This window comes from Pristis pectinata, chromosome 12 (assembly GCF_009764475.1).
Source record: "Pristis pectinata isolate sPriPec2 chromosome 12, sPriPec2.1.pri, whole genome shotgun sequence".
NCBI classification, from domain to species: Eukaryota; Metazoa; Chordata; class Chondrichthyes; order Rhinopristiformes; family Pristidae; genus Pristis; species Pristis pectinata.
Genome location: NC_067416.1, coordinates 13,893,590 through 14,037,768, shown reverse-complemented (window position 1 = coordinate 14,037,768; position 144,179 = coordinate 13,893,590). Strand labels below are relative to the sequence as shown.

Here is a 144,179-nt window from a genome sequence, read left to right as displayed (position 1 = left end):
GATACAAATTCTTTATGCCTCCCTGCATATTATCAAGGCAGTTTCATCAGCTGTTAAAAATTAATTATGAATTTCAAGAACTGCAAAAGACTACAAGAAGGTTCAATGACTTCAGTAGAAATGGCAATTATTGGAACATTACACAAATGAAAGGTTAATTTGCTGTAGAGAGAAGCAACAGGATAGTTCAAAGTATCCTCCTGGGCCTGTAAACGTGTCTTTTTATCTCTTGGGCAAGGAAGGCAGTTCCATGCTGACAAGGCACTTCTGCTGAATCTGGTATGTGCTCTGTTGTCTGCTTTTCTCATAAATAAACATCACTACATCAATGCTGATAAGGTCTTCCATAAAGCACGTGCCAACAAATAGCAATGACGTTTTGTAAGTCCTAATCTGCACTTCCTAGCATCCATATTCTTCTGTTGTATTTCACATAAATAAATGATTTAGTGCTTTCTCTCTCTCTCTTCTGGAGTGATATATTGGTTATAAAAGAACACTAGTTCAACGGTTATGTTGAATATTATCTCTCATATTCCCAGATACGAGGAGGAATACTGATTCTGTTACAGCCACTTTCTCCAAGGCTTCAAAACATGTGATCCTGTTTCCCTGGAGTTGATATTTTTGGCATCAGCTTATATACTAATGGAAAATAAAAAGCATTGGTGTATGAATTGCATTTAATTCATAATGTTTAAGTGTTGTCATACATTGAAGTTATCATTTTACTTCCATTTTTAAATCAGTATGAAATAGTCCAACAAGCAATTCTGAAAATACAGAGAGTGCGTTTAAATTATTTTGAGGTTGTTAGGTGATAAGGCTTTGGAATCCCTCAAGGGTTCTGCAGATTTCAAGGAGATTCTTCGTCGCCTTCTCAGTGACAGACAATCTATCTAACCATACAAGACATATATAAAAACAAGGAAAAGGAATGGGATTCTATTTGGCTGCACAATCCTTTTGCCCAATAAAATGATGCCAGGACTATGAAAGAATGCTAATCTATGCAATAGATGGTCAGGTTTAGCAAGACTGTAAAACTGAATTACCTAAAACCGGGCATGATTAAGTGTGGGAACAGCTCAGGAGATCACAAGTTACGTTAATTTTACCAAATGCCCAAAGGGTAGAAGATCTAGTTCACATCTCACTGGGGTAATGGGAACCCAGCTAGGACACAAAATACTTTATACAAAATAACCCGTCTGGATAATATTGTGGAAAGATTTAAACCAGATAGATTCAGTATTTTAATTCCAACCTCAGGAAACTGACAGTTCTGTGAATCGTTCCATTTTCTGTGCCTCATTAAAGCCTCTTCTTTAGCAGTTTCCAGTGTCATATTTTTCTGAATTATAAACAGAGTTACATTGTGGACCCTGTCTTGCTAGAATACAGAATGAGACTGACTTCATGTAGGAATCTCACAACCTGCAGAAAAGAAACTTTCATCCCATTAATTGGACTGGATTTAGAAACAAGTCACTGAGATAAAAAGCCAAAAACTGCAAATGCTGGAAATGTGAAATAAAAACAGAGAATGTTGGAAACAACCGGCAGGCCAGGCAACATCTGTGCAATGAGGAGCATTTCATGTCAATGAATTGTTCTGATGAAATGCCATCAACCTGAAACGTTCAGTCTTCCCACAGATACTCCCTGACCTGCTGTGTATTTCTAGCATTCTCCATTATTTACCACTAAGATAAAAAGACAGTTTGTGAACTCAGTGCATATATTTGCCCTCAATGGTATAGATACATTTCTGTTAATATGCTTGGATATTCAATGTTGGTTTGTCACTTGGTAAAAAAAATGAACATCTTATTAATAAACAAGAAATATCATATAATATTTAAATGGGGGAAACTGGAAACTGGGGTGAAAACAATAATACAACTCACTGAAAATTATTTTGCTCTCTGAGTGTTAGTTTTCTGATCAGTTGTTACCTAAGGTAGACCATTTGCCTACACAGATTCATAGCACAAACGAGAAGAGGTCAACAGTTTGCCTGAGATCTCAAGAAACAAAGTATACTGATCAGAGTCCGTTTGGATTGCATACACGGGTATTGGTATTGGTATTGGTCTATTATTGTCACTTGTACCGAGGTACAGTGAAAAACATGTATTGCATACCGTCCTTATGGATCAATTCATTACACAGTGCATTGAGGTAGTACAGAGTGCATTGAGGTAATATAGGGTAAAAACAATAACAGAATACAGGATAAAGTGTCACAGCAACAGGGAAGTGCATTGCAGGTAGACAATAAGGTCAAACAAGTTAGATTGTGAGGTCAAGAGTCCATCTCATCGTATAGGGGAACCATTCAATAGTCTTATCATAGTGGGATAGAAGCTGTCCTTGAGCCTAGTGGTATGTGCCCTCAGGCTCCTGTATCTTCTGCCTGTTGGGAGAGGAGAGAAGAGAGAATGACCTGGGTGGGTGGGGTCTTTGATTATGCTGGCTGCTTCACTAAGGCAGTGAGAGGTATAGACAGAGTCCAAGGAGGGGAGGCTGGTTTCCCTGATGCACTGGGCTGTGTCCACAACTCTCTGTAGTTTCTTGCAGTCCCAGGCAGAACAGTTGCCATACCAAGCCATGATGCATCCAGATAGGATGCTTTCTATAAAAGTTAATGAGTGTCAAAGGGGACATGCCAAATTTCTTCAGCCTCCTGAGGAAGTAGAGGTGCTGGTGAGCTTTCTTGGTCATGGCATCTACGTGGTTGGACCAGGACAGGCAATTGGTTATGTTCACTCTTAGGAACCTGAAGTTCTCAACCCTCTCGACCTCAGCACCGTTGATGTAGACAGGTGCATGTACACCGCCCCCTTTCCTGAAGTCAATGACCAGCTCTTCTGTTTTGCTGACATTGAGGGAAGGTTGTTGTCATGGCACCATGTCGCTAAGCTCTCTATCTCCTTCCTGTACTCTGACTCATTATTATTTGAGATACGGCCTACTATGGTAGTATCATCTGCAAACTTGTAGATGGAGTTAGAGCAGAATCTGGCCACACAGTCACGAGTATATAGGGAGTAGAGGATTGAGGACGCAGCCTTGTGGGGCACAAGATAACTCTTGAAGGAACATTTGTCAGTGATGTGTTCAATATCCACTGGAAATGACAGCAAGACCTTTGATCCAAATAATCAAAACTTCTGTGTTGATTCCATTTTCTACTCTCAGTTTATTCTTTCCTATTAGATAGTGTTTTTTTATTTCTTTATTATTCTTTCTCTGGCTTAAAGTTTAATACTTTTGAATACTTGTTTTCAATCTTATACTTCAGTTATTTGCTTTATTTCCCAGACTGATATTTTCAAACCAATTGTTTCAGAGCAGTGACAACACCTGCATTCATTTAATTAATACCTGTTCCCTTTTCTTAATGGTCATGAAAAATGGGTCTGCAGTGACACCTGGTGGAGAAATTATATAAATATAATTGGCTCATAGAAAGTTTGGAAGTTCATCCCCAATCAGCAGCACTGAAATCTACTGAAGTGAATTATGGAGACAGAGTACAATGTCCTGCCACTACCTCATAAGGGCTTTAATTGCCAATGGCTAGGAATGAGCTTCTAGACATGTGAATTTACACATTCAATGTTTTTCAACCAATCTGCTTCACAGGGATGAATATTTCTGACGTGTAGCTACAGTTGTCATCCAGGAAATGTGTCTGCTAATTTGCTCAGTGCAAGGTCTACACAAACTGGATAACATCCTGACTTTGAGTGGTGGTGAAAGAAATGAGACAATACTTAATAGATTTTATGTTGATGGAGAGTGACCAAAAAATAGTGTCTGAGCAAATGCAAAGTTAAGATGCTGATGAATTGTTGTTCAGGGCAACAGCTGACCAAAATTTTCTGAAGGCTTTGGCGAAGTTTTCAGAAGTGGCATTGCAATCAACAGAAATGAGGGAGATCATGGAATCACAGAAATTTATGGCACAGAAAGAATTCATTTGGTCTTTTGTGACCATATCAGCCAAAAATGAACCGTTCTGACCAAACTTGCTTCTCTCTCTCATCGCACTTTGTAGCTACAACACATCAAGTGACCATGCTGGCACTTTTAAGTGTGCTGAGAGTTTCTGTCTTTACCACCCCTTCACCAATTAAGTTCTAGACTACACCACTCTGAGCCCTGAATTTATCAACATGCACTGAGGTTCCTACTATTTACCGTCATTAGGCATCACATTGTAGTACTCACCTCAAATAAATCACCCTTCAACCTCCTCTGATCCAAAGACAATGTTCTCAGTCTAACCAATCTTTCCTCATGGCTTGTGGCATCTCTAAGTTCTTCTACAGCACTGCTTAGTAAAGCCAGGAACAAGATGCACCTTTGAATCAAACATAGAATTATAGAGTAATACAGCACGGAAATAGGCCCTTTGGCCCAACTGATCCATGCCAACCAAAATTCTGATCTAACCTTGTCCCATTGGTCTGTGTTTTGCCCATATCCCTCTAAATCCTTTCCTATCCATGTACCTGTCCAAGTACCTTTTAAATGTTGTTAATGTATCTGCCTCAACTACTTCCTCTGGCAGCTCATTCCATATCCTGACAATCCTTTGGAGGAAAAAGTTGCCTCTCAGGCTCCTATTAAATCTCTTCCCTCTCACGTTAAACTTATGCCCTCTAGTTCTTGATTCCCCAACCCTGAGAAAAAGACTATGCGCATTCACCCTGTCTATGCCCCTCAATTTTATACACCTCGATAAGATCACCCCTCATTCTCCTACACTCCAGTGAAAAAAGTCCCAACCTCCTCAAACTCTTTCCATAACTCAGTCCCCCGAGTCCCGGCAACATCCTCATAAATCCCCTCTGCACTCTTTCTACTCAATATTCCAAATGCGGCCTCACCAATGTCTTGTACAATTGCAATGTAACATCCCAACCTCCATAGTCAGTACCCTGAATGATGAAGGCCAGTGTGCCAAAAGCCTTCTTCACCTCCCTGTCTACCTGTGATGCCACTTTGAGGGAACCATGTACTCCTAGGTCCCTCTGTTCTACAACGCTCCCCAGGGCTCTACCATTCACTATGCAAGTCCTACCCTCACTTGACTTCCCAAAATGCAACACCTCGCATTTATCCGAATTAAACTCCATTTGCCATTCCTCGGCCCACTTACCCAGCTGATCAAGATCCCTCTGTAAATCCTGATCACCATCTTCACTGTCAACACCACCATCTATTTTATTGTCATCTGCAAACATCCTTTACTCAGGGTGAGCAACACCCAGCTAACAGTAATGGCTAATACAACAATGTCAATATGGGTCTTGTATCAGACAATGTCACTTTATTGTTAGTGAACAGCTACTCGTACTAATCCCTTTTTGTGATCCCCACTTTCTCGTCAATCCCACCACCCACCCCCCCCCCACCACCACACCCTACCACTCACCCACACACTAGGGGCAACTTACAGTGGCCAATTAATTTTCCAACCTACGTCTTTGGAGTGTGGGAGGAAACCAGAGTACCTGCAGGAAACCCACACGTTTACAGGGAGAATGTGCAAACAGCACCAGAGGTCAGCATTGAACTGGGGTTGCTGCATCTGAGAAGAAAAAGAAGCTTAGTGACTGTTTGCGGGCCCATGGTCAGATTAAGTAAAGGCACCCTGGTAAAACCGAAGTCAATGGACATCAAAGGGAAGTAAGAAGTTTCCTCAACTTCGATACCAGCTACCTCGACAAGGCTGTGGAATTGGATGGTTCATTGGTTCACAGAGCGGTGACAGTTACCATAAGAATCAGAAAGCTATTGCATAAAATAGACACACAACCCATTACAGGTGGAATGTGCTGGCTACCAGCAGTGGGGGCAACTCAGTCTTGGCAACAAGGCAGGGAAATTAATCACAAGTTTCACTGCACCCATCTAATTGTAAGAAGACAGGTGGCAAGATGGGTTTGCCTCAGCCCAAGCACCAACTCAGGACCTTGGGCACTTAGTTAAGCAAAAGACTTTAGGCGGCATCATCCTCAACTCCTTATCAAGTTAAAGTAAGTTAATGTATGTTGCAACCCAGTGTGTCAAAGAGAACTGGCTACAACACAGACAATGAATATACAATGGCCATAATATCTTGGCAAATCTTATTGATAATCAACTAACTCACTCTTATTTACTATAACAATATTTCTCACAATGTAGAGAAGCAAAGGATTGCAGATGCTGGAATCTAGGTGAAAAACAGGATGATGCCGGAGAAACTCAGCAGGCCAGGCAGCATCCGTGGAGAAAAGCAGGCAGTCAACGTTTTGGGTCAGCTCCACTGGCTGCGGTTGGGATACTTCTGTTTGGAGAGAGGACTATTGGAGAGACCAGGCAGCTGAACGTGGAGGCGGACACTGAGGGCAGGGGGAAGGATGATCAGTAATAATGGAATGTTAAAGAAGGTACCCAGCTAGAGGAAGATGGATGCCTCAGATTCCCAGGCAAGGGGCCGTTAATTAATGCAAAAGCAATGCTCTGGTTCAGTGTGGCACCACGCCTCATGTGCACAGTATAACTTTGTGACACTGAGATTAGTTGAGCAACAACTGTCACTGAGTGTGCCTGGCTGTCTCAGTGAAATTGGAACTCACATGGATGGAAGTGCCAGGAACAATTTCAGCCTGTGGGCTTCTGCTCTGACAGGAAAATGGGACCTCCCAAGGCCAAAAGTTTAGGACCCCAATTTAGATTGCTTTGCCCCTCCTCACTTCCTCACCTCCATCTTCTGATTGCTCCCCTCCCCCTCCCCACCAGCTCTCAATTCCAACCGAAGGCTGCTGTTGGTGTTACAGGGGCATAGGATGACATCCTCCTCCACCAGGCAAGGAAGGAGTTAAAATCAGCCCCAAAGAGGTGAATGATGCCCAGTCAGTTCTCCTTTTACTCCACTTCAACCAAGCTGGTCTTCCTGTGGTAGACCAGCAATCAAATGAGGTTCAACCCTAGAGTAAATGCCCTGAATGTCTTTCCCACTTGTTCTCCATCAGACACCGGCTGTAGTCAAAGATCTGAGCCCACCCAGGCAACAGAAGTTAAAATCGAGGCCTGAAATTCACCTCATCTTACAGGCATTCCCTCAATTAACTTCTGATAAAACCTGGCATCATTTAAATTATCCTTACCTTGGACATGAGTTTCTTTAGAGAGATAACTGAAACTTACTGAAGCTGTGAAATGATGTTCCACCGCTGAGATATTGGTGACAGAGTGGGACCTGTCTCCTTTATTGAAAGGCAGAGTTGGCTCAAAGGACCATAAGGCTTACTCTAACTTCTATTTCTCATGTTCTTATTAAAGTAGATGGAATAATGGAAATAGAGCAACACACACAAAATGCTGGAGGAACTCAGCAGGTCAGGCAGCATCTATGGAGGGAAATAAACAGTTGACGCTGTTTATGGAAACAGAGCTCTTGAATACTTCGAGGGAAATATTATATAAGCAAAGGTTAGAAAGGTTACTGTGGGCAGATTGGAATGTGGAGTTGAGGCTACAGTCGGATCAGCCCTGATATTGAATTATGCAACAGGTTTGAGGGGCATATTGTGCTTCCAACTCACATGTTTGTATGTAATGGGCATCCGAAAAATTATTTTGGATGTGGTGTTCTGGTTGTGCTAATGGAGGAGATAGCTGCCTTCACTCAGTTGCTGGCACTAACTGAGCAGAATTGCACGTTCTGTGCCTCAGTTGTTTCTCTTCTGTGTTATTCTGCCAACAGAAAGTGGCTTCGGCTATTCTCTCTGATTGCCCTCAGCATTTTTCAATTGTATAAACTCAATCTACTTTTGTTCAGCTCATCAAACTATAGAATGAAAAATGGCAAGAATATTTTCCTGATTCATGCTCAGCCTGTGCCAATTATGCAACTGCACCCTTTATACTTGTCAGTTCATCATTTGCCTTCCAACTCTTTCTTGCAATAAATCCTTTTGCAGTTTGCAGCAAGCTATTGTGTTTCCATTCAAAAACGGAAAAGAATAAATCTTCATGAATTGTACCAGGTTGGCAATGTGATGAACATCTCCATGTCATGACTTAACAATTGATACAGCTCTCTTGAAGGATTTTTGAAATGTGTCTGGTTTATTGTAAATATTGTTAAACGGAGGGAAATGGTGTGAGAGTCTGTACTTCCACTGAGCATTCCACTCTTGGATCTATAATTCTAAACCTGGGCATTATTCCATCAATGTATTGTACCAACCATTATAAATACCTTGTCAGAGAGCCTTGAAAACACTGTGTGTAGCTGTACAGCTGGTGAACAGGAGATAAAGATGCAAACGATCTATCTGTAAAAAGAGAGAGAATTCAGTTGGTATGTATTTCTCAGTCTGCTAACAAGATTGGAAATATTGTATTGATGCCTTTGAGGTAAATACATATACTTATGGTATGAATGCAGTCTAAATGAGAGAAGGAACTATAAATAAACCAGCGGATCGCCCTTGGCAATGCTTATGTGACACTGGGGAATACGATCCATGTCCACACGTTGCTACTATTGTTCAATTGACTCTCTCTTTGTTTCGCTTTCTACTCTTGTTTCAGTCTCTGTCTCTAAATCTCCTTCTTGCTTTGTTCTCCATCTTCCTCCATCTTTTCTCCCATCTTTTTCTCTCCTTTGGAGCAAGGCCCACAGGCTGTCAGGTAAGGAAGGGAGTAATGAAGAGTACATGTTGCAATTTCTGATGGTGACTGAGGGGAAGATACAGCCTGGAGCAGTGAGGATCCATTCCCATTCCCTTTTCAGAACACTGACACTTTCCCTCTCTCATCACTCCTACTCATAGAGTCATAGAGTCATACAGCGCGGGAATAGGCCCTTCAGCCCAACTCGTCCATGCCAACCAAGATGCCCATCCAAGCTAGTCCCATTTGCCAACATTTGGCCCATGACCTTCTAAACCTTTCCTATCCATATATTTGTCCAACTGTCTTTTAAAAGTTGTACCTGCCTCAACCACTTCTTCTGGCAGCTCATTCCACATACATACCACTCTCTGTGTAAAAAAGTCATCCTTCAAGTTCTTATTAAATCTCTCCCCTCACACCTTAAACCTATGCTCTATAGTTCTTGATTCCCCAACCCTGGGAGAAAGAAAATGCATTCACTCTCTCCATGCCCCTCATTATTTTATACACCTCCATAAGATCACCTCTCATCTACGCTCCAAGGAAAAAAGTCCTAGACCTTCCAAACTTTCCCTCTTACTCAGTCCCTCAAGTCCTAGCAACATCCTTGTAAATCTTTTCTGCACTCTTTATAGTCTAATACCATTTTTCCTATCACAGGGTGACCAAAACTGAACATAATACTCCAAGTGTGGCCTCACCAGCGTCTTGTACCACCACACCATGACATCCTAAACTCAATGCCCTGACTGATGAAGGCCATCATCCCAAAAGCTTTCTTCACCACTCTTAGTGTGGGTGCTTGACATAAGCCTATATTCAGGGTGCATTTGAATTTTGGAAGCTGTTGGCCAGTTTTTCATGTTTGACCATCTGCCCGATGATGTAACCTACCTCAGCCTGCCATTGGTGCACCCTGGCCCTGATGAAACCCCAACACCCAGTACAAAGGAGAGGACCAGACACTTGCAGATCACATGTCAATCAAAGTAATTGACTTTAGCTTTGCTTAAGAGCAGGAGAGCCATAAGTGAGCTGGACCTCTTTCTTGAAGGGAACTTGGCAATTCACCAGAGTGCAATGAGAGAGACAGACAGAAAGAGACAGATATAAGACTGAAGCTTTGATTTTTTTTACACAAATGATATGCCAGCCTAGCAGTACCACCATAGAATCGTAGAGCTATACAGCACGGAAACAGGCCCTTCAGCCCAACTTGCTCGTGCAGATCAAGTTGCCTACCCGAGCTAGCCCCATTTGTCTGCGTTTAGCCCACATCCCTCTCAACTTCTCCTAGCCACGTACCTGTCCAAATGCATTTTAAATGTCATAATTGTACCCACCTCTGCCACTTTCTCTGGCAGACTGATACATTTACCGCCCTCTGCGTGAAAAACTTGCCCCTCAGGTCTCTTTTAATTCTTTCCCCTCTCACGTTAAACTTACGCCCTTTAGTTTTGGACTCCCCTACTCTGGAGAAGAGACTGTGGCTGTTCACTTTGTCCATGCCCCTCATGATTTACCAAATCTCTAGAAGGTCAAAACACCAACGTGTTTTGATAATCCCTGCAGATACACACTCAGCCACCTTCACTCTCCACAAAAGGCCACAGAGATCCTAAAGCAGTGAATGTGCCATGAAATGTCCAGAAACACAATTACAAAACACAAAACAGGCTCACTCTGTTTACTAATACTCCTGCACATACTGTGTAAAACAAAACCAGTAATAACTGCATCAGTACTAATCCAATGCAGCATCGATAAAAAGATTATCAAAATGAGTCATGTGTTCTTATCTAGTTATAATAAAGAACTACAGTTCCCAGCAGGCAATGCAAGGGGTCACATGGGGGAACAGGAAATGGCTGTAAAAAGAGAGGGAAAGCAAGCCGCCTGTTGTTGGTTAATAAAAAATGTTCAGATGTTAAACTCACGCCAAGTTTGTCTCTTGATGAAGAACAAACATAACAAGTCAAATCATGCATCTTTGCCTGTTATATGTACAACTATGGTTAGGCTGCTTAGAGTATTGTGTGGAGTTCTGGTCACCTCGTTACAGGGAGGCTTTGGAGAGGGTGCAGAAGAGGTTCACCAGGATGCTGCCTGGATTAGAGGGTATGAGTTATAAGGAGATGTTGCACAAACTTGGGTTGTTTTCTCTGGAGGGTTGGAGACTGAGAGGAGACCTGATAGAGGTTTATAAAATTATAAGAGTCAGAATATGTTTCCAGGGTAGAAATGTCAAATACTCGAGGGCATAGCTTTAAGGTGAGGAGGGGAAGTTTAAAGGAGATGTGCGGGGCATATTTTTTACACAGAAAGTGGTAGGTGCCTGGAATGTGCTGCCAGGGGTAGTGGTGGAGGTAGATACAATGGTGGTGTTTAAGGCATAGACACATGAACATGCAAGGAATGGAGATATATAGGTCATGTACAGGTAAAAGGCAAATAGTTTAATTTGGCATCATATTCACCACAGACATGGTGGGCCGAAGGGCCTGTTTCTGGATTGTATGTGGGATGTGAAACAAATTTAAATGCCTTTTTTTTTCATTACTGTACTTCCCCACCAGAGGGCAAGCTATCACTCTTTCCCATAATCACACTTGGAAGTCCTGCTTCAGAGAATGGAAACAAATAGAGAAGTGCAGAGCTTGCAGAGAGGATGGGGGTGGCAGATGAATAGGACAAAGGGAAGCACGGTGATGCAGCAGTTAGTGCTGCTGCTTCACAGCTCCAGCAGCCCCGGTCTGATCCTGATCTCCGGCGCTGTCTAGTGGAGTCTGCACGTTCTCCCTGTGACCATCCCCTGAGTACTCTGGTTTCCTCCCACAGCCCAAAGGATGTGCTGGTTGGTTACTTGACTAACAGTGGTGTAAGTTAATGCTTAAGAAAAACAAAATCAAAGGTGAATTGAGGGGCATCTGTGAGAGAAAGTAAGATTTCAGGAGTTTTGGGAAATAAGAAGGGGGGAGCAGGACTATTGTGATTGTTTCCCTGGGAACCAGCATGGACCTACCAGTTCATTATGAATCCAAACTGGTTCAGAAGTTATCTAAATGCTGTATATCTCTCAACTTAAAAGCACAGTATCAAGATCATCCTGCTCTTCAGCCAGAAGTTTTGTAGAGAAATGTGGCTATAGCTCTCGCTGCCTTGGTGAAGCAGCCGGCATAATCAAAGACCCCACCCACCTGGGTCATTCTGTCTTCTCTTCTCTCCTCTCCCATCAGGCAGAAGATACAGGAGACTGAGGGTACATACCACCAGGCTCAAGGACAGCATCTATCCCCCCTGTGATAAGACCATTGAACCTTATAAGATGAGATGGACCTCACAGTCTACATTGTTTGACCTTGCACCTTATTGTCTACCTTCAATGCACTCCCTGTAGTGGTGACACTTTACTCTGTCCTCTGTTATTTTTTTTACCTGTACTACTCAATGCACTCTGTACTAACTCAATGTATCTGCACTGTGTAATGAATTGATCTGTATGATCAGTATGCAAGACAAGTTTTTCACTGTACCTCAGTACAAGTGACAATAATAAACCAATACCAATAGTTGAATGTTGTCAATCTCAATGCCTGCACATTGGAATGTGGAAGTCAGGAATGAACTGGAGGTTGGATCCAGTGCATGTGGCCTCCTGCAGTGCTGCTGGACTCAGCACTGAGCCCGGGGATGGAGCACACATGTGCTGAGCTGAGCAGCTGGATGCACTCCTCAGTCTGCCACTGGGCCTTTGATGGTGGTCACTAACCTTGACTGAAAAGGTAAGCACAAATATGTGTTTTCCTTTGAGTTTTACTGAATCCAAATATTGAGTGCAATTTCTGGTACTTGCAATGTAATTAGGTAAATCTTATTTCAAGTTTTATTTTCATTAATTTTTAAGCATCATTTGAACTGTAATTAAATGCCCGTGAACATCAGGATCTTCTGCCTCAGGCCTGGTTGATGTGTCATATCAGAATGGTACAACGGTTGTATAAATGAGTGAGCACAAATAGTGCACCAGATTAGGCATTGGTACATTTATATCAGGACATTTCCTATCATTGAGAAATTTCTCAAAACACTTTGGAGGAGAACTTCACTTTGGTTGCCAGACCTAAATCCATACATGAGCATCGACTGCTGGTTGTACTTAAAAGACCATGGAGCTAACCAACAGGCACTTAGTGCTGACACCAAAAACAAATCTTCCCCTACATGTATTTACTATGTGTGCAAATGTGGCAACCATTTCAAGCACCTTAAACTGTAATGAAATAAATGACTATTCATGGAGATGTTTGGCCTTAGTGGCTGACAGAAGAAAGTTGCCCAAGATATCAGAATCTCCTTCAAGTAGCCTTTAATATCAATGGATCAAGCAGAATAAAGCAATTTACTATCTGTTTCACAGTGTGTGTGTTTGTAAACCAGCAGGGATTGTGTAATGATGGGAAAGTGGGATGTGAGGAGGATTAGCAAAGGGTGTTTGATCATCTCCATCGATATCTAAGTCATCTGTTATTACTGAGCCCCCTTGCTCCTGCACATGATCTACCATACTTTGAGTTGGGCTTTCCAAAAAACACTTCCCTTTAAGAAGTCCAGGTGTGATTTCAATCAGCAACAGCTGGGTTCCACTGCTGCCAAGGTCCCACAGAATTCCACTCCCTGATAGTACACTAAAGAGCATAATTAGTACTGGCTAAGCATTGTGATCTTGTTAATGAGATGCACACAAGAATTTTAGGTTCACAGGTCGATTTGGCGCAGGTTCCTTGTGCATTGTAATTCCAGCCCTCATTTTCATGTGGCATCATTTTCTAGGGCATATCTCCTGAGTAGCTCCAATCTGTTCCATCCTTGATATGCATACCTAGTTATGAGATGTATCTCAGACTTTATTTAAATTATGGATATTGCCATTACATAGATTGGGAAGGACATGTGTGGGAGCATATTCCCATGTGTCAGAATTGGAAAGTATTGAAATCAGTATCATGGTATTCTATCAAATTAACTGCCAAAATTTATTAGGAGATTGATGTATTGCTTTTGGATTCATAGTCCAGAAACTATTGTATAATTTACCCTGCTCTTTGCAGCTGAGACTTAAAATGCTATTAGAAAGTCTGTCATAAAATAGTTTTAAATAAGGACAACCTCGTCCAGGCAACATGGCCTTACCTGTCTCCTTGCTTCAATGCCCAAAGTTTTGTTTAGCCAGAACAGAAGTCCACTTGGTTATTAAAATTAAAACCCCATACAACCACAGCTGATTCAAACTAACTTGAGCCTGACCATGTGAAATAGATGGTCGGGTTCCATTGGCCTTAGGTCAGGTCATTAGACTAAACTCTTGAGTTTCTGCACTTGGAATCAGATCTTATGGAGGCCAGCTTATGATGAAGCATCTCAATTCTAGACTGAAATCCACAGTGAAATTTATTATCCCGAATATGTTTTCCACTCAGTAACTCGTTAAATTACCAGCAATCTTGGATACTCTCACATGCTTACTCAATTCATCCTTTGGATTATTGAGGAGGCTTTAAGGAGCTACAGGGAAAATAAACAGAAACACTTAGAGAAGAGCAGCACTTCTTCTTACCTTTTGATGCTACATGCTCATTTGTAGAAAAAAACTGCCGCTGAATCATGAAAATTAAGAGTAATATTTGGCTTTAAAAATGAGCATTAAGATAATTTAAGAAGGAAATCCTGGTTGAAAGCATCAGTAGATCACATTTCAGATCCCTCCTCTGATCTGGTAAGTGAACAGAGAAAAGTAAGTTACAATGAACATACCATGAAAATCATCATTCCAGAGTTGTTTGTTAGTAAATGAAATAATTTTGCTATGAAATAAAGAGAAGGCAGGTGTCTCTTGTGTCTCTAAGTATAAGGGTTTACATAACACAAGTCCCTGTGTCTGACTGATAAAACAAGTGTTTTGTACCTGGACCGTTTGGCCTGTTACGGACTGTGGTGTTCAGGCTGGCCTCATTTGTCACCTCAGAACCCACAACACTAGAGTGGAAGTAAGTCATCCTGGATCCCAAGGGACTGCCTGAGGAGAAGGAGAAGAAGAGGAGATCTCAGTTATATAAGACATTCAATACCCATCCTATCCCACCTGATCAATATTTACCAATCACACCTCACAATGTCGGGAAGAGAAGCAGCCAAAAGTAACAAAAGCAGAGCACTGAAAATAAACAAGCCAACTAATACATGGAACAAACTGTAGTTATCTCCAACTATAACACCTGAAGCTCCCCAGGTGTTCAGTTTGATGATATGTGTGAAGCTTTACCCACTATTGGGAATCTAGCAAAAAAAATATAAAGAACCATCTGTGTGATTGCAATGCAAAATCACCCCAAAATATATAAACATAGTTATATTTTAAATTGCATCATTGTAAGTTACTTGTGACAGTCCATTAACTAGCATGTCCTGTTGTGACCTTGGCACGTTTCTTCAACACAAGAGTTTAGATGCAGTGAATCTAAGCACACACACAACAGTGTGTTACAATTTAATATGTGGTCATGTACACATCGACTGCCACTCTCCGTCACTAAACATTTAAAGAACAGAAAGGCAAAATATTCACTCATATCTACATGTGAGTTTAATAAAATTCAAGGCATTGGATCATATGTATAAATAGAAAGAAAGCCTTTATTAATTTGATGAACCTTGTCTCTTTTGTAATGTACAAACTTGGACTGAACTTAAAAGGCACTTGGATACTTGGATAGGAAAGGTTTAGAGGGATATGTGCCAAACACAAACAAGTGGGACTAGCTTTAATGGGAATCTTGGTTAGCATGGACCATTTGGACCAAAGGTTTGTTTGCATGATGTATGTCTAGAACTCTTTGTACCATATGATGTAGGATATGGTCATACCTTAAGCTGTTAATTTAAAACTTTAAACTTGGCAGTGGTTGCAGGTCTATTGGGAACCACTGGCTGAAGAGGAATTAGGAGTCATCTGCATTAAAATGTCTTTCTTGTAAAGCTTGGACTGTTAAGAATGACTGTATTTCATAATCATTTCCTTTCTTTCACCTTTCTGGAGCAGTGAGTGGAGAGGGAGCCAGAATGGATGGTACTTCTACGTAAGATATCACATTACAAATTTAACTTCAGGGTTAGTCGAAACCCCTCTGAATAATTTATTCGCTTCCTAAAATGTTGTGTTTCCTAATCACTTGCTGTGTGAATGATGTCACGACAAACGAAGACTAATAAAATTATGTCAGCCCTGAAACAACCGTCAGAAAGACCATAAACTTTTAATGCCCTCACACCATTCAGTGGAATGTGATCCTTCACTGCCTCCAAACAGTATGATAATGATCAATATTAAAAAAAAGTGCCAGACTGATGTGAGTTATTGACAATGCTGATATGATAGAGGCTGATATGATAGGGTCTTTCAAGAGACTGTTATATAGGTATATGGAGCTGAGTAAAATAGAGGGCTATGGGTAAGCCTAGTAATTTCTAGGGTAGGGACATGTTTGGCACAGCTTTGTGGGCCGAAGGGCCTGAATTGTGCTGTAATTGTTCTATGTTCTAACAGTTAATACTAGGTATTCTGGTTCTTAACCAGGAAAGTTAATTGGTTAGTGGATATACTTGCATTTGCACTCTGTTGTAAGAGAAGGATATTCCTCCTCATTTCAGTACCACAATCAGGCTGTTTTTTCTCTCAACCCACTGGTTTTGGTTTTCATGATGCATTTCCACTGTTGTATTTCACATTTGAATGTTTACACTGAAGGACATTATTTAATTTCCTAGATATATGGGTAACAGCTGGATTCAACCCAACACGCTATTCAATCCTCAGGTAATAGATTTGTATTCAGCACTTTTTTATTATTATTTCCGAGATGTTAGATGCATAATGGTTGAAATAATTATGGTGTATTGTTTTGCTGCATTTTATTCACATTCACAACCTATCATCAAAATCTTCCAAATGGTCATTAAAGATGTTATGCTGTGTTTTATTATCCCAGCAATATAACTTAAGTTGCTCTGTGTGTGACAGCTGATATTACCATGTTTAATGCAAATTTGCTATTTTGTAAAGGTTACGTATTATGCTGCCTATAGATTTGTGTCTTTGAAGATCATCATTGGAGGTTGTAACCAAAGTCCTATTCCAGATGAAAATTGCTTGCTTTAGCTGTACTGCTGCTCATCAGCGAATGTCATGTTGTGTCATTTTGATAATTTAATACTAAATGGCTGCCTTCAAGTAATGGAAAACAAAAGATTATGAATGTAATTCTTCTTGTAGGAGAATGATGCAATCTATCCTCACCCACAAAGACTTATATTTGAAACTGATTATTTGAATCAAAATAGAATATTATTCTGATAGAGCCTTCTTTGTTGGCTGACGTATAATTATTATACAATATTCTAAAACTCAGCAAGTGAGAAAATGTGAAGCAAAAATGTTATACTGTGAGAGATGTTTAGAAATTCATGAAATAATGGGATAGTGATTGACACAAAATGTAATCTTGTAGCTTATCTTAAGATATTGCTGCATTTTATCTGCTCAAATTATTTTTGAATTGGTCTAAAGCATTGTGAATTTGAAATGGAACCATTCCAGAGAGAATGCACACTAAATGCCCAGAATTTCAATTACATTTTTCTTTCACAGTTTTTTCTGGGTCAGTTTATATTACCTGGAAAGTTTGTCCAGGTTCTGCCTGTAGTGAGTCGCTGTTGTGCTTCCAGTTCCATTTCCATATCCAGCATTCCTTGTGGAATATTGCCAGGGAACTCGGACCCCGGTGGCTCAGGAGGGGGGAGATTGCAGGTAACCGAGACACCTGAAAATAAAACACAAAACTGCAGATGCTGGAAATCTAAAATAAAAACACAAAATACTGGAAACACTCAATGGTATCATTTATTGCATCCGGTGCTCCCAGTGGCAGCCTCCACTACATTGGTGAGACTCGACACAGATTGAGCGACCCCCTTCGTCAAGCACCTTCGCTCTGTCTGCCGCAACAGCCAGGATCTCCTGGTGGCCAACCACCGCAATTCCACTTCCCACTCCCATACTGACATGTCTATCCGTCGCCTCCTCTACTGCTATGTTGAGGCCAGACGCAGGTTGGAGGAGCAACACCTCATATTCTGACTTGGCAGTTTTCAACCTGATGACCTCAACATCAATTTCTCTAACTTCCGATAACCCCTCCCCTCTTTATCCCCACTTTTTCCCCTTGCCCCCTTTGTTTTCCCTCATTCCTGTGGCCCCCTCACCCCTTCCCCTTCCCCTCTCATGCCCTCATGACCTGTCCATCTATTCCCCATCTCCTTCTCTTTATTCCTTGGTCTACTGTCCTCTCCTGGATTCCTCCTCCTTCAGCCCTTTGCCTCTTCTACCTATCACCTCTCCACTTCTGACATCACTCCCTTTCATCCCCCCTCGCCTACCAACCTGCCTTCCCCCTCTCACCTGGACTCACCTATCACTGGGCAGCTTGTGCTCCTCCCCCTCCTCCTACCTGTTTATTCTGGCTTCTGCCCTCTTCCTTTCTAGACCTGTTGAAGGGTCTTGACCTGAAATGTCAACTGTTTATTTTCTTCCAAAGGTGCTACCTGACCTGCTGAGTTCCTCCAGCATTTTGTGTGTGTTACTCCAGATTGCAGCATCTGCAGAATCTCTTGTGACTGTGGCCACTTTGACCACTTAGTATTACAATGGACTTTGTTTTTTGTTCTAATTGTGTTCTTTCATTTATAATTTTGTATAATTTATGTTTACTTTATGTTTTTCTGGTGAATGTTGTGACTCTAATGCTATGTGCCTGTGGTAATGTTTTTCATTGCATCTGTGCATGCATGTACATGTGCTTATGACAATAAACCTGACTCAACTTTGACTTTGATTTTGACTTTTGTTACGGATTAGGTTACTATTTGGTGAATGCCCCTTTAAGACATAACACAGTTTTGTGTGGGTGTGTGTGGGTGTGTGTGTGTGTTGGTGTGTGTGTGTGTGGGTGTGTGTGTGTGTGTGTTGTGTGTGTGTGTGTGTGTGTGTGTGTGTGTGGCGTGATTATGACAACAACAGGAGATAAGGATGTGCTGACGTTTTGGAGCAAACAGTCAGAGAAGAGAGAGGGAGAGGGACACCCTGCCTGCTGGTGCCTGTATCGACGGATGAAAAACAATAACTGTGTCTGTCACTACAATCCACGTATGGATTTTTGGAATAATCCAGTGGAGTCCACTTTGTCATTAACCTGTAGAAGGAAACAGGTATTTCTGTGGACGGCCACGATTCGAATGCCTTTCAGGGTGGCAGATACTTTGGAACAAAGCAATGGAGACCTTCGGAGACTGAGGTGCCGTATGGGTTCCATTGGTGGAACATTTGGAATTTCGTAACTTCTCTCTATTTTCTCTCTACATTTTCTCTTCAGTCAACGGTGGTTTTGCAGAAGCCTTTGCTCACGTTTCACCTTATGGCTTGCTGAACTGAACTTTGAGAACTATTCCTGGACTTGGAGTTTGGGAATTTGCCACACACATACTTTGGGTTTAGTTTTGGGGTTAATGTTTAAGTTCTAACATTTTCACTTCTAACATTCTAACATTTTTATTTTTATTTTTCTTATTATCATAAGTAGTTATTAATAAAATAGTATCTAACACTTATACCTGACTTGTGTTTCTTTTGTTGCTGGTACATAACACTTTGAAACTGAAGTTTATTACCAATAGATAACTTTGTGCTATAACTGAACAATTCTGATATAAGCAAAAAAAATTGAATTAACTGAACTTGTTGAGTTCACTATTGAACTCCTAAAGCTACAAAGTTCCTAGACAGAAAATGAGGTGCTGATGCTCGAGCTTACATTGTTCCCCCATTGGAAGAGTGCTGGAGATTGCAGACAGATGGGTCAGTATGGAAGGAAAATGGAGAACTAAAGTGACAAGCAACTGAAAGCTGAGCATCAGCTCTGTGGACTAAATACAGGTCCTCCAAAAAGCGGCCACCCAATTTGTATTTGGTTTCTTCCATGAGCATGGAATGCAGTACACAATATGGGAAAAGAAGTGGAATTGGAATTGGAATTGATTTATTATTGTCACTTGTACCGAGGTACAGTGAAAAACTTGTCTTGACTTATGAAAAACATTCATACAGATCAATTCAATACACAGTGCTTTGAGGTAGTACAAGGTAAAACAGTACAGAATGCAGAGTAAAGTGTCACAGCTACAGAGAAAGTGCAGTGCAGGTAGACAATAAGGTGAAAGGTCATAATGTGGAATATTGTGAAGTTAAGCGTCCATCTAATCATACTAGGGAACCATTCAAAAGTCTTACAACGGCGGGAGAGAAGCTGTCCATGAGACTGGTGGTACGTGCTTTCAGGCTTTTGTACCTTCTGCCCAATGGGAGAGGAGACAAGAGAGAATGTCTGGGGTGGGTGTGGTCTTTGATTATGCCGGCTGCTTTATCAAGGCAGCAAGAAGTAGACAGAGTATGTGGAGGGGAGGCTGGTTTCTGTGATGTGCTGGGATGTGTCCATAATTCTTTGCAGTTTCTTGTAGTCCCAGGCAGAGCAGTTGTCATATCAAGCTGTGATGCATCCAGATAGGATGCTTTCTATGGTGCATTGACAAAAGTTGATGAATGTCAAAGGGACATGTCAAATTTCTTCAGCCTCCTGAGGAAGTAGAGGCACTGGTCAGCTTTCTTGGCCGTGGCATCCATGTGGTTGGACCAGGACAGGCTATTGATGAAGTTCACTCCTCAGAACTTGAAGTTCTCAATCCTCTTGACCTCAGCACCATTGATATAGACAGGAGCATGCGCACCGCCCCCGTTCTTGAAGTGAATGACAGCTCTTTTGTTTTGCTGACATTGAGGGAAAGGTTGTTGTCATGACACCGTGTCACTAAGCTCTCTATCTCCTTCCTGTACTCCGACTCATTATTATTTGAGATACAGCCCACTACAGTGGTATCATTTGCAAACTTGTCGATGGAGTTAGAGCAGAATCTGGCCACTCAATCATGAGTGTATCGGGAGTAGAGTAGAGGGCTGAGGACACAGCCTTGTGGGGCAGTGTTATTCAGTGTTGAGGATAATCGTGGCAGAAGTGTTGCAGCCTATCCTTAATGATTGTGGTCTGTTGGTCAGGAAGTCAAGGATCCAGTTACAGAGGGAGGTGTTGAGTCCCAGGTCTCAGAGTTTGGTGACAAGTTTGCTTGGAATTATAATATTGAAGGCAGAGCTGTAGTCAATAAACAATAATTTAATGTAGGTGTCTTTACTGTCCAGATGCTCCAGAGCTGAGTGTTGGGCCAGGGAGATGGCATCCACTGTAGACCTGTTTTGGCGGTATGCAAATTGTAGTGGGTCGAGGTTGTCTAGGAGGCTGGAATTAATGTGTGCCATGACCAGCCTCTCGAAGTACTTCATGATGGTGGATGTCAGAGCCACTGGTTGGGAGTCATTAAGGCATGTTACCTTGTTTTTCTTCAGTACCTAGATGATTACAGTCTTCTTAAAGCAGGGGGGAACCTCAGATTGAAGCAGGGAGAGGTTAAAAATGTCTGCAAATGCCCCTGTCAGCTGATCTGCACAGGATCTGAGGACATGGCCTGAGACACCATCTGGAACTAATGCTTTCCGCGGGTTCACTCTCTGGAAGACTGATATTACGTCCTCAACGATGACCATGGGTTCAGGTGTAGTGAAGGCTGTCAGGGTCAGTGGTGACATACCAATCCCCTTATGTTCAAAATGTGCATAGAATGCGTTAACCTCATCGGGAAGGGATGTGCTGTTGTCGGCAATGCTGCCCAAGTTTGTTTTGTAGCCCGTTATAGCATGTAAGTCCTGCCACAACTGACGGCTGGTCTGGGACTTAATTTTGGACTTATGTTTTGTCTTGGCATCACTTGTAGCTTTATGGAGGTCGTATCTTGATTTGTTGTAAAGGTCAGGGTCACCTGATTTGAATGCTGCAGTACTAGACTTCAGTAGGGATTGGATCTCCCAGCTTATCCATGGTTTCCAGTTTGGTAACACCCAGGTTGTCCTCTTTGGTACACAGTCCTCTACACACTTGCTGATAAAGTCCATGACGATGGTGACATACTCATCTAGGCTGGCAGCTGAGTCCTTAAATGTGGACCAATCTACTGACTCAAAGCAGTCATATAGAAGCTCGTCTATTTTCTCAGACTAGCACTGTACAACTTTCTGTACAGGATCCTCTCCTTTTAGCTGTATGCAGGGAGAAGAACCACAGCCTGGTGGTCTGACTTACTGAAGTGAGGGTGGGAGGGGGTGGCTCAGTAGGCATCATTGCAAGTGAATTGCTGCTGCACCTGGAAGAACTGGTGCCTGGATGGTGGGAAGGGATGAGGTGAAAGCGCAGGTATTGCATGGGAAGATGTCATGGAGAAGGAAGTCTTTGATAGAAATGGAAGAGCAGACCACGAAAGGAATGGTTCCTTCGAAACGGTGAAAGGGGAGGGGAAGATATGTCGGATGATGAAGTCTCATTGAAGGTGGTAGGAATTGCGAACAATAATCCATTGAAAGTGGATTCAGTTCTGACTGTCTGTGTGGAGTTCGCATGTTCTTCCAGTGACCACATGAGTTTCCTCCAGGTACTTCAGTTTCCACCACGTCCCAAAGACGTGCGAGTTGGTAAGTTGATTGTTCACTGTAAATTGCCCCAGTGTGAAAGTAAATGGTAGAATCTGGGTGAAGGGAATGTCATTTTGCCAAACCTCAACATCACCACCATCCTTGACAGGTTGGATGACAATGTTGGGGACATCCCTTTGTGAGCAGATGCTGCAAGTTCAGAAGGGGGAGGATTGGAATGAGTAAGGGGAGTGTAAACTGAGACAGTCAGCGTTGCATCAGTGTTGTCATGAATAAGGTAGGAAGCCAGAAGGAGGAATCTGGGTGTATTGGGAATGCTGGAGGTGGGAAAAGTCTGGGATGATGGTACCTGCCCAAAGGAACGGGCAAAGAGGTGGAAGGGGGGAAGAAAACTCAATGTCATGTTGGGCTTGGAATTCACTGAGATGAAACATCAAGGTAAAGAGCTGTATATAGGCGGATAAACCAAGTGAGTTAGTTGTCTGAATCCCAACCACCCCATAAATGTACCTCAACAACACCACCAATATCCAGGAGGTCTCCACCCCCTCCTGATCTGCAATAGCCTGCTCACAGGATTTCCCTCCTCCCACCCCCACCCAATTTCCTGCCTTCTGGTCTTTCCTACCATGCCTCATGTCAGCACAGTTTCCTGTCCGCCAGCCAATTTTCAATCCATGCCATTACTGTGTTACACACAAAGGCGTGAGATTTTATTTATCTAAAAAATAAAGTCTGAAAATCCAAGTGCGTCACATTTCTGCTTTCCCCTTAGCTATTCTCTCAGTTATATCCTGGGATGTCCTTGAACACCAGCCACTGAAAGCAAACATGCAGCTGCAGCAAGCAATTGAGAAGGCAAATGGTAAGTTGGCCTTCACAGTAAGAGGTTCTCAGTACAGGAGCACGGATGTCCTGCTGAAATTATGCAGGGATATGTTGAGATTGCACCTGGACTGTTGCGTGCAGTTTTGGTCTCCTTGCCAGGGAATGGAACAAAGGTTCACCAGACTGATTCCTGGAACGATGGGACTGCCATATGAGAGGAAATTAGGTCGACTAGTTTTGTGTTTGCTAAAGCTGAGAAGAATGAAGAAGGATCTAATTGAAAGGAACAGGGCCAGAGATACTGGATGTGGGAAGGACGTCTTCCCTTGGTTGGGGGATCCTGAAGAAAGGGACATAGGGCAAGGATTTAGGACTGAGATGAGGAGAAATGTCTTTACTCTGAGGGTAGTGAACCTGTGGAACTGGGAGGGTTGTAAAGGTCAAGTCACTGAATATATTTTAAGCAGATGGATTTCTAGATGCAAAAGGTAGGGTATGAGCTTGGTGCAGGAATATGGTATTGAGGTGGATGATCAGCCATGATCGTGTTACATGGTGGAGCAGGTTCAATTGTCCAAATGATCTCCACCAGCTGCTGCTTTCTATGTTTCTAAGTGTTCAGCCCAGCCCCTGAATGGCCTTGTCAGCTGGCAGGTCCCTGACTTTTAGACGGATTAGTCTCTCCTATGCTCTGTTCTTCAGAAATCAAATGCACATTTGAGATCTGGGATCACTTTAAGGTAATATATAAAGATGAATGCATTTAATGTAAAAGCTATGAAATCTATGTAAAATTGTCCATGTCATGGGAAATATGGATTATTTGGATTTACATGGCAAAATAATGTCTAAGTTGAACATTACCCCTTATAAATCAAATGGCTGATTCCTTTCAGTGAAGTTTTATTTCTTTTGCAACCATTATACATTGACCTTGAAGCATGCCAGGACAAAAACAAAAACAGACTTACTTTCGAAGGGTTTTTGAAAGCAGAGTATAGAACTGTACCAACCTATAAAAAGCAATGGCCCTGAATTGATCAGGGACTTCAATGAACGTGAGCAGAAACAGCAACAATATTACACTGATGCAGCGACAGAATGTCCAAAGAATTTCAGCCTTTATGTTGTTGAATCTATTGAAAAGTATTCCCTTTATGGTGGTGATTGCATTGACTATGGTAACTTCTGTTGCAGTTAATTTGTCCCTATTAATTCGACAATTTATTATGTGTGTGGTAAGTAAATGTGAGAAAAATAATACCGTATTAATCTCACAAAATGCCCACAGTTTCCTGGCCAGATTTATACTTAGAAGAGTGGCAAGGATAAACACTCAGAATAATTTGAGATTTGGATTATTTGGATTTAGAAACTTTGCAACCCTTAACATTAGAAATCTTCTGAGTTTTCTACAGATTCCCTTATTGACTTCTCCAATTTCTCTCTTCTCTTAAAGAACTTTAAACTTTATTTATACAGCATGGTAACAGGTGCTTCTGGCCCAACAAGTCCGCACCACCCATTTAAACCCATGTTAATCTACCCGTACGTCTTTGGAATGTGGGAGGAAACCGGAGCACCCAGAGGAAACCCACGCAGACACAGGGAGAACGTACAAACTCCTTACAGTCAGCGGTGGGAATTGAACCCCGATTGCTGGCACTGTAATAGCGCCACGCTAATCACTATGCTATCGTGGGAAATGCTACCATCAGGGAAATGAACACCTGTGTCCTGCGTGACAGGTGGGGATACTAACCCCTATACTAACGTGGAACCAGCAATTAAATATCCCAGGAAATTATAACTGAGGTCTTTCAAAAATCCATATTTAAGGCAATCAGAAAGGAGATATTACTGCAGTTTTTTTTTGAATATTAGGTAGTCTGAAGTTGCTGAAAGACCAGACAAAATTTGGAGGTCAACAGAAATATTTCTGGTTACCAAAAGTCAATGACCCTGATTTTCTTGAAGAATTAAAAGGTGAATTTTTAACAGCATCCAGAGCCACACTTACCTCCACCTTAAGTACCAAGCATTGATCAAGATGCAACCTTTCACGAGGAATGCTAAGATAGAATACAAATGATGGCAGTACTCTGGTGAACTGTAGCACTTGGATGTAGAAGGTAAGGAATCAGCATTGGTACCTTTAACTGGCACTTTGGTCTAGTGACATTTTCTGATGTCTTCAGGTGAGGAAACTACCTACTGGGAAGAGAGCACCTTTGCCAATGCAAGAGGGATCCAGGTGTAAGTAAATTGCCACAGCGATAACTTGCCTACTCCTAAAAGTCCATCGAGGATTTCAGACATAACTAAGAGGGGCGCTATCCATGTCCTTGAATATTCTGGCACACAAGTCCCAGCAAACACTTGTTAATAGAAATAAACTCCTGTTAATACTGTTAAAACTCCTGAGGCTATGTTGTTTGGTTCTCACTTGAGACTATGTTAAAAAAATAATTTGGTGATCTGATTTGTTTTTAGCATATTGGTATGATTGTGCATTTTTACACTGAACTTACCAAATCACTTAACTCCATGAATCAGTTTGGAATAATCTTCACCATAGGAGTTTATTTTGACTCACCGGTTGGGTATCAGCAATAGGATGTTTGTCCAGAAGACTGTCTAAAAGCAAATAGGATCACTAAAAACATCTGATGCCCCATTTCTCTCACTGCCAGCAGAGGGCACTTTCTCCCTTATAACCAATGACCTCATGTTCCACAGGTGTGAAGCCTGCAACAGTTGCCCTCGAATGCATGTAGAAGGACTAAAGTCTTCCCTATCATAAAAAGTGCTGCTTGAAACAAGCCTCTACCACTATTCTTGCCCTTGTAGCGATGTGCTGCAAAGTGTTCTCATGATTATTGGGATCTTCAGAGTGCCAGCTATCTGTATGTAATTCCAAAATCTATGTTGTACCTGTTTGCAGCTGACCTGAAGTGAGGTATAAAACCTGGATACAAGCAATATCCCTGGTCTCTGAGCAACTAACTGGATAGATTACACTACCTTAATAATGCAGAAGTCAGACAACATCATCACGGTGGCCTCCAGGGGTAACAAGCTTCTGAATGTGGAACCTGTGTCTAGGAATTTGATCAATTTGAGAATACTCTTTATCTGCAAGTAGAACATAAAGGCTGTTTTGTGCACGTTAAGTCACACCAGCAGTCATTTCTGGATGAAGTTACACTCCTTGGAGAATTTGTATTTGTTTCACCACAGTGTGTGGCTAGTGTTTACTGACACCAGTCGTGCAGCTAATGATGTCATAGATTGTGTGGTGCGTGTTTCTTCTGCCGATGGCAGAAACTGGAGCATCTGGAGAATGTGTCTCCAAAAATACTAGGAGCATATTGCACATTGCAGATGACAATTAAAGAGTCTATACCATCACATTGATGTCCTTCACACAGCATCTCTCAGTCTTACTTTTCAATGACCGATATAATGTCAGGTAAATCATTGGAGTTTCCTTAATTGATCACAGCCTTTTTAAAAGAAAGGTACAGAGAGCTGCATGCCCTTGGATCCATCCAGATCACGGGAGTAAATTGGGTCAGTTCATTGTAATGCAAGGAGGGTGTCAGGTCCCAGAAACACTGGGGAACAACATTGAAAAGAAATTTGAACAGGTACATGGATAGGAAAGGTTTAGAGGGGTATAGGCCAAATACGGGCAAATGGGAATAGCCTAGATGTGCATCTTGGTCAGCATGGACAAGCTGGGCTGAAGGGCCTGTTTCCCTGCTGTATTACCCTATGACTCTACATTTACCCTTTCTGCTGCCATTCTACGGTCGCCTTGGGGAGAGTTCTTTAAGTGCTGACTCACTTCCAGTGATCAACATAGCAATGGTGTGGCAGCTGTAAGGATGGGGATCCCAAAAGGAACTCTGTGGTCTGGTCTGAGCATGTGAATTGTGCAAAATGCCACAGTACAGGTTTGATGTGCTTTTGCCCAGTTTTGCGAATATTTTCAGGAATGTGGAGTGGGTGTACAAAAAGATGGATAAACTCTAATTTCTAGACATAATGTTTGGCATAACATATGGGCTGAACTTCATGATGCATTTTGTCAAAAAAGTGTTCAAAAGAAACTTTAAGGTTCAATTTGACATGAGCCTATTCAATACTGCCTTAAATCTAAGGAAACCTTTCAACACAATAAAAACCTCAAGTGCATGTTCTCTTCTCTGTACATGGTAGAGGTTATAAATTGTGAAGCTCAATTGTATAGACATCTTCTTCAACACAGATGCCCACTTTCACCTTTGCTTCAGGCTCTTTGCTGAAGACCTCAACAATGCTTTTATTATCTCCAGATTCAATTACCCCAACTCTTGTGTACCTTCCATTCTCCTCAAACTTGAGTTCATCCAAAACTTTCTTGCCTCTATTGTAAGCCACACCAAGTCCCAATAACATGATGCTCTGTGCTCACTGATCCACGACGTCTCAGAGTTAAATGTCTGACACTTGTATTCAAATCCACTGCATCTCCCATCGTATCGGCTAGTGCGACGGTATTACAGCGCCAGCGATTGGGGTTTGATTCCCGTCGCTGTCTGTAAGGAGTTTGTACGTTCTCCTGTGTCTGCGTGGGTTTCCTCCGGGTGCTCCGGTTTCCTCCCACATTGCAGACGTACGGGTAGGTTAATTTGGGTTTAAAATGGGCGGCGCAGACTGGTTGGGCCGGAAGGACCTGTTACCACGCTGTTAAAAAAATAAATAAATAAATTTAACCCCCTGCATTCTTGCAATATCTCTTTGATGAAAGAAAGATTTGTAGATATGGATAGTGTGCTTTTTATGACCTCAGGGTGTCTTAAGAATTTTTACAAGCAATGAAGAATTTTTGACATAAGTCACTCTGTAAGATAGGAAACACAATAACAACGTGCATAGCAAGCTCTCTCAAAATCTGCGGTGAGATATTGATCAAGTAATTATTGTTTATTGAGAGATAAGTATGAACTTAGATGGGAGGGATAGTTTTTATCTCTTCATAGAATCATAGAAACGTACAGCACAGAAACAGGCCCTTAAGGCCCACCTCATCCATGCCGACCATGATGCCCTTCTTCGCTAATCCTATTTGCCTGCATTAGGCCCAAATCCTTCTTCTGTTTTCCTATCCCAGTGCAACTTTCTGGCTGATCTATGTCCCACTCTATCTGTAAACAACCTTCTTCATTATCTACGACTCCACCAATTTGTGTCATCTGCAGACTTACTAATCATACCCTCTCCAATCTCATCCAAGTCACTTATATAAATTACAAGCAACAAAGGTCCCAGCACTGATCCCTACAGCACACCACATTACAGATTTCCAGTCAGAAAAACATCCATCTACCAGTATCCTATCACCCAGCCGATTTGAGATCCAGGTCACCAACATGCCTCAGATCCCTTGTGCCTTTGTCTGATACCATGTGTCTCCCTCATCTACCTGAGAAGACATACAGAATTCAGTTTAGTGATGTATCGGAGAGACAGCATCCTTGATTGCAGCTATCCCTCAGTACCGTATCGTTATGTCAGCCTAGGTTTTTATCTCCAACTCTGTACCCCAATGCACTTACCATTCCCTTCTTTGAACTGTTGTTGGTCCTACCTTTGGGACACTAGTTGCTAGACTCGGGAATTCCCTTTCTAACCATATCATCACAATCTCATGCCTTATTAATGCCTCCTTTAGAAGCTCTTGGTCCAAAGCCCATACTTTGCTAGAATATCAACTTAATCTGACTATGCTTTTGAAATGGCTTAGAAAATTGTTATTGGCATTGATATTGAATTAATTTATGGCCAGGAATGTTAGTGACTTCTTGTAGTAAGCTTGCTGTATAAAAATTAAGAGCTTTTGTCTATATAACAGGGACTAACAAATAATATTACTGCACCTGAAGCTTGTACAAAGGAATCATTAAAACAAGTAGAAAGAGGTAGTAAGAGAGATTAAAATCAAATCTTGAAACATTTTTGGAATTTATTATTTAGGAAAAAATGTGTGTCAATCTTCTTTCTCTTCATACTCATTCAATATGAAGTACTTTAGCGCCTTTGAAAAAGTATTAATGGCTGACTTTTGATAATGGCCAGATCAAACTCACTATATGCGGAACAACCATAGTAAATATAAATTTGAAATAAAGATATTGATGGGAAGATTGATTATTACTATTATATATGTTTTCTATTTTCCAGGAAGTTCAGCTGTTGAGTACCTAACCTTCCAGATGATGGTGCTGTTGAACTTCAGAGAAGAACTGTAAGATTGACTTTCTCAGACAATTTCAAAATAGTAAGCACAATGACACAGCATCACCTGAACAGGGATCACTATCAATAATTAAGGAGAACTGTTGCCATCCTGTCAATCCCAATGTCAACCAATAAAAACCATCCCAATTTCTTGGATCACAGATGAAGAGCCATTTAGTTGAGGTACCCTAGAAAACAATTACTGCCCAAAAGAGTAAATATTATTCAATAAAGTCAACAATCGGTGTCAGGAATGTGTTACTTTAATTGTGTTTACATCAGGAAGTGCCAAGGGACAAGGCAATCACTGGTGCATTACATTTGGTAGTGTTTATGGAATTCAGCATTTTGTACTAATATTAATTGATAATTTTGTCCACAGTTGAAAAAATGATGCATTTATCAAATCAAGCCAATGTAAGGAAGAATATTAAGGAGAGATTAACATCTTCGGTTCAAAAGTTGAAGGATACATGTGATTATACATGAAGCATAAAGCTGCAATTACAAATCAGACATCCACCATTTTCTTTCTTTGCAACTCAGTGTTGTGACAATAAATGTAACAAAATCAAATATTTTACATTTATACTTTTAATACTTGAAATAAAAGTATGTACAATGCTTTAAATATTGTACTGTATATACAAAAAATAAAAATAAACATTGGTTTGGTTATTTGGGAAAAAATCCTGAACATTCTAGTTTTTGTCCATCTAAATTGACAACAGAATAAGTGCAATATGTATTAAGTTACTGCATGGCCATATCTGTGCTTCATTTCAGCACAGTATATAATAAGGAAGTAAGTACTATCAAGCAGGCTGTGATATATAGTAGCATTCTCCAGGCAACTTTATGCCATTTCTCCTTTTTATTCTTTAAAATCAGAGCAAACTTAATTTACATTGAGTAAGTATAGATATACTTGATCACCTTTCTGCATACATGTGGCATTTAGGGTAAGATTTCTTGGCATTCCAGTGGCATGGTGAAATGATTGGCATTGTTAGACTTTGTTTACAGTGAACTCCCAATCTGAGCTATAATGATGATTTCCAGTTTTAGACATAATCAATAATTCTGAATTAGGGCACAAGAGCTTTTGGGTGACTGTGACATTTTAGTAATTGAGGAAATCAATGCCAGCTTTGACACATTTGGAAGTGGTAATGTCAACAGCCATTGCTTTTATCTCAGTATCTCCAAATTGCATTAAAGTTTGAATCTCTCTTCGTGTTGGCAGTGATGGACAATCAGTTCCTGTCAGGTCAAGCCGAAGAGTGCCACATTTCTTCACACTGGCATCAGTGATGAAGTTAACATTATCATTTTCTGAACAGTAAATATTGATCACTATAATCATTTGGGATGGCTTTGCTGGGGTATAACTGCGTTTGACAGTCTCGCCAAGGGCCACAGACTGGTCAGCTGTGATGAACTTGTCAAACACGTCAGTACACCAGCGAGTGCCATCTTTAACCAGCAACTTCTCAGTGGGGTGCTTGCCTTCCACGAATCGATTTAATACCCCAACTCCATAGGTCAGTGGTGAACGCCGCACTTTAATGATAGTGGGGTCCAACCCAAAAAGCACTGCGCCTTTTAGAATAGTGAGTCCCACATCATGAGGAATTATGACACGGCACTTGTCGGCAAGGTTGGACTGAATGGCCTGCTGAAGTAAAGGAGACTCAGCGAATCCACCCACCAAGAACAGGAACTTTAAACCTGAAACCTCAGGCTTCTGGAAGAGATTAACTGGAGAAAAAAAGTGATGCATCAGAAATACTTCCTCATTAAATACAGTTGAGCTTCTGTATTCAGATTTCTGCATTACATTTTCATTTGACCTTAGATAAGAAAGGCAAACATGATTAATAAATTGGTTTTGGCCAAATGGATTTGTAAAGGAATGCCTTTGTCTCTGTAATGGATCTGAAGATAATACATATAATTGATTAGATTTATTCATTCATTCACTGAGGATTTGCCTGGTCTTTGTTGGTTCCATTGCCTGGAGATTAATTAGGTCAAAGATTACTCAGTGAGAAAGAAATTCACCCTATGAAATATTAATGCATGTGAAGCTACAGAACCAGTGGAATAGACAAACTAATTACCCCTCATTGATTGAAGGGAATCTTTGAAGGGAAAATTTAATATTTCAATATTATCACCTCTAAAATACAAGACATTGTTTGATATGAATGACCTTACATTTAGTTGTGACATGTATGACATGTTTCATGAAGCTATCTCAGAAAAAGCAAGTTGTGAGTGCAGTGTTGGTCTGCTTATGAAAACATTTTTTGTTGTGAATACATCAAATGTTTTAGGATAAATCTCAAAACATAATAATGAGTTAAAATGAATTTCTTACATTTCTGGATAAAACTTTAAATGTATTTTACTATACATCATCCTGTTTTGGAATGTCCCACTGGAATGAAGCTGCTCTGTTATTCCCGCATATAAACAGGAAATGCTGTAACATGCACACAAAGGTCAGTAATCATTTGTAAGACAAAGGTCAGGGTTGAGTATTTATAGTGGGTCTCTCACATCTTTCTTTCCCTGCAGAAGTCTGTTGAACCTATATCCATACGTTGAACATGTATCTCTAGTTGCAAAGTGTATTAGATTAAATACTGGTTATTATTTTGATAGATAACACAAATATGCACGCATTGTATTAGAGTTGAACCTTCTTGGCAAGCCTGTAATGTAATATGAACACTGACTGGAGATTTAAGACCATTTGTGTCTTTCTCAAGGGCATTGAAAATGACTAATGAGAAAAATCATTTTGGAAGGGGGAGAGACTGGAATTTCTTCAAATTCTTGTGAATATTAGAAACATGTAGGCTGTAACACAGCTATACAGTTTCTATAATAGCCTACAATGTTTACATTTTAGGGACTTAGAGGTAAATTTAAAATTTTCATCACCAATTGGAAAATGGGTGGTAGGGGATCAATGTGGAGAGAAAAACCAGGCAGGGCAGAGACATGTCTCCATCGGTCACTGCCCGTACTGTCTCTGCTGACAGATGAAATCTACCATGTATCATGCTTTGCACATTATTGCTCCCTTATCCAGAGAACTTCATGATGACAAGCCGTACATGGATGATATGATTTCCATTCAGTGATATCAAAATTGGATACCACTGTGCGACTGATATTTAAATGATAATGGTGATGCATTTTCATGTCTCTAAACCTTTACCAATTAGATAAAAGGACTTTGTCTGTGTTAGTTAGTTCATAAGCTATATGCATTTGTGTGACCATGCACATTGATCATTAAAATGTCCAAAACAGGTACAGAAGATAATCAAAATGGCTAATGGATAAGATAAGATAAGATATCTTTATTAGTCACATGTACATCGAAACACACAGTGAAATGCATCTTTTGCGTAGAATGTTCTGGGGCAGCCCGCAAGTGTCGCTGCACTTCTGGCGCCAACATAGCATGCCCACAACTTTCTAACCCGTACGTCTTTGGAATGTGGGAAGAAACGGGAGCACCTGGAGGAAACCCATGCAGACATGGGGAGAACTTACAAACTCCTTATAGACAGTGGCCAGAATTGAACCCGAGTTGCTGGCACTGTAAAAGCGTTATGCTAACCACTACACTACCATGCCTGCCCTGGAATGCTGGCTAAGTAAGGTTACTGGGATAAAATTTATATTCCACCTTTACAAAGTCCTGGCTGGATCATAGCTAAAGCTCTGGGCATGAAATATTGGGCTTGGAAAATGATCTCTGGAGCAAGGATATCAGCTGAAGCCGCTGAGAGAACTGAATACAGCAAAGGCTATGGGATTAGACAACATCCCAGTTGCAGTACCGAAGACCAGAACTAGCTAAGATGTTTCAGTCCAGTTACAACATTGGCATCTGCCCAACGATGTGGAAAATTGCCTAGGCATGTTCCTTTCACAAAAATTGGGAGAGATCCAATCCAGCTAATTACTGCCCAATTAGTTAACTCTCAATCATCAGCAAAATATTAGAAGCTGTTGTCAAACATGCTCATCAATAACATTGATGAACACTGATGCATGATTTGCCAAGACCACTCGGCTCATCACAGTTTTGATCCAATAAAGGATCAAAGAGTTGAATTCTAGAGGTCAGTCCAAGTTGCACACCACCTTGACTTGGAGTATATCACTGATCCTTCATAGCAATTGAGTCTTAATCTTGGAACTCCTTACCCAACTGCACTGTGGGAGTACCTTCAGCGGAAGGACTGCCACAGTTCACGAAGGTAGTTCAACACCTCATGGGCAATTGGTAACAGGTAAAAAATGCTGGCTTTGTCAGTGATGCCCAAATAAGAAAACATTGAAGTTAGAAGGTTAGAGGGCAACTTGATTGAACTTCATGATATTAAGGGCAACTGATAGATTAAATGGAGAGAAAAAAACTTCCTTAGTTGGGAAGCCAAAGAAGCATGATTGAAGAACTATAGTTCGACTTTTTGGGAAACGCATCTACGCACTGAGGATAGTGAAATTTTGCAATTCTTCCCCAAATGACAATCAATGATCGGTCAATTGTTAAGTTTAAATCTAATATGTGATTGAAAGATTATTATTCACTAATGATATCGAGGGATATGGGGAAAAGGTGGGTATATGAGGTTATGTCACATGCTCATTGACCGGCAGAACAGGTTTAAGAGGTTAAAAAGCCAACACTTGCTCTCACGTATTTGCATGCATAAATTGCTCTGTTAACTAACTTAATCAAAATTTAATCACATCTAATAACTTTTAGCCCAAAAATAACATTGTACTTACGTAGATGTTGGACAATATGATCAACTGTGGGCTTAAACAAAGCGTTCATTGCATCTGGGTTCATCCTTAGCATCCCTTGGGATGACCACTTTACAAAATTCACACTGTCGGAGTAATTAGAATAGCCATTGAGAGAGTGAGCAGTATGAGGATGAAAGCATCTTAACCCATTCCCCAGTTGCTATGTTCCAATTCTTTGTGAACTAGAAGAGAACTTTGACAGCAAAAAAGATTACGGGAAGGTAAGAAGGGCCATCTCGCCTGTTGCTATCTTATTGGATTGGGAGTAATACGCACTAATGTGCTAAACAGTCCGAGCAAAAGACTCTCTCTAGCCTCTGCTCCTGTACTCCAGTGTTCTTAGTCAAAGCAGAGGGTGAATCATAAATTTCGCAAACCACAGGTGTTTGCTTGGCCTGGACATGGACTTCTCATCTTTTAAGATAACAATCTTGGGAGGCATGAGGCTAAATATATTGAAGCAGACTGGGGTTAGTCTTGTTCTTCATCAGTTAGAATGTTAGTACACGGCATCAAGAGTTATGATTGCTGACAATAGCTTCCAAAGATTGTAACAAAGCAATGTGCCATTCAGTTGTAGGAGGAAGAGGTAATCCCAATAAATTTTATTTTCAGTAAGTGGCATATAGCATTTAAGGGCGTTATAGAAGTGGTTATTAATGAGATCTAACCATAGAAAGCAGAAAGAGATCATTCAATCCATTATGTCCTTGCAATTTCATTGTTCGAGCAATCCAAAGATAATCCCATTGCCCCATTGCTCTTGTAGACTTCAGCCTTTCTCCATTTTAAAGATTTATTCAATTTTCTCTTAAAAGAAGAAATTTCCACTGCTTCCTCCTGCTATATGAAGGATCCAATGACCCTCCCATCCAAATTCCTCACTATGTCACAGAATTTAGTGGGATTAACTTGGGTCTTCTTACTTAAAGAAACTCATGGAATTTCAGTCCCAATTAGCTTGGGGCTTCATTAAAGACATAGAAAGTGAAAACTAATAAAAGAGAATTTAAAAAAAAACAGAAATTCATACAGACAGTCTGAATAATACTATAAATAAAAGTGCAAATAACAATTAAATTGGTGTTAGAGATTGGGATTTATCACATCACTAGTTAGATTGCTGATTCGTGAATATAGCCATGCATCATCTAACTTACACATACTACTTTGCATCACTGAAACAGACATTCTCCTTCAAGCTCTACCATGGGAAGAGATTGCAGAGGAAAAGTTTCAAGTATGTACTCAAAGCCTCCTTGATGAAATGAAACTCCCCACTGATTCCTGGGAATCTCTGACCCATGACTGTTCCAAATGGAGAAGGATCATGCAGGATCACAATGAGAACCTTGAAGCCATCCATCAGAAGCTTACAGAGCTCCTGAGTTAGTGGCAGAAGGAATGGACCAATCACAGAAACTACTCACCCATCCACCCTGCTGGTTATCACCAGAATAGATTGCAAATCCTGCATTTGCCTCGTCATCCTCAGAGCCCACTAAATGAGAATGGAAGTAAATTATCCTCAGTACCAACAGACTGCCTAAGAAGACCTGAAGGGGAAAACTGATGGATGCTGAGGTACTTACAAAACAAACCAACTCTATACAAATTTAAGTATTAAATACTTCTGTCAATTCTCACCTGCTTTTTCTAAGGGCATGTTCCACACTGTGACCTCGGAACTTCTTATAGTAATCGATAAATGAGAAAGGCAAGTTGATGTTTAGTGGATTAGTTCTTCCTGGAGCAGCAGCTCTTTTGCGTGACTCGAATGCTATCATCAAATCCACCCAGGCTGCTGGGCGTTTAATTTTAAATTGTTCGATAAAATCCTCCCCAAAAATTTTACAGAGAAGCTTTTCAAATTCAAAGTCCACTCCTATGGAACCATAAGGACCACCTGGAATTGAAAACAGTGGGTCAACAACAAGATCAACAACTTGCATCAATAGTAAAACTTCAATAATCTGGCATCTTGGGAACTTTAGTGATGCAACGTTGGCAGATTTTCCGAACTATTGGATATTACTCTGATTAATGCCCCAACATACTTGTAATTCACTTTGTTTTTTTAAAGACAGCAGTACAAAAAGGTTTCAAGTGAATCTGGTGAGTATAAAGGGAGCGTGGGAAACACAACTGAGTGAGTTTGAAGGGAGCATGGGAAATGAGGCCCCTGTGTGTTAAATAGGAGTTCAGAGAGCAGAGTGCCTTTAAAGCGAGTGTGGGGAATAGTCTCCCAGTGAGTTTAAAGGCAGTAAGGGAAACAGGGCCCTGGTGTCTTTCAAAGGAGCCCAGGAGACAGATCTCGGTGAACCCGTTGCCAAACCACCAGGATTTCTGAACAATGGGACAGCAGACTATCAGAGTTTTTATACAAAGTCACTTAAGGAGATACGACGACGGGTGTATCAATTGAAGGCAGGCTGCCAATGGCAGAGCAACTATAGAAGGAAAGCATGAGAAATCAGACGTAGGCATGCAGAAATCTCAGAAGGTCATAGGGTTAAGGGTAAGGTGGGGCAAAGCCATGGCAAGTTTTGAAAACAAAGATGAGAATAGCAAAATTGACACATTGTTAGATCAGGAACCAATGTAGCCCAGTAACTTCAGGGACCAATGGATGAACTGTGTGAGTTGTGATGTAAACACTGCACTGCAGACTGCAGGTTGAGCTCAAGTTTATGGAGAGTGGGAAATGGACAGGTTGGTCAGGAATGCATTGAAATGGTCAAGTCGAAAAATCATGGACGAGGGTATCAGCAGAAAATGAGTTGAGGCTGTGTCAAAGATGTGCAATGGTGCAGAAGTGCAATTGGAACAGGAGATGTGATCATGGTCAAAGAGGGCATGACTGTGAATGGCTGGACAAAGGGATGGAGTTGATGGTCTGGATTTAGGGGTTATGGTGGGTACAAAGACAATGGATTCATTCTTTCCAATATTTGGTTAGATGAAATATCTTCTGACTCTGTTCTGGATGTCGGACACGTTATGATAAATTGGTGGTCAGAGTGGTCTAAGCAGGTGGTGGTAAGTTAGTGCTGGATGTCATCATCATTCATATAAAATTCAACATGTTTTTAAGTGAGAATACCAAGGGACAGTTTGTGAAGGAGAAACAGGATGGTGTGAAGAAAAATCTTTGGGGCAATTCCAGATGCACAAAAGCAAAACCATTGCAAGCAGTTGTCTAAGCATAATGGGATAAGAATGGGACCAGGCAAAGGCTAGAAGTCATCTAGTGGAGGAGAATGGGGAGGCCATCCTTGTCAAAAGTTGTTGACAGGTCAAGAAGGAAGAGAAGCTTATAACAACACAATGAAGTGGACAGGATTAAAATCCTAATTGTGTCTTGGAAATAGATCAATGCTATGATACAAATATTTGCTCTGATTTAATGGGCCCAGAAATGCATTGGTGCTGAGTGAAGCAGGATGGACGATCCGTGTGCAACGTTGCAATGACGATTGCAGTCAGTGGGACACTGCAGTAAAATTCAGCAGCACTCGAGGCCCAAGGTGTCAGGCACTATTGACATGCCTCTGTACACATTCCCTCACCATTGTGGAGCACACAAAGGGAAAGTCTCAGGCACATCCAGAACTGGGGCTGGGTCTGCCGTAAGAGGGAAGAGACGGCTACAGTTGGGTGTGAGGATTATGTCAGGGCTTCATTTGGTCTTCAGGAGTTTTGGTCGAGAAGAGGGTTGGTTTAGGCCTTCAGTCAGAGGTGGAGTCAGAGGGACGGAAGTCGAGTTAGGACCTTGGTTGGTGATCAGAAAGATGGAGCCCAGAGCTTAGCAGTGATCAGGAGCTTGAGAGGGGTTGCAGTAGGAGTGGTCATGACCAGTCAAGGGCAATTAGGGGTTTTGGAGGGCGATTTTGATGTTGAGTTTAAAGTCAGGGGTGAACGGGAAATAGTGGGAGCAGAGCTCAGAGGATGCAAGGAGTTGGAAGTCAGAGTCAGCATGTGATTGAGGAGTCAGGACCAAAGTCAAGTGAGGGGGTAAATTGGAGAGTGAGATTAGTGGGTGATTGTTGGTCCTGTTATAGTGAGGGGCCCAAATAAGAGCAGGGAAGTAAGGGAAGCTGCCTGTGTGGGGTTTACAGCCAATGGGTTGGGACCTGTTCAGGAAGCAACACAATTAAAACATGGGGGTCACAAGAATGGCCATTCACAGGTCACCTCAGAACAATGTGTCCTAATTTCCCAGACACAACACTAAGGGAGGATGAAGAATTACCTAAATCCATGTATATCTGTGGAAATCACATCTCTGGCACAAGCCAGATTCATGTCTGGAAGTGCCCAGTTAAATTTCTGGATTGGCACAATTTAGCAAAGAAATCATTGCAATCCTGTTGCACTCTGGAAATAGTGCTGCAAAACACATCACTGTGGGTTTGAATTTCTTAGCCATGACTATTACTTCAGCACTGTTTACTAAAAGCCCTCTTAATAATCACTTTAAGGCTTCTGAAACAACATAATTACACTTTGAATACTTTTCTACAGAATACATTTCTGGTCCTGATGGTGAATGGCTTACATTTCTCTCTGCTGTTGGATTTAAGGATCCCATGGGTAACCTAGACAATTTACTCCTTCAAATCATAATGTAAACCAATTGATACAGGCAAAGGTGCTTCTCCATTGTTGTTTTGTTCCAAACACAGGCGGGTCAGAAACAACCATTTGTTCAGTAAATAGCATGGCTCATCACTTATTTTTCTGGCTAAACCCATCAATCAAAATAGGACTTCTGTTCATCTCAAATTTGGTCAAGGCACTTGCTGAGAGCAAGGGTTCAGGAAATGGCATTTGGTTTGGGAGCATATCAGGCCAGTTGTGGACAGCATGTGCCTATCACTGGTAACAAGCCACTGAGCTAATTTTCACAGCTGGGTCTTTATTGGGAAACTGAACACACAGTTAGCAGTCAGCTTACTGCTCAAGAGAGAGTAGAATGTTCAGCAACTCCTTTACAGCCTCATCAAATCATAGAGTCATAGAGTAATACAGCACAGAAAAAGGCCCTTCAGCTCAACTCATCCAGCAGATTATTTTGGGTGGGGGGAGCGGTCGGGAAGGAATGGAAAGGAATTTTTACTCATTTGTAAGGATCTAGGACACCAGTGCCTTGGAAAAATGGGATTGCTGCTCTTCGTACCCTATTCCCACCAACACTCAAATCACCACCTGGAAACAAATTTGGGATTCCTCTGGGCAACGTTGGTGTGCAGTGGAACCAAGTGTAGAGTGCAAGTTGACCAAGAGCATTTCTAGCATTTGCCATTTTACTTTATATGGAGCTGAGACGTAGGGCTACCACGATCTAACTGAGAGCAACAAACAAACAAAGCGCTAGAGGAACTCAGCAGGCCAGGCAGCACCCATGGATGGAAGTGGACAGCCGACGCCCCAATGTTATGGGTTGAGGAGTCGCAGTTGGGGGTGGGGGAGGGAAGGAGGATGAGGTTAGTGGTCGGGTATGTGTTGATAGCAGACAATAACTCGATGAGAAGGTGGAGAATTGAGGCTGCTCAGTTTTTGGAAGTTCCTCTGGCCCCACAAAAATTGTTCCATAACAATGTTCCTTTTCCAAATTTGGGGCAGTCACCTTTTAAGACAACAGATTAGTGCACCTTACACTTGGTTCCACTGCACACCAATGTTGCCCAGAGGAATCCCAAAATTGTTTCCAGGTGGTGATCTGAATGTTCATGGGAATAGGATACGAAGAGCAGCAATCCCATTTTTCCAAGGCACTGGTGTCCTAGATCCTTAAAAATGAGAAAAGGTTCCCTTCTATTCCTTTCCCCCCCAAATAATCTCCTTGTCCTTTCCTGGAGGACTGACCCCAGTGTTAGTAGTTGTCCAGTGCCATACCTAAGATGCCACTCATCAGGCATGAGCCTTTACAGATTTTGGGAAGTTTATGTGGTCCTTATGGATGAATTTAATCTTTTTTTTCCAAAAGCGCATTTTATTAAATAATATATACAGTTGGGATGTGTCTTTCTCTACATTAGTTATACCATCATTTCCATACACTCTCTTACAAGGGGCCAATGCCACTCTTGTTTCCTCCTTAAAAAATGCATCCATGGAGCGCTTGACAGGTTGTTGCTCAGGCCCCAGTCCTTCAATGTCCAGTGAGGCAGGACTCTATACTGTGGTCCTTCCTTACAGAGCCTCAGCAGTGGCTGCACTGAGCTCAGTGCATTCTCTTTTTCTTTATTCACACGTTGCATTGTTTGGTAGGGATTCACTGGTTGGCAAATGCAGAGCCATACCTTAGTGAAATGTCACTAGTAAAATTGTTTTGGTTGCCAAAACCACCACTCTTACTACTGTCGCCTTGTCTGAGGTCAGAGTACTCAGCAGAGTGGAAGTAAGCTTCCAGGAGATTAATTTTGGCAGGTGGATACATAGAACCCCTGTAGAAACATTAACCTTCTGCAGATGTTCCACCAATGTTACAGCACTGTTTTGGAAGAACCTTTAACAAATTCACCTCCAAGGATACAAGTGGGAATCAGCATGATCTGAAAATGTTTCAAAATACAAACTAAGCTTTCATTATAACCAGGACACATCAAGAGTAGGTATAAAAAGCTCGACTAAAATTTCCCTGTGTTGGGCTTTACCTGAGCAATTGCAATGTTTCTCTTTCATATGCAGAACATTATGTAACACCAAATAGCAATGCTTTTACCTGAAGCTTTATAGAGTTCTTTCAGGTGTCCTTCGGGTAGTTTAACCTCATGGACAGTGAGATCCACAGTACCTCCTCCGCAATCCACCACAAGATAGCGATCACCTAACAAAACAAACACACTCATAAAAGACTTCACAATAATTTCAATTTGTCAATGCATGTGCAATGTAACAACATTACTAAATTGTTCACACATGGCCTTTTAAATGCACATTGTAGTTCTGTATCTGCTTATTTCAAACTAGAGTTTAACTGTGCATTGCCTTTCAACAAAAATTCTTTAAATGTAATTGTTCAGAAAGACCACACAAGCTTGCCATTTTGTATTTTAAATTATTACAAATTAAATAGCCATTTTCTTGCACTAAAGAGTCACCCAGTTCTGCACTGATCCTTAAGAATCATAAAGGTTCAAATACCTCCACATTGCATTTAGTACATAGGTTAGTGACTTCTTGCCAAATTCCTGCCAGCATTATTTAAATTGCAATCTTGTTAAGAGCTCAGAAAGGAATCTGTTGTAAACACAACTTAAAACACACACAGCCAAAATTCAAGTCCCTTTGCATTACTATTCACAGTATTAATGGCAATTAATTTAAGCGTGCCATATTATCTAAATTGTGCTTTTGCCTTTTCTTCCTGTATGTACTTCTGGCAGAGGCTGTAACTCAGCACACAAATATTTACAGAAACATTTGTAGTTAACTAAAGAAGCTCTATGTACTTAATGGAAGCTATTGTATAAAACATATTAGGTATGTAAAATATTACAGTATTACGGCATATTAATTATTAAATTTTATGACAAAAATATATGGTGTGGAAACCATTTTAAACTAATTTCTAAAAAGTTATTGTGGAAATGTGAACTTTCATTTAAGGAATTAAAATTGTTAAAGATAAATGAAAGAGATGCAGTGAAGCAAGGTGCAAAAGCAGCACAACCATGTGAAGCCAGTTACACATTGCAGTGAAGTGATGGCAGCCCTTTATCTTTGACCTCTCTTCCTTCTGTGATTTGTATCACAATGTATCACGGAAACAGAATATGCAGCATTAAACAAAAACAGCACCATTGCCGGCAACATGAAAATCAGCAAGAGCCAAGAATGGCAGGAAAGAAGACACTACCTTGCTCCAATTCTGACCAGATTTCTCCTATGACATTTTCCACCAAAAAGGTGCGACTCTGTCGATTACGGCGTGTGTATTCTTTAGCTAGTTGTTAATAGAGAGAAAATAACTGAGCGTAATACAGAAAGAAACAGAACTGTTGTCAACCTCCAACAATTTAGTTACGTAAGAAGGGTTTGATTAGAATGTAGGCATTTAATGAAATAAGGAAGCTGGGATTGCATGGATTTTTTTCAGCTGGTAAACTTTTGAATGGTGTTAAGGAAGCCACGGGATGTGAGTTTTCATGTTTGTAATAATGGCTCTAAATATCAAAACACAAGCTATACGTATATGAAATTCCTTTCCAACTATTTTAATGGAGTGAGTTGTTTAGTTTAAGTGAATTAGAAAAAATAGTGGGCCAAGGAATGTCATAAAATCTGATGGGTTTTACCTAATACATGCAGTAGCTTCTATGTTTATTTAAGGTTGACATTTAAGAAAAATAATACAATAAGATAATTTCCTCCCCTAAAATTTATTTTTCTTAAACTAATTTAAAGTATGGAAAGAAATTCTGCCATATTCTAAATGATTCAATCAAAAATATATCTTTACTATCCTCAAGGATTCAGTTTGTCATACAATTGTGTTTAATTTTCTCGGTCAGGTTACACTTATCTTGTGAAATTGGAAAATAACTGACTTAACATTTACCTCATTAAAGAACACAAAGTATTTATATGCAAATATGCAAACTAATGCACTACTGACATAAATTAGCTTCCTTGAAAAACAGCTTGGCTTGCATTACTTTTGAAGGGCCTAATTTATTTACATTAATTGTGCTGGAGAATTTAAGTGTTGTTTCTATTCAAAGTGCTGAAAGACCTGGCCTTGGTTTTAGTTTGTTTCTATAATCTGGGTCACATAGAGATATGATCTTGTCTCAGCAAAGCACAATTAATAAAATAAATGGTTATTATTTTCTCCTTTTTTGCTTGGCTTAATTTTGTAGCTAAAAGGGAATGACTAGAACTACACAAGTTTTGAATTTTATGGGAATTGCCTAGAGAAAGATTTTATTTAGTTCGGACTAATTCTACTGTGAAAACCACGTACAGGTACTGTATTCAACAAAACCTTCCTGGCTGCAAGAAATAGAGAAGTAGCAACAGTAAAATGCAGCATGCAGATAAAAAAAAACAGAACATAATGATGAAGAAATGAATCTGTAATATTTCTTATGGATGTTATCATGATGATGATGGCTGTTAACTACTTTAGCTACTATCTCTCATCAAGAAATCTCAAGACATTAGTGCAATTGGGCATTCTGAGGGCACACTGAGGTATTATATTATCACGTTCTTCTATTTGATCCAATTTTACTCTGAAAATACAAACGTACATTGGGTTAAGATCTTACCTGCATTAGCATTGAACAACCTTTTCTTCCCCTAACTTTATGTCTGAGTCTGGTTAGAATCAGTAAGTTTTCTGAGAATGGGAATGGGGGCATCAAAGGACCTGGTTCTGTCTTCAATGTTCACATACATCTGCAACCTCTTTATAGAGCAAGGGCCACTCACTAAGGCTTCTTCAATAGAATCTCCCAAACTCATCATCTCCATCACCTAGAAGGGCAAGGGCAGCAGACATTTGGGAGCACCACCACCTGTAACTTCACACGTTAATCGGACTTGGAAATATGTCTCATTATCCCTGGGTCTTAATCCTGGAACTTCCTACCAAACCATCCTGTGGGAGTACTTTCACCACATAGACTGATGTGGTTCAAGAAGGCAGCTCACCACCACCTGCTCAAGAGCAATTAGGCAGGGGAATTGGATGCTGGTGTCAGCCATGAATTAATTTAAAAAAGAACTATCAAGAGTTGGTCATAGTCGTTTCTTTTCCCCATCCAAGTTACACTGCAATTAACTTTCCCTACTCCCTTTTGTTCTTCCTGAGACTGAAGATCAAATCTATGAACACCCTCTTCAATGGACCTTGAAATCACATGAAGGGAAAGAGATTTTGCATTAAATTTGAAGAAAATTGGCAACTGCTTGATCTTACTGTCAGATGAGTTGAATTAAAATGAAAAGTTCAAATCACCACAAGCAAACCAAAATAATTATTAATCTACAGGCTAAAATCAAGTTCACATGCACTTAAGGAATCCAATAAAAAGGAATCACTACTTAATTATACTCTCCTGGTGAGGAGATTCACCCACTGGGCACATAATGGAAATTCAGCCATTGGCATATAAAAATTTCTATCCTTTAAGCATGAAAAAATGTTATGCATCCATGGCTGAATATCCACCATGTGTTCATAATGGTCAAGCTTCCATTCCACAACCTCAGGAGTATGATGTCATAAAGTGATGCTTATAATTTTAGCACAATTTGTATTCAGGCAAACAATTCACATGCTATTATGTATGTTTAACACCAAGAATATTTTAGTTCATGGACTCTTCTTTCCCAAAATATTTTGAAGCAGGACTTTTCATTCCTCATTGAAAAATAAATCCACAGAAAACAATTTATGAATATGGGATTAGAGTTTTAATGCCAAGGCAGAATTAAGTGCACCTCAGAGTTTCTCCTCTGTTGTTAATCTCAGTATGGACTGCAGTGATCCACAGTCAGCAATATAACTCGTTTATTGATGTCACCTTGCACTGTATCCATGGATAAATTTGGTGGAAGAATAATATTAGCTTTGCATAAAGATCAAACTTTGAGACTAGAAAACGCTTCACTGAATTACTTCAGTAAATGACCAAGTTAACCTGCTCTCTGGTTATAATTTGAGTGGACAAATTTGGCCTGAGTTTAAAGCAATTGCAGTATTGCATTAGTGTTTTTTTTATTCTTATTCCAGTTTTTCAAAGAGTCATCCAAATTACTTAATGTGTGCTAGTTTACTGTTTTGTTCACATTCTTTCTCTTACTTTGTCCTGTCAGCCAAGGACAAACTCAAGGAATGAAAGGCCTTGTCTTTAGTCAGACAATTGCAAAGAAATCACAACACAATTGAGAAACAGCTTATCAAGACCAAATAGTACACCTTCATTTATTCCCTCACATAAACAGTGTCAATTTAATTCCTATTTCCCTTTATACTGCTCTATGCACTTCCATCTTATACCTAACCTATTCTTGAAAGTTGATATCATGTTTGCTCTGATTATTAATCTTAGTAATGCATTCCAGCCTCTATGGCAAAAAAGAATATTCTGCTCTGAGTCCTAAAGCTCTTAAACTATTCTAGACATTTTGATAAGAAAGTAAGAGGTACTGGGACTAGTTCAGGTGAGTGAAATAGGGTGAATAACATGTGTTACAAGTGGACAATATCTGACTGATGGCAATCATCATGTAATTAGGTTTAATGTCTTTGTAGAAAGAGAAAGAGGAAAATTCAAGCTGAAAATACCCAAAGTGGAGAGCCAATTTCAGTGATTTGAAAAGGGTTCTGGCACAGATAGAATAGAAATAAAAATTGGCCAGGAAAACTGCAAATGAACAAAGGCCAGTCTTCAAAGAGATTGTTCAGATACAAACACGGCATAGTCTCATTAGGACAAAAGGACAGCCAAATTTCAAATCATTAAAACAAGATAGGTAAAGATTAATAATAAATGTTAGCTACAGAACAAAATTGACAATACTGCAAGAAGAGCAAAGAAAGAGTTTGGGGAAAGATTAGTGCATGAGATAAAAGAGAACACAAATAACCTATTCAGGATTTCTCAACCAATGAAAGCAATGTCCTGTTTACTTCGTCCAATCTGACTGCATTTTAAGTACAGATCAAATTGCCCTGTAATCTCTTCTACTCTAATGAATTAATCTTGAAAGGGATACATTCTTTTATTCGTTAAGTAATCGTTATTACTTTCTAAGTATAGATTTAACACCAAGCTAAAATGGGATTCTTTCTTTAAACCTCAAAATGTTTCCCTTTCACTTTAATTTGGATCTTTGATCATGAGAGTCTCTCTGCTGTACACTGTGCAAGTCAGTTATTGAGCAATACCACATGTTTGTTCCTGCAGTGATCCTTGGAAAGTTATAGCATCATGGGCTAAATTATGCAATCTCCATTTTAACATCTGTATCCATCTGAGGGCGTGTTTAGCAGAGACCATCAGATTTTGTAATTAATTTCAAAATTATAATGAATGATCAGTATGGATTTTAATAAATGGTCAAGGATGCACCAGGTTTTGGGCATCTCGGAGGTTTGCTCCCCCATTTAATGCAAATACTGAAGAGAGTGCTACTCAAACAGGTGTCAATCATCCTAAAATATTCCATGATGCAAGGAAACACTGGGAGATGGCCACTTCTACCCATAATCTGTAAATGTTATTGTACAGAGAGCATTTAGAGAAAATATGTTAGTTGACACATGAAGAAATATAAATAAATAGAATTTTAAACTGATTAGTTGATTATTTATCTTCTTTGGGTAGTCAAAAATGTAGAATGTGTCCTACTGGACCACTTCCTAATCAGAAGATGCGTGACCTAAGATAGCCCTCATTTTTCCACGGGAAATTTTGTTGCAACTTTCAGTCTCAATCCCTATGGTTCTGGATAGCTGTTCATTGAAATGAAACAAATTGAAGGTGGACCTTTGGGATGGATTAACCCATTGACTAATAATTTACTGTGCTGTTTTTTTGGCTGGCAATAGATGCAACCAATACTTGTACATTTGGAAATAAAATCCCATTTTTTGAGTCTCATAGTCTCTTGCTTCAGAATAACATGAACAAGGCAAATCTCCAGCATGCAAAATGTGGATGCACAATCCCATTGTAGATCCAGTGGACTACTGTGTTATTTATAACAAAAAACTAATTCTTCAAATCAAAGAAGTCCATGCAAAATATAACATAGCTTTACAAATGAATTATCCGACTTATTAAAAGTATTACAAACCTTTTCTTCTATTGACACAGAAGGTCCTGCATTTGATAATTTTCAATTAATCTGATTCGTGTAGAATTATTTTATCTGTGATTTATTCTTTCAGTGTAAATCCTAAATATATTAGTTGGGGCTTTTGTCAGAATTATCTTATTGGGCTTTTAACATTGACTATTTGCAAGAATTTGCTTTGTTGATAAATGTTTTAAGCAATGAATGAAACATTTTCAGGATGCTTTGACAAACACAAATAACAAAGCATGCAGGACAACAGAAGCATTTGTCTATCCAAATTAAAATTTAACAGGGTCACATTCATTTTAATTTAGTCCAAGGCTATTGGGAACTGAGCAGTATTCTTTTGTTCCAAGGAATTCATGTATATAACTTGGAATTATTCACTGAATGTGAATACTGTACAATAGACAAATGAAATCTCTAAAGGCTGGATCCAAAAATCAATGACTTAGCAATGCCAGAAATTATTGGATTCTTTTTTTTCCCTTGATGGACCTTTTAGGATTTGGATGTAGTTTCCTCTGTAGTCTGCCACTGACAGCCCCCATGTCACTAGAAGAATAAAAATTCATATTGAATTAACTCAGTAAAACTGATATGAGTCCTGGTGTCATCCCAAAAGTGTTGGTTGATGGGAGATACACCTGGTCTGACCAGATGTTGTTCTACCAACCATTTTCTGTTACCCACTGACAATCACCGGAACACTTTCTACCCACAGCCATGTCTCCCTTTCTCTTTTACATTTGTGGCATGGTATGGTATCCTTTAAAACATCATGGAAACCTTTTTTGAAAAGCCAAGACCCACCACATCTGACTTCTGTGCATTTTTCAGCCATACCAGCTGGAAGAGGTTGTTGGAGGGGTGGGGGTTGGAGGGGAAGAATATACAAGAAGAGCCATAGATTTTTGGGACCACTATCTTTATGAAAAACTGTTTCCTCATTTGCTGTTCAAAACAGAATGTACAGTAAAACTCCTTTCATCTTGCACCCTCTGGATTTTGGCGGGGCTGGACTTGCAGATACTCCAGACCCTAGCTGTGGCTATAAACGTATTCATGTTCCTGAACTCAGCCCTGGCCATGTACCCGACATACAGTCCAACTCTGGACCTACGCTCAGTCCACTGTCTTGACCCTGGCCCCAGCTGCATATTGACTCCCACTCTGGACATGTGTGAGCCAGATGCCGAACCATCAGGATTTCTAAAAAAATTAGTTCGTCGATTATCGGAGTTTTACTGTACAGGCATAAATTGCATTAAAGACTTGCATGGCATTTGAATAAAATGTCACCCCAATGAAAATCACAGCCCATTATTTTGTGATATTTCAAATAACAAGCCGCTTTCATGAAGACAATGTTCCTTTAATGTCTAGAAGAGTTTATAAGCTTTAAAAAAGAAACAATACTTGTAAGATACCTTAAGAGACATATTACTATATTTGTAGGCAGAAAATATTTACATATTTAAAACAAGATTACATTTCCTTTAAAGTTAAACTCTGACCATGCACATGCTATAAAATATACATTAAAAAGCTTGCAACTTAGGAAGATAAGATATCAAACAATATTTACTGCATGGCTAATTGCCACCATAGCCAATGCACCACAATTTCATTAAATGCTTGTACTTTTGCTGTGGATCAGTGGAACTTGCCTGAAAATGATTCAATAATAAATTTGGAAATGATAATCACAGAAAATTCAAACAAAAATAGAAACACCTTAATTTGGTAATTCCTTCACAAATAGTGAGCTATTAATTGGGGAGGTATGCAGGCTGTTTTACTTTAGGTTAGTGAAATAAATTTCAGGATGTCAGCCCTACACAGTGAATCAGATAGTGAGTGAAGGGCAGCACCAATTCCCTCAAAGCAGCCATATACAAAGCAGCAGTAAACAGTCCGGGAACTGAAACAGCACTGAAAGGACAAGTCTAACCAAGTAATGGCCTGCTAATTAGAAGCAATGATAGATTAGATGCTGGTCATCTGAAACAAAGCAAACAGGGCTAGTGAAATATTAACCAATTCCTACACTTCACATATTGTCAGTAAAGGTAATGAATGCCCTGAACTTACCTTTGAAAGGAGTTTAGCATAAATGGCAATAGGAGGTATTTGGGGAATTAAGCATAACATTATAAGAAAACTAGTCTGGAGCTTATGACCTGCTTTTATTTTGTGCATTGAAGTTGACACTATTGCCAAAATGATCACCATCACATCCCATTGATATCCAGAAGCAATGGTTTACTTATTGGAACAGATACGAGAAAGCCTTACAGCTTAAAACCTACTCCCCTCCCAAAATATCCAGGATAATTGTCCTCTGATGTTCCAGAACTTCCATCCAATGTAAGTTCCCAGGATGTTCCTTTCGTAATTCGGATCAGGGATAGGCGGAAGCTACAGCAGAATAGAGGCCAATGAGAGATTAGCACAGGTGCCAACAATATGGTGAGGATGACAGTGTGTTCTGCATTAATCTGGGGTGACTTCAAGGAATGCCAAGTTTGTACTGTTTGTTAAAGGGAAAAAGTTCCACTTTCTAATGTTGCCCTCATCACTTCTACAATTTCACAATCAATGAGCCAATGAGAACTGAATAAAAACAGAAAAACAGTCAACATCTGTGAAGAGAGTAGTTAAAGGTCATCAAATTTAAGCATGCTGTGGAATTATAATGATATTTTGTAAACAGGAAATTAGCCTGATTGGCTGGCTTGGCTTCCTGTCGGGCAGGGAGCACTCTGGAAGAGGCCACAGAACAAAGAGTATCTGATCCTTGACTGTGGGGGAGAGAGTTGGGGTTGTAAAGCTCGAGGTGCTGTTTCTGATTGGAGTGATATGGGAAGGGGTCTGATTCCAAGAAGTTCAACCCCAAGGGGCGACCATGGGGACTGGACTGATGGTAGGGCATCTTGGAGGATTGCTGGAAGAGCCCCCACTACTGGCTCATGAGCAATACAGCAAAGGTATTTGTCTTATCTATGAGGCTATCTTCAATTTTATATTTACTTCATCTCTTATTTCATATCTTCATATGACATGGATGGCCATTTAGTCCACTGAGTCTATGCAAGCTCTCAGATCAATCTTTTCTTACTTCCTTGTACCCTATTCCCTCTCATGTGCCCATTAACTCCCCTCTGATTCTCCTACCATCCACCTGCACTAAGGTGTTCTACAGCAGCTAATAGTCCCATCTTTGGGATGTAGGAGGAAACTTGGAGCACCCAGGGAAAACCCACAGACTATCCAGCCAGTGTGATTTTTTTTAGATATAGCCATAACAGATGATACGTGCCAGTGAACTTGCTCATAAAGTTCCCAAAACCACTAATAAGATTATTTGATATTTTTCATGTAGTGATGTTGATTAGGGGATCTTGGTTAATGACTATCACTTCTGCTCCTCTCATATTTGTATCATATTTACTTAAGATACAGAGGAGGTCATTTGCCTATCCAGTCTACGGTGGCCATCCCATTTATCTTATACCTCCACTAATTTCACTGCAACCTAATCTTTCAAAAATGCCCATTAACATCCCCTGATCCTTCCATCAAGCACCTAAACTGGGGTTAACACATTTATGGAAGCTGGGAAGAACTGGGAAAAACAAGCAGTCACAATGAGCACTGGGGATCAGTATCAAACTCGGATCACTGGAGCTGTGAGGCAGCAGCACTAACTGCTGCACTATACAACTTCTGTTTTTCCCAATGCCTGGAATATATGGCTCCATGCAGCAGACACTGGAAGGCAGATTAATTCAGAGCATTGTTGCATTATTAACACATATCAAATGCCAGCTCATTTCCTGGGAGTGGTTCCCTGCTCATCCCGGTGTTCACATGAGTAAAATATGGACATCAATGGTTGGGAATCTTCTGCTATATTCTATCCATAGTGATACTGCTTCATTATAATTAAGAAATGCTTTGAAATTTGATCCCTCAAAGTAATAAACAGGCAACAATACCATGCGTTATTCCAGATGCAAGTGTTTCAGTGGGGCTATACCCATTGACAGCCTCCTTGGCACTGAGGTCAATCATCTGATGTAGGCGGAGTTTCCGGCAGTAGATGGAAGCAGCTTCAGGCTCAAGTGCAATAATGAGCTGCTCTGGGCAATCAGGAGATGCCAGACCTGCCTACGGGAGTGAAGAAAGGAGAAAAACATTAGTCCAGTCCAAGACAAACCTAGGATCTCAAGGAGGTCATTCGACCCTTTGATCCTATTCTAGCTCAAATGAAAAATATTGCAGATGCTAGAAATCTAAAATAAAAACAGAAAATACTATAAATACACAGCAGGGCAGACCGATCTGCAGTGAGGGAAACAAAGTTAATGTTTCAGAGCAATGGTTGTGTTGCGATTTTTATTCAGCCCTTTTAATCCCAATTTGTTAATAATGAGTGCACAACGAGGCTTCCTGTCGGTGGCACTGAATTATAAATTACCCTTCTTATTTCTTAATCATTTTTCCTTTCTAAGTATTTATCTCCATGCTTAAATATCATTGTTGATTTTGCATCCGTGATGATCTTGAGCACTGAACCCCATGTTCTCATAATGTTTAGTGTGCAGCGACATTTGGTCAGTAACTCACGTGAATGGTCTTTCCACCTCCATGTGTGTAATTTCTTTCACTGTTGGTCAGTGTGTGGGTTATGCACCAGCATTTCTTCTCATGGCCACTCTCCATGTCATGATAAATCACTATCCCAGCTCCACACTTGGAAGCAGGTTTTAGCACTCAGTTCATGTCATGATTCACCAACAACAATAATACCAGCTGAGGCTATTCTTGTACAGATCATTTTATTTTGATGGTCTTTGTCCCACTGACATGTCTTTCTTTAATAACTGGTGAGATGGTATCAGCGGAGATTTGATGGAAATTGAGCACTGAATTGGATTATATTGTATTCACATTGAATACATTTTCCAATCCATTCTTAACTCACTCAACCTGCTTCTACCTGGCATAATAATTGGTAGCCTTGCCTTTTGCCCTTTATAGAAGACTGCACATTTCATTTGTCATAATGTTCACAAGGGTTTGTCAGAGTTTGTTCACAATTTAAAGTGCTTCTGGCTAACTTCACCTTACTAAACACCGATTATGCTCATCTCTTTCCACGATGGAGCAATATGCAGCTGTGCCAATGTTCATGTGGATGTCTTGATTATTTGTATTTACACTAATCCATAAATTACTGTTTTCTTTTTTAATCAGAGTTAACGACTCAGATGGCTGACCTTTCTGGTAACTCTGTTTCTCTCCTCATGGATGCTCCCTATTCTGGTGAGTAGTCCAGCATTTTCTGTTTTAATTTAAAAGGAATATTATGCTGCTTCGCAATATAATGCAGACCTTTCATTCCAGTTACTATTCTAGTGAGTCATTGCTTGATTTTCTGTAGTGAAAAATACATTCCCAAAACCGGACCTTATATTCCAAATGAGACTCGACCAATTGTAAGTGCATTAATTCTGTAGTTCTTCACAAATAAAATTCAACTCTCCAATGTTAAAGCTAAGCTCTTATTTGCCACTTTGTCACCTGCAGGCCCACTTTTAATGACTGATGTGTTAGGGCCACTAAGTAGTTCTGTTCAGTTGTTCCATTTCCTGTCACGATTCTTGTTCTGGTTGTTTTCTTTCCTGTTACTCTTGCATCCACTGTGCCAGCTCACCAGTTGTTAATATTAAACAACACCTGCGTCACTTTTTCAATCAGTGTTCTTTCACAGATTTTCACTTTCCTTCATAATTCACTAAAGGGAAAATGTTTCAGTCATCACAAGGGTGTTAATCTGGCAGAACAAATTATGCAGCTGTTATCTAACCCAATCAATTACCATTTCATTAAAATTATAGAACAGACCTTTTGTACGATAAAGTTGAACTCAACCTCACAATCTACTGTGTACCTGTACTGCACTTTCTCTGTAACTGTAACAGTAACACTACATTCTGCTCTTGTTCAATGTACTTACTGTATGTTTTAAGTACTACCTCAATGTACTTATGTTTTGAAATTATCTGTATGGACGGCAATGAAAAGCAAAGTTCTTCACTGTATCTCAGTACTTGACAATAATAAATCAATTACCTATTACCAATTACTAATCAGTCCATTCTTAATCCAATGTTCTGCAGAGCAAAACTTGTCAGTTTATCCACTAGTTTAGCTTGATCTACAGAGCAGAATATAGTTAAAACCAAGTGAGCTAGCAACAGGAACATCACGTCTTCTTGAAAATCTCTTAATCTGCAGAAAAATAATGTAGGATAGGACTACAGAGAATAAACTCGCATAAGGGACTGATCAGATTGGTAGAGTCAGCACAGTTTTATCAGTCAAAGGATCTCCTTCCAGGGTCATAGAATCGTACATCACAGAAACGGGCCCTTCTGCTCACCATGTCCATGTTAGCCGTTTTGCCCACATACACTAAAGTTATTTGCCTGTATTAGGACTGTATCCTTCTACACATTGCTGATTTAAGTGTCTGTCTAAATGCCTCTCAGATGGAGTAATTGCATCTGATTCCACCATCTCCTTTGGCAGCGTGTTCCAGATATCAACTACTCTCTGTGTAAAAAATGCACCCCTCGGATCCCCTTTAAAACTTCTACCTCTCACCTTAGACCTCTGCCCTCTTGTTTTTGATATCCCTACTGTGGGAAAAAGATGTTGACTATCTACTATACCTATGCCTCTCATAGATATACTTACATGAGGTCACCACATAGCCTTCTTTGCTCCAAGGAAAGCAAGCTCAGCCTATCCAATCTCTCCCCATAACTAAAGACTTCCAATCCAGACAACATCATGGTGAGTTATCTCTGCGTTCTCGCCAGCACAACCACATCTCTTCTGTAGCGTGGCAACCAGAACTGCACACAATATGCCAAGTGCAGCCTAACCAGTGTTTTGTAAACCTGCAACAATTCTATCTATGCTTTAACAATTCTATGAGTCTCATTGTATTATTTGTGATGTTATGCCTTGAGGCTTACAGTGCTTATAACTTACTTTGTAGGCTGCATGCCTCATGAATTGTTTTGCAGGTTGCTTCCATATAGCTGGCACTGTAATGACCCATCTGACCTCCGAGTTCCCAAATTGTGAACCAGCCTGGTCACTCAGCTCCTAAAAACAGAATGATTTCAGTTACAACTTTCCTGTTTTTTATTTACTTGAAATTGCACAGTTATCTGTTTTAAGTCTTACCAGATGTAAAGCATGTTTAGAATTTTTACATGACAAGTTTAATCTCACATATACAGAGTGGTGTAGAATGTCATTACTTTTACTAATTAGTTTGCAATCATCTTTTACTGGATGTATCTGTTTTAACATATGAGCAGCCTCAGAAATTGGAACATAGATTTTGCTGTCTGGTTTTGAATCCATTTCCTTTGGTAAGTGACTATGTGGGGGATGATTATTGGGATATAGAATTATGAAGTTGAAAGCGTGAAGAAATAGAAGAAATAGTTATTTGTGAGGGTCAGTGAGTCTACTGAAACGATGAAATTTGAACCAAAGCTTTACTAACAAGAGTTACATTACCAGGATCTTTTCAGGATTGAGAAACACTGCAAAAGTTTGAAAGAAAGCACTTTTTCACAGGAGGTATCAGATTTCTTAGACATGCTGAGAAGTCTTAAGAACTACTAAATCTTTTTGTCTGATGCATCAAGCTTTAAAACTGTTGTGATCTATTGCAATGCACAATGGTCTTCCACTATCCTCCAGTTCAGTACTGAACAGCATAAACGTTAAAATATACGTGATGAGCAACCTTCCATTCAAACAGTCTCATGAGTGTCACATTTAAAAATTAAACCACTTTATATACAAGTTTTTGTTGCTTTTAACACACCTGTAAGGCATGGTCTTTAAAGAACATTAGTGCACAAGCAAAAATTTCGATAGCTTTGACCTTTTTCCCATTGGCGGCTTCCAGTTCCGTTTCAATTGTGAGATCCTAGATGGCAGAAAAAGAAATAAATGCATCACTCAGTGATAGTTCCATACAGTAACAATTGTCCAAGCTTTCACAGAGCTTTCACTCTATCTGGTCACACATAGGATACTCCATTTAAAAGCAGACCACTTAAAAGCAATTCTTCTTAAAAGTAATTTACTGCCCCTATGATCAAATTGCTATACTGAAATCTTTTTGAGCGCTACTTTTACTATACAACATTTTAGTACAGCTCTTGAGGAGAATTACATTTCTATGACCTTACATAAAATGTATCAACATGTCTACAAAGGGTTACACTCAATGCTAACCCTGTACAAACTATTCAAAAAGATTCAAGGGCAATTTTCTATCCTCAACAGATGGAGAGGGATCTGACAGAATACATTGCATGTATATAATGGATCCTGCCCCATTTTAAATTCCATTCCATTTGTCCTTAAAATGTTCACTAAAAATAAGGCAAGGAATGGGAACTCTGATGACATGGTGGGGCATGAGACAATGGAGATCTAAACTTTCTTTGTGGGGTAAAAAAAGAGGTCTGCCTTCAGGCATGTGCTCAGAATTCTCCCATTGCATCTTCCATGACATGAGCTGGGTTAACATGCTCAGCCAACAGTCAAATGCCATCCTGTCATTAATGATACCATAGGAGAAGATTTGCATCTGTTAATAAGCTCCCAATTGAGCCAGGTGAGTGCCTCGGCTGCTTATAAAAAGGATTCAATTCATATAGTGATGGGTAAGAGTGGGTAAGTTTTTGGAATTGAATTTATCTACTTTACAGGTCCATTAGGAGCTTAAATTTTCTCCTTTTTTTTTAAGCACTCTCCATCTTCGGCAGAACTTTGCCATTGAGGGTGATTTTCTTCACTCTGGTTTTGCAGGTTCTGAGGTGACTGATGAGGCCAATGTGGAGCCACAGACTCTTGCACTGATGGGTCAGGAGGTACCCGATGGGAGGGCAGGTGCAGGGATTGTGGCTGGCATGACTAAATGAGGAATGATTACTGGGATATAGTACTACCTCTATTCTGTTGCCTAAAAATTGTGCTTGCCTTGTGGAAGGATGATTAAAGTCTGGACATTCCTAATGTGAATGATTTATTGTCAACAAGGTAATAAAACAGTTTCTTTTTAATCTGCTTTCATCCTTTACCTGTTACCATGTGAGAATCACACTGGAGATATTTTGGTTGACACATTGAATCACTGTGCAGCTTCAAAGTTGTTATATTAGCAGAAATTAACTCCATAAATTTCCACCTGTTTAGAAGATGCTGCATTTTTTTCAGCTTATTAATAGCATATTTTGTCAGTTTCACCCACTACAGGCTTTGAATCAGACTGCAAACTTAATTGATTGAAAGCCCTATGGTGACTTGTAATCACAGGGGAATTCACCAGACAAAGATTCCTGGCTCCAGTCTAAATCCCAGATTGGTCCCAGTTTTCAAGCTGGTGCTTGCTAGGCTCAGAACTACATGACAGCTCCCATCCTCTTCCTGAAATGGCAGCCGGATACCCATGTTTTTTGTACTTGAAATGAAGAGGAGGAGAAGATAGATGAGCTAATGGAACGAATGGAAATTAATGAGTATGGCCGACAGAGATAAGACCACGAAGTGACCAAGGTTGGGAATTAAATATTTCAGAAGAGATAAGCAAAGTGGAAAAGGAGGAACGATAGCCCTGATAATAAAGGATAGGATCGTGTAGTAGGATCCAATGAAAAAGGTCCCTTAATGAATCAATACACTCATTATTTGAATCACTCTGCTTCTGGCTCTTTGTCCCAAACTTATAGTTTCAGCTATTTCTAATGGCTACATTAAAGTGATATCCCAGTTTCTGTACATTTTTAAACATGGCATCATGTGTCTTGAGTGCTACAAGATTTGTCAGTTTGTAAGCTTCTTGTCCAATCTCCATTAAGAGTATTGCTTTTTCACATATCTTATCATTTTGCCTTCTCACAATGTCACCTTCTCCTTCAACATCCACAGAACTTTTTGATTTACATTCAATGTTGAGGCTTGAGCTGAGGTTATACATGCCAAGTTCCCCATACAAAGAAGGCCCACCACATGACTGTCCAATAGGATCACAGTATGTCTGCACATAGATACAAAGAGTATAACATTTCAATGAATATAAATGTTACTACCATCAGGGAGGAGGAACAGGAACCTGAAGACCCAAACTCAATGATTCAGGAACAGCTTCTGCCCCTCTGCCATCAGATTTCTGAATGACCCATGAACACTTCCCCATTATTTCTTTTTTATTGCACTATTTATTTATTTTTGTAATTTATACATTTGTACGTCTTTGCACTGTACTGCTGCTGTAAAACAACAAATTTCACGCCATATGTCAGTGATAATAAATCTGACTCTGATTCCACGACACTGATCAACCCCAAACACATACCTAACCATGGACAGAGCCCATGATTAGAACATAGAAGAGTACAACACAGAACAGGCCCTTCAGCCCACAATGTTGTGCCGATATAGCTAATCCCTCCTACCTATAGAACGTAGAACAGTACATTAGTGGGAGAAACACTGACTACCTGCCAGAGGCATGGTAAGGAGCTACCAGCAGCAATTGCACAGAGTTCCAATGCTGGACAGCTTTGTGCCCCACTCCCTGGCCATAAACCCATCTTGTCTTTGGTCCAGAATTTCATTGGAAATTGATGCCCAAGTCCAGCTGCTCATCTCATGAGTCACTTCTCTCCCTTCCTGTTCAAAGATGGCAACAAACTGAAAATTGTCATGATTCTCCGTAAATGAGGTAGGATGTGGAGAGGTTATCTCAAAGAAATCCACAATGAGTGCACAGTTGCTATGGCTTCTGGGTTCCACAATGAACTAAGCGAAACTATAAAACCTTCTCCTGAAAATTCCTGATCAACTTCAGATAAAATGATTCTTTGTTACCTAGGTGGTGTGGCATTTATCTGAATGGAAGATGTATTCAGCACCTACCACCACCCCACCTTCTCCTCCCACTCATCCATCACTCTCATCCACATCAGGACTTCATTGTGTTTAATGTATATGTGATTTAAGCAAGCACTTAAAAATTATAGTAGAGAACGTAACATCTTTTGCACTGATCTGTGGCAAAAAGTTATTCCAGAGGTTTAATGTGGCCTGCACCATTAAAATGCAAAACAAAATGTAAACTCCTAATACTTGAATAGAAATCGTTCAAAGGGGCTAATTTCAGTTTGCAGCAATTTGGAAAATAAGCTGGATCAACCAAACCACTGGGGAACTATCTTTGATCTGAAAGGTCATCTCCTCCCTAATTACAACCATGGAAAAGATGAGAGGTCGTCTACCATTATATTAGTCTTCAGCACAGAACTGGGCGGCTTACTAGTTTGGTAAATAGGTTATTTTTAAGTCAGTCAAGGATTCGGATTTTCTTTGAGTCTAGTTTGCCCAGAAATAAGGCTCAAGTAAAGATGCCAATTAATCAACATCAAAACATTCACATTGCCTTTTAACTTAAAGTTGTTTTGGTTTAAATGTAAGACTATATATAGATTTGTATGGTCCATGCCATATTACAGACAGTATGTGTAAAATATCACAACACAAATGGCAGAATTTGGTTTAAATTTAGGGGTCTCTTTTTTTAAAAGAAGATATCTTTAGTAGTCACATGTACATCAAAACACATAGTGAAATGCATCTTTTGCATAGAGTGTTCTGGAGGCAGCCCACAAGTGTCACCACACTTCCAGTGCCAACATAGCATGCCCACAACTTCCTAACATGTACGTCTTTGGAATGTGGGAACAAACTGGAGCACCCGGAGGAAACCCACACTGACACAGGGAGAACGTACAAGTTCCTTACAGACAGCAGCTGGAATTGAACCCGGGTCACTGGCGCTGTAATAGCGTTGTGCCAACCGCTACATTACCAACCTGCATGGAGACAAGAAGCTAATGTATTTGGATTGGTAATTTTTATCTTTAATTGAGGGGCAGGGACCAAACTAAGCTCTGGCCAATAGGCTGAGAATAACATATTGTCTCCTGTTGTTGGAGTCTAGACTTAGATTTCAGCTCATTCCACAGCATCAGAGCAATTCTCAAACATTTGTGGGATTGAGTAGACTTGAAGGTGAGTTTTTGACCAATTTTCTTACTTTTACATGGATGTTCAGTTAAAAAAACAGCTTGTTATCTTGTACAGAGAAATGTGGGACAAGAGTGGCCCATCCAACATCTTGAGCCTATTCCAGCATTCAGTAAGATCATTACTAATGAGACTTGACTCCAGTTACCTCCTTTATTTCCATATCCCTCAATACCACGTGGAAGCATACTAGTCAAATTGACCATCTTGCTGATACTAACTGTACTGAACTTAATGGAGCGATACCTGCACTTGTGGAACCATGGCACACGAGACACTAGGAACCCCCCTGCCTTAGTATGGAAGGAGACCACCTCCAGCTTTCAGCAGTGATCTGCATTTCCGTCCAACCAACAGAAAGTCTCAAAGATAATAATTCAGTTTTCAAAGGGCCATGCTTCAATACTAAAGGCTAAGCCTAACAATGTTACCACATCTGACATTCTACGTAGACCTTCCTCACTTGGGGTGGATTATGGATGACTCATCCACACCTTTCTTAACTCTGCTCAACTACTCCATCACATTCATGGCTGGGTTCTTGGCTTCCACTCTCTGTAAAATTGAAGTCATACAAACCTCTCCTGCCTGTATCCTAACTCTATACCTGCTGACCTACAACACCTCTCATTTGAAATTTCACACTTGTTTTCATATCATCTCCATGGTTCGACTCTTTTAAGGGCATGAATAGGAATTTAAATTTCACTGCTTGTGGGGGGGCACTCTAAACAGACGTGTTATTCAGGGGCTGTGTGGGTACCATTCTCATGGTACCATCCTTAATGTGTCTCATGATAATGGTACCTACACATCCCCTGTGATCCTACCTACCTCTGTAAATCCTTCAGTCCCTACCACTCTTTGACACTACAATGTAAAGTACTTGACCTCAGGATAAAATTCTACATGTGAATTTTTTTTTAAACTGACACTATAGTGCAAATTGTTACCTTAAGTACAACCCTAACCCTACCTCAGTAATGGAACATTACAGACCACCTCTTGCACTCCCACGAACTTATGGGGTTTTTTTTGCACTAATGTCTTGTTTTGCAAAGTCTTTTTTTCTCTTCGCTGTCTTGTATAATTTATGCATAATTTATGTTTTGTGTGTTGCTTGCACCTATGTGCCTGTAACACTGCTGCAGAAAAATGTTTCACTGCACCTGAACCTCACTTTCCTAGTGTATATGACAATAAACTTGACTTGACTCAAATGGATTAAAGTGTAATTAATGAACTTACACTTGTTGTATGGAGCTTCATTTTGAACTTCTCAAAGTAGAGCCATTGTTTTGAATCATTTGGATCCAGATCATGGTAAAAGTCTCTGGCTGCATAACCAAAACTGTGGTACTTTCCATCAGGTGTCATGAGGATAGTAGTAGGAGTCTTCTGATTGGATACACCAGGGTCACCACCTTCCCAGCGCCTAATAAGAAAACAATTCAGTGAGGTTGTAGCTGCTCTCTCTGTGACAAGATAAGATAAGATTTCTTTAATAGTTACATGTACATCGAAACACACAGTGAAATGCATCTGTGGTGTAAAGTGTTCTGGGGACAGCCCACAAGTGTCGCCACACTTCCTGTGCCAACATAGCATGCCCACAACTTCCTATCCTGTATGTCTTTGGAATGTGGGAGGAAACCGGAGCACCCGGACGAAACCCATGCAGGCACACACGGAGAACATACAAATTCCTTGCAGACAGCAGCAGGAATTGAACCTGGGTCGCTGGCGCTGGCGTTGACAAGCCCTGTTTGGGGAATGATAGGACAAAAGGTAAATCAGTGGATTAGGGCTAAAAGCCTTGATAACTGATCTGGAGGCCTGAATTCTAATCCCACTTGAACACCAAATGTATTTAAAATCAAGTTCTAGTGTACAAGAAAACTCCCATCCTTTAGAGAAGGTAATATATAACCCTTAAGTGTTAAAGGGTATGCACGAGATTAGGTTTTGACTTAAAGTGGACCAATGCAGTTGTTCCACTTCAAGTTAAAAATTATCCCCAGTGCTGGCTCTCTCAAGTCCCTCCTAGCCTTGATCTTCAACCTCAAATTGATAGGATTCCCAACAACCTTCCCTTTCCCCCTCCCAACTGGCCATCAGCCAATCTCAAACCTCTTCCAATGCCCTCAATTAATTCTTCAAGTCTTGATTCCATCACCCTGACCCACCTTGGCTCTGCCCCTGCACCGAGCCTCTCTCCCCTGTGAAATCCCCTCCACCCCCACATGAAGGGAAGGGCGATCTGTTTATTAGGAAACATAAGAGACTGCAGATGCTGGAATCTGGAGTAACAAACAATCTGCTGGAGAAACCCACAGATGCTGCTCGACCCGCTGAGTTCCTCCAGCAGATTGTTTGTTGTTTTCTGTTTATTAAGCGTGTTAGGCAGATTCTGCAGCATACAGCATCTTAAGCCTTGCGTTCTATCGAATTTAGAAGCAACAGACTCTCAAGAAAACATTTGTTGGCCCAGCAGAAACTGTTGACCTAACATGCATTTTCCAGCACTGACGGATTTTCAGGATGAACTCTTTAAATCAGAGTTCTTCAAATACCAGCTGCAGTACAAACATGCAGCAACCATATGGCATTTTTTAAAGTAAGAGAAAATGAATGAAGGTTTCTAGTTGTGGCTCATTTTCCCTGGGATTCATTCCCACCCTTTCCTCTTGGACTCTCAATGACTTGTTGCTGTATTTTTTTTCTCTTTCTTGTTGTCATAGTCCTTACGGTTACTCACCTGTTAGTTCAAGATGAAATTAAGTTCTCATCTTTCAGCTAACTTCTGATAAATCAGTGACATATTTTCAAGCCCCACAGGCTACAGGAACAGCAGATCAGCTGCAGTATAACCAGACTGCACCCACAGATTCAGATCAGACTTGCTGCAACCTGCACTTACTACTCAGGGATGTGGAGGGCTGTGGGAGCTGGTCCTGAAGGTTCAAGTGGTATCATTGAAGTGGAGTGAACGTCAAGTGTATGGAGGCCCCTGCAGCCCAACCCAAGGCCACACCCCCCAGAACGCCCTGACGGTCTTTGATGGTTTGCTGCAATCAAAGGCTTTTGAATTGTTCTTAATTGTCTCCAATAGCCAATAGACATTTAAAAACTATTCTAATAGATTTAATTAATTGAAACAAATAAATTAAAAATATAAGGATATGAACTAATTAAAAATATTACAAATATTTAATATAGGTGACAGTAAAGTAATTCAAGCACTCACCTTTGTCCACAACGCTGATGACCACATTTGAATGGTGAGTCCAGCGATAGAGCGAGCAGTCAGGTACACTGGCACCTGACCTCCAGCTCATCGCGAGAACACAAGAATATAGAAGCAAGAGTAGGCAAACTGGCCCCTCAAGCCTGCACTGACATTCAATATGATCAAGGCTGACCTAGCCAGGTCTTAATCCTTCCTTTGTGTCAGTATGCTACAGCCTTTAATCCCCCGATCATTCACAAATTTATCTACCTCCACTTTAAATATTTCTAATGATCTAGCTTCCACAACTCTCTGAGGTAGAGAGTTCCAGAGATTCACAACTCTCTCACTGCCCAAATGTGCCAGTCCAATACATGCTGAGCCTTGATTGGCTGATAGGCAGTGGTTCCCTTAGAAACTGCAGGTCAACATGCTCCAGATTTATTGTATGCACCATTTTCTTCATTGACCTTTTTCTCTGCAAGAAATAAACACAGATAACAACATGATCCACCTTTGTCACACGATTCATTGTTGATGATTCACATTGGTGAACCATATCAATGAATTAGACCATCTTTCAACCCTTCACTCCTGCAACCAAGGAAATGCATTACTCACTTATTTGGGTCCAGAAGATTTGGATTAGCTGTATTGGTCTGTATTATTTACAGAGTACAATTAAGCACAGTTTATAAAAGAACTCAATCCTTGGCCAATTTATTTAAACAACCATATGCCTTTGTAAATAATGTTAACACTGAGGATCCTTACATCTAAACATCCATGAATATTTACATAAGAGCATTTTTAGGAATATCATGTTTTCATAATTTGATTGCGCAAATATAACTAACATATAGTTAATATGCAAAGTTGCATGTCCGTGAGTTCAAACACTTAGATCACTTTATGCAAATATTAACTCTTATCCCACAGGGATGGAAGATACACTGGTGGATTCATCACCTTAAAGCTAAGGGTAAATGTTAACTTGGGGTCATGGACACTAGGTATCCTTTAACAGCCTGGCATCATCTAAAGGAAGCCAGCAAGCCACACAGGTTGAATAGGTGTCCAGAGACACTTGACTTGGGTTGGGCCACAACAACCACTATCAGTACTTACATTTACAAAGAATGCTTGACATAGTAAAATATCTCCAAGCACTTCACTGGAAGATAAAATCAAAGTTTGAAACACAGTTACACAAGTAGAAAAGCAAAGCTTGGCGCAAGAGGTGGATTTCAAGGATTGCTTTAAAAGAAGAGAAAATAGATAGGTTCAGGAAAGGCATTCCACAATGTAGAGTGCCCAAAAGCCCAGAGGACAATTAAACACAGAGATGCATGTGAAGCTAGAGGTTTTCTTCATTGTTGGCTGCATACTGAAATCAGAAGGATGCAAAATTTAAAAAGAAGAATGTGGGGAATCTCTAGCCAAAAAAATCTTATTGCCTTTCTGCATTCTGACAGAATTAATCATGAAAAAATGCAGCCAATCGGGCAGTTTCCTCCAGATAGAGTGGCTGTTGAAGAGCTTTCAAACAGGGTCTTGGAGCTGAGATATTGGCATAGCTGTGGTGCACAACTTGCCTGATGTAAGGTCACCAATCCGACACACTAACTCACTTCACAGATGCTGCCTGACTTGCTCAGTATTCCAAGTATTTCCTGTTTTTATTTCAGAGTTCTGGCATCTGTAGTATTTTATTTGCATTTGTTATGATAAGGCCAGACTATCAATCCAAATCACTGCAGAGGGCCTCTCAACCAAACCTGGAGGTTCTGAGTTTGGTGCAGGGTCCACGTCACAGTCCTTCCTACTGTGCTCCAACACTGGACTCCCCCTAGCACAACAGCAATGTTTTGTAGCTTCCCAGCAGTTACATTAGGAAATCTGGGCATTAAATGCATGCAAGGTTAGAACTACTGCATGACCAACAAGACCATTTAGTTCCAAGGTAAGTGATACGAGTCATTTTCAGGTCATTTCATACAGTCATAGAGAGATACAGTATGAAAACAGACCCTTCAGCCCACCAAGTCCTCCTGACCACCAACCAGCCATTTACACTAATCCCACATTCTCATCAACTACCCCCAGATTTTACCACTTAACCAGAGAACACACTCATCCACACACTAGGGACAATTTACAGTGTCCAATTAATCTCATGTTTTTGGGATGTGGGAGCAAATCAGAGCACCCAGAGGAAACCCACATGTCACAGGGAGAGCATGCAAACTCCACACAGATAGCACCCAAGGTCAGGATTGAACTCAGGTGTCTGGCACTGTGAAGCAGCTGCTCCATCAACTATGCCACTGTGCCATCCAACTGACAAATTAATTGTTGACTTAAATGTATTTAATAATTTTATTTGTTTTCTAGTGTTTCTTTAATCTTTGTAATATCTTTAATAAGTTGAAATCTTTTAGTAGGGCAATTTTTTAAAGAAGTTTTTGGACACTTTTCAGTGTTGGTGAATACTAGAGATATCCACAAATATTCCAATTGTTTGTCAGTTGTTTCATCAGCTGGTTTAAAGGCCAGGAATCTTGGACATGCACTTACTCGCTCCCAATGCATTTCCAGGGAGGGCTTTGCCAATACCAGTCAGGGAGTTAGCATCGGTAGCTTACTCCAGATAAGCTGGAGTAGGTGAAAGGTACGTGCAAGCAGCTCACTGCTCACTAGCAGGCCAGAGGGAAACACCAATCAGGCTGGATGCACCACCAGTTTATCGTGTGCGTAGCACCAGACTCTATCTTAGCAAAGGGACTAAAGTTGGCATTAAGAGTGTCTGCCCAATGAATTGTTAAGCAGCTAATTTCCACATAAATTGGCAGCCAGCCCTGACTAAAGAGCCTCCATTGCATTTTGGTGGCCATTTCGGTTAAGCCAGAATCCTCTCCTAATAACAGCCACATAATGGAGGCAAACCAGTCAATTCAAAGGATTTTGAGTACCTCTACAGGTATTTTTACTGTTACTATTAATTTCCTGTTGGAAACTTAAAGAGACTTTTGAAACCGATCAGGAGATGATCTGAGGCACCTTGTCACAAAGATGTTACCAACACTCCATCAATACCTACTTTAGAATTTTTCATCACAATTCATCTGAAACAGTAACATGACTAGACACTAATCTGAGTCACCAGGAGAAAAGGAGAAAGGGAGTAGCAGTCCAGATGAAGGGTCTTGACCCAAAACGTCGACTCTCCATTTCCCTCTATGGATGCTGCCTGACCTACTGAGTTCCTCCAGCAGTTTGTTTTTTTGCTTGGGAAAGGGAGTATTTGCTTGCTACTGAGTGCACTCTTTGGTCTGCAGGAGAAATGGAAGGAGAACAGTATAGAGTAGTACCAGCTACCACTGGAGAGAGATGTTGGGGGGGGGTGGTGAGAAGACAGTTCACCTCTCCTCCTGTGGGCTTCCACCACCAGGATCTCCAGAACAATAGACAAGAAACAATTAATCCTCCCACTTGGTCACCAAGACTTCTTGAAACCTGCTGCTGAATGTCAGCCTGCACATCTTCAGTCCAGTTATTTGCAAGGAGCCCACATATAGGGTTGCACTGAAATCGTGTTTAATTAGAGTTTGCTAATGCTTGAACAACAGGTGTCTGAGTTAGCACCTACAGGCAAATTAACATTTAGGCCTAAAGTTGGATGACAAAACTAGTCTTGTCAACTGGCTTGTCATATTAGCAAGGCATTATTTAGCACTTGTTATCATTTAGGAGTGCATGGAGGAACTGATTGCATTAGCTACATAAAATCTACTGCTCTTGGGGGCCATTATTGCAGTCAAGTATCTTTTATGTTATGAATGAAGGTTGGAAAATTTTTAATGAAAATAAAGTTAGTTATGACAGGCTGTTTATGGTGAATGAAAAAAAATCTTATTTAGTTTTATTACATTGGATTCTGGGCTTTTTTAACCTGTGTTTTGGGAAGTTTCATCTATTTGTATTCAGGATGATAGAAGGAACAGTTCTGTTCCCACTATGTGGGATTCTGGGAATTGGCCAGAAGCTTTACAAGTGTTTTTGGGGAGAACATTCAGTAATTGGTTTAGTTTTTCCATGAAAATTGCAGATCAGCCTCTCAAATGGTCACAACAACTGCAGTGGAACAAGGACAAAAATAATCTCCAGCAAGTACCTTTGAAACACTTCCTGTTACAGTCCAATTCTTTCCTGAATTCTGAACAAGTACACCAAGTACTTATAGGCATTAGTGAACATGAGAGTGCAATAGGGCATGAAGGCTCTGAGCACACAACCGAAGGTCAGACTTATCTTGTTGCTGGTATAAGTCCAACAGTCATTTACCACAATCAGTCTAATCGCAAGATTGAAAGGGTCACTTTTCAACAACTTGTTCTCCTGTTACTATAGCCTCTCCAATATAGCCTAGGCAGTGTGTGGGTGAAGATGCTGAAGCACTCAGGAGGGTTCTGATGATAAGCCATCAACTTGAAACTCGGTTTCCCTTTCCATGGATACACCTTGACAGCTATGAGTTTTCAGGGTGGTCCAGTTTAATGTACGACAAAACTGTATTCTTGTTTTGAGTTGAAGTGCGTGCTAAGCATGCAGCGGATTTTTTTTTTAACCACATCCACAAGATTTACAAACAGTGCAGACTTCAGCTGGTCTCAACTGGTGGTCCAGTTCCTGAGCTGTTGAAGGACCCATCCCAGCCTGGGCCGTTACCTGGAGTCGGGCAGGGAAGGCTCTTCCAGGAATGGCCTTTCTTCTTTAAGGCACATTCCTGATTTTTTTTCGACATTCTCAACAACCCTTCCCACCCACCCATTCCCTCTCCCCTAGTGCTCTTCACTCTCTTCAGATATCATGCAGGGTTCCTTGGATTGTTTCCCCATCAATTGTCTACTTTGTCCACTTCATCGATCATCTCTCACACTGACACCCATGGATCATTCCACAGTATCCCCTGGACACCTACTGACTCCCAGGACTCTTCCTCCTTCCCCTCCCCAAACATCTTGCCACCAGCCCCTCTCTATTCTCCTCTCTGCTCTCAGTCATCTCCAACCTCGCCAATCCCCTCTCCAGCACATTCCAACCACTTACCAGTCCTGTCCACAATCTCCTCCCCATCCCATTCCACTCACCTTGCAGTCCTTTTCCCCAGTTTCCTCCCCTGCCACCCGGTTCATTCCACCAGCCCCAATCCTGGTCTCCACCCAGACATTAGCCCCTCTCTCTGGTCTCAACATTTGTCCAACCACCGGGCTCCACCCCAGCCCACTTTGCTCTCCTATCAGCCCCCAAATTTGATTTCCTCCCCAGCCCCATGCACTAAGTCCCCTCCCCACCTTACTCTGTAACCTACTTTCTCCCACATGCCTATCAACTACCCCTCATTCTCCTCTCAGTCCTACACTATGGGCAATTTACAGCATCCAATTAACCCTCCTGCATGTCTTTGAGATGTGTGAGGAAACCGGAGCACCTGGGTAAAACCCACACAGTCATAGGACAACATGCAAACTCCACACTGTCAGGTTTGAAGCTGGGTCACTGGAGCTGTGTAGCAGCAGCATGAACTACTGTACCACTGTTCCACCCATCATATTTAATGAAATTCTCTGGTTAGGAAAGCTTTACTGATCTACCAACCTTGTCCAGTGCAGGGGGAAACAGGGCTGAGTATGATTGTCTATTAGCTGAAACAAGTACCAAGTGCTATGCTGAAATGCCATCACGCTCACTTCAGACACTTCAACAGTGCACCTCATCACGGTCCTTTTTCTACAGTTCTCTCGTTCACACCTATTTAGTGTCAGAGGCTGCAGACTGCAAGGAAAGCATTTGCAAAAACAAAAGGGGGAGAGCAAGCACCACAGCTACTGGTTTCGAGTTACGTGGAGAAATTCATCCAGCTTATGACATGGCAATAATTCTCAGAAAGATGAAGGGAAAAATTGCCTATGTCCACAGCCATTACACTGGGCTTTTCCTTGCTCATTTCTCAGATTATTCTTTCATCCACTCCCACACACCGCATTCCAGAATTTCAGTGTAAAATATTATCTGCACTCAGTGGTTTTAATTTTCTAGTTTTTATTAAGTGTAAGAAAACAAAAGAGAATGGCATATGGCTTTAAAAATTATTTTCTTTTCCTGTGGTCGAACAGAGTCTGGTATGTGCAGACACCCATCTGCATTTTAAGTGTTTCTGTTTGCAACAAGAAAATAAAAACACCGTTCCACACCAGGTCCCATTAAATGTTTAAATAAGTGGATAACCTGGTAAGCCTGGAAGGTTTCCATTATCTGCCATTCTCCCCTGTCTTGGACTTTTAACAGCTATCATGGAAGAAGCAGGCTGAAAATCAGCAGTGCCTCTGCATTGCAGCTCTTACCTCATTATGTGAATGCACCCGGGGTCCCTAGCGAAGCTGTAAGCATATCCACTGGAAGTTGTGCCAAAATCAATAGCTACCACCACAACAAATGACTGGTGCAAGGACACAGCTTGTTCTGAGTCTTTCTGTAAGAAGAAATATCTTTGTGAGATGATCATTTTTTAACCCAGGCAATTGTTTATCTTTGTTATTGTTGCTTGCTGATTGAACTTTAATAAAAATGCTTTGCTTCATTGTAATTACTGTCAAAATGGTAACATTTTGATTCATTTTATGGATTATGAAACTCATTCTGGTATTAACCAGCTATCTTTCTTTGATTTATTAATGGCACAAGCTAGTCTTAACGACTGATTAAAATGTTTGTAAAGCAATGGAACAAGGGCATTTTTGAGGGCAAGTAATAATATGTCTTCTGCAATTATTCAATGAGATTTGTGACCAGTTTCCCTGAACTAGTTTGATACACTATAAGATTATCAAAATGCTTCACAATCTTTGTGTGTTAGATGTATGAAACTAAGTCACAATTTTATTACAGTGATGCTTTGATGTATTCCACTTTGTGAGACAGCCAGTGTGTAAGGAGTGCTAGTATTCCAGGGTCTGAAATCTACAGACAGCACCAGGGGATACATTGTCTCTTCATTACTGGTAAGCTTGTGCCAATAAAGTTTCTGCATACACCCTTACTTTCATGTGTAGCAACCTCCAAATGCCAGTTATAGAGTCATACAGCATGGAAGCAGGCCCTTCAGCCCAACTCATCTATGCCAACCATGATGCCCATCTAAGCTAGTGCCAATTTAGAGGCCCATATCCCTCTAAACCTTTCTTATCCATGAAAATGTCCACAATTTTTTTCAATGTTGTTATTGTATCTGCCTCAACCACTTTTGCTGGCAGCTCGTTCTATATACGCACCGGCCTCCGCGTGAAGTTGCCGCCTTGGGGGTCCCTTTTAAACCTTTCCACTCTCACCTTAAAATCTTTCCTCTCTCACCTTAAAATGGTAATGGTAGCTGAGGGCTCCCTTTAAAGGCAAGATTTGTTTAAAATTTGTGACATCAAATTGTCTAAGCTAGGCACGGCAGAGGGCAGAGACAGCACCATGCTCCTTCCACTTGGTCCATAACACATTAGGATCTACATCATAGCAGTGAGCGCTGGCCAGCTGGATGGAACAAGGAGCACACAATGCTTGCAAACGTGCTGCAAGTCCTCAAGGAGATAAGCACACCAGAGGGCTGAATCTTGGCATTAAACGTAAAGCTAAACAACAACTGGGAATGGTATTGTGGCCTGCAACATGTGAAATTTTGGTAAAAAAAAAAGCAGGATGAGTTGATTACCCAATTTTTAACAGAGGATGGAGGTTGAGGTTGTGGTGATGGAGGAGAGGGAAAACTTGTAGTTTCCAATTCCCATCCTGACTTAAAACTGTGGCTTCTGATTCTGTATTCTCATGGCAGGTTCTACAGAAGATCATTGATGGCATCTGACCTCTGCTGCGATGTGGTAGCTCCTAATTGAGATTATTAGCCATAGCTTCAAAGAGTATTCCTAGCTTCCTAGATTTTCAGAGTGGGTGTTTTTCAGAACTGTCATATAGGACTAACCGGATTTTGTCATAATGAAAGCATCACAGCAAACACTGAATATGCAAGATCAAATTTCAATGTCTGGGTCCAACATCCAAGCAAAAATAAAGGGCTACCCTTCCTGTCGATAAATGCCACTTGTGTTGGGCTACCTACCAGAAAGCAAGGATCAACGCCTTCTTCATCAAGTGTTTTCTTTCCAATGGAGCACTGGTAAAGGTATATCCCCACTCAACATGATCTCCATTTGCTCCCTTATTCAGGAATTAATTGCAGACTGATTCCTATACTATATTATGTTTTTAAAATGTATTTGGTTTGTTTTAATGAGATTTTTGTGGTTCTACATCCCAGTCCCCATGTCATAGACAAACCTGATCTCCTTTTGACTCAAAGAACATTTCCACTTGAGTAGATAATTAGCCAAATGTGTAAAATGACATGGATTAATACAGGACCTTATTTCAACCACCACTATTCAAGAGCGGTCACATGAAACCCTTTGTCTTCGGAAAGCAGGTAAGATTTAGTTAACAGCATAAAAGGAAGGAAAGAAAAAAAGTAAAAGAAATTAAAGAATGAAGAAAGTAAGTAAGTAAGTAACTGCACTTCTGTGAAGTAAAACATATTGATATGTCGAGATTGTGAAAAGAAAGAAATTCACTTGGCACTATTTACCATCTCGGGCAGTTTACTTCATGGAAATGCAGTCATTTTACTTGGTTTATTCCTTTCTTTCTTTCAGTTGACATTATTCCCCTCATTACCCCAAGTGTCTCCAAGATGACTCAGACAAGGGCCCCCAAATCTAACAGACAGAAGACCAGTTGTGCAGATTGGATGGAAAGTGTCACACTTCTAAACTGGATTTATATCAAAGTCATGGACATAGCAATCGTGGTCAGAACAGACGTAATGGGCTGAAGGGTCAGTTCCTGTGCTGTACTGTTCTATGTTCTAACATGTAACAATTTCTACTATGCTGATCAGTCAATATTTTAAAAAGTGATAAATTGTGCAATTATAAATCATTAAGTTAAAAATAACCTGGCAATCACATACTTCACTAGGACTCTGCGCATAAAATAAATGGTTTAACTATTCACTGAGAACTTCGCCATCAGACAAATTGGAGGATCATAAAACTTTAGCTCTGAAGAAAGATTGAGAGGGTGGGGTTATTTTCTTTGGAATAGAGGGGACTGAGAGAAGATTTAATTGGAGTGCATAAAATAATAAGAGACCAAGATAGATAAACAGGAAGGTTCTATTTTCTCTTAGCTGAAAGGTTAAAAACTAGGGGAGGTAGATAAATCATAATTGGTAAAATGATTTTAGAGGAGATGAGGAACATTTTATTTTCAGTCAAGGTCTAGAACTCACTGCCTGTAGGGGTAGTAGAGGTAGAACCCATCACCTCACCACATTTAAAATGTATTGGCATGTCTGCTTGAAGAGCATAACCTGCAGGGTTATGAACCTGGTGTTAGAATGTGGGATTAGGTTGGGAGGTTCCATTTCAACTGCCATGGACAAGATGGAGTGAGTGGCCTCTTTCTGTGCTGTTAATTTTCTATGATTGAAGCAGACTAATTGTGTTAAAGACAAGATACAGTGATTGTTGGAAATCTGAAGTAAAACCAGATAATGCTGGAAATACTCAGCAGGTCTGATGCTATTTGTGGAAGGAGAATCAGCACCAATGCTTCAGATTGATGCATAACCTTGCATCAAAACTAGGGAAAGTTGAGCAAGTTTTAAGGTGCAGGAAATGGGGCAAAGGAAGAGAGAATAATAAGGGAAGGTTTGTGATTGGGGGGAGATTATGGAAGAGATAAATGAGAAAAGAGTTTATAACCCAAAGTGTGGAACTAACTAAAGCATTGTATCATGTTAAGATGGATTATGATTTCTGTGAATGCACTTGATTTTTAACATTGAGACACAAGAGACTGCAGATGCTGGAATCTGGAGCAACAAACAATCTGTTGGAGGAGCTCAGAGGGTTAAGCTGCATCTGTGGGGGATAAAGAATTGTTGGCGTTTTCGTTTGAAGCCCTGAATCAGGACTAAGAGAGAAGAGAGAAGATAGCCGGTGTAAAGAGGAGCGGGGGAATGATGAGATAGGGGCCAGTGGGTTATTGTTGGACCAAGGAGGGGTGAAGGATGATGAGCAGAATGAACCAGACAAGAGAGAGGGAGGTCCAGAGGTGGGAGACAGAGGCAGGTGGGTGATAGATGGAGGCAGACAAAAATGTTTTTTTAACCTCAATGGAACTGAAGCTGCCAATACTAAACACAGCCTTAGAAAGTTTCAATAATTTTTGTCACCGTTTTCCTGTGGTGGTTAGAAGTCCACTGAATAGAAGTTTGCCATCACTGTGACATAGGCAGTGCTCGTTGTTGGCATTGAATTAGCTTGTAGGTGCTGCCATGTGAAAATCTAAACAATTTCAGACCACTACTCAAAGAAGAAAAAGGAAGTCCTCCCAATGTCTTGACCAACATATATCCCTTAACCAAAGCTAAACCAAATTATCAAATCTTTCTGTGCATCACTTGCTTTTTATCCCCAAGTTACAACAGTGACTACACCTCAAAGGTGTATCTTTGGCTGCACAGTCTTGAGAAAGGTGCAGGTTTTTCTTTTCTTTGTTCCTGTTTTATTGGAATGTATCCAAGGTGAAGGGTAGGAAGAGTTCATTTTTCAAAAGTCACAATGTCAACCAAGCTATCTGGTTTCCATTTAAGTAATATCGATTCTCAGCTCTAAAGCATTCTAATTCAGACCCTTTCTTACTTTCTAGGACTCGGCGTGCCACATGCTTGGTTTTGTCAAGTTGTACATTGGTGGGCATCACTATTATAGGAATATAAAGACTAAATATTGAACAAAACCTGTCAAGGACATTTAAAATTACAGTTTCAATTTACAAAGGACCTTCAACATTGCCAAAACCTCTCAAGGCATTCAACAGGGCCTTTATCAGACAAAATGATCAAAAAAAGAAAATTTTAATGCAGGTCTTCAAGTAGGAGAGATTGAGCCACAAAGGTATAGGTAGGAATTTCTTGTCTTGGCCGCTGAAGTCATGGGAGGCAATAGAATGATTAAGTTTGAGAATAAAAATTAAATAAAAGATTACACCCAAATGCAAACTTGGAACAAACCTAAATCATTACATCCAGACAAGATATCATGAAGGAAATCCTCTGATGTCATTGGCATCATTGCTTACAGTATTACTGGTGACTATTAATTATGCTCCAACAGATACCTCAAATAATAATATACGAAAAGAAATGCAAGAAATTTGTAGAGAAAGAAAATATAATCTTACCGGAGACATTGAAGGGCTAAGTGGAGTGATACCAGGGTCTCCCACGCTTTTAGCAGGTGATGAATAGACATTTTCTGTCAAGAAGGTAAGCATTAAAATTATTGAAGAGAGTATTAGAAAACATAATAATTTATTCATATACAACAAAAAACAATTTATTCTGATTTACTTACAAACTTCTGAGAAATAATTGCTTTTATTAGATGTATGAGTTAATATGACAGTAAAAAAAAAACGAAGCATCACTATAATCTCTCTTTTTAGATACTGATATATCTGCTGTGTTCTTCCATCACATTATTTTTCTATTTCAGTTGCATATAATTTTGAGATGTATTTTAGATTTGGTTCTTATATGAATTACTCAAATTCTGAATCTGAAATTGAACTCAGATTTTTTTATCAATGTAGGGAACAATTGCTCTGGCAACCAATGCTTACATAATGTCATAGTCACATCACAGTACCATCTTTTAACAAATGAGATCGCTACAAGAATTATCCCAAGACAAAGTAGCTCAACCAGGTTAATTGAACACAAATCAGGAGAAATGTGTACTATGTGGCTAGATCGAATTAACTACTTACACCATAATAAAAGTCAAAATTACTGCCATAATTATTCACAAAGAAAATCTGACTCACAAATACAAATAACAAGGCATCAACGAGCACAGGCTCACTGATTTTTTAATGGAATGAACCTTCATGGCATCTTGTGTTGCTTTTATTACACAGTAAATCACTGGTCTAGCAGATAGTCACAAAATCCTCTCTCCTGATCTTTTCCTTATTGGGTTCTACTTTACTAGTCATGGTCTAATCAGAAGCTCTATAAAAATGGAGGCCTATTATTTGTTCTGCCGGCAGCTGCAAATCATGAACATTTAGATTCAGGTCATTTTTCGGGGTCAAGGGGTTTGCATCCTTTCCATTGACATCTGTTGACGACATTGGCAGACCACAGTAAAGATATTTCTGTCAACAAATTGCAGAAGGGAAAATACCTTTGTCTTCTAGAGTGCGAATTTAGCAAGTAGGAAAGTAAAATGCTAAAAGTAACCAACAATCTATTCTTTAATCTCACTGGAGTTGTTAACTCAGTAAAAGGCTTCAGTGCTGCAAACTGTGACTAATGGATTAACAGGAGCAAATGCTTCCTGAGTGTGGATCTCAGTTTCATATTGATGTCTTTGAAGCTATAGAAATATAATAGTGTGCTTCCTGTCATCTTTCTCTTTAGGGAGGACTTCACAAGTACAGTGTTCAGAATGAATAGTAATGATTTTTTTTCTGAAGGGCTTTTTGAACATTTCAAGATGCATCATTCAGCTTAAATAAATTTCATCCATCTAAAGAAATCCGATTTTTCTATTTGTAACAAAGGAATCAGTCTATACACAGTATAGACTGATTCACACCCAGAATGTATCCCCTAAGTTTGCCAGTTTAGTTTAATTTAATTACAAAATTGGTTCAAAAGCTATTAAAAGTGGAGAATTAGATTGCAAAAGCTAAGTATACAAAACAAGCAGAATGATTGCAACCTAATGATGTATCTGCAAAGTGCATCTGTTTAAGTTGGGCATGTCCTCAGCTGCGAAGCTATTCCAAACCAAATAGTCTGTTGTCAGTGGCACTGCTGAAGGTAATGGAGGCTTTGTGGAACTGTACCAAAGCAAGGAGCCAGTGCCCTCTGGAGGGTTAAAGGATGAGAGAAAATCGGAGATAAAACAAAATCCTTTTAAGAAAAATCAGAAGCTCCCTGGTCTCAATTATTCAAAGAGATATAAAGACTGCTTGCCAATGCAGAACTGGCTGTGTAGTGCCAATGGTGCATTATTATTAGCATAAATTAGAATACTTTCACTAAGTATTATTTGGACGACCAGCCTGGAATTAGTTCTATATTCCATATATTGTGCAGTATGGCTATAATTGCTGTCAATGTGTTGCAACCAAAGACTATTTTACAAATCATATCCAAATGTGAGGAATGTCTACTTTATAGCTTTGAGTTCAAAGCATAATTAAATGCACCAATAGATTAATTGTTAATGAACAGTGAGAATCATTATAAAATGGAGGATTTCAATTGTCAACTTTAACTATTCCACCATATAGCAGTGCAGTCATTTGTCAATAGCCCAAACTCAGGAATTCCATCCCTAAAGCTCTCTGTCTCTCTAACTCTTTCTTTGCTTAAACTGAACCCTAAAATCTATCCCTTTGCCCATACTTGCACTCTTCATAACATCCCCTTACATGGAACAGTGTTTGATAATGTTCTCCTGAAGATTGCACTGGATGGCCATTTTGAGCTGTGTTCTTCGCTAGAAGTGTTGCCTGAGGCCAGGCTTCTTTCTTTCCTGAGGCCAGGCTGTGAAGGGCTGGTTAGGTCTGTGCTGGAGCCAAGGTGCAGAGGGGTAATGAAGCCTGTCATTTGGTGTGATAGAGGGAATCAGGAGCAGGAGACCAGCATTTGAGGTTTTGTATAAAGTTGGGGAAAAGACTAGCACTTAATGTTTGTTGGCTGGGGAGAGGGAGATGCAGAAAACTGGGAGCAGGAGACAGGGATTGGAGTGGGTGGGAGCATAGGGAGAATGGAAAGTGATGCTGGGAGGATCAGGAGAAGTCCAGCACTAGGTGTTGTGGGGAAGGATGTTGGATTTGGAATCAGCACCAACTGCACATTAGTGGAGTTTGGACAGAAGTGAGGGAAAACTGGACCCAGCACTTTCAATAGGAGGGATATCACAAGTGACTATAAGACATAATTAAGCCATTCAGCCCATCGAGTCTGCTCCGCCATCTGATCATGGATGATTTATTATTCCCTCTCAACCCCATTCTCCTGCCTTCTCCCTGTAACCTTTGACACCCTTACTAATCAAGAACCTATCAACCTCTGCTTTAAATATATCCAATGACTTGGCCTCCACAGCCATCTGTGGCAATTAATTCCACAGATTCCCCGCCTTCTGGTGAAAGAAATTCTTCCTCATCTCTGTTCTAAAGGGACATCCCTCTATTCTGAGGCTGTGCCCTCTGGTCCTAGACTCTTCCATTACTGGAAACATCCTCTCCTCGCCCACGCTATCCAGGCCTTTCAGTGTTACGTTGGTTTCAATGAGATTCCCCCCTCATCCTTCTAAACTCCAGCGAGTACAGGCCCAGAACCATCAAGTGCTCCACATGCATTAACCCTTCCTGTCCCAGGATTATTCTTGTAAACCTCCTCTGGACCCTTTCCAATGCCAGCACATCCTTCCTTAGGTATGGGGCCCAAAACAGCTCACAATACTCCAAATGTGGTCTGACCATCACCTTATAAAGCCTCAGCATTACATCCTTGCTTTTATATTCTAGATCTCTTGAAATGAATACGAACATTGCATTTGTCTTCCTGACTACCAACTCAACCTGCAAGTTAACCTTTAGAGAATCCTGCACGCGGACATCCAAGTCCCTTTGCACCTCTGATTTCTAAATTTGCTCTCCATTTAGAAAATATTCTACACCTTTACCTCCCTTCAGCTACCTCTTTCAGAACCATAGGGTGTAGTCCATCTGATCTAGGTGACTTATCTACCTTCAGACCTTTCAGCTTCCCAAGCACCTTCTCCTTAATAATAGTGACTACACTCACACCTGCACCCTGACTCTCTCGAATTCCTGGCATGTTGCTGATGTCTTCCACAGTGAAGACTGACACAAAATATTTATTCAGTTCGTCCACCATTTCTTTGTTCCCCATTACTACCTCTCCAGCATCATTTTCCAGTGGTCTAATGTCCACTCTTGCCTCTCTTTTACTTTTTATATATGAGAAAACCTTTGGTATCCTCTTTCATATTATTAGCTAGCTTACTTTCATGTTTCATCTTTTCTCCCCTTATTGCTTTTTTAGTTGCCTTCTGTTGGTTTTTAAAAGCTTCCCAATCCTCTAGCTTCCCACTAATTTTTGCAATATTGTATACCCTCTCATTTGCTTTTATGCTGTCTTTGACTTCCCTTGTCAGCCATGGTTGCCTCATCCTCCCTTTAGAATGCTTCTTCTTCTTTGGGATGAACTGATCCTGCATCTTCCGAATGAATCCCAGAAACTCCTGCCATTGCTGCTCTACCGTCGTCCCTGCTAGGGGCCCCTTCCAGTCAAGTTTGGCCAGCTCCTCTCTCATGCCTCTGTAGTTACCTTTACTCAACTTTAATACCAATACATCCGATTTTAGCTTCTCCCTCTGAAACTGCAGGGTGAATTCTATCATATTATGATCACTGCCTCCTAAGGGTTCCTTTGCCTTAAGCTCCCTAATCAAATCCGGTTCATTGCACAATACTAAATCCAGTATTGCCTGTTCCCTGGTGGGCTCGACCACAGGTTGCTCTAAAAAGCCATTTTGTAGTGGGGTAGTGGGGTGGGGAGTGGGTGTTGATGGACAGGCTGGTGGCTGGGGGAATGGGGGTGGGGAGGGTGGTCAGAGCAGAGCTTGTTGGGGGGGGGGTCTGCTTTATGAGGGAGCCAACAGGGACTGCAAGGACAAATGTACGTACTTTACTTCCCAGCTGGCATCCCAGACCAGCACCGTGTTAGGAAGACCACACCATCCTAGGAGTGCCGAACTGCACATGGCCCCAAGGTAAGGTGGTCCACTGTCCCCTGCACTTCTCCAAAAGGAGTAATGCATGGAGAGAGATGTCATTGCAGGTACCCCGATGCAGAATTTATATCTGGGTTGCACGTTTGCAAGGATGACTCACCAGGAACTACAAAATTAAAGCTTCAGAGTGATGTAAAGCAATCAGGATATGATCGTTATTGGGTTTCACCTCAGAAAGAAATCTTGAATTTGCATTACAAACACTGAACAAACAGTTTGGGGATTGAATTCTAGGCAGATGTAAATATAGGTTGCCGTATTATTGATATCATCCCACCACTGGCAGGAGTGTGTTTCCCCAGAGCCACTCAGCTCCCTTAGGCTAGTAAGTGGCAGTTTATATATAGATATACACACACGCACGCACACACGCAAGCGCGCACGCGCACACGCGCAATGGAATTATTTCCACTTAGCTGAACAGGAGCAACTCCAATGATAAACAGAAAGCTCAGTAACATGCCACACAAAGTAACTTGGCTGATCGGCACCCAGTTTCACCCCTTCCACCAGCAGTGTACTGTGGATGGTGGAGTCCTGTCTAAAGGATGTCCCTCTGCAAGTTGCCAAGGCTTAGATACCACTGTCAATCTTTCATTGTCGCTATGCTTCAATCTTGCAACTTGCTACCTGACAGCTCGCTGGGGATACATTCACCCCATTGACCGCTGCACAGGAAAAAGTTTCACCATTAGACTCTCCATCGTAAACCCAAGCCCCAGTACTAACCATAGGAACACCTGGGGAACCAGCATCTGTCCCAGGTTCACCTACACTATCAGTCTCTGCTACAGGAATAACTTTGATATCAGAATTTGTCCCACCAGCACTTGTTCCACTACTGTCTGCTCTTGGAGCACCTTTGTTATTAGAATCTATCCCGAGAACATCTCTGCTATTGGCCGCTGTCCCAGGAGCATCTGTGCAATTGGAGTCAGTCTCAGGAAATCCTGCAGTATCTGGAGTTTGACCCAGGATCAGGAGGAAATTCTCGAGTTATCAGAGGCAAGATCCAAGAAATGTCTGTGCTATCACCCACAGCCGTATGTTTGCTTTTGGCCTCTTTAAGATCCAAGTCTTGCTGTGCTAAGTTTCTAGATAACAGAAGTCTGCACCCACTGTATTCCTGTTCCAACATGGAATTTGTACCTCACCACCACTCCCTGTTGCCCTACAGCTGCACTTGTGTGCAGCTTCACCCATGTGCTGTTTTTTTGAATTACAGAACTTGCTAGAAGCTTGTCACAAGGATCATCAAAAAATGACAATAAAATATAAAGTAGTTACAAACTTAGGCTCCAGGCCCTTATGGGGGATAGCTATTCTGCTTAACATTCAGGTTCTGGGATATAGTGGCATTGACATTTAACGCCTCCCAAGATCAGAATTCTCTAACTAAAAGCTGATTAACTGAATTAAGACTGTCATTTTTTTAAGCGATTCCAATTAACCACATAAAACAAAACTCACAAAAGAGTAGAATGGTGTATAGAAGGCTTAGTCTTTCTAAAACATGTGTTTTATCTTTCCTGATAGTTCCACAATTCCATATGGTTTCAGCTATTTTTCCCAAAAGGTGTTTCGTTAAATAATTTTACTCAGATTCTAGTTGCATTTTTATGATTATCACGTTTTGATTGTCACTCATGAATAGCAAATGAAAAACTAATTACTTGCAGTACAAGCAGTCAGTTAGTACTTTTTGTTTCTCAAAAGAATGTTAACTAATTGGCCAAAACAAATACCTATTTAAACATTATCCTTTTGATCACAAATAGCAATTATTTTCATTCAATGCAATCAATAGAGATTGCCTTTTAGTGGATGGAGCAAGCCATGAAATTACTTGCTATTCATTGGGTGTATTTTTAATTAACTAAACAAAATACTGTGAAATTGTTATTAATTTGATTAAAGAACTCTTTCAGACTCCAGAACTAGCTCATATAATAGTCACAGAAAACAAATACTTTCAAATTTTACTGTCACAGCTGAGACACCCAGAAGTCAGAAATTTATCCAGGGAAAATGTATTTTACAAAAATCACAAATAAGGAATTACAGATTTTGAAGGGGGCACAGATGCATTCTCTTATGATCTACTAGTGTATGTGCATGTGTTCGCACACTCACACGAAAACACAAATACAGACACACACACAAGTCCACATACTTACATATACACATGCATGCACACATGCACAAACACACACAGGCATACAAGTGCACTCACATGCACACAACACACAACTGCACACAAGTACACATGCTACACACAATGTAACACACAATTGTATGCATGTATACATGCACACATGCGTACATGTGCACACATACAGATGGTCTTTATATCTACATTTGTCCAAGTGACTTCTAATTCTATCCCTGAATATCATTCTTAGAAGTTTCCCAACCACTAAAATTAATCTGCTGTAGTTACTGTGTTTATCCTTCTTTGAACACGGCTATAATTTGTGTTAAGTTTACATTTCTCGGGCACCAGCCGTGAACCTACAGAAGTTTGGAAGTTTCTGGCCAGGGTCTCTTCAATTCCTCCCTTCCCTCAGCAACCAGGTGATTTATCCACCTTAAGTGCAGTTAGCCCTTTCAGGATCTCCTCTTCGCCAACTTTTAACACACCCAGAATCTTCCTTTCCTTAAAGTCCAACAACATCTTCCTCTTGGTAAAACTTACTGGCAAGTACTCATCTACTATCTCAGCCATGTGTCTGCTTCCCTGAGTAGATTTCCTTTTAGGTCTCTGATCAGCCCTACTTTTCTTCTTACCACACATTTAAATGTTTAAGTGGGATTCCTGTCACACTTCTAACAAAGTTACTGCAACAGAACATTTCTAGGATGATTTGATGGAACATTTTTATTTTTCAGGCGGTGCCATCTGCTGTAATTATTGAAACTTACAAATATCCAATTAACTACTAGGTTGTGAAATGAGGGATATGAAAGGGGTTATATTAAATGTGTTTCTTTTTAGCTTTAATGAAAGGGAAAATTATTTGACACAGCTGAAAGTTTAAATTCCAACATGAAGCAGCTTAACAGTGCTAATCTGTGGGACAATAAGGGGGATCTAAACAGTGCCAGAACAGCCATATTCTGCTGATTACATTAAATAAAAACAGAAGTATCTGATTATAACTGGCACCCAACATTGCGGCTGAATTCTTGCAGTAGTTTGTTCTAAAAGCATAGGGGAAGAAATGTAATGGGCGATAATGGATAAAGATAATATCAATTGTGTGTTTTTTTTTGCCAACACTCTTGTGAGGCCTCTTGGAATGGTTTTGCAATGTTAGAAGTGCTATATTAATATGTTGTTATTTTTGGTGGCATCTTTGTAGACCATTGTCTGACTCAAGAACTATTATGACCATAAGTAAAATAGTCCAGCTTTCAGTATTCACACACTGACTCCCTTCAGAAAACTGCAATGTCAAATGTTCATTCACAACCTCAATCAAATTTAGAAAATCACAAGTATTTGACTATGCATATCTACAGATACAGACTAGAATATCCCAGACTCATTACATGTAAAAATCTACTGGTACATTCTTGTAAATATTGCCAAAGTAATTCTTCAAAGTCCACCTTTGTTTCCTTTCATTCTTTGTGTCTTACTGGTGCTAAGACAGTGTTATACTTTCAGCTGGTGTAATTTTATGTATTCAAGTCATCAACTTGGTATGCTGGGGCTTTCTCATTCCCCACAGTCTCATTTCTGTAAAACTTTGACTCAGATTCAGGAAGGAAGATAAATGGCCAATATCCTTAACAAAAGGTTCAATAATATAAATGTGTTGATGACGAGCAGATACATTATTTTTGGATTTATTTCTGTTGCTTTTCCATCCACTCATTTTATTGTGGTAGGAAAGCTGATTTTATCAATTTACCTTGGCTCTACATCTAATGAGATTTGACAGTTTTTATTCAGCAGATCTCTGAACTGGGAGTGGTTTACTTTTCTACACGGATGTAATCACATCCCAGTTATTCTGCCAGTTAAAGTGCAAAGGCGGCTTGAAAGAGTAAGACCCAGGCTGATACCAGGGTCCGGCAGACTGAGTCTCTTGAGGCAGGAGACTCCTTCAGCTGTGGCTCTGAGTGTATTTGGGTCTTCACACTCAGTTGCCACTACATTGCTCCAGCTACAGTATGAAGTGTAAATCTCTTAAGATAAGATGTTTATTTATTAGTCACATGTACACAGAAACACACAGTGAAATACGTCTTTTTGCGTTACTGAGAATGTGCTGGGGGCAGCCTGCAAGTGTCGCCACTCTTCCGGCACCAACATAGCATGCCACAACTCATGCTAACCGCTACACCACTGTGCACACCAATACCACAGATGAATTGTAACTGGGGATGAATATATGGGGCCCAAAATTCCACTACTACTATTCAGTGCTACTGATTCAGAAAAGGAATGTGAAACACAGATGGAAATCCATGTGTTAGGAGGAAAATCAAATCTTCCACCTGTCTGTCCCTCTGCATTGTGAGACTTACTGAGCGATCCCCAAGCAATTCTACTCAGTATGCCACCGCTCAGGCTCAATTGAACCCACATCCTGATGGGAGCAGGCAAGTCACTCTATTATGGTTCTTCCTAAGGTGATAAGCATTTCCAGTAAAAGTGTAACTGATCCTGAAGTAAGCTCACGGCTTCTTTAATGCCAATGAAATATGTAGTTCCATTTCTGTTGGGCACTTTCCAAGCCATGTTCTGTCTTGGTAATACTGCCAATATACACTTGCACATGCAGTGTAATTTAGGGCAACATCCTAAGCTGGTAGGGTCCATTCTACCAATTAATCTGGGCCATTAGAATTACAGCCCAACTTTATTTAAAAAGCTCATAGAAAATTCTCATCTTTATTTGAAAAATGCACTGAAATTCTTTGAGTCTGTTCTTGACCTACTGTCAAAAGCTAACAGGAAGAGTGATGGGTACATTTTGTGGATCTACCATTTGTTTTAGAAGTTGCCCGATATCTATTTTCTTTAAATCAAAAGTAAAGAAAGTCAGGCAGTCATCAGAATGGATGTAGGGTCCAAGCTTTGCACCTTAGCAAAAATTTGAAATCTAACCCAATGTGTTTGCTTGTTAAAGTTTTTAAATCCTTATCTTTGTCTATCCTTGATTACTTGTTGCTAAATTCTTTTTTATAATTGTATAAATTTAGTTTGGGTTGACAGATGCATAAATAATTTTTATTCAGATGCATAAGTCTTTGAATTATGTGATGAGGAATAATGTCTTTCAATATAATGGCAAAGGGTAGGCAATATAACACTCTACTCAAAGCTGCTATGAAGTCAAGTGAAAGTCAAAAAGACTATCGAAGATTCAAGCATCTGATACGAAGTGCACAAAATCCTGAGGATTGCCTGAGAGGATGGCATGGGTCAATGTTCAAATCCAGTCTTGAATCTTGCCACTGCCATCATTTTCCAACTGTGCATTCCCGCTAATCTCACTAAAGTTGTCCAAGACATTACATGTAATGCAGAGCCACAATCAGCTCCTCACCCATTCCACATGACTGCACTTATCTTTGCTATTTTTAGAGACCATGAAGGACCGGTCAGTTTTTGTTCCCCACGTCTATTGTCTACACCTTTGAATGCCTCCTAGACCTGGCTAAAGTTTGAGCACAATGCATTGAGTGGTGGGGCTGAAGGTGAAAACGTATGTAAGTTATCTTTGCTGAATTAATCTGCACCTGGACATTGGTGGCCTGATGGGTCCCCATCTGGGAACTGACCATTACTGGGAGAATGAAGAGGGACCACGTGGAGCTGGGAGATGTGGAGGGAGATAAACAATCTTCTGAACTTTTTAAATCTCATCTTCAGTGAAGACAAATGCAGGAAATGCATTCTCAGATGAGGTTCATAATTTAAAACCACAAGATGCCAGATAAGGCCAATGTTACTTGTGGGAAGGTGACTCTGGCTTTTAATTGTTACGTTTGCACAAGATGGCCTTTATTTGATGAGACTGAAGTTGGCCTTGTAAGGGTGTTCTCACTCCAGGACCTGGCTCAGCCTGGGCTCCAGCAGTCAGAGTTGGCCAAGGACACTAGTAGGGTGTCAGGGGTGGTACCAGGGACACAGTCATCTACAAGACTGCAGGTTCCATCGGTGATTCTCGTAGCTTGTTAGAGAACAAACTGATGGACAGCAGTGATGTCCAGAAAATGCCTTCGAACAAAGCTGTAACAGAACCATATTGATACTGGCCTGCAAGTTACCAGCTTGACCTTTCCACACTGACCTTTGATGGAAGAGACCTATATTGCAATGTAAGCTATAATGTAAGCTGGGATATTGGCAGATCTGTGTGACAGAAATCGAGGTTTCATAGATCTGCTAATGGAAGAAATTATTTATTCCATTTTGGAAAGGATGGGTTTGAAGCTCTACTACACTAATTTCTCTTAACATTGTGCACAGGATTTTTGGGCAGCATTCAAGTGCAAAAGCATTTAGTTATATTCACCCATGGGTTTCTGTGGCTTTAGGCTATCAGTCCTTATCTGAATCTTCTACAGCAGAACAAACTTACAACCACCCCAGCCAGCAAAATAGTACATGCACTGTCCCTTCAGCCCTGCCTGACATCTGTACTTTGTCTGTCTGTCTGACTGCCTGCATTGGTAACTACGAATGTAAAACCAGGCAACAATATATTTTCCTCTTCACAGTTTTCTTTCCTGTGCTCCTCTGTCTGGAAAGTCTTTGGATGTCTAAAATAAAAAGGACAAGAGTTAGTGAGGAGAGAAGTGAAAGTGCCAAGTGTTTGCTTTCACCATCTGTAGCTTGTGAGTCAGAGGAGATTGTAGAATAACAGAAGTCTGGGAAGATTGGGGGTGCAGATACCCTCCTCATCAAACCTGCAATGCCATTGAGCTAGGCCACAGCAATAACACTTCTATTGATGAGCAGTTCTACCACAGGGTTAATGCAAGTGGTCCTATTTGTTTTCCACCAATTCTTTCTGTTACATCCAGTTCTGAATCACCTCCTCTTGCAAGAAAAGGTTTCAGTGGGTGTCCTACAACATGATTAGTTGATGTGGCTGCATACTCAAATTGTGCCAGTGTTTGCAAGTTTTGAATCAAGGCTTGCCACTATGCTAAGTGTATGAAGGTGAGTTAAGACAGATGACCTGGAAGGGTGAGTACTGATTGATGGAAATTGTTGGTAGGTGAACGACGGAAGTGTAGTGAATTAAACAGTAGGTGAAGCTAGTGATGTAGTTGGTAGGATATATCACTGAAGACTGCACTCACCTTGACAACTCATCTCAGAGCAACTACATACATAGCTTTGACCTCTCCTGCCAGTTTTTCCCACTACCTTTGAATCATAATTCAGAATGGTGAAATAAATTTGCAGGCTGTAGAGTCGCCAGATATCTGTTATCTTTGACCTTACATGCTAGCGATTTTGGGAGGTGCTATTTAAGAAGCCTTGGTAAGCTGCTGTAGTACATCTTGTGCATGCACATCGACTCAGTAAGGGTTGCTTTCAGAAGCTGTGATAGAACATCTTACGAGCTACATTCATTTAATACAAGACACACAATAAAGGTGTCAAATGTTCCTTTTTTGAAAGTGTCTCTACTTGTAATTTTCCCAGACAATTAAACAGTGGCAGGACTGAAATAGTAATCTCTCTCCAGTTCTTTAAGCCTTCTTGATGGTTGAAGTTGTATTTGGACTAATTGTCATTATCAATGAGTGTTGTTCTGTTCTTTAGTCAGAGCTTGAATGAGTTAAGGTCCATGTTCAACACAATGCTCTTGGCCCCAGCATCAGACAGCCTTGCAGCATTGAAAATCAGAGCAATCAACGGTGAAATTCATGGATGGATATTCCATGGCTCTCGTTCAACCAGGTTGATTTCCTTCCTAGTTACCCTGCCAATCAGTCAATCAAAGAATTACATGTGTTTCATTTTGGACAAAGTATGTTAGCAGAGATCAGTTTGTAATTGGATTTTTCAGATAATTTTATCATAGCATAGTTCTATTATTCAATTTGCACACCATCTACCAATTTTGGTCCCGGAGATCAAAGGTGGCATATACCGTACCAAAACATTGTGCAGGCAGAAGCTACCATCAGGTCAAGTAGTGTCCTCCTGTACTTTTTCCACAAATACTAAACACCTGAGTAACTGAGAGTCAACAAATCCAAAATGCAGATGTAAAAGAACACATGCTTTGTGGTAAAATACGTGTTTCAAACCAGAACTCCCTAGAAATTAAGCTGCAATCATTTATTTCCCATGTCAGGGTAACATCATCTGCAACAGGGAACCTGGGCCACCTTGTTCTGGAAACAATCATTGCAGGGCATCGCTGGGATAGCCTGGCCTTTCCACCATCATCTAAATATCAGTCCTGGTGTCCCAGTCCTCTCAGCCCCAAGCTCCAACACCATTCGAATAACTGTACTGATAACCCAATGACCATCCATCACTGTCCACATTTCAGTGCATCCAGAAGAACCCCTGCATCCTCCACCATTCGAGTCCCAGTGCCAATATTCCGACCACCTCTCACCACTATACACATCTCAGTGCTGGTATCCTGATCCCCTCACCACCATCCAAATATCTGATCCCCCAATCTATCCATCCAAAAATCAGTGCTAGTATCCCAGTCCCCTAACCCCACTAACCAAATGTCAGTACCAGGATTCTGATCTACCCAACTCATAAGTTCTAGGATCACAATCCTGCAATCCAATCATCCAAGCATTAGGGTCGGTGTCCTGACTCCACTTCCCTGGTATTAATGTCTATGTCCCAATTTTCCCAGCCTACCATCCAAATACTTGTACCGGTCTCTCAATTTCCAACCACCCCCTCCCACATTTTCATTTGCAACACAAATGGTTAAACTCTTCAAAAAGATGTCTGGCAGAACCTTGGTATCTGATATTTTTTCATTGTTTTGCATTCCCTACAATCCTGACTGAGGGAAGATTAATCTATTTCATTTTGTTTTCCAAGTAAAAAAAATATGCGCTGTTTCTGATGCACGGACATTGCTGAGATTCCAAACACCTAACTACAGCTCAAAACTGCCAGAAATGTTTTACCAGCCATTGAACTGCAGCTGTTTTCCTTTTAATGTTGATTATTCGCTCAATCTGTCCCTTTAAAGCCAATGTAGAGGGTCAACTAAACTTAATTAGTCTTAGTTGCTGCTGTTTCACTGCTAAAAATTGCTGACAGCTTGTATATTTGACAAAAAGTCTTTTTACTGACAATGCAAGAATCTGTCTATTGTTTAAACAAGCACATCTCTCCTGATAGCATAATGAGAAAACCAGCATGCTTTGATCTGAAACCATGCAGATGATAAGTTCTGCAGTTTGATCCAAAGGGGTGAATTTGCTAAAGGTTCCCAAATCTTGTGACTTAACTGCAGAGTCCACAATTACAACTTCTAACCAGACTGGCATGTCTGGCTGCATTCAGCGATGACCAGTGAGCTGCCATTCAGTGTGCCAGTTGCACGGCAATGGGACTATGCTGTTTCTTCCAGCATGCTCCTGGCTGTAGGCTCCTGAGAGGTGGAGGACTCACAGCGATCAACAAAACCCTGTGAAGCTCAGGGTTCTTCCAACTACTCGTGGTCAGCTCTGGCCCTGAATGGTCTGATAGTGGGCTCCCAGACTCACTGGCTATTAGTGAGAAAGGAAGCTTCAAACTTCTCCTTCCTATAAGTGACTGACTAACTAATCCCCACATCAATTACAATCATTACACCTCAGTCTACAACTGTCCTGTTTGTTTCTTGATGTAATACAATCATGGATTAAAAAACAGGGCAAATTGACAACTGTCCATCAAAGTCCCTACTGTAGAAAAAGATGAGCAATAAGAAAAAGGATTTACACCAGACAAATAATAGGTTTGTTAGGAAATGTTAACCCTCAAAACTACCGGAATTGTGCACCTGTAGCCACAGCCCCTTCATGCTCCTAGGCGGTCACTGACTGACCGTGACACAGGTAATCCCCAGTCTTGTAACCAATTATAGGATACTTAAGACTTATCTTAGACATGACCTGGGGACACAGGAAGTAAGCCTGGGTCTGAGCCCAGGACAACGTGGGCTAATGTCCAGAAGGCACATGCATACCTTTTGTCATTCAGGAGACCAGGTGCACTGCTTCCTGAAAGCCAATATTAGGGTCCAGCTATTGAAGGCAGAGCCAGGAGATAACACTGGGATGCTGAGCCCTACCAGAGCTACAGAGGAGGCCTACTGGGTGGAAAGGAATCCAATCGGATGATAGACAAATGGATGCATCAGTTGTTACAACAGCACTGAGGGTATTCTACATGCCAAATCTTTACAACGTGGAGCTGTCCAGGCTTGGGAACTCTTTCTATCTGAACCAATGTTATCAAAATCGACTTATTTGGTCACGTACCTTGTTGTTACAAAGTGGGTGCTGCATACGGTATCACTTTGACCAACCTGGAAACAAGAACTGTCACATCAAATTAACCAGGGCAAGGTTATCCTGACTCAAATATCCAAAAATCAAACAACGTAAGTAAATAGCTATAAAGCCACTTGCCCTGCGGTGCAAACACAATATAATCTTCCTTTGTAAGTGAAATGCTGTCAGGCAACCTGAGAAAAGCAACCAGAGGAGGAGCAAACAGGTACTTTTGACCCGCTAATCTCCCTTTTATTATTGCAATTTGACATCTGGCTTTGATGTACACTTTCCTCCTCTGTTTGATCAGTTTCTTATTTCAATCAACACAACTTAGCTCTGTGTAATATTATGTTCATCCCTCAACTCTTTGGGCTGCCTTCCTGAACAAAAACAGAAATCCCCTCCTATATTTTGTCCAACAACCAGGGCAGATCTCCTTGGCTCTGAACCTTTTGTCTTTATTTTGTACCTATCAATTTCAGTCTTCCTGCTCACATAACAGTTGGTGAACAAGAGGTAGATCAATGTTTATGAGTCAGTGTAAAAAGACCAACAGCAAATTGGCAGCCCATTCCCAAACTCTCCAGATTTTTGTTTCCGTTGGCTTCATTAGATTGTAGTTTTGTATGCTTATTAATAATGGGTTGAATAGGACTTGATGAAAGTTTGCATGTATTTGGAAAATGGGAGCTCAACAGGAGAGTTCTGGAAGAGTTGAATGAATGAATTTGGGGGAAAATGTGCAAAGGTGAAATTATCAGAGGACATTGGTTTAGAAACTGAACTCAGGTTCAGCTTGACACAAAAGGCAGGCAAGGCAGTGGAATTAGGTGCAAGGGAACAAAATTTGTAATGGGAATCAAACATAATGGCTTCCCAAATTTTAAATGGAGAAAATTTCAGCACATGTAGGAACAGACGTCAGATGAGTAACCTGACAAACAAAGTGGAGAGGGCAAGACAGAGGGTAATGAGTTAGAGCTGGGTGTCATCAACGTTCAAGTGGAGTCTGAAGTCAAGCTGTTGGACGATGATGCCGAAGGCTCATATGTAGCAATATGAAGGGGCAGGTGGAAGTTAGAACTTGGAAGTCTCTGGAGATAGCTATGGAAACTCCAACGCACAGGAACGGAAGAGACTGCAGAGAGTGGTGGACTCCACCAGTCCCATCATGGGTACAGCACTCTCTACCATTAAGGACATCTACAAGAGGCAATGTCTCAGGAAGGTGTCACATATCATCAGGGACCACCACCATCCAGACCAGGCCCTCTTCTCAATGCTGCCATCAGACAGGAGGTACAGGAGCCTGATGACGCCACATCTTCTCAACAACAGCTTCTTCCCCATTGCCATCAGGTTCTTGAACTGACCTGAAAAATCCTAACACTACCTTGGGCTATATTTCTCTCTCTCAACTTGCACTGGTGTCATTTATTTTGTTGGCAAGTAATGTATAATTTATGTTAATTTAAGTTTATGTTACCTTATGTTTGTCATGTTGGTAACGTACTGTGCTGTTGCTGCAAAAAGCTTATTTTCATGTCATTTATGCCCTGTGTATGTATTGCCTATGACAATAAACCAACTTGAACAATAATATTAGTTATAATTCATCTAGGTTGCATTTGTATTTGAGTCGTTACAGTGAAAACTGCTTCAGAAAAACATTTAAGGCTACACTTTTGTAGAAAAATGAGGAATAAATCTTGGAATTTGATAAATTCCTATTGTAATTCGGACACAATCTGTGTGAAATATAATCGGTAGTTATCAAATTATGTTGGTGACTGGAATGTTATTCAGAACATTTAGCAGTCTGACCAACAAGATTGTTCTTTTTATCTCTGTTCTAATTTTATTTCTTACTATTTTCCGTTTGTATTTCATGGGCTTCCTTTATGTGGAATGTTGCTGGAAGTGCTGAGGTTCATGTTGCCCAGTTATATAAGTAATTTGGCAAAAATATTCAGTCACCACACAGACCAAAATACTTCACAAACGGCATCCACCCATTTACTCAGTAGAAGCTACACTGTACCCATTCCAGGACCGTGAATCTCTGTTTTAAGAGGCTAGATGCATTACAGCTTTCTTTGATGCAAAGTGGTTCCAGCTGTGTGATGTAATTTTGAAGTGAAGCTTAACATTAAAAAGATTTTTAAAAAATGTTCAAAGTTCCCAGATAATCTGATGGCCAACATTAGAACTTCATTTAAATACATTTAATGCAAGATTCAAGCAGTGTAAGACTATTTACTAACTGAAGTAAATGAGATGGCCAACTCTCAAGGCACACCACAAGGTTTCAGGGCAAATTACGCATTAGGCTGCACTGATTGGAGCTTAATTCCTTTTTGAAGATTACTGAAGGCACAAACAAAAAAATACACAAACTCTCATCAGCAAAGAGCTAATAACCAACTTAATAAGAATGTTAGTGGAGGTTGTTGGCAATAATAGTTGGTGAAGTACAAGTATTGGGTGAAGATGTACTTAAAGCTGTTGCTTCAACTTCGAAGGGCACATTTGTTGCCTATAGTTACTTGTGCTACAGAAGACTAAATAGTTAACTGGCTTGGGCCCATATATAATGTGCATGCAAAAACTACTAATTTTGCTGCGGATTACATGGGAAGTTTGAGATCTATAGGACTGGCCTCTTTTCCATGGTAACACAATGTTCACACATTTGGCCACTGTCCTGATAGGCGGCAGTCCACTGCCAGTTAAAGCTGACCTCAGATCTTTTAGATTCCGCAGTGTCACAGTTTCAGATAGCCTTTAACACCCTTTGCCATTATTCATTGTAGCTCTCTCCTGAGAATAAGGCAGACATCAGAATTCAATTTAATTTGTTCCCATTGACTTGCTAATCTCGTTGTCTGTCAATAGTCTGTTAAAGGAACCAGAAAGACAAACAATTCCACTGTTTCAGCAACCTCCAAAAAAATATCATCAGTTAGGAAGTAATTTCCTATTAATGTTATTTTTAAAATTAAATCATTTTCAGATCATCTTCAAGGCAGCTCATTTTGTTTTTACAATGAATATGAAGAAGGTCAATCACAAACATAAAACACACAAAATTAGATGAAGATGATGTAAAACATGTAGGAATCAAGTGACAATAAGCGGAGAGGAGAATCCAACAATATGTTTTCATCTAATCGCTAACCTCTATTGGAAATACTCAATGCAAGTTGCTTCATGATGCTAATATAATTACTACATTATTATAGATTCACAGCTCCTGAATATTTGTTACATTTACACCATTGTATGAAATGTTCAAACCTCATTACAAGATGTTTGATTGCCGAAGAACACAAAGAACCAGTTACAATGATGATGGAGTCAGCCCACATTAATTAAGTAGTAATTAAGCTGTTGTATAACACTAATAAGTCATGACCACATATTTGTATTAGGTTACAAGATACTGTAAAACTAACCCTTAGGATAGTGCTGTGTGAATACACTTATTCCTAACAATCTGCCATAGAGATGCTCTTATTGGAATATTCTCAACCCTGTTATTGTGTTTATTGTCATTTGTTTTTCCTTTTATAGAATAGTCCTTGTCACATTCTGTGGATTCTCCATGAGTCATGCTACAAGGTGTCTTTCAGGCAGTTACAAGACTGAAATGTGGTCAGACACCATCTTGACACATCTATTACATCTTACCTGGAAATAAACCCAAATATTTTTTTTACATTTCTGACCATTTAAACCTACTTAACATAAAACTGCTGTTTTGTCTGCATAAAATTTCAACACAGTTTCAGAACCAGACGTAGGGTTTCAACCCGAAATGTCAACAATTCCTTTCCCCCCACCGGTGCTGCTCGATCTGCTGAGTTTCTCCAGAAGATTGTTGCTCCAGATTCCAGCATCTGCAGTCTCTTATGACTTTATATTCAATGCTCTGACTATGAAGGCAAGCATGCCACATGCCTTCTTTACCATCCTGTCTACCTGGGTTGCAACTTTCAGGGAACTGTTAACTTGAACCCCATGATCCCTCTGTTCCTCAACATTCCTTAGCATCCTACCATTTACATATATGTCCTATCCCTATTTGACTTCCCAAAATGCATCACCTTACACTTGTTGGGATTAAGTTCCATCTGCCAACACTCCACCCAACTTTCTATCTGATCTATATCCTGGTCTTCCTCCATCTTGCCTGCACATCTTGCACACTAACCTTAAAATGCTTGATGTTTACATATCTCTTATGACTGTAAAACAGCATTAGATGACACTACATTTCTTACACTTGCAGTCTTACCTCACCTCTAAACATTGTGACCCAGCTATGCTCAACTAGCCTAGGAGCCATACCTCTTAGGCAGACCAATCAGCAGCCAGCTATATGATATGTCTCTTGTTTTAACTATTCTGAGCATTCTGTGTGAACCAAAAGGAGCAGAAGTGCACTTACTGGTTCCAGTCAGACCTCAAAAGCATTCACCCGCTTTTTTTGGCAATGAGCACTTGCTAACAACAAGTTTGCATTTACATTTTGCCCTTAATGTTTAAAAAGAAGAGCCTGTGCTACTTCACTGGCATATTGTCAATCAAGGAGATAGAACATTTACATTGTCATAGAGCTAGAATTTAAGGAGACTTTTAAAGGAAGAGGGATAAAAAGACAGACCATCGACTTTGCTCCACTGTATCGCAAACTAAGAGAATCCTGAAATTTCCTTTTCAATTCTGCCAAAGATTCTCTGACCTGAAAGGTTAACTCTGTGTCTCTTCCCACAGATGTGGCCTGACCCTGCTGAGTATTTCCAGTATTTTCTATTTTTGTTTTAGTTTACAGTGAAAATACTTACAGGACAGTGCATTCACCATATCAGAGATCCACATTGGCAGTTGCATACTAAATGCACTCTGGAATTTATCATGGCAGAAAGTGACAAAAGAAGAATTTGCACAGACATATACATAAAAATTGCATGGTTCCTTAATTCCAGCGAGTATAATTTTACAGAATTCAAAAAATGAATGCTGGTGTTAACTCCAGGTTTAAATATAATTAGGAATCCCAAGTTTCTAGAACGGACAATTCTACTAACAACTTGGAATGGAGGTTAGTCCACATATTCTTGAAACACTAAGAATTTTTGCAGCAGTTTTCCCATTATTTTGCCAGATAATCAAAAGAAGGGGAATTAACAGGCATTTCTGGACACTTACACAATTTCTTCAGAGGTTCAATTAAAGTTTAACAAGAAGAACCTTTGCAGAAATTCCAAACTATTGTGCTTTCAGATCATTTTTCATCCAAGAAAGAGCTATGTCAAAAATAAAGAATGCAGCGTTAGAGATTGTACTTGATTAATAGGAAGGGGGGAGGCGGGGTTAATTTTCCCAAGTTCCACGAGATCCTTTCCTCCTACACGTGATGCTTGACCTGCTGACTTCCTCCAGCAGATTGCTGCTCCATATGAACATTGGGAAAAGCACATTCCCAGATTCCCTTCAGGTCAATGAGGTACCTAAAATCAGGTGACCGCAGAGCTTGGCTGCTTCAGATACCTGGCCCCCAAACCACTCATTAGCCCTACCTTTGCCGACTGCTAATACACAATGACTCAACTTCACCCTCAAGCTCCTGATCCATCCCCCACATTAATGACCCTTTCTTCCCATCACTCTACACAGGACTCCACATTCAGCCCCATTCCATGAACCAGTAATATGAATTTCTTACAAGTCAGATTCTGGTTTTATTTTATGGCACTTTGTGAGTTACTGGGAGTTTTGTAGCTATTTTAGAAACACTTTTCAAGATTCCATCAATTTCCCAGAAAAAGTAAGTTATTGTGGGACTGATTGCGACATTCGACTCATCGTGTCATGTCACTTCTCAATTGTGGACCAAGTCTGCGGCTTAATCTGACTAGAACTAGGGGACATAGCCTCAAGATTCGGGAGAATAGATTTAGGATGGAGATGAGGGAAAACTGCTTTTCCCGGAGAGTAGTGAATCTGTGGAATTCTCTGCCCAGAGAAGCAGTGGAGGCTACCTCGTTAAATATACTTAAGACACAGTTAGATTTTTGCATAGTGGGGGAATTAAGAGTTATGGAGAAAAGGCAGGTAGGTGGATCTGAGTCCACAGCCATATCAGCCAAGATCTTATTGAATGGTGGAGCAGGCTCAACGGGCCAGATGGCCTACTCCTGCTCCTATTTCTTATGTTCTTAATCTGTTAAATGAAGCAGCTATTGAATAACATAATCTTGACTCCCTTCAGTTCAAAAAAAAAGCAAATATGAAAACAAAGTCAGCAGGCAATGTTCTGAGATTCAGCTAATCATTTTGCTTTTGGTCCCTGTAATTTACAAACACAAGTTGAATCTGTAAAAGCTATAGCCAGAGTTCAATGGCAGCCCCAGTCATGGTAGAATAGAAGTGTTCTTAAATTATTCTTTCATGGGATGCAGACATCACCAGAAGGCTCTGGTGATATTTACATCCCATGAATGAATATATTACAACCACTTCGTGAATGAACAAGTTAAAAATGCCTGTGAACTGATCTACATTGGTGGATCTAGGGTCACATATTGGCAAGCAGATAGATACCAAATTTCCTTTCCCAAAGCACATGTGAACCAGTTGAGTTTTTAATGATGATCTGGTAGTTTCATAGTCACAATTACTGATATCAATCTGTAACTCTTTTAACAACCCAAACTGAACCCTGAGTACTTCTCAAATGATCACTGACATTCATATTGTACCCGTAAAATAGTCCCAAGGTGTTTCATAGAAGTTCGAGTAGATAAAAGGCTCATCCTCAAGACAAAGGTTTCCCATTTCAATTGGCCCTGCTGGATACAACATTGTCCTCCAACAAGAGGGTTCACAGTGAGACCCTGGGAAGTGTGAAACGCTTCCCATATCTTAGGAGTCTCCCCTCAGCAAAGGTAGGCATCCACAATTGAAGCCTCCACTGCCTTCAATGCGCCAACATAACCTTCAGTTGATTGATATAAAGAGTATTTGAAGATCAGATCTCAGACCTGGCACAAAACCTATCGTCAAGTGATCTCTGCCTTCCCTTATGCTTCTGAGACCTTGATTACCTGCAGCAGAGACCTCAAGGCACTGGACAGAAAGAAAAGATACGTAAACTAATGTCAGTGACCCCTGCCCCTCCCCCCAGGTCAACCTCCTCACTAAAGAGGCTCTAATTACATCCAGTTGACTCTGTTGGGCTGGCATGCCCAAGACCAGGCTCCCAAAATTGACACTCTATTCTGAACTCTATCACAGAAAGAGATTACCAGATGGACAGTGGAAAAGATTCAGGGATGTGCTAAGAGCTCCCCATGGAGACATGTTACATCCCCATTGACTCTTGGGAATCCCTGAACCATGACTGCCCAAAACAGAAATGGAGCATTTGGGATGATATTGAGAACCACAAGCCCTTGCATCAGGAGCACGCACAAGCTCAGCCTAAATGGTGGAAGGAATGGACCAACTCACAAACTATCCACCCACCCACCTTATCAGGCACCTCCTGCCCATCGGTGGGAGAGGTTGCGAATCACACATTGGCCTCATCTGTCACTTCAAAACCTACAAAATCAGAGTGGAAGCAATTCATCCTCAAATCCTGAGAACCTGACTAGAAAGAAGCATTAACGTTTGACCAATGAGGAGATATTAAAATAGGCTTTTAAGAGCCATGTTAACAGAGAGAGGTAGGGAAGTGGAGGGAGTGGGGCATCCCAGTGCTTAGGCCCAAGGCAGCTGAAGGCACTGCATTCAAGAGCAGTGCAATGAGGGTAAGAAAGAGGGTAAAATGAAGATAAAAGTGAAGATGTTAACAGCTTTGCACACAAAGGTTTTAAGAGAGGAGTGTTATGATTTGACAACAATGCAGTCAACTTGCCACACCCAGAACTGCTCAGATTGTCCATTGCAGTCTTTGCATAACAACAGCCATTGTTTATACAGGACAGCATCTATTACGCTAATAGACATTAAAATTGCAGGATAGGGGATATTTCTTTCTTTCAGGAGTGAATAAGCAGGGACAGGCAGCATACTGCAGTAATGAGTGATTTCTCAACAAGGTAATGAGCTAACAATAACTACAGAATGACAAAATGAGTTATCCAGTCATTTTATTAAAGAATAATTTTGATGATCCCAAGAGAAAAATTGTCAAAAAGATCTGATCTCATCCTGCTAATTTACCACTGGGCCATAAAATACATTGATTTTCAACCTTAATGGATGAGAGATTTGATGAAACATAATCACTCATGGAATATATAAAATAGAATAACCCTCCAATCTTATCCTTAATATTGAAGGATTATGGAAAATTTTGAAAAGCAAAATTAAACAATACAACATAAATATTTTTGCTTTATTTCTGCACAGTATATTCTGTTTGGAGAACCCGACTGTGATTTAGTATGCTTCCTTGATGCCATTTCTTAACAATTCATTTTTGAAAATCCATCCTGTTAGGTGAAAAATGCAAAGGATATGAAAGCAGGCATTCAGTGCATGAAATCTTTTGAAAGGATTCAATTGTAAAAATGCCACTGTGGTTTAAAGGCACCATTTTAGAAATATTTTATTTTAATTTTCCAGTAAGTTATAAAACAGAAGAGACCTTGGTACAATTAAGCATTTGAGATACATGACCCATCCCCTGTGTACTTCAAGCTCTGTTTACTACAACACTGGATTTACCTCTTTTATGCTGTCTGCTTTCCATCAGAATAGCTGGGATACAGTCGGCAAATGAGGAAGCAAGCTCCTTCAAATACTGGTGATTCCATCAATAATTAGATTTCACCTGCAACAGATGGGTCCCCTGCCTTTTGTCTCTCCTCAAAACTGAGGAGGAGGAGGAGGAGGAGGAGGTGGAAGAGGTAGATCTAGGGAAACCACCTGGTTTCCCACTCTTCCCAATGGAGTGTCATTGACTTTAGTGGATGACCAAAGGAAAGTTGTGAGTGGAATGCCAATTCATGTGATGGAAAGGGAAGGTCTGAGGGAGCTGCTATTCTGCCTCTCTCGGGCTACACCAGAAGCTTCTTATATCATTCCCACTCTTCCCCCTCCCTCATCTGCCTATCATCCCCCTCACCTGGATCCACCAATCACCCGCCAGCTCTTGCTCTACCCCTTCCCCCCACCTTTTTATACTGGCCATCTCCCCTCTTTCTTTCCAGTCCTGATGAAGGGTCTCAACCTAAAACGTTGACTGTCCATTTCCCCCCATAGATGCTACCTAACCCACTGAGTTCCCCCAGCTCCTTTGTGTGTTGATCTATGTTTCAATCCTATTTAGGTGTCCCCCACTTACCACTGCCATGATAAGGCCAGCATGGCTGGGACCCACATGGATTCATTTTTGGAAGATGTGAGTAGAATCAGTGATGAAGTTGTTCAATGTAAGGACATGTTCAGCCACAGTGGTGAAGGAAGGTGACTGGTTTTATCCCTTTTGAGGATATAGATGAATGTCCTGAGATTTTGCTGGTGGAGTCCACTACCAGCATTCAATGTTACATTCCCCAGAACTCTGAACTTACCAGGTCCTGAACCCTTTGGCTGACCTTGCTGACTCCATTGGCAGAGAGCAGTTGGGAAATCACTAATGACACTTGACCATGAAGTTCAGGACTAATGTGAAGAAATCCTAGTTATTTGCTTGCAATTACCCACGTGAGATTCCACTACGTAAAATATGGCCAGAGATCTTCAACACATTTATTCAATACTTGACATACCATAACCGCTAAGGTCATGAAGCAATAGCTGGAAAGGCACCACTGGATAGCATCATTTTGGCCGGATTTCTTTGTCATGTGGGGTAGATTTCTATGATTCTATAGCATGACTCCTGCTGAAAAACTAAAAATTAATCTACCAACATTGTTTGCCAAAACTGGCAACCGGATTTGAATTTAAAGCCAATTTCCATCATACCTGCACACCAACACTGTAAGACCGTTTCCCCAGAGCTAATGGCAGCATTTTGATGTCCATGTGAAATGACTTACCAGCCCCTCACCTTTAAGTTGTTGTAGCATTTGTCCCTACACTGTGGCACTAATCTTGTCGATAATTTTACAATAAAATTTGGACCAAAATTTAGGAAAAATAAAGTCTCTTGGCCCATAGATAGCAATGCACCCAAGAGCAATATGGCATTGTTCTGTGTCATTAATTTAATTACACTTTTACCACACTCAATTCATTGTGATGCTGCGTATCTTGGAGGGAATGGACAATGTAATAAATGACTGGTGTGCCGAATACTGCTACCATTTGTAATTCAGAAATCAATGCCACACAGGTCTCATTTAACACCAATCATCCAACATGCCACTGTGTAGTTTACATTTTCCCTTTGAAAAAAAAAGACCCATACAAGGAAGAATATGCCTTCTGTTAAACCAGCTGAATACTTTGGTATTGGTATTGGTTTATTATTGTCACTTGTACCGAGGTACAGTGAAAAGCTTGTCTTACAAACCGATCGTACAGGTCAATTCATTACATAGTGCAGTTACACTGAGTTAGTACAGAGTGCATTGATGTAGTACAGGTAAAAACAATAACAGTACAGAGTAAAGTGTCACAGCTACAGAGAAACTTCATCAGTAAAGGTCTTGTGTTAGGAAATTTCTGTATCACTGTTCAAAAAACAAATGAAACTCTCCAAAAACATTACTTCAAATCATTTCAAGTGCAGATATTCTTAACAACTTGACTTTTGTTAATTATTGCCAATTATTGTTACAGATGGGGAGCCTCATTCCTTCAGGTTTATTTGTTCATATCTTTAAAAAATGTTTGAAAAATATTTTCCCTTTTCTCCCCAATATTAATTATTGATTTTTACATTAGACAACACTGATTTGAGTGATAGAACGAATTACAATTATGAAAGGATAAGGCAAGTTCAGGGTAGATGGAAACATTCATTTCCATTGGTTGAGGTGTCTGGAATGAGGGCCATAGATACAAAATTAAATGTAGGAGATCTAGACCAGAAAACACAATGAGTCTCACCCAAGGGTCTGTGAGGCTGTGGAATTCACTTCCAGATGTTATTAGAAAGTGGAAAGAAGGAAAGAGGGAATAAATTTTAGGCAATTACCAATATGGATTAGTTAGGCTGAAACACTTATTTCCATGTTGTAACTTCCTTTGTTTTTTCATTTATAAACAGCCATACTTCCATGCATCAATGTAGCTGAAGCTTCATTAAATAGCTCTAAAAAGATGCACGATCCTTCTGCAACCCCTATCACCAAACACCTGTTAGAAGACAACCTCTCACTTTTAAAATCCTCTTTCAATGGCTGAAATACCAAGCAACGAAGCAGTTCCCTAATATATTCCAGCCCAAGCACTTACTAATCTCCAATATATCTTCAAAATGAAACTCACAAGTGCATCTGATTTCAGCCGTACATGCCAAGTGTCATTGATTTTTCGTAATGGATAAGTGCTTTTAGCAAATTCATGTCGCAGTTGTGAGCAGCATATATTATAGTGCAATGTTGCATCACTTGGGTTGCTGCCAGCACCTGTCACATTCTTCTAATTGAACACTTGGATTAAATGGATTGGCATTGATTTTGTAACTATTGGAGAAGGGATCATAATGTCTCTGGGATAAATTTGATTGTTCAAAAAGTCTGGGAGATATGTGCAGCAAAGTATAATTTGTCACTATCTCTATTGCTTTTGCAGTAGAATTTGCTATTTTTTTTGATAGTTTTCTCCTTCAGTAAAAAGAGTGGAGCTGAAGAATATTGACTTCTTTGCAGCTGCTCGCACTTACCTTCCCTGGGCTACACCTGCAAACCAGTTCAATGACTGGCTAACCCACCAACTAAAGGCCATTACGCTCAGTGGAAGTTAAGGTCTCGGCTTCATCTTGTGTTAGAATGAGATGTCAGTCCATGTCATTAGAGCCACGTGATGCTTCCATCACCATTCTTTTTTTTATATAAAGGAAGTGTAATCTCTTGCAAATGACTTTCAACAATATCATATTATGATATAAAGAATGAGCTAACAGTTCTGTGAAAGTAGCAGAGAGGGACAAGTGTGTTAAGTGTTCATACAATATTATCAGTAATGGTAAATTGTGGCCGTATTTAAGGTGCAATTGTATTATTCCACACCACCACTCACACCATCACATGCACCCCATAATTTGGGGCCCTGCTGCCCATCTGTTAAAGGTCATCAATCAAGGACAGTAAATGCTTGAATTTCTGATTTTCTTGCTGGCAGCCAGGTTTCCACACGAGCAGCACCAATTGATGGAATCACTAATATAATGCACATGTTCTACCATGGTATGGATTTCACTGAAATCTTAAATTCCCATCAGCTAGATCAATAACTCCACTCCTTTAAACTCCGTATTTTCTCTCCAAAAACTTAGAAAGCTCAGCCCTATTCCTTTAATATTTTGAACATTTCTGAGCACTGATTTCCTGGAGAAGTGACTTAAAGTCAGCCATACATCAATGCAATCCTACATTATTTGCCTGGTTTCCAAGTTCCAAGACCCTTACTAATTGAGTAACTTAGCTCCCTCCCCACCCGAAAGCCCTTCAGATTTGCTTTTGGGTTTTTATTGTTACTGAATTTACTCATTATTCCTTCCCATCAAAGACTTACACTTGTTAAAAAGAATAAATTATTTGATCAACATTTTGCAGACAAATAACAAATTTATTTAAAATAAAACAAATGTGCATTGGTCAACTGCAAAGGATCAAATTTTGATTATTTTCATAGTTTCCTGATGTTGAAAGCAATGGAGAATAGAATTCTTTCTGGACTCGATCTGCAGTAGGTAATATTTCCATTCTCAGCACGTTCGATGCAAGTACTCTGAGGTGGTGCTGAGTTTGCTGAATCAGCTGTGTCAGGGGAATACAATGAACTTACAATGGTGACGTTCAAGACTGATGACCCTTATTAACCACCAGCAGAAAGTGACCTTCACAGTAGAGGAGGTGAATTTCATAGAATCATAGGAACGTACAGCACAGAAAAGAATCCTTTTGACCCACCTTGTCCATGCTGACCATGATGCCTATCCACGTTCATCCCATTTGTCTAAACTAAGCCTATATCCCTTTATGTCTCTCCTATCCAAGTACCTGTCTGTACAACTTTTAAACGTTGTAGTAATATCTGCCTCCACTACGACTCATCCCAGATATTGGCGGTTCATTCCAGATATTCACCATGCTCTGCGTGAAAAGCTTACTTCTCAGATCTTCTTTAAATTTCTCCCCTCTCACCTAAAACCTGTGCCCTCTAGATCTAGAGCAATAACTAATCTGCTAGTGGAGCTCAGTGGGTCGAGTAGCATCTGTGAGGGGAAAGGAACTTTGTTGACATTTCTGCATCAGGACTGGATCTAGATTTCTACATCTAGACTCCACTGCCCTGGGATAAAGATTCTAACTATCTATCCTATCTGTGCCCCTCATAATTTAGAGATTTATAAAATTATGAGGAGCATAGATAGAATAGATAATTAGCAACTTTAAACAACCCTTCTCCATCAACTGCATCAGCCAATGGATGATCTAAACCATTCTCTGCTGAAATGAGCAATAATTTAAAATTGCTTCCATCCAAGATCACCTGCCATGGACTAGACTGTGATTGCTATAAATTAGATTAGAATCTCTTGGAATGCTCTGGCCTGAGAGGAAAGTTAGTTCTGTGTTTTTGTGAGAAAATTTGTGTCAGTGACTTAAGCCAATCTTAAGGGAATAAAACACACATAACAGTCCAAAATAATTTGCCTGACTTCCAAGTTACAGTTGCCAAGACCCCACCTATAATGGGGCTCCACCCTAATGTAAAGACCAGAGGACACAAGCTTCCTGCAGCTGTCCTTGTCTAAAAGGCTGTAAACTTATAAACAAAATTTTAAGTGAATTAGGACCTTAAATTACTTCTTCTAGTTTGTTTTAATGAACTATCAAAGAGTATTTTTAAAAATGTATCCATATTGAAATCTGTACTGTATTCTCTACTTCTCCAAGTTATTTTTATTGCATCAGAATGTGTTACATTGAAAAGAGAAAAGCTTCCAAAATTGTATTTTCTTAAACATGCTGTGCTTTATGTGTCTGTGATAATTTAATGACTCCTGGCTTTAATTTTCATTACACTGACAGCAAGAAGATCATAATCAGCATATTCTAGTTTTAGGGCCTTATTATTCCCACTTGTTTTACACCTGTTCTTATGTTCTGATCTGTGCCAATGTATTTTTGAAGGAATTTCAGTGTAATGGTGGCATATTGGTGTCACAGTAGTGCTGCGGGTAGTGCAGCTGTCTCACACCTCCAGTGACCCAGGTTTGATCCCGACATCTGGTGCTGTCTGTGTGTGGTTTACATGTTCTCCCTGTAAACTTGTGGGTCTCCCCTGGATACTTTAGTTTTTTCCCCACATCCCAAAGATGTTAAGTTAAGAGTCAGTGAGTCAAACAGCACAAAAGCAAGGCCTGTGGCCCTCTACTTCCATGCTGATCATCAATATCAAGCTATACTTTTCCCATTTTCCAGCCTTCTATGCTTTAGTTATTCAAGCTCATTCAGATACTTCTTAAATGTGAGGGTACCTGTCTCCACCACCCTTTCAGGCAAGGGTGGTTGGAGCCAGGCACTGGGTGAAAATAAGTTCTTCAGATCCCATCTAAAGCTCCTACCTCTTACTCCACACTACCCTCTGGTTTCATACACCTCTGCTAAGGAGGAAAATTTTCTACCATCCACCCATCTATGCTCCTCATAATTGTGTACGTATCAATATGGCCCTCCTTCAGCCTTTTCTATTCACAAGAAGACAAACCCAATCTCTCTTTGTAATGATAGAGCTCCATCCCAGGAAACCTCCTAGTAAATCTCCTCTCAAACCTCTCCAGTGCAATCATGTATTTCCTATGGTGTAGCAACCATCACTACACACAGTAGACCAATATTTTATAAAGTTGTATCATAACCTGCTTGTTCCTATATTCTATTCCCCAGCTATTGGAGGGCAGTAGGCCACATGCGTTTCTCACTACCTTAGAGTCAGAGTCATACAGCATGGGCTTCTGAGTCCATACTGATCATCAACCACCCATTTATACTAATTCTACAGTAATCCCATTTTATTCTCCCCACATTACCATTAACTACCCCCAGATTTTATCACTCACCTATGCACAAGGGGTAATTATCTAATTGTGTTGTCAACATCAGGGAACTTGGAATTGAATACCAAGATGCCAAAGTTCCTGAATACTCCCTTGGGAGACCTACCTTTCATGGTGTTCATCCTGGTTACCTGGCAGTGGTTAGCATAACGCTATTACAGTGCCAGCGACCCTGGTTCAATTCCGGCCATTGTCTGTAAGGATTTTGTACATTCTCCCCGTGTCTGCGTGGGTTTCCTCCGGGTGCTCCGGTTTCCTCCCTCATTCCAAAGACGTACGGGTTAGGAAGTTGTGGGCGTAATATGTTGGTGCTGGAAGCATGGCGACACTTGTGGGCTGCCCCCAGAACACTATGCAAAAATTTGCATTTCACTGTGTGCTTTGATATACGTGACTAATAAGGATATCTTATCTTATCTTAAAAAATGCACAACCTCACACCGATCAGGATTAAATTCCTTCTACCACAGCCCTACCAATCTTCCCAACTCACCAATATCAATCTGTCACCTAAGAAAACCCAGCTTGCTATCCACAGCCCCATCAATTTTCATGTTCTTTGCAAATTTACTAATTATACCTCCTATATTCACATCCATATCATTAATGTACATAACAAACAGTAAGGATCCCAGCATCGTTCCCTCTGATTTACCTCTGGTCACATGATTCCAATCACAAAAACAACACTATAATCATCCATCTGTGTGTAGTGGTCATTGAAAGGGAACTTGGCACTATCTTTGCACAACTGAAGGTATGAACCTATCAATGATATATTACCAAATTAAAATAATGTAAAATCTGCATTGTGTTTAGCTGGAACACTCAACAAGTACTTCTCTCCCCTTATTTCCTGGAGTAAATGAGGCAAATGCCGCTGCCTCAGGTCCACTCATGAGATTCCCCTGCAGACTCACCTGGTCTGGATTCAGAGGACCAACCCCACTGGACCAAAATGTCCGGGACCCTAGCAATGTGGCCCAAGCTGCGAAACCTGAGTAAGCCCCACCCTGTAACTGCCCTGAAAATTTTGACAGGCAGAAAACACCAGCCATCAAACCTGTGAGGGACTCTTATAGTTTGTAAATACCTCTGATATTCTGAGACACAACTATGAGTGATGCATTACATAATGAAAAGATTTAATAAAATTATTTCAAGTAAATGAATAATTAAAAAGAATAAATTGAACTGAAACTTTAAAAAGTAACTTACTTTCTGCTGTGCTGTATACCCACAGCCCTGCAATCCACTCTGAAATCATTTGGGTCTCAGTTCCTGGATCAGATGCAGGATCTGAGGCAGTTCCCCAGCATGACACGTTGGAATCTCAGCAGGCTGAAGTTCCACCACTGGGCGCCACATGGCGTCCAGTGATGGAGCCTATGGACATATGTTGCCATCTGTTGTTCAGTGATTTCAGGACTTATTGTGAAACACTGGCTTATGACAACGAGGTCTTACCTGCTAACCCCCACCTCCCTGTCAGCATGTAGTCTCAGGGCTACTAGGTCCCTCTTGGTACCTTACTCTTCATGTGCCATTTTGGACAGAGGGAAAAAATTCGACTTTGGTTAGGACACTAACCCACTTATCAGACTCTTGAGCGGAACTCTCATACACTGAAAGATGGACTCTTGATTCCACAACCTACCTCGTCGTAGCCCTTACACTTTATTTGTCTACCTGCACTGCACTTTCTCTGTAACTGTAACACTATATTCTGCATTTTGTTTTCCTTCTTACTACCTTGATATACTAATGCATGGAATGATCTGTCTGAATGGCATGTAAGTATAAGCTTTTCGCTTTATCTCGGTACATATGACAATAATAAACTAATTCCCAACATACAATGACCTTTGCATGGTCAGTTCCTTTACTCCTTGGGTGCAACTTAGCTCTGAGTGAATCACATCAGAGCTCAATTCTGTACTTACCTAATGGGCATTATCTGATGGAAAGATTCAAGGGTATGCTCAAAGCCTCCTTAAAAATATATTATACCACCAACTAGCCCACGACACTAAAAGTGGAGAGGAACATTAGGATGGTATGGAGAATCTTGAGTCCATGCATCGGGAGCACACTGAGGCCCTGCGTAACTGGCAGGGGAAGAGCACCACCTCACAAACTACCCACCTTCCCACCCCATCAGGTACCTCCTGCCCCATTTGTGGAAAGAGTATGGTTCCCATACTCTCTTCATCAGCCACCTCAGAACCCACAAACCCAGAGTGGGATCAATTCATCCTGAGAACTACCTGAAGAGAAGAACACTTTCTGCTGTACAAACGTATGAGTGCACATGCATCTGAAGAATGAGTGAAAGCCACACCTAGCAGTCTTTGGAATTTGGCATGCATTTCAATGGGATTATATACCCTCCTACTTTTCAGTGATGCTGTGTTGCAGCAAGTGAGTGTAAGATAACCACTGCACCAGTATTACTGGAATCATTATGTCCATTGATTATCAAAATGCAAATCAATAAAGGTAGTCATATAACAGTAAAGCATTATGTAATTCAGAAGGGGCACACACTTGATCTTTTTAATAGTACAAAATAAATTGCAAAATCTATTAAAACATATTATTTCTTTCTAGTCACCACTGGACTATAATTATATTTCTCTTCCTTTTCACAACTTTGAAGTATTAAAGAAAAATAAAGTGTATGAAGGTATTTCCTCTTTCTTTTTAATCTTTTTTAATTATTCTTCTCTCTGAATATTCACTATGGTTTTGATCTTTCTGTATCAACTGTCAATGTGAGGCATTTCTGTGATCTCTAGGGTACAAAGAAACCCATCAAGTCTCAGGAACTATATCTTCCTGAGCACAATTATCATTCTTTCAGGTCTTGAGTAGAAGTCATGGCGTCTAGACAATGATGTAAAACAGCTCTATGTATCTCTGGAGACTAAACATCTTACAGAAAGCCTTCCTAGTTGGTACAATCTAATAATATCACAAATGTAAAGGTGATTAATGGAGTAATTGTAAAAGTTAAAATGATCACACTTAGGAGTTTCTGAACATATTTTTGAGAGATTATTGATAAATGTCCTTTTGACATTCAGCTTATTCTAGTGATCAACATTACTTAAGAAGAGTTAAAAGCATGTCCTATCAAAAAAGACTGAAACCATCTTATCACAGTCAATGTCATAAATTTTCATTAGTTTTTTTTAAATTCACTTTAACTAATTCGGTTTATTTAAAATCTAGCACTCCCATAAACAATAGGCAGATTAGCAATGCTGCAATTTTAACCATTATATTTTACTGAAAAAATGTAAATAAACGATTTTCATTAGAAAATGTAACATTTGAGATTATAGTATATATTGTGTCAAAAATGGATTGCCCTCACATTGGCCCTTAAAACGAAAGGCCCACAGTAGGTAACCGAAAAACAAAAGGCCAGATGAATAGATTATGCCACAGGGTTTCTTCACCTGGAACAAATCAGTTATTGTAATCTTATGCGGCATTGAATCCCACAAGTCCACGTCCATGTGACTATTACAATGGCCGGGCTCTGCAGTGAAGCCAGAGAGACTTAACAGGATATTACAGGCAGTCAGGATCCTACAGCAAAATATATATAAAAAACTAGCAGTGAATGAAAAAGACAGCAAGTACTGTTATGTTCCTGATAGTAATTTCAGACCACTGCAGCATGGTGTACACTGACAACAGTAAAATCTCTCTTACCTGCAGTCTGGCCTTCAGTCACAGACTCCTTCTCAGACATTGTAGTGAATCCAGACAAAATTCTGCAGTGCTTAAAACCTTTTAACCATTAGACTGGCAGAAGCTCTAGCTCACTGTGCACTCTCTGCCATTGAAAATTTGCAGTCAAGCTGCAGTTTATCCCTAATCTTTTCTTTTACGTCTCCCTCTTTGACCAGAAGTCCTTCAGTTCAGTAGAGCCTCAGTCCTTGACCCTCCCCCCTACACTAAAAAGGCCTTCCTGTTGAAATTAGCCCAAACATAAGGGAAGAAATGAGCTGCTTGCACTCTTGTGCCTCATGTTTCTGCAGAGCTCCGCCTCTCTAATGTGATCATACTCAGTGTCAGCACTAGAAGGGAAGGGCTTCCCATCCTGCGGTAAATGACTGAGCAGCAGGAACAATCTGCCAAGATGGACCACGGCATGAAAAACAATTAAAATCTCCACGTAACTTCACGGGCCTGATCTGATTATTTTTAAATCTTCTGGGTTTCATTACCTAATGTTATATTTGTCAATTTTAATTCAGTTTGCCTTTGAAACACAAACAGTCATGCTGCAGGAAGACACTTATTGACCTTGATAATCATGTTTTCAATCCAGAATAGTGAGAGCTGTACACTATGCAGGAACAATTGTTGCTGATATTAAGTTCCCTGCAGGAAACTGTTCTAAATCTGGGACTGGGTAAAATAACAGTGTTGTATACACAGCTGCACTATGTCCCTTTTCCCTATGCTTCAATGTTCCCACCCCTTCATGCCCAGTATAATGCAGTTAATATTCATTTCATTTTTCATTGGGGTTCCTTTCCAAATTGTTCCCCAAAGCTTACGAAAATGATGAAACATTTTCTATTCTCTTCAGGGTGCATCTGTTATAAATCAGATTGTGCACTGGAACTCAAACATTGATCGGGAACATCAAGAACAGACTCAATATTTTAAAGTATAATTTCATCATAATTTCAATAGTTCAGGATTCCATTAGCAGATCCACAGCTCAACGTGGCTCCAACCTAATGCACAGCAATGCCTGGTTTTGGGAATTCTCATCTTTGTGTTCTAGTCACGTCCTGGCCTCATTCCTTCCTCACATCAGTAACTACCTCCAGCCCCTCTGAAATCTCTGTGCTCTTCCAGTTCTGACCACTTAAGCACCCATGACTTTCACCAGGCCATATGATGCTAATCCAGGCCCACATTAAATTTTGCAGTCACACTGTTGTTAAGCACTGCTGGCATTGACACAACTATACATTGAAATAAAGGAAAACCAACAAGAAGCTTAGCTAGTCCTGCCCTTTAAATAAAGTTCAACAACTCATTCAAATGAAGAGCTACACTAGATGCACCAACTATAGCTGGTGTAGAGTTGAGATCGTATATAAATTGCACTCAACCCTTCAACTCAGGGAATGCCATTGGATTCCAAGGATTGAGCAAGAGGTCAGATACTCATGCATCTGATCTGTAGCACATTCCTGACTTACAGACTGAAAAGCAAATATATGTTTCTGTGCTATGGAACTGTCGATGTGTTCAGATCCACCAGTTCACCATTTGTACCAAACTGTTAGCTAATTAGGCCACAGGCTCTGGAATTCTTTTCCAAAGCTCTGTGCCTCTTTGTTGGTTAGACCTCCATTAAGACACTTCCTAAATTCTACATCCTAATACTTCCTTATGTAGGCCAGTGTGAAATTTGTTAACACAGCTGAGATGCTTTACCTTGTTACAGGTACAACCATATGAATGTAAATCAGAAGTGTCCTGGGTTCGATTCATGCCCTGCGTAGACTTAGCTGACATTAAAAAGAGCATCAGTGGACCAGACAATGGCATAAGAAATCACCCATTAGTCTCTCAGTTGATTGATACCTAATTACACACAATAAAAATAAATGTAAGGGAATGTTGGGTAATGAGGGCTTGAGCACCACTGAAGTCTCTAATACTTAACAGCCTGTTTTATCACTGCACCTGAAATGCATTGTGATGCTCAATAGTGGAAAATTGAGAGAGACCTACGATATCATAAGAACACAGAGCTCCTTAAGCCTGCTTCACCATTCAGTTAAGTAATTATTTATTCTTATTCCATGGTCACTTTTGCACCTGATCTCCTTATCTCTTGATATGCTAAATATCCATCTCAGCTTTGACTGCAGACAATGATTGACCATGCCCAGCTCTTTGGGATTTAAAATTCCAAACATACACAAACTTCTATACAAAGAATCTTGCCTCATCTCAGTCCTAAATGGTCCAGCAGACATTTGAGGCTCTACTCTCCCAGTTCAAGAAACTTCAGTCCGAGGTAATTATCTCTCAGGATCTACCTGATTAATCCATCTAATATCCTCTGATGTTTCAATGAGATCCTGTATCATTCTTCTCAACTCCAGTGAACGAAGACCAATCTTACTCAATCCCTCCTCAATGGATATGTCCCTCATCCGAAGAATACATTTAGGAAATTTACTCTACATCACATTCAAGGCAAATAAAATCCATTTATTGGATAGAGTACAAAACTGCAGACAATACATCAGATGTGATCCCACTAAAGCACTATATAGCTTAGGCAAGGCTTTACACTCCAGCTACCTTGCAATGAATAACACCAACTTGAAAGTATATAGCATTTTTGATATAGCAAAACACATCCTAAGGTGCTTATTGATAGGAGAATTGAACACAAAAGTAGGGAGATAATGCTTCAATTATATTGGGCATTGGTGATAACACATATGGAGTATTGGTCTCTTTATTTAAGGAAGGATGTTAATGTGTTGGATGCAGTTCAGAGAAGGTTTACAGGACTAATATCTGGAATAGTTTATGTAACCAGAAGGGCTAGCTCACAATTGTACAGTCTTCAACGAGGTAAGCAAAATGCACATGCATAAGGATTTCCTCTTGAATCTTGCACCTCAACATAGAGGAAAATATATTGAGTTGTCTGATAGCTGATTAATGTTAAGGTTAGAAAATTAGATATTCTCTTTAAGCTAGTGAACTTCATTGGAACAAGATAACTGGGACATGCTAAGAAACCATGTGTATGCTTGATCCATAGCAAGAGAAATGAATTATTTATGGACACTGCAGCAAAATTAGAGCAAACGACTTTAGCAGCAGAAGCCAGACAACATTTAGTAGCATACCAATTGAGAGGCTGTACTTCATGCTTATTAAAGATTCATTCTGCTGACCAGAGCAGAGCCATAGATTCTCAAAACTCATTTAAATGAACTGATAAATGTTCCTTGGGTTATATAAAATATACTTCTACTGTTATTCCACATTGGTAGAAACCGATATCCCCTTGAAAGCTATCTGAGCTGGAAGGTACAATGTGCTGGTATAGAAGAAATTGTATAAGAAATTGAAGAAATCCTGTGACCTTGAGGTATAAAAAGAACTAAATCAACCAAAAGCTCCTTACTGAATTTATACCAGCTTTCGCAATCTAGCAGTGTTAGTAAGTTTCTTATAATGGAAGCACTATCTCCCTACTCCCTACAGGAGAGGCATTAGATGCTGAAGTGTAAATTACATAAAAAGCCTAAAAAACATTGCAGACCATGGCAATTACAAGTAAAAATAGGGAAATTTCTACAGTTTATATGTTGTGATGTGTCATGACCCATCTTTGGACTTATATCCACATAGACGAGCTATGCTGAATGACTGGCTATGAGCTTTATATTCTATGTAATTCAATTTCTTCTTCTCCTTCTTATGCAGTCTCTTGGGATTGGGGATAACTTATCTCCACTCCAGGTTTGTGGGTTCTGAAATGGCTGATGAGGCTAAGGTAGAGCAACACGCTCTTCCACAGATGGGGAAGGGAGTGCCTGATGGGGCAGGTGAGTGGATAGTTTGTGAAGTAGTGCGCTCCTTCTGCCACTTTCACAGGGCTTCTGCGTGCTCCAGGTCCATGTACTTGTGGTTCTCAATACCATCCTAAATCCTACTTCTCCAGTTTGAGGAGTCATGGGCCTGAGATTCCCAGTAGCCTGTGGGAATGCTGCATTTCTTCAAGGAAGCTTTGAGCACATCCTTGAATCTTACTCTCTGCCCTCCTGGTTATCTCCTCCCCTGACAGAGATCAGAATGGAGTGTCTGTTCCAGAAGTCTGGTGTAAGGAATGTGAACAACATGGTCTGTGCAATGGAGACAACTAAGTGTAATTAGGACTTCAGTGCTGGTGTATTGGCTGGGAGAGGACACTCACATTAGTTTGCTTGTCCTTCCAGTGAATCAGAAGATTTTGCAGAGACAGCTTTGACAATATTTTTCCTTGAGATGCCTGCTGTAAGTAGTCCAGGTCTCAGAAGTGTATAGAAGTGATGACTGTTGCGCAGAAGATCATGAGTTTTGTGCCAGGCCTGAGATCTTGATCTTCAAATACCCTTTTCCTCAATCACATCGGAAGCCATGATTGAATTTCACTGAGAGGTGGTTCCTGAAATATGCAAGGTGATTTATGTTTTCCAACATCTCATCGAGAGCCTGTATTGAAAGGGGGCAGTGTGGTGCAGCAAGAGATGCTGGTGGAAGACATTGGTCTTGTAGATTTTGAGTGTAAGGCCTATCCTCTTGAATGGTATGGTAAACAAGTTAACAAGTGTGTTCAAATGCAAGCATCATCTGCATGTTACAGCCCAGGTTGATGTGGGATGAAGTTGAGGTGACCTTGGCTCTGGAGTGTAGACACTATAGGTTGAACAGTTTTCCATTGGGTCTGAAGATTATGTTCATTTTTGCGGACAGTTTGACACATATTAGGTTTAATATTGCAGCAAGAAAGATTGAGAAAGGTGTTTTGACATTGATGCAGTCATGCTTGACACTGGTCTTCACAGAGAAAGGTTCTGCTGTAGACCCACAGGTTGAAGCATAACGCTTTTCAGCGCCAGCGACCCGGGTTCAATTCCGGCCACTGTAAGGAGTTTGTACGTTCTCCCCATGTCTGCGTGGGTTTCCTCCGGGTGCTCCAGTTTCCTCCCACATTCAAAAAACACACAGGTTAGGAAGTTGTGGGCATGCTATGTTGGCACCAGAAGTGTGGCAACACTTGCAGGCTGCTCCCAGAACACTCTACACGAAAGATGCATTTCACTGTGTGTTTTGATGTACATGTGGCTAATAAAGATATCTTATCTTATCATGGAGCAAGTGTAAGATGGAGATGTATTTCTGTGTGTAACTGAATTTGAGGAGGATGATCCACAGTTCCTCTTGATAGATGGAGTCAAAGGCTTTGGTGAGGTTGAAGAATGCCTGGTGTTGCTCCCTGAAATTTTCTTGGAGCTTTTGTACAGTGAAGACCATGGCCACCTTGCCTCGAGATGGATAGAATCCACACTGAAATTTAGGGAGCAGCAATTTGGTCATTGGGAGGAAATGATTGGGGAGGCTCCTGCTGCTGCCTCTGTGACTGAAAACAGGGACAGCTCTCTGTAGTTACAACAATTGGACTTGAGTCTTCTCTTGAAGATGGTCATGATTACTGCTTCTCTGAGGTTCCCTGGAATATCCTTCCCTTCCCAGATGAGGATGATGAGATTGTGAATTTATGACTGAGGCTCTTCAATGCTGGGATTTCAGCAGGAAGACCATCTGCTCCTCACAGCTTGTTATTTTTAGATTTCGGTTTGGCCTTCTTGACTTTTTGTCGGTCAAGTGAGGCAGCAAGACTGACTTGAGTGGGTTGCTGTGGGATGGAGTCAAAGGCACTCATGACAAGGACAGTGTCGTGGCTGGGGAGGTCTTTGAAGTGTTGCTTCCAGTGGGCATAGACTGATGTTCTCTCACTTATGTGTTTACCCATACTTCTGGGCTCTCAGAGGGGTGGACCCCTGAGTGCTTGCACTGCAGATTACATTTATAGTACAGAAGAGCCTATGCACGTCATGGCTATCAGCTAGTGCTACCCTTCTATGCTCTCTAGATCCACCAAATGTTCTTTAGATCACTTTTTTTTCTGCTGGACTTCTTTCTTTGGGTACCTGCAGGGATGTTCCTTTGAATGAAGATTGAGCTTCCAATCCAGGAACTCCTTATGACTGCAGTTGATTAGCTCCTTGGTCTCATTGTCACTTTCATTGAATCAATCCTTGTTCATCTGGATAGAGAAGCCAAGGGTCTCTTCATAGGTGCCAATTATAGTGAACTTCAGGGCAGCATATAAGCTGTGGTCGTTTTGTGGCTTTTGTGGGCTGGGAGTTGACAGGTTGTCTGTGAGGTGTTATCTGAGAAAATCTGTCTTTAAGGGGTCCTTTAGACTTCAACAGTGACCTTGTGTCTGTGTTTGTAGCACTGAGTGAGATGCATCAATGTCAATGTCAAAGAGCTTAAGCTCCTGAGCAGTGATAATGGAGTGGCTTTCTGGTCTGTCATTGTTGGGGTTGTCCATAAGGGTCCTGACATTCAGGTCTCAAACTTCATATTGTAGAGTTGAAGTTGTCTGTGCATGGTTTCTTTTATTGTCAGATAGTAAAGTCTTGACCCAGTGTCAATGGGGACCAAGGTAACAGGAGACTAGGCTTTGTTGAATGAGTATTAATGTTCACACTTAAAGGCCAGCACACACAGTTGCTGTAATTCAATATATCAGTTTTGCCAGCCTTATTGTCAGATGCGGTCTGTGTAAAACATGATAGAAATTTCAGAGAGCAATCACAATTGTAAATGGCCATAGTGATATGCAGTTAGCAAGAGCATACAGATTCCATTGATGTTGTTTAAACAGTGGTGCATTCCTAAAATTTATGATCTCTTTAATCTCTTAACTTTAATTGGGTGAGGAACCAGAGGAGAACTGGAGGAACCAAAAAAACTGAAAGATGCCTACTGACCCTTGGCTGTTTTCATAACATTCGAACATTGAGGTAAAGCCAAGTGCACCACACTCCTTGCACCCACCTCCGATCAAGAATTTATTCCAATTAAAGCCATAATACATAACCACAAACCACAATAAACCAAAACTGCTTTCTCTTCCATCATTTTGACTTCTGCGCCTGTAACTCCATTCAGTAGAAATAACTCAGAAACAACCTAATTAAAATGTCTTTGAATCCTCAGCCAACTTCAGTGAGAGGAATGTGACAGGCATATATGATTGTGAAGACAATGATCTGGCCTGGTGTTTCAGTGACTCCCCCTGTGGGATAAGGAGGACGCTTGGCTTCTCTATCTAGCTGTAAAAATGATCATCTTCAAGAAAGGCTACAGATGCGCTTGCTATAATTTCAGCAGGGTTTTTATGACCTTCGTTCTGGAACAGAGGTCTTGTAGGTTGAACAGTTTCACATTCACCCTTTCAAATAGCTTCACTCCAATAGGAAGCTGGTTGCAGTGAGAACAGTTGAAAAAATACTGAGGCAATGTCTACCATAGAGAAAGTTATCACTATGGTCCTCCTTAACCATCGCCTCCCAGCAGTGGAAGAGCTGCTCCCTGAATCTCAGTGTAGATTCCTTCCACCTAGAGCTACAATGGACATGATCTCCACTGCATGACAACTTCAAGACAAATGCAGGGAAAAGAACCAACCTCTAAATATGACCTTCTGTGATCTCACTAAGCTAGTTGACTCCACTAATCAAGAAGGCATCTGTAGAAAGGGAGGTCGAGAGAACACACACCAGTCCTCATTGAGGGGTCAACAGTGGAAAGGATGAGCAGCTTCAAATTCCTGGGCATCAACATCTCAGAGGATCTATCTTGGGCCCAACACATTGATGCAATCATGAAGAACGCATGCCAGCTGCTCCTCTTCATTAGGAGCTTGAGGAGATTTGGTATGTCGCCAAAGACTCTTGGAAATTGCTACAGATGTACAGTGGAGAGCATCCTAACTGGTTGCATCACCGCCTAGTATGGAAGCTCCAATGCATGGGATTGAAAGAGGTTGCAGAGGGTTATAGACTCAGCCAGCTCCATCACAGGCACAACTCTCCTGCCATCAAGGATATCTTCAAGAGGTGGCAACTCAAGAAGGCTGCATCCATCATTAAGGACCCTCACCACCCGGAACATGCCCTCTTCACATTATTACCATCAGGGAGGAGGTACAGGGGCCTGAAGACCCAGACTCAACATTTCAGGAACAGTTTCTCCCCCTCTGCTATCAGATTTCTGAACGGTCCATAAACCCATGAACTTTACCTCATTATTCCTCTTTTGCATTATTTATTTATTTCTGTAACTGACAGTAATTTTTATGTCTTGTACTGCACTGTTGCTGCAAAACAAAAAATTTCATGACATACGTCAGTGATAATAAATCTGATTCTGACTCTAGAATCCTCCTCAATGAAATTCACCTCCATCTTATATTTGCTTCATTGTGGCATGCAAGCCATGATCCAAACCAAAGGATCCACAGTAGATCCAATCTCAGTGCTGACTTGTGTCAACAGTTGCCCCAGTAATTTTTTCAATTGTTCTCACTGCAACTAGCTTCCCACCAGAGTGAAGCTATTCTACAGGGTGAATGGGAAACTGTTCAACATGCAAGACCTTTATTCCAGAACCAAAGTCAATCCAATCTCAATAAGTGAACACAGTACATAGATAACCCTTTAAGATGCTAAACTCCAAGTCATCATCAAGTTCTTCACTAAGGCATCTGAGATGATGGGCTTTGAACTTAACATTCACAAAACTAAGTCCTCTACCAACCTACCCCTCCATATAACACTACCCTCTGTCAATAAAGGTCCATATTGAGAGACTGGAAACAATGGACCACTTTCCATTGCTCAGGAGCTACCTTTGAGTGAAAGTATACATCAATGATGGACGTCACCATTGCCTTTAGTGCACCAGCATAATCTTTGGACATCTGAGGAAAAGAGTGTTTGAAATTCAAGGTCTCAAGCTTTCCAAAGCTCATGGTCTAACAGGCGATAGTGATCCCTACTCCCCTGCATGTTACTCAGACTCGGACTACTTAGTCATAAAGTTATAGAGCAATATAGCACAGACACAGGCCCTTCGGCCCAACAAGTCCATGCTGACCACAGCGTGCACCCAGTTAGTCCCAATTTCCTGTGTTCGGCCCATTTCCCTATAAGCACCACCCCTCCATGTACCTATCCAAATGCTTCTTAAATGATACTATTGTACCAGCCTCAACTACTTCCTCTGGCAGCTCGTTCCATCTACTCACTACCTCTGTGTAAAAAAGTTGCACCTCAGATCCCTTTTAAATCTTTCCCCTCTCACCCTAAATCTATGCCCCCTAGCTTTGGACTCCCCTACCCTGGGGAAAAGACTGTTACCATCCACTTTATCTACGCCTCTCATAATCTTAAACATTTCTATACGGTCGCCTCTCATTCTCTTACATTCCAATGAATAAAGACCTAGCCTGGTCAACCTCTCCCTATAACTCTATAACTCAGGCCCTCTAGTTCTGGTAACATCCTCGTAAATCTTTTCTGCACCCTTTCCAGTATAAGCACGCCTTTCCTATAACAGGGTGACCAAAACTGTACACGGTACAGGCTGCAATTTTTAGGCAAGAGATGGGGCTGCTGTTTCTGCACTGATGCCCTATAAAACTGTACACAGTGCGGGCTCACCAGCGATTGATACAAATGCAACATAATGTCCCTACTCCTATACTCAATGCCTTTACATCAGGCACCTCAAAGAACTGGAGAAATACCACCTATGCTCTCTCTACAAACTGGTCCAAATGCACTGGCAGGGCAAGCAAGCCAATGTCAGTGTTCTCTCCCAATATTTCAGACCCTCAGTAATATACACCCAGTTCCATTGGGCTGGCCACATTGTTTGCATGCCCAACACCAGAATCCCAAAAAGGCACACTATTCCAAACTCTGTCTTTGCAGGAGATTACCAGGTAGTTTCATCAGTTATCTCAGAACTGGAGAGGAACCATGTCATCTTTGATTTCCAAGGAACTTCCTAAGAAGAAGAGTAACAAAGGAGATACAAGACTGCAGATGCTGGCATCTGGAACAAAAAGTAAACTGCTGGAAGAACTCAGCGGGTTAAGCAGCATCTGTGGTGGCAAAGGGATGGTCGACATTTCTGGTCAAGACCCTGCATCAGGACTAGGTTGTGAAACCCAGATATTTCTTGGCTTCTCAGGAGCAGCATGTCCTTGAAAGTGGGAGAAGATGTAAGTCATTGGATCAGCAGTTATATTTTGGCATTAATAGTGAATATAGGGCATCAGTGTAGAAACAGCAGCCCCAACTCTTGCCTAAGTATTGCAGCCTGGCATATTAATATTGAAGTTGAAGGAAATAAAGTCTTAAATCTTTGTTTTAAAAGCAGTTTCTGAATATATATAATTACTATTCCATTTATGGTGAACTATCAAATATTAAAATGGACAGGATTAGTCGTGGGTCCATTAAAATGTTCAGTATAGAAAACCAAAATCTCCTTGTATTGATGTGTGACTGGAGTTGCTTGTTGTACCTATCATTGTTTAATCAATTAAAGATATTCTTTGTTGAGGATAGCAATCCGGTTTGCTGTGCCACTTCCTGATGATCATGAGTTCCCATTTTCAGAAATGCTGTCATAACCAGGAGTCACTTGTACTGGTGGGGAGACTGGAGACTGACTCTATTTATCTTCTAGTTACAGACCAGGATTGATGGAAAACCTGAAAACCTACAGAAAGTAGAAAAAACACTTTTCCCACCTCATGGTTATAAGAGGAGATTTATGTACATACAGTCATTATGTATATCTCTAGACTTTCAAGAAATTATATTATACTTCCAGTTCTAAATTCACACAATGGATTGTTTGGGTAAATATCCCTGAATTATTAAGAAAAGATCAATATTTCAGTTTGCTTTTTCTCTCTCATTTTTCATTTACCACAAACCTTTACCTCTGAGAAGCCCATGAAGTCTCTATGTTTGATCAATATTAGACACATAGAGCATCCAGGTTGACCACCCTTTTGGTTTTCCTTTACTTATTATGAGATAATGTCCTCAAGGCATTCTACAAAAAGGTGCTGTGAGGATTGATAAGCATACAACTGACCCATCATGCCAACTCTCTAGGGTTGTCTAGTTCTACATGGTGCAAGGTATGGTGAAGCTTAGCTGCTTGGCTTTTCTTGTGTTAGTGACCTAATTATGTTATAACAAGAAATAAACGACAGATTGTATAAAGAAAATTAATTCCAGTATAGAGCAAAAAACATTTGCAGTCCAGCATGATTCCACCATCTGCAGTCTCTTGTGTCTCCAAATTATGGTAACTTATGTTACCCTGCCAAAGAGCAAATGTCTTATCCATAGTTTAAACAATTCAGTTCATCTTATTTGGTGAAGATTCTACTGATTTTAAAATGAAGGATAGATATTGAGAAGGCATGTAACCATTTTCAAGTTCAAGTTTATTGGTATGGGCATACAGTGGCATGCAAAAGTTTGGGCACTCCTGGTCAAAATTTCTGTTACTGTGAATAGCTAAGCGAGTAAAAGATGACCTGATTTCCAAAAGGCATAAAGTTAAAGATGACACATTTCTTTAATATTTTAAGCAAGATTACTTTTTTATTTCCATCTCTTACAGTTTCAAAATAACAAAAAAGGAAAAGGGCCCGAAGCAAAAGTTTGGGCTCCCTGCATGGTCAGTACTTAGTAACACCCCCTTTGGCTTGTAAATGCTTTCTGCAGCCAGCTAAGAGTCAAGTCTTGTTTGGGGGATTTTCACCCATTCTTCCTTGCAAAATGCTTCTAGTTCTGTGAGATTCTTGGGCCGTCTAGCATGCACTGCTCTTTTGAGGTCTATCCACAGATTTTCAATGATATTTAGGTCAGGGGACTGTGAGGGCCATGGCAAAACCTTCAGCTTGTGCCTCTTGAGGTAGTCCATTGTGGATTTTGAGGTGTGTTTAGGATCGTTATCCTGTTGTAGAAGCCATCCTCTTTTCATCTTCAGCTTTTTTACAGACATACCTTTGCTCATTGCAGCCAAAAAGTTCTATTTTAACTTCATCTGTCCACAGGACTTGTTTCCAAAATACATCAGGCTTGTTTAGATGTTCCTTTGCAAACTTCTGATGCTGAATTTTGTGGTGAGGACGCAGGAAAGTTTGGAGAAAAAAGGGTGCAGAATTTCATGAAAAGAACGCCTCTCCAACTGTTAAGCACAGGGGTGGATCGATCATGCTTTGGGCTTGTGTTGCAGCCAGTGGTATGGGGAACATTTCACTGGTAGAGGGAAGAATGAATTCAATTAAAAACCAGCAAATTCTGGAAACAAACATCACACTGTCTGTAAAAAAAGCTGAAGATGAAAAGAGGATGGCTTCTACAACAGGATAACAATCCTAAACACACCTCAAAATCCAAAATGGACTACCTCAAGAGGCACAAGCTGAAGGTTTTGCCATGGCCCTTACAGTCCCCTGACCTAAACAACAACGAAAATCTGTGGTTGAGACCTAAAGAGAGCAGTGCATGCAAGACGGCCCAAGAATCTCACAGAACTAGAAGCCTTTTGCAGGGAAGAATGGGCAAAAATCCCCCAAACAAGAATTGAAAGACTCTTAGCTGGCTGCAGAAAGCGTTTACAAGCTGTGGTACTTGCCAAAGGGGGTGTTACTAAGTACTGACCAGGCAGGGTGCCCAAACTTTTGCTTCGGGCCCTTTTCCTTTTTTATTAGTTTGAAACTGTAAAAGATGGAAATAAAAAAGTAATCTTGCTTAAAATATTAAAGAAATGTGTCATCTTTAACTTTATGCCTTTTGGAAATCAGGTCATCTTTTACTCGCTAAGCTATTCACAGTAACAGAAATTTAGACCGGGGTGCCCAAACTTCTGCATGCCACTGTATATACCCAGGGTATAGATGCCATGAAAATTAGCTTTTTGCAGTAGCAGCACAGTACATTATCAATATTTCTGAGACACTAAGATTGCAAACTGGGTGCAATAAATTTACAAACACATTCTCTATTGAATATGTATTACCAACCATGATAAGATTAGTTGAGGTGGGTGACCTCCCTAATAACCCTGCTCAATCTTGATGGTATGCAATTTGTATTGAAGGACTTTTGTCTATTGCTAATAACAATAATGAGTACTTTTCTGACTAATGTACGTGTTATTTGAATGCAATTAAAATAATTCATGTCATTGTCCCCACCAATTAAATAACCAACAAAAGCAGAAACACAATACTGAGAAATTGCTGTTAAAATGGCAAGCAAAACTGGTGCACTCAAATACAGAACTGTTAATATGATGAAACAAAGAATACGTTACAGGGGAAAATAGAAATTACTTTATGTGGTTTATGATTGCACAGAAGGTGCAGAAAGAGGGACTTTCCGTACTAGAGTATTTTGATTCAATCCACACAGCTCTTATGTTCAGTGATAAATCTCATAACCAAAACATTAGGAGGTAAACAATGTCAGCAGAAACCTTGGACAAAATATAAAATAGATGATTAATTTTGACAGAGCTTTCAAGGTATTGAACTTGAAAAGGTTGGTGTAGTGTTCAGATATATCCATAGTGCATTTATTTTGTGAGTTTTTAACATATTACATCAGTACCAATTACGCAATGATTGTACATGAGTATGCAATCTAATAATAACCTAATATACAATCTTATAAAATCAAATTATACATTAGAAATGCAATAATAGATGCAATCTAATGACTATGTGCAGCTATTTGGATAATAAATACACATCAGGTTGCAATTGTTTGCTTTGTGAAACAAGCCAGCACAGTATGAATGTCTTTTAATGACACAGGAGGCCATACAGCCCATCAGGTCCATGCCAGCTCCCAGAGGAGCAATTACATTAATTCCACCCGCCCCCCCCAATTTCCCTTCTCTTTATTTCCCTGTACCTTCTCTTTCACAATGCCCATCAATTTCCCTTTTAATCTTTTTTGCCATCAACCTACATTAAGAGGTATTAAATAGCAGCCAAATAATCTACTAACATGTCCTTAGGATGTGGAAAGAAACTGGAGAACCTGGAGGAAGCATATGTGGTCAATTGAAGGATGTGCAAACTCTGCACAGACAGCATCTGAAGTCAGGATCGAACCCAGGTCACTGGAGCTGTTAGGCAACAGCACTAATGACTGTGCTACTGTGACATGCGTTATCATCATTGCCTACATTTATTTGTATTAGGGCAGGTCAAGTATTTTGTGACAATTAGACAATGATTGGCGGATGACTTACAGCATAGTACATCAGTGATGAATAGATGACGGGTGATGAGCAGCCATGATTGTGCTGGGGATGGTGCTAGCCACATATAGCATACAAAATGGCAAGAGGCAAGGACTAGTGGTGGACCAGAGGACTGGGAATTTTACAGGAACCAGAGTGAGAGACTGAAAGATTAACAAGGAGGGAAAAAATTGATCATGAAAGAAAAAGTGGCAGATAATATCAAAACAAACAGTGAAAGTGTATAGGGATATATAAAGAGGAAAAGGATAGAAGGGTAAGCGTGGGTCCCTTAGAGAGCAAGGCTTGGCAGTTAATAATGGGAAATAAGGAAAGGGCAGATGAGTTATATCAACATAAAGACAAAATTAGGGTGACTATAAGTCTGTTCGCTTCACATCTATTGTCAATATGCTGAAGTCTATCTAAATGAAGAAATTGCTAGTCATTCAGAGAAGCTTAATGCAATCAAACTATGTCAAGGTAGTATATCATGTCTGACAAATTTGATGGAATCCTTTGAGGATGTAACAAGCAGAGTCAATAGAGGGGAACCTGTAGAGGCAGTATATTTGGATTTTTTGAAGACATTTGACAAGGTGCCACATGATATTAGGGGAAGTGTGTTAGCATGGATTGGAGATCGCCTATTGCATAGAAGACAGAGTTAAAATAAAGGGTCTTTTTCAGGTTGGAAGGATGGAACAAGTGGAGTACCCAAAGGACCATTTCTTGGCTTCAACTACTTGTGATTTCTATTAATGACCTGCAAGAGAGGGAAGAGTGTAAGGTATCCAAGTTTGCCAATTTCGAGAAAATAGGTGGGAGGTATGTTGCAATGACGATTTTTGAATTCCACAATAGGTTATAATTAGGTTGAGTGAGTAGCCGAAAACTTGGCAAACGGAGTTTAATATGGGAAAATGTGAGGTCAAACGCTTCTGTAAAAGGAATCTAAAGGCTGACGATTAAATAAATGGTGAAAGACTGCAGATGAGCAAAGGTCAGAGTTCTTGTGTACAAATTACAAAAAGTTACCGTTCAGATGCAGCGAATGGTTAGGAAGGTAAATGACATGCTGGCCTTCCTGAGTGGGTTGGAATTTAGAAATAGGGAAGTACTGTTACAATTGTGCCGGGTACTGTTGAGCCCACACCTGGACTACTGAGTACAGTTTTGGTCCTCTTATTTAAGAAAGGATGTACTAGTGTTGGAGGTAGTCCAACAGAGATTCACTGGGTTAATGAGAGGGTTGTCCCATCATGAGCAGCTGAAGTAATTAGATAATTATATTCTTCGAAGTTTAGAAGAATGTGGGGTGATCTTAAGGGGGCATGGCTGGTAGATGTTCAGATGTTTTCACTAGTGGGAGAGTCTTGAATGAAGGAACATAATTGCAAGGTCAGACAGCATTCATTAAAAACTGAGGTGCATAGGAACTTTGTCTTCACCTTCTGCAAGACAATTCTCTGGAATTCTCTACTCTGGGGGATTGTGAAGACTTAATCATTGGGGTTACTTAAAGAGGAAGCAAATAATTTTTTGAAAGATCAGGTAATTGACAGCTGTGGGGATCAGGCACAGAAGAGGAGTTGAAGCCTGGGGCAGATCAACCATGATCATATTGAATGCTGGGGCGGGTTTGAGCAGCTGAGTGACCTACTCCTGCTCCTATTTTCTTATGTTCTTGTGAGGCAGATGTCTGGCATATTATTTATTAATTCACATTACAACAATGAGACTATCTTAGAAGTACCCCCATTTTGGAGCATTCTGAAATCATATTGTTCCTCATTATTTTTTAAAGTCTCTTCCAAATTAGAGATAGGCAGATTCCCATACATTCATTGATAATGGTAGAATATTCTCGACACAACCAAATGGGATTTGTTGGCAGTAGTTACGTTCTTTGGTGAGTGGGAAAATTAAAAAAAAACAACATACGTGAATCAGAATTTCTTAGCTATTTTATCCTTCAGAAATATTGAATTGGATTCTATCAATTCAAATCAATCTTTAGGTCACAAACTCATAGAGCTATACAGCATGGAAACAGGCCCTTCAGTCCAAAGTCCATGCCAACCAAGGTGCTTTCCTGAGTTAGTCCCATTTACCTCCATTTGGCCCATATCCCTCTAAACCTTTCCTATCCACGAATCTATCCAAGCGTCTTTCAAATGTTGTAATTGTACCCGCCTCTACCACTTCCTCTGGCAGCTTATTCTATATACCAACCACCCTCTGTGTGAAAAACTTGCCCTGCAGGTTCCCTTCTATCTTTCCCCTCTCCCCTTAATCCTATGCCATCCAGTTTTAGACTCCTCTACCCCGGGAAAAAGACTGTGACCATCCACCTTGGCCCCATGGATATTCTTGTGAGTATCCAATATAGCTCCCTGTTGACTTTTTATTCATGGAGCAAACTTTCCTCGGATGTGCATGGGTACGAAACACGAGTTGTAAATAGGAATCTACAAATTATGATGAAACTAAGAACAAAATTTCTTCATGATGGGTTTTGAACTACATAAACGTTCCAATATTAATTTCTTAAAAGTGTCTGTCACAATATATTAACGATTTGCTTGATGTTTAGCATGGATCCAATGGGTCAAAGGGCCTGTTTCTGTGTTGTATGACTATATGGCTCTATATGATTCTATAACAAATATTACAAAAGAGTATTTTTTATGCAAACATTCAGTTTTTGATACATCCAAAATGTAAATAGTGAACTAAAGATATACCCAGTGATGCTTACTGGTAGTTGTAATTGGTTCTTCATGAATAGTTTCCTGTGATTTCCAAAAATTTAATGGGTGTACCTACATAATTGTAAGTTTTAGAATTCAAAGAGTACTGGAATTTAAAAGTCTTTCTGCTTAAGTTATGACAGAAAATCAGGATAACCACTTCTGAAATTCATCTCTGATATTTTAATCTTAAAACACATGCTCCAAATGATTGGTAGTGGGATAGGTAAACATTTCAAAGCTTCTCTTGATTACATTTCAGAATTATAAAGGTTCCTTTCTTTGGAAAGCTGGTTCAGAGTGCATGTGGCAGGAGAGACAATGATAACATTAATTGTATCTGGTGTGTGGAACTGAGTTTGATGGAAAAAATAGCGTTTTCTATGTGCATACCTTCTATTCTACAAAACAGTAAGTTAAAAAGAACAACCCATCTTACAAGGATTTTAGCCATTCAATTTCCCTGAATCAGCCCAGGTAGGTGACAGAGGAGCAGGATTTTGTCTTTTGGTGTAAACCTGCCTCAATAGTCAAGGCCCTTGCTATTTATAAATAATATATCTGCATGGTAAAAATGTCAGATAGATGATGTCAGTCTTGGTTAGTACACCAGATGACATAGCTGCTGATTTACTATGTATGGGCATCATTCACCCAGAATCTCACATTACAATTTGCACTCTGCACAGTTGCACATTTAGTACTTGGGTTTCCAATAAATTTTAATCACGGAGTGCATAAAACCTTGCACTGTGTGATAGAATTTCTATCATTTTGCATTCTGTACATTGCAAAAAAAGTGCTGTCAGACTTGGAATAAAATAATGATCAATTCTCTACTAAAGCTTTAGCTACTGAAATTATCTTTATTGAAGCATTTTATGAAAATCAATGGTTAGCCACGTTTTGGCTTTCATACACAGTTTTAATATTGTAATTTATATGCTTAGATTAAAGATTTTAAAAAATTGCTTAAAATAAAGATCTATCACACATCAGTCTCCAACAAGAGATAATGTGAATTTTTAACTACACACAGACTATGCCACAGGTTTGTAATTCGTCAGTTCAAACTCCTACTCTGTAAACTTACAAGCACAGCTAATCCACTGAAAATGCATGGTTGTGATCCTAAGATGCACTGGTGCCCTCCAGTGCTGACTTCCTGGAGTTTAGGAGGGGAAATTACAAGTCTGACCTGTGGATCAGGCACTGCAAGCACATTATAGGTGCTCTCCTCACCTTCTACGTTTGGAGACATCAGTGCCAAGACATTGTCTGGGAGAAAAGTTCACAGACCTATCAAGACACCCTATGTTTGTTCTCTTGGCCTTTGGTGCCAGCACAAGTAAAAGTCAGTGGGAAAAAAACTTTCTGTTCAAGCATGAGCCAACTGCCCTGGTTGTCAGACTGCGGTAGACCTGAGAGGCCTCTTATTCTTCATCTACACTCACAGTCTGGTGAAGTTCCTCAAAAGGGGCTGGAGAGATGACTTCCAACATGCAAATAGTCCAGTGGCTGTTGAAACAAAAAAACTCTGGAGGAGAAAAATAATCTCCATCTGCAAGATTCCAGGCTTATTCCTTATCCATGGAGTCCAAAGCCTCTTCCACTATGACCTCCTCGATATTCTCTGAGCAAACTTCCTATCTTATCTAGTCCATACACACAGGAAAAACACAAAATCCCATCACCAGAGATTCCCTGTACCTGGCATTCTGATGTGACTGGCTTCTGTAAAAAGAAAGGCATAGGTCTCCCTCCCTTACAAGGCCAATTAGGTTCCCAAATAAGTCTATGATCCACTGCATGTAACTCCCATTATATTGCAGAAAATATCCAAGGGGATTTGGCCTGACAATTTCTCAAACAAATCTAAACTTAAACAAATGTAACATGAAATGCAAAAGCTTGTAATAGTCCTGCATAATGAGCTCTCCTGCATTATCAGTTTTATTTTGCTGGCATTCTGCAGCTTTTAGCTCTCTTGAGGTATAATTGTCTCTGTTACATGAAATCTCCTGAATTGACATATTTTCGTTGATACCTGATTAAAATCTTCTAGCATGATAAACTGACTACGAAGTATTACAAAACCAATTATGATTGCTATTAATTATGTGAGTCATAGAAATTCTAATTGCGAGATTCACATCAAAACATTTAATACACTTGTACTATATTCCAGTAGGCACTATTTTTATGCTGACATTTGAACTTTGAACTAAAGTAAATGGCTTAACAGTGACATATTATCTTTACCAACTGAAATGTTACATCCTAAAATGTAAGATATAGAAGCTTTTGGATAAACCATCCATCTTGGACTCTGTCTACACTTCTCACTGCCTCAGTAAAGCAGCCGGCATAATCAAAGACGTCTCCCACCCCAGACATTCTCTCTTCTCCCCACTCCCATTAGGCAGAAGATACAAAAGCCTGAAAGTGCATGTACCACCAGGTTCGAGGGCAGCTTCTATCCTGCTGCTGTAAGATTATTGAACGGACCTCTCATATGTTAAGATGGACTCTTGACCTCACAATCTACCTCATCGTGGCCTTGCACCTCATTGTCTGCCCGTACTGCACTTTCTCTGTAACTATAACACTATATTTTGCATTCTGTTATTGCTTTTCCCAGGTACTACCTCAATATACAGATGTGATGAAATGATCTGTATGGATAGCATGCAAAACAATGTTTTTCACTGTACCTCAGTACATGTGACAATAACAAACCAATTTACAGATAAATTTACCAATTTATTCATGGCATTTTTTTCTAGCTATTTTAAATGAGTGCCCTTCTTGAAATTCTTGATTGCAACATATATATTTGACATGAATTTTCATTGATAATAATTATTATGTGTAGAAGAATAAATTAAGATGCAAAGCTTTCTACCACTGGCAAAAACCTATGTATACCAATGTTCATGAAGGGACCCCTGTGGATACATTCTGAGAACAGCTATGCACAAGACATAGCACAAGTAAAAGCAGCAGAAAAAGTCCATTCAGTTCAAGCGTAAGCCAATTGCCCTAGTTCTCAGACTGTGCTAAACCCGAGAGGCCTCTTAGTGTTTGCCTCCACCCAGTCTGGCAAACTTCCTCAAAAGAGGCTGGAGAAATTACTTCTGGCATGAAAATGATCCAACAGCTGGCAAACAAGTAGAAGTCATGCACAATTAAAAACATTCCCCACTCAGCTGAACTTTTAGCAGTAAATCTAAGTTAATTATTCAATTATCAGATGCCTACTAAATGATCTTCTAACTAATGAAATCTGAAAAGATATAAGATATAAATTCTCATGCAGAGAAGTAAGTCAATGCAGTGGCTAATTCAGTCCACAAAGCAGAATGAAACCAGGTGTGAAGTGCCCTTGGCATTGCTATATTTGGCACAAATAGAATCTATTCCTCGGGCCTGCACTGCAGGAGTCACCCAAGTCATCTTCCACTTCATCTGGGAATTAAATGCAAACAATTTACTTAACAGTTGTAATTTCAAGAGAAATTAATGCAAAGACAGTAACTGGCCTTTAACTTCACATGAAGAGAGGATCAGTGATTGGGAAACAGTGCACTCTGTTGGTTCTTTTATATAATACAGAAATAAGATAATCCAAAACTGTAGTGCAATGTACATTACTGACGCTAAATGTATTTGGTATAATTGCTGACCAAAGACCATCTTCAATTGCTTGACTTCTAACTAAGTGGAAGGGATTTTTTTAACAATATTTTGTGTTTTAGACCATAAAAGCAAAATATTCTTGGTCTAAAATGTAGTATTAAGTATTGACTGAGATGTATGATGTTTATCACGCTTATTATTTCCACATATGTGAATGAACAATGATCAAATATAATGTCAATGAACTAATTTTAACAAGAGCATCTGAAGCATCGGTTCCTCTTGCTAATTATCTCTATCCTGGTGGATCTTGAATTTGGGTTTGAATTTGAGTCATGGAGTCATACAGGACAGAAGCAGGTCGTGCAGCCCACCATGTCCATGGCAACCATCAATTTCCAGTCTAAAAGCAGCTTGAGTCTGTAACTATATTTATCTGCAATAACCTTCATTTATAGCTTCAAATGTCATAATTTATGAAATAATAGGGAAGAGTACTTGGATAACAGAAAATATGACCAAGGATATACAAGATTAGAGAGAAGTCCAGGTTTAATTTATGGTATTTAGTCGTTCCAGTTTTACACACCAGCGTGAATAACAGAACCAGAATATGACATGGCAACATTTAGCCAGACAGGCAGAATTTGTAAAGAAAGATAAAAGCTAATCACTCAAATCTTTCAACCAAAATGGAAGCTATTTGGTAATGTCATGAACTTGCTGCCAGGCTTGCTGAGCGCTTCCAGCTTTTTCTCATTTTGTTTCAGATTTTCAGCTTCTGCAGCACATTCTTTAACCTTGATGTTAATGCTTGAAACAGCAGTCTGTCCTCCAGAACTGGAAACATAATGGAAATCCTGTCCTGTGGGATCTTTGCAGTAAGATCCTAAATGATTTGAAATAGTACTTCCCAGAGTACATAAGAGCTCATTTAAATTACTTCTGGAACTTTATTATCCTCTATATCTTCCCTTTATTTTTCTCTAAGCCAGGTACCTTATGTAGCAAAGAGTACATGTATTCAGTTCCCAGGATTTAAAATGGCCATCCACCTGTCCCATTGTAGATCGATGAATTGGAACCTCCACCAGTAATGACCATCCTTTCAGCCACCATGTCTCTGCCCACTGGAACTCACTCATTAGTTTATTCTTTCCTCTTTTTAAGTATTCCTAAGGGATTTATCTAGAACTGCTTTTACAATGTCACCATTAACTTCTGTCTACTCTTCCTCCCTTTCAATGGGAGCTTAGATTTCTTCTCTATGATATAAACACTAACAATTCTTATAGTACTGGGGTTTTGTCAAGACCCTGCTTAATTCACTTATAATCATAGCTAGGCAATTGCCAGTCACGAAAGAAGAATATTTAGTGTTGTACAAAAAATACCATGGTAGAGTTATATTAGTTTGGTTACCCAATATAAACCTTGAGTAAATGCTTGGTCAAGGAATGGGTGAGTGATTGCTGCCTGCAGAACCATAGCTCAGTCAACATATTCACCATTGGAGAGATCATCAGTGAGGAAGGTAACTATATTTCCAGATTGGGATGAAAGCCAATAAAAGACACAAATTATATATTTAGGTCATTCAGCAGGTTGTTTGGGTTAGTAATCTTCTTTAAAGACTTTATGAATAACATATATTGTCTATCGTTGGGAAATTAATTGCTCTCAGGTAGCACAGATGCTTTCCTATCTGTAGCCCATTAACATAAGGTGACCAGGGGATTTTGGATGAAACTATAGCAGACACGAGTTTTAACAAATCCCAGTGACTAGACCAGTTCACAGACCCAATTAAGATGAAAGGAGAAAGCCTTACTTCTTTCAGTTTGCATATTCTGTGATCCCGTCAGATTGTCACAACACATTTGGGCATCCAACCATAGCTTGCAGTGAATTTACATCATTTTAATTTGATTGATGCACAAAAAGAACATCAGTGCAAGCTGCTGCACAGATATGCAATGAAGCAAATGCGTGAATTTCCATCATATCTTCAGCTAGTCTACGTTAATATAATTTGCAGCAGTGCCATAATGTTGCTGATATAAATACCTGAGTTGATGCTGTAGTTTAGAATCTCAGTTCTACTTCATATGTTTGCCTTCCTTACCTGTGCCCATTAGAAATTCAGTGGTCTGTTGAATGTTGCCCTCAAGTGTCAAATGCATCTGTTTTTAATTCTGTAATGCTCACTGCAGCAGTTCTTGGGCAGTACAGTAACTTTAGTTTTGTGCTAATTCTCAGTAAACAAGTCAAAATCCAATCCCTTGCTTTGGTTGCAGTTTATACTCTAGCCTTCTCGACGGGAAGCACTTTAGCTGAAAGGAACAGGTTAGAAGGAGTCTATTTTTTTATGCCATCTGAGTGCCCATGCAAATGGATTCAATGAAGTTTCTGCACTTAAAGAGTTAAGACTTCATCCACTTCAGCTTAGTTACCCTGTTTGGTAACTGATTACTGTCAGGCATTATCCCTTCCACTGAAAAATAGTTTTTACAAGTGCCTGATCTTATTCCTCCAGTTTTTAATTGTAGTTGGAGATTTAAATTTTTTACTAAATTAATTTTGCTTTATTTTCCTTTTCCTTTTTTTCCCTCTTACCTCATTCACTTTCTGTTCCTGATCTGAGATTGAAGTCATTATTCGCCCTGACACTTCCTGGTCCAAATTCTACACTATGCATCAATAATTCATCCATCTGATTGATTATGGAGATACAGGCAACCCCCCTGTTACGGCTGTTCATGTAACGAAAATTCACCCTTACAAAATTCACAAATGACTACTGAAAAATTTGAGACATGGAAGAAAATTCGGTCTTCCAGAATTTACGGGGAATAAAAGTAAATAAATACAAAATTTATTTTTTTCAACTCATGTTTCTTGATGCACATGCAGATGAAGCAGCTTCACGTTACGGAGCACAACCTTCCAATAATGTGGGGGTTGCCTGTACACAGTCATATGCCCTGCACACACAGGTCCCAGACCTTCTGGAGAGGATGAAATACATGCCAAATGATGTTATTGTAAATGTAATATATAAGGGAGACCATGCATCATCCTCCTTGTACACTGTCGACAAAGTATTAACAGAGTGTATCATTGTGTAGCTGTCCAGCAATGAATGAGGATATTTATGGAGAGTGCACACCTGAAACTAATTATTTGCAATGCTAGTAGAGAATGCAAATTTATATTTGAATGTGGACAAAAGTTGAGAAGACAGTAATAAAGAACCTCCTGACCCCAGGAAAGTAAAAGTTAAAGAAAACACCATCAAAACTTTTGAAATGTATGCTCTGACGTCACTTTAGCAATTTGGCATCTTGATGATTCAGAAGGTAAAGAGGAGAAGAAAAAGGAGTCCATGTGGTAATCATAGATATTATTTGGAAATAGACTAGAATTTCCACATACCTAACCTGTTAGGAAGGCATAATAGCACTTTGGATTCACCAGCACACCCTCCTAAATCACAGGAAAGGGATCATTAGAACAAGTGGACCAGGCAACCTACAATTACTTTGTTGAATTGCATTGTTGGCCTGTACATAAGTCCACAACAGAAACCATACTTGCTCTCAGGAGAGGGAACAGCTCAGGAGGATGTGGTGGGGGTAGGGGTGAAGATGTGGGTGACACGGTTACAATGAAAGACGAGTTTTAAAACATTTCTGAATGAGGTGCATCACATTATTTGACCAGATTGAAAGTCAGGTTTCTTTGTAAGGTGTTCCATTATATTTATGGTTAAGTCACTGACTGCAGACTTGTTGAAAATGCATCTACTGTAGACTATTTTGAGCAGTATTTGACTGAAAATAAAAAAAGGTCCAATTTAAACAGATAAGTATTAATGCAAGACATCAAAGACCCACTAAAGAAGCTGTTAATTGCTTTTGATCTGCATGCTTTTTCGTATTCAGTAGACTGAACCCGACTTATTTCCTCACATTTTGATTGCAATAGAAAATTCTTTAGTCAAAGGCTGTACTTTCTGGTCTCCCACTCTCCAGAATCCATTCATCTTCATTGCGGTAAAACTGTTTCCATCTATGGTGACAATCTGGCTAATGCATCACACATCCTGAAGATGACTCTAAGGAGGACATCTTTGGTTCATCTGAATGCTCTTCACATTGGAATAAACATTTAGCATATGTATCTGAAAACAGTGGCCTTTGTATAGTTTTATTAAAACCGAACTAAGCTCTGATACACATCAAAGGCTTGATATTTCTTAGTTTTTTTTCCTTCCCTCAACTATCTCTGGTCCCCTAGCTTCTCTCCTTTCTTAAGGCACTGACTTATTTTGAGTGTACATTTGCACTTGTTTTCTTTCAATACTCAATCAGACCATATTTCTACATTAGTTTCCCAAAGGTATTTGAATCACACCTCATCCAGGAATAGAACATAGAACAGTACAGCATAGGATAGGCCCTTCAGCCCATGATTTTGTGTCAAACTAATTAAACCAATGACTCCTAATTAATCTAATCCCTCTTCCCTGCATATTGACCATATCCCTCCCCTCTCTGTATATTCAGGTGTCAATCTAAGAGTCTCTTAAATGCTCCTATGCTATCTGCCTCTACCACGACCCCCGAAAGTGCATTCCAGACCCCCACCACTCTCTGTGTAAAAAAACTTGCCTCGCACAGCTACTTTGTACTTTCCCCCTCTCACCTTAAATACATGCCCTCTAGTACTGAACATCTCAATCCTGGGAGAAAGATACTGGCTGTCTACTCAATCTATGCCTCACATAATTTTATAAACTTCTTTCAATCTCCCCTCAGCCTCTGCCACTCTAGAGAAAACAGCCACAGCTTGTCAAACCTCTCCTCATAGCACATGTCCTCAAAGCCAAGCAGCATCCTGGTAAACCTCCTCTGCACCCTCTCCAAAGCCTCCAGATCCTTCCTATAATAGGGTGACCAGAATTGAATGCAATACTCTAAATGTGGCCTAACCAGAGCTTTATAAGGCTGTAGCATAACTTCCTGGTTCTTGAACTCAGTGCCTCGATTAATGAAGGAAAGCATGCCATATACCTTCCTTACCACTCTATCAACCTTGCAGCCATTTTTATGGAGCCATGAAACTGGACCCCAAGATCTTTCTGTTCATCCATGGTTAAGGACCCTGCCATTAACTGTGCACTCTCTGTTTATGTTGGATCTCCCAAAGTGCAGCACCTCACATTTGCACAGATTAAACTCCATCTGCCACTTCTCTGCCCATATCTGCAACTGATCTATATCTTGCAGTATCCCTTGGCAATATTCTATGAAATCCACAACACCACCAATCTTTGTGTCGTCTGCAAACTTACACACCCACCCTACCACATTTTCATCCAAATCACTTATATATATGACAAAGGAACAACATTAGTTACCTCCCAGTCCTCCGACACCACACCTGTGGCTAGCAAAGATACAAAGATCTTGGTCAAGTCCCCAGTAAACTCATCTCTTGTCTCTCTCAACAACCTGGGGTATATCCCATCAGGCCCTGGGGACTTATCCACAATGTTTTTCAAGAGACGTAACATTACTTCTTTCCTAATCTCAAAATGCCCTAGCATCTTACCATGCTCCACTCTGATCTCCCTATCCTCTATATCCTTCTCCTCAGTAAATACCAAAGCAAAGTAGTCACTTAGGATCTCGTCCACATCCTCTGCCTCTAAGCATATGTTCTGTCCTTTATCCCTGAGCTGTCCTACCCTCTCCCTAGTTATCCTCTTAGTTATCCAGAATGATTCTGACTTCAAATGTATTAACTATACAGTGTGATATATAAATCTACAACTTACAATATATATTTTAAGAAGGTTGAGCCTGGCTTTGCTGATGCTTGGGAATTCCTCTCATGACCTGAGAACCCATTGACATCAATGGAGATCGAGGTAAAATATTAGGAGGTGAAGGAGAAAGTGAAAACGAAATAACTGCAATTGCTGGAAAACTGAAATAAAAACAAAAAAAAAATGTTGGAAATGCTCAGCAGATCAGGCAGCATCTGTAAAAAGAGAAGCTGATTTAAGGTTTCAGATCAAATGAGAGGGTCTTCAAACTGAAAGGCGACTTCTGTTTCTCCCTGCACAGATAGTGCCAGAGAGTTTCCAGCATTTTCTGTTTGTATTAAAAGAAAAGGTGTATTACTTCAAATTATTTCACTTTAATCTTTTCACTTATTTATGTGCTTTGGGTGTTTAGAATTACCTTTATTTTTATATATTTTTTGTATTTTGCATCATTTTATATTTTGTTTAATGATTTACTAAAATCATAATAGTTTTTGAATTTCTCTAAAGGTTGCAGACATTAAAAAAATTACAAATCACTTAGTTTTTACACCTGGCAAAACCTGACTATCAGGGGCAGAGCCACGGGAGACCCTATTGCTGTCCAAAACACACTGCTGGAATCTGAGTTGTCGAGATCCATTGAGATATGTCTTCGCATTCCAATAAGGTACGTATGGTGTGGGTGGACCAGAGGTTGGGGGCTGGGTGTAAAAAAAACCCTATTGTGTACATTGATTCCTTGTGTCCACATCAATATTTTAAAGAATAATGTTTTCTCTATATCTGATGTGATACTTCTATCTTGCTTCATGTAGTTTTAAATACCTACATGCACAAAAATATTGAGTTATGGTGGATTTATATAATTTTTTCCCTATAAGTTAATTTAATTGATGCTTTTTCATCTTTGTCAGAAAAGTACTTGTATGTAGTTGAATGCATGGTGTGTAATATAGATGTAAAATTTACTAATCATAATGCAAAATCTGCATACCCTGCTGAAATATTTCCCCATTTAAAACATTATATATAGATTGAAATGCAATGTCGAATAAAAAGGGAAAGATAAAACTGTTACTATAAATGCATTTTTTGCTAATTTCTTACAAAGTTACAGAGAAGTAAAATAGGATTCCAGTTGTGTGATTTTAGTAAGAGAGAGGCAATGAAAGAGCAAATATATTTCTCCATATACCCACCTGGGTATAAATCTATAACAGAAAGATCATGACACTACAACAGGGTAATGTTCTAAGGCCACTGGAAGAAAGCAAAAACATGGTTATGGAATTGTAGGAGCACGTACCACTGTTACCTGGCAATGAGCTGGCAGTGAATGTGGAGTAGGATCTTGGACAATAGATTGCACTATATTGATTAGCCAATCTATTGAATACATGATACAATTGAATAGTCCTAACTTGATGGCACCCCACCTTCTGGATCCATTTGTAGGTCCTACAAGTCGTGTAAAAATTATCCCATTTCTGTTTTTTTGTTCATTTTCGATTTCAAAAAGGGGTACCTTTCTGTGTCACCATGCAGTCCAGAGAAATTGTTTGCTGTCAGAAAGTGACTGGCCTTAAAGTGCTAAACAGGAGAACTATACTCAGTTCTATGAAATGCAGCAGAACCTCTATTTTTCCATCCATTAAATAAGGTATATGGTACATATATTCAATAGTCCACCAACATATTTGTTTTATCATTACCTACCTTTTTTCAACCCAGCAAAATACTTAAGAAGGCTGGAACAGTATTTCTCCTTGTATGTAGTCACTTACATTTAGATAAAGGAATCATAAAACAATAAAATTGTCATGACACAAGAGGATATTCACCCCATTAAGTCTATGCCAGCTCCCAGTACAGCTCCCATTTGTCTCATTCCCCTGCTCTTTTCCGTAGTCCTCTAACTTATTTTCCCTCGAGTGTCTATCCAAATCCTTCCTGAATCTCAGGATCCCAGCTGCTTTACTAATCACTCACTCAACAAACATTGCCACTTTCAAGCTTTACATACATGTACATCCAGATCCCACTGATCCTACACACCATTTGAAACTATGCCATTTACTCCATATCCTGGTAATTCAGAACTGCAGTGTTTTAAGTTCAAATGGCATAGACTTATTACCTCCATAATCTCCATGTTTATAACATTCAGAAATATCCACACACTTCTAATTATGACCATTAATAGTTATTTCACCATTATTAGTTGTTTCACTATTGATGGCTGTCCCAGTAATGTTCTAAGTTTTGGAATACCCTCAGAAAATCTCTTCACCTCTCTCCCTCCTTCTCTGCCTTTAACACTCTGCTTAAAATCTGCCTCATTGACAAAGCCGTTACTCATCTGCTCCAACTTCTTCTGATATGACACAACATCAATTTATGATTTGATAAGTGCCTCGAGACATTTTGTTTAATTAAGTATTCTATTGTTGGAAGTTTCTGTTATTGGTGGTCAAGACATCCCATGCTGCCCATTCCTTCTTGACTGAGCTCAAAAGACAAGATTCCATCAGTTTAACACCTTGATTTGAATGTAAAACAACCGCCATATTTCGGAGACACAGTGTTATCCCTTTGCAGGTGGTATTGGAGGGAAAAAATGTAGTTGGGGTTGCACAGTACTTGGGCTGCTGCCCCACAGTGAACTGGGTTCAATCTTGACCTCTTGTGCTGTCTATGTAGAGTTTATACATTCTCCCTGTGACTGCCAAGCTTCCTCCAGGTGCTCTGATTTCCTCCCACTTCCCAAAGACACGTGGGTTGGTAGGCTAATTGCCCACTGTAAATTGTCCTTGGTGTGAGTAGTTCAATCTGGAAATTTTTGATGGAGAAATGAGAACGATAAAATGGGATTACTAGATGTGGTTGGAAGAACAACACATATTTTGCCTTGGGAGTCTCCAACCTGATGGCCTCAATGTCGATTTCTCTAACTTCTGGTAACCCCACCCCTTCTTTTTCTTCCACCACCCCCCCCCCACTCCTTTGACTTCCCTTATTCCTGTGGCTCTCTTCCCCCGTCATGATGACTTGCTCATCTCCTCCCCTCCCCTCCTCCATCCTTTATTCCATAGTCCACTGCCCTCTCCTACTCGATTCCTTCTTCTTCAGCCCGTCTACCTATCAGTTCTCAGCTTATTACATCTTCTCCCACTACCCCACCCACTACCTTCTCCCTCTCACCTGGACTCACCTATGCCCTGTCTGCGTGTGTTCCTTCCCCTCCCCCCACTTTCTTATTCTGGCTTCTGCCCTCTTCCTTTCCAGTCCTGATGAAGGTTTCAGCACAAAACATCGACTGTTTATTTCCCTCCATGGATGCTGCCTGACCTGCTGAGTTCCTCCAGCACTTTTTGTGTATTGCTCCAGATTCCAGCATCTGCAGAATTTTTTGTGTTACTGTAAGTGGATGTTTGATGATCAACACAGAGTTGGTGAGCCAAATGGACGGTTTCTGCATTGAATGACTCTGCACAGTGCAGGGATTCATAGGCAGGGAGAAAATATATGACCAAAGTTTTTTCACAGATACAAAGGGAACCCTGAATGCTCAAGATCTCGTAGCAGAAACAGAAAAGGCAAAGCTGTCACAATTGTAAGAGAACAATTAAGATAAATTTTCATTTGGAGACGTTTTTATTACCGAATTTGAGGTACAAAATATCTTAGAATAAGAACATAGAATACTACAGCACAGTACAGGCCCTTCGGCCCACAACATTGTGCAGACATTTTATCCTGCTCTAAGATCTATCTAACCTTTCCCTCCCACATAGCCTCCTATTTTTCTATCATTCATGTGTCTATCTAAGAGTCTCTTAAATATCCCTAATGTATCTGCCCCCACAATCTCTGCAGGCAGTGCACCCACCACTGTGTAAAAAAACTTACCCCTGACTTACCCCTGGAATATATCTAAGAGTACTTTTTATTAAATAATGGTACAACTTATTGTTCTTTACAGTTAGACTGATAAAGGCACCTGGAACTAAGACTTAAATAAGATTAAAACTCAGGAAGTTATGGTTGCAGAAATTATGCAAGTTAACTGGAAATTGAGTTAAAAGTAAACAAAACTTTTGATCAGAATTGAAGCTAGTAAATAAATGCCAATGAATAACAAGATATAACTAACTTACCATGCTATATTCTTTGCTGCATGAAAAATGTATATTAAGTATTCTCAGTGATGCTTTCTTTATACTATAGTGGTTGCACTATACCTAGCTACACTATTTAATGTTTCAGGTAAGATAATTCTATAACTTGCTTGGAATGCAAGATGAAGGCAAATGCCAGTAGACTCACTGAGGTCATTCTTCCCAAACTGTGTGAGCAAGAGAAGTTTATTTAGCTCAATACATCTTCATTTAAAAAAGAAAAATCAAAACTATAAAATTCTGAGAAAAATGAAATTTACATTGATCATATTTTTGCAGAGAACCCTGGAGATGGAGTTGTGAATTTATTTTTAACATTGGTTACATACGAGTCGAAATTCCCTTTCTTTACAACTACTGAACTTCCTTAAATGCAGTCACTAAGTGTGGTGAAGTTATCAAGTTACATTGTTGGTGGTGGGAGGGGGCGGGGCAGAAATCTGTACAATGCAGCAGAATGTAACTAGTCCTTTACTTTTTGAAGGATGAATGCTCAATGCAACTTCACGAATGGAAAATGTTAAACCTTTGAAAAGTAAATCATTAAAAATAATTTAACATAAAAACTTAGGCAGAACTATCCAAAGCTTGTAAGAAATTTATCAAATGCTGTCTCCAATAGTGCAGATATGGTTTGAAAGTTTAGATTCATACTATAATGGATAGGTTTTCTTTTGTTCTTTCTTCTTTGTTCAAAGGGTCAGCTTTCCAGTCAATGACATCTTAGCAGCTCCCCTTCTGGGATAAGGCAATGTCTCATTATCGTCTGGTTCACTCTAACATGGAACCAGCGCACTACACTCATCAGCCCATATGCCCCAGCACTGGAAGCTACCAAGAAAGACCTCAAATCTGATCTTGAAAAAGTTCTGGCCCATATCCTGGAGAGAGAAAAAGTGACTCTCCAGGCTGACTTCAATGCTAGACTTGGAAAAGATACAACCCTATGGCAAGAGATGATTGACAAGGAAAACATAGGAAAGCTAACTCAAGGACCCTGCCAGCACTTCTCAAACAGTGTCTCACACAGATCTTGTTGACCCCTGACAATGGGAGCTGCAGAATGCCTCCTGACTGCCCTGATATTCACCATAATCAGAACTTGTGAAGAAGCTCTCTGCTATTCTATTGGAAAACACCACTACTAGTCTGAGATCCAGGAGATAATTAATTGCAAACAGAAGGCATCCTTGGATTGATATTTCATCATACCTCAAGGGAAAAGAAAGTGCACAATGGGCACTAGAAGGCTGAGGTCCAACAGAACGAATGACCTAAAGAACAGATGATGTGCAAATTCTTCTGCATTGTCAAGATCATCTATAAAATTATTAAATAATCTGTAACTATTTCAAAGCTCTTTGTAATGTTGAGAATGGATTGAATTGAATTGCCTATCACCTCTAGATGATTTCAAGACACGGTTTCTTGGTTCTGTTAAAAGTTGCAATTCTCTGAAATATATTTGAATAGTTATTTTGTGTAATCTGAAGAGACATGTCATTGTTTTACACTGTGCACACTTTGTTTTTTGCAGAGACTGGACTGGGAGAAAATCAGGATAGATCTTTCCACACATCAGACAAATCTGCATTCAAGAAAGAGGGTGGCCAGTCTCCTCCCTAGCTTTAATCATTGCAGTTATTCTGCTTATCACTAAGAGGATTCTAACAATGTCCAAAGGGTTTGAGATGCGATTTCTTTGTCCTATACCCTTCATTTGGTCAACACTCAGCACAACTTTCAGATAGCAGCGTCTCACACTCCCAAACTATTCTGCTGTGGGTCATTTAATTGTGGTACAATAAGTATCAATAGGGGTGAAAGCTAATAAATTCTGACTTCAGTTAATCCTATTTGATAATGGATCAGTGACTACTGATGAAATAAAGTGAGCGTACTTTCACAGCTGCACTGATGGAACATTCCTACTTGTAATCAAAAGCTGCGCAGTAAAAATTCCTGGAATCCATTACACAACTAAAAATTAAATAGTTTCTTTCTAAATAACTAGCTCTCGTAATTCAAAACCAATAGTTCTACGCAATATTTTGACTTGCAAATGCATTGAATTCAATTTCTGAAACAATGATTAGCAATAATAATTTTTACTGAGGCCTCATTCTAAAGACTATTAGTCTTCTAAATGGCCATTGTGAATGAGTAATTTAACTACTTACTATCAACAAAGATGGCGGTGGGGGTTAAATGCTTTAATATGGGAACCTGCACTTTATGAATATAGACGTAGAATACAAGAGCAACAAAGTCACGATAAATCTTTATAAAACACTGATTTGGACACAAATGGAGTGTTGTGTTCCGTCCTGCATGCCAGATTCATGGAATGAAGTGAAGCCTTTGGAGAGAATACAGAAGAGTTTTATCAAAATATTTCCAGAGATGAGGGATTGTGGGAACAAAGGAGATCTAATAGAAGTATTTAAAACCATGAAGGATGTGGACAGAGTAGATGGAGAGAAAATGCTCCCATTGGTGGAGGAGTTAAGAACAAAGGGACATAGAAAACAGATGATTAGCAAAAGAACTAAAAGTGACATGAGGAAACAATTCTTACGTGAGTAGTTAGAATCTGGAATGCACGGCCAGGGGTAATACTGGAAGCAGGTTCAATTTTTGTCCAAAAAGGAGCTGGATAAGTATCTGAAAGAATCTGCAGGCCCATCGAGAGAGGGCAGGAGCCTGGGATTAGCAGGACTACTGTCATATCAACCTAGTAAGTACTTAATGTGCTGAATAGCATTCTTCCAAGTTTCAATAAATATGTGATTCCAAAAATTTACAAAGTGTTTGGGAGGTTATGTGATGGGTGTTAAGCAAAGTTTGATTTTGATGGATTTAACCTTCATCCTAAGAGCAAGACAATCTAACCTATTTCCTCAATCGGTCATGCAAATAGTTTTCTTATTTCAATTTTCACTTCTTGTTTGCATATTCAGTGTTATGATGTAAATCAATTTTCACTTCTTGTTTGCATATTCAGTGTTATGATGTTTGAAAAAGATGTTGTGAGTTAAAAATATGAGATGAAAAGAAGTATCAGATTATGGTGACTACATTCACAGTACATGAATACAATTTGTAAATATAATGACCACATTCAGCTTGAACCTGAAAACCTAATAATAACTGCTGACATTTATCATTTAAGGTCTTTTCATTTACAGAATTCTATCTACTAATAAAAGTTTTGGCTCCATAGCTTATGCTTCAGCTTTTGCATTGGTTCCAAATTGATATGAGCATTGTCGGTGGCTCATTGTTTCTTTCTGGTTCAACATGTCCACTTCATTTAATGAAGAATGTTTTCTCAGTTACAGTCATCATGACCATTCACCACTGAAATTTCTACACCCAGGTTGGCATACCAACATAAAGAGGTAAGCTCTAACTTAATGGCATAACCAGCATTCCTTACTACAAAAGCAAGAACTGCAAATGCTAGAACAGAAAATGTTGTGAACTTTAGCAGGTTAGCTGGGATCTATTGAGAAAGAAACAAGAGTTCTAAGTTCAGCTGATAATTTACTGCCACATATTAGGCTAGAACTCAGGTGATTTGTGTCTTTTATGTATTAATCTTTTCCAGATCTGCTTCTGTTGACTTGATCTATAATGGTAATTGTGAAATTTGATGGCATTGTGTGGGTGGGAGATAAGAAGTCCTACCCATGAAACAAATTGTTAACCCTGGCAGCCAGCTAAGCTACTTCCCAGTTGGCCATCAAACCTATCAAGAACTTTGAATGCTTTTAAATATCCCTAACATTCAGAAACATACAAAAACAATTAAAAAACTGTAATAAAAACTAAAAATTACTCTGTAATGTCTCAAATTGGAACACTTAAAAGACAAAAATACATTAAAACAGTTACCTAACTCAATAAATTCAAAAACTATACATTGCCTAATATTTGTTCCTCAAAGCCATTCCCCTTCATTGAAATAAATGGATTTGCTGTTTAGTGGAAATGCTGGTGAACTTCAAGTTCACATTCCACCATGGGTACTTACAATGACTAGTTTTCATCAATCAATCTGTTTTTGCTTGATTCTGGGTGCAGACATTTCCAAAACCTCACAGCCTGTGAAGCAGAGCTGAATCACTGACAATAACTTCAGGATTTCCATGTTAAGCCGTTTACATGTGGGCAAATGGAACTAGCTTAGAGGGGCATCTTGGTCAGCATGGACTAGTTGGGCTGAAGGCCCTGTGTCCGTGCTCTATGACCCTATGCGGAAATCTCAAAGTTGCTGCCATTTTCATACTATAAAGATAACAGATGCTGATAGATTTGCCTTCAATACAGCCTCAAGATGTTGTATTTTAATGGGGGCTTCTGAGTAAAATAATGAAATATTTACATATTCAAACTTTGACAAAAACATGCATGATTCTTACTTTGGTATTTGGAATAGTACTTGAATGGATGATTTGACCACACATAGTACCCTGGCCATTGTGTTTTACAAACATGGCAAGTTAGCTAGGTCCTGTAGTTTGAAACTGCTCTTTCCTTACTGCTTTGTGGTATTGATAGCAACAGGATTGACCTGGAAGCTCCAGCAACCTGGAGATAGTAACAAGGGAGGGAAAGTAAAACATAATCTGGGAGGAGAGAGAAACACAAACTGGGAAGGAAGGAGGAGAAAAGAAATGGAAGAGATGGACACAGAGACAGATGGGAAGGAGAAAGACAAAAATTCAAGTTAGAGAGAAAAAGAAATACAAATAACGAAGGAGAGCCAGTAGCTAGTGGAACAACAGAAAACTCAGTACTGAGCATAATGTGTATTAATCACTTGGATGAAAGGATAGAATGTACCTAAATTTGTTTTTGATACGTTTAATTGGAGAAGTGACATGTGAGGAGAATGCTAAGTCCCTAAAGTGAGGTGGACGTCTTAAGTGAGTAGAACAGAAGCAGAAGTTATTGGTCATTGACCCTTGAGCCTGTTCCACCATTCAATAAGATCTCGGCTGATACTCTATGCATATCCACTTTCTCGTCCAATGCTCAAATTTCCTGATCCCCTTACTGTTCAAATATCTATTGATCTCTATAATCAACAACTGAGCATCCACTGCTCTTGGAGTAGGAAGTTTCAAAGATTTACAAGTTCGTCCTCTGAGTAAAGAAATTCCTTCTTGTTTTAGCCTTACACCTTATCCTGAGACTCTGCCCTCAGTCCTACACTCTCCAGCCTGAGGAAGCAGGTTTTCACCATCCATTCCACCCCCCCAACCCCCATCACAACTCCTGTGCAATCTGTTCTTACTCTCTCCTCACAGGATAACCCTGTCTATAAATATAGTTATATTATGATTCATCATTTATAACTACTTTGCAAAAAGCTTAAAGTTGGCCCAGTAAAAGAGTTTCATGAATTCTGCCAAGGTGGTAACAGAAAATTCAGAAAACAACACTTGAGAAG

The 144,179-nt window shown here is 40.1% G+C and overlaps 1 protein-coding gene across 2 annotated transcripts; it reads right to left on the bottom strand.

Annotated features, from left to right (window-relative positions):
• Positions 1–29,741: 29,741 nt before the first annotated feature.
• hspa12a (heat shock protein 12A) lies at positions 29,742–108,400 on the bottom strand. Of its 2 annotated transcripts, XM_052027818.1 has the most exons (12): positions 108,066–108,400; positions 73,926–73,999; positions 68,981–69,108; positions 60,596–60,782; positions 55,077–55,181; positions 54,224–54,340; positions 51,157–51,328; positions 42,201–42,287; positions 41,064–41,168; positions 35,984–36,242; positions 34,316–34,419; positions 29,742–31,255 (listed from the first exon to the last, which is right to left on the bottom strand). In XM_052027818.1, exons 1-12 carry the CDS (start codon positions 108,103–108,105, stop codon positions 30,618–30,620), a joined length of 2,016 nt encoding a protein of 671 aa, XP_051883778.1. In that variant the 5' UTR covers positions 108,106–108,400; the 3' UTR covers positions 29,742–30,617. The 2 variants fall into 2 exon arrangements, with proteins under 2 accessions (XP_051883778.1, XP_051883779.1); XM_052027819.1 differs by lacking the exon at positions 42,201–42,287 and having other exon boundaries at positions 108,066–108,387.
• Between the last annotated feature and the right edge of the window lie 35,779 nt (positions 108,401–144,179).

Excerpts from the sequence above, each read along its gene's own strand:
- hspa12a (XM_052027818.1), bottom strand. The coding sequence starts at position 108,105 with ATGTCTGAGAAGGAGTCTGTGACTGAAGGCCAGACTGCAG. Across the intron at positions 74,000-108,065 it reads GACTGAAGGCCAGACTGCAG|AAAATGTCTATTCATCACCT; the intron begins GTAAGAGAGATT and ends CCTTCTTGACAG. Across the intron at positions 42,288-51,156 it reads TGCATCTGGAATAACGCATG|CTAAAGAATACACACGCCGT; the intron begins GTATTGTTGCCT and ends ATTAACAACTAG.